Raw genomic sequence first — 130,020 nt, 5'->3', positions numbered from 1 at the left:
GCAATCAATTCACACATGAAAGTAGTGGAATGTAGATGGAAACACATTTGATTCGTTATTACTTTACTCATATTTCCTAGCAATTATCAAACGTAATCGAGATCGAGCCTCTACGAACCGGTGTAGATTTCTACCTCTGCTAAACTTGATTTTCAGCACTTTTAACCGGGTTTTCGACGCTTAGCTCTTAAAATTGTATTTTCACCTAGTAAACATTGATAAAATTGAATTTGATCTTCCTCATTCGCTTCAGTAACAAGAAGAAAAAAGTACTTTTGACTCAAATTACAGCTTTTAGAACGATTTTACGATCAAACCCCATGGAATTAATATGTACCCCCGGGTTCTAGTTCACAAGTTAAAAAAATGATATGGGTTTGTAGTTCTAGGGTTAAATATTTTGTTCCATTTGTACCGGAAAAATTTATATTTTCATTGAAGTCTTTTTGACATAAGAAATTCCAGAATTAGGTAGGATGTAAAGAAAAATCATTTATAATAACTCTAATTAAGCTTTTCAGTTTAAAAAAAGTTATATTCACTAGTGCGAATAACATCCAATCCGAAAGAAATGGTTAAAAAAAAAAAAAAAGAAGAGGAAATAAATAGAAGGGGAAAAAGAATCATTAAAATGCGATAGACAGGGTCCGACTAACTCAAAGGGAGGCCCTAGGCGCACAGTAATTTGTAGGCCCCCTGAAAGCTCGAAAGCGGAATACAGTGGTTGATTTACAGATTTATGGTTGGCTGGAATGCATTTTTGAGGTCATTTGTGTCTATTTTTCGTATAGTTCTAATGCTATGCATAATTTTCCAAGTAATTTGAGGCCCCTTACGAAAATGGGGCCCCAAGCCCGGGCCTAATTGGCCTGTGTGATAATCAAGCCCTGGCGATAGATTTATTACCTGCAAAACAAAAAAAAAAAAAAAAAGAATATAAATAAATAGGTAAATAAAAAATAGATAAATGCATAATTTAAAAAATGAGTTAATAAACCGCGAAATGATTTCTAGTTCGCAAAATAAATAAATGAAATAAAATAAAATAAAGATATAAAATAAAATAAACGCATAAAGCACGAGACTTGTTTCTGCCAATCACCAGGACAGTAGATTGCCACGTCAAATTGATTAGGTTTGAATGTCAAACATTCTGGGAAAACCCGAAAAAAAATTTGCTTTGGGAAGACAACAGAACTGTTAAGAACTGTTAAGCGAGTGTGCTTTGCAAATAATTGCAGTTAAACATTTGTCGATAACAATTTATATGAATCAGAAGGAAATCAGTTCGAGTTTGCACATCTTGTTTGATAATCTCTACCATTTGCTACGTATCACGTCCTAGCATTAACCTCCCCCAGTCCCCTGACTCGGTTGTTTTGCGGAAGCAAAATATTATCGACCCTTGCTCCAGTAAATGATTAATTTAACCTCCGTAAATTTCCAGCAGGGAAAAAGCTTACAAAACAAGACACTTCAATTGCCAAATCCGCTCTCGACAAAACATCGCTCCTATCACCTGTACTCGATAACCACCCCCCATCCGCGCGAAAGCACCGCATTTTCCCACGGCTGGGTTTCCTCCCAACATAGCACGTGCCCGGCACGCGCCGGAATCCGGCTCCCACGCCCCGGAATACCTGACATCAACAATGAGGTCCGGACAACCTATTCTGGTTTTATGCAAATCGTGCGGCACTCGCCGACTGGGAATAATGGGTCTTTTCTTCGTATTCAGTCTTTTTGACTCTTTGTCCCCGATTGTTCAGTTCAAATGTTTGAACCTCATTCATCAATTGGAAGAACAGGAGTGTGGGAATATATATCCCCCATCCCCCACTTTCGAAAAGCTGTTTTCTGACGTAGATTTGTGCGATCATGTGCACTATTTTAGATGCCGGCTTGACTGAGTTAGTTATGCTGTTTTTTGTTTGTTTTTTATTTATTTTTTTTTCAAGCGTATTTTTGGAAAGAGGAATTTTGAATGCTTAGTTTAGTTCATAAATGATGTCACACTTTTTTTTTCACCATTTTGACCCTCCTCCTCCTTCGTCATGTGTCACGCCATTTTTCAAAACCATATTCTTACAAAAAAATTCTTACAAGTGCTAATTTTATGTAGATAATGAAATTTATTCTGTTTTCACATAGAATGTTCAGATTGAACGAAGATTTGTATAGCGAAAATAATAGTGAATAAAAACATGGAAAAAGCTTTGAAGGAAAAAACTCAGATGAATCAAACTTTTGAAAGCAAAATCATACAGTCATTCAGGAACAAAACTTCAAGTAATATCAATGGTATTGTTAAAACTACCTCTTCCACATCCAGAATTCACTGCTCTTAGCTTATTTGTTGCCAATCAATAAAAATAAAATCCACAAATTCTGCATATTTCACTATTTTAAATTTATATTTCTCTGCAAGCAATTTTAACAAAAACATTAACTGTTTTAAATTTTATTCTCTTTTCTCTATTGATTTAGTTAATTCATTCGATATTTCGTATTCGATTTACATTACTTTTGGAGATTTTTTTGACGTATTTAAAGGGCATTAAAAAAAAAAAAAAGCTTTTCAACATCCTAGCCCTGGTGAAAATTAGTCAAAATTCTAAATTATTTATATCCACATATAAATCTAACTAATTTAAATTAATGGTTTATTTATTTGGTCTAATTATTCCACAAAAACTTTTCTCAAGTAGTCGGTTTTTTAATGTTTCAAATTATTACGTAACACAATAAATTCTACAGACGTGAACAGATAGGAGAATGTGGGACAAAGTGGAACAGTTAAGATAACTTATGTAACTTTTCAACAAGTTAGAAATTTGTTTTGAAAATTTCAATGTATAAAGAAATAATAATTAATTTTGTAATAAAACTTGTATTTAAACATATTGTGCTGGTATGAAAGTCTACTACGATATTGATACAACTCATTTTTATGAGTGTACGCATACAAATAGCATTTACATAAATATGTGTGTGAGAAAAATTTAGGGATTTTAAGGAAAAAATTAGGGATGTGGAGCAGATTGCGCCAATTGAAAATTTTAGGGGGAGGGGTAATTCTAGAGGGTTGCGCCATCGTCCTTGGAGGGATAAGACCCTCCCCCCTCCAAAAATACTAAAGAAAAATGAAAAAAAAAATATTGTGGGAAACAACAATTCTCATAAAAATTGTGCAAAGAAAATACTAACAAATCGGTTTAAGTTTTTAGTAAACAGTTTATCAAAATAAAATACTTGGACAGTTTTCTTTTGGTGCAAATCGTTTTAGACTGGCGAGTAATCGTAAAAAGACAATTGTTTGAGAGGCTTCATATTAGGAAGGAATGCTCCAAGATTATCTACAAAAGAATTGGGGTAGTCACGAACTTCTACAAATGTGACTGAGGGTAAGTGTAGATTGTGATTCCAAGAAAGTCTCCACTGTATCCCTTCATTTAGAGTTCCAAAACAGGATGTTTTTCGGAAAACAAAGTCAGTAAAAGCTTCAATTAGAATCAGAATCTGACCTTCTTAAAGGGCACTCTCTACCGAAAGACCACCATCGAAGAACTATTACTTTAAGGGCCAAACATTTGAAAGGGTTTTGTCTCTTTCTCCTCTAATTGTTTATTTTCGGTTTAACTTTCTCCGCTTGATATTCAGAATCTTATGAAATATATGCCCTTGCAGACGGAATTTAAAATGTAAGGACTGAAGAAAATGAATTTTAAATTTTCTTTTGTAATTTATTTCCGAAAGAAACTTGCTTCTGACATTTAATAACACTTGATAGCTACTATTTTTAAGTAAAAATTTTGAGTACATTTGAGTTTTAATTGTTGTAATTAAAGGTACAAACAAACCGCGCACATGTAGTTGTTTTCAAATAAAACGTTCAGAACAAAATTAGACAGCGATCTAAATTTATAGTGCCTGAACGCAAAAGTGATTATTAAAACTTTGATTGTGCCCTTTTAATTTTGTGAATGTTTGGAAAATGTTAAGTTAATTTATTATCTACTATTAGTAGGGCACATGGATGTGGAAATTTTAGAAAGTGTTCATTTTTATACCATCTTCTTTTCTGTCTTAATCTATAGAGAACATTTTCAGAACATAGAGTACGTTTATATACCATAGAACAGTGGTTGGAAAAACTACATTTTTTTTTTCGTAGCGAACTACAACTACTTTGTTACAAATGTAGTTAACTACTGCTACAACTACTTTTTTTTAGAAACGTAGCAACTACTAACTACTTTTGAAATGCTTTCGGTACTTCGCTATTTTTCAAAAAAATGAAGAAATAAAAAGCATACACATGAGGCTGTCCCACAAAAAAAAGAAATTCGATTTTTCAAGTCGCATACCCTTTTATATTTTCCCTCTTATGTCAAAACAATTGTTGAAAAAAAAAAAAAATGTGAATAACGGCAACCGGTGCCAACTTGCGTCTGAAGGTGTAAACCAGTTTACTTGTATGCTAGGCCAAATAAATAAAAAAAATTTTTTTAGGAACTCGAACTTTTTGTTGATAAAATGTTGCCCTACACCTCACACCCCACACGTGTTGCCCTACACCCCCAGAAAAAACATTTATTCAAATTAAAAAATCAGTTAGATATGGGGGGGGGGGGGGCTTGGCCAAAAATTTGTGATTATTTTCAAAAAATTGATTTCTATCTATCTTCAAAAACATTACAGATAAATTTAAATAAAATATCAAGTTCACACAAAAATTATAGTATTTTCAGCTCAACTACCCCCCTCTCCCCAGTTTTTCAGAAATGGGGTTGCCAATTTCCTTTTAGCAATGCAGCAAACGAAGAAAAAGGGGAAACTCTTCCTTGTTTAAAAAAAATTAAATAGTAAATATAAATGAACAATTGAAATAATAATGACAAAAAGGATTTTTTCTGTAAAATTTGAATGGAAAATGTAATCTTAAAATACAATTTAGGAACGTCCATGATTATCTGTTATTAAGATTATCGAAGTAAGGGCCGCGGAAATGTGCGCTTCAAACCTTTTTTAACGCAAAAAAAAAAAAAAAAAAAAAAAAAAAAACAATTCAGTGCACTATTCACTAGGCCGCGCAGTGGGTATGTCTGTCTTGTCGAAAACTATTGGCCCGGCTCAAATTAAAGTATTGTGCATAGAGTAAAATTAGCATAATGGGAGGGAGGACCGGCGACACAACGTGCACGCCTTGTCTCTCGGCGGCCTTGGTTATACAAAACCATGCTTCATCGTTCTTCAGTAAAAAAAAAAAAAAAAGGTAAATAAATAGGATGGCTTCATAGGGGCAGCATTCCCATATGTAACTTTTTTGATGAAAAATATTGTGCTGAAAATCGTTTCTAAGTGGAGAAAAAAGCATGGGTCGCGTCGCGAAAAATAAAAATCGTAAGTAAATCAAAGCTTGATCAAGAGATGCAGGAAGCTCATTTAAAATTAAATGAAGTGGAATAAATAAGACCTAAGGTATCACAGAAAATTACTACATCCGTTCAAATGTTAAAAGTTCCTTTTCTGGTGCCGCAGACACTTGCATTTCAAAAAAACAAAAATATTACGTTGGAAATAGAGAATTTTACTATGGGAAAATCAAGCAAATAATCGTGTTTGGCAAAGGAAAAATGGAAGAAAATATTACCACAATATGTTTATTAATAATTAAAATTTGAAATGAAGATAGGGACATAGCCAAACTGAGGGTACAGTGGAGAACTAAAAATCCCTTTTTTTTTACGTCCAAAGCTGGCCTGGAAGTAAGTTTTCAAAACTTCAGGTTAAAAAAACAACCTAGAAAACGTTCTCAAACCCCATCCCTTGTCCAAACGTCATTAAAGATAGCCTATACATGAGTAGTTAGGACTGCACTTTCGAAAAATCACGAGAGTGCTCTCAACGTAACTCCCGAGAAACGTCCTCTCAATTAATCATTCATCATCATTCACGGTAGAATAAATTTCGTCTTTAGACTTTGATTTTAAAAAACTCCCCGAGGTCAGCCGAACCTGTCCTCCTCCTAATATTACCGAAGATCCCCAAAAATTTCATTGTTAAGGCTTTAATTCAGAACATTCTTCGCGGGGAATCTCCCAAACCCCCTACTTTTCTAACAATATTGAAAATCACCTACGATTGCGTTAATTGAACTTCAATTTTGAAAACTTACCAGGTCAGGGCTCAGAATCTCCCCACCCATTAACATGACCAAAAATCTTCTAAAACTGCGTTTTCTACAAATTGATAATATTTCGAGAGAATGCCCCCCCCCCCCATCTCTCTCTCGCCAATATAATCGGAAAACGTCTTAAATCTCGCTTTTAGTACTTCAATTACGAAACATTTCTGTGCGCGAGCCCCTTCAAAACTCCCCCCCCCCCTTCATTGAAGGTTAGCTTAACTATTTCTGTTTCGCGAGCCTCTTTAAAACTCTCCCTCCCCCCCACCTTTCAATTGAAGGTAGGCTTAAATTACGTTTTCGGAGCTTTAATTTCAAGAAACTGCCGTTGCACTCATTTTTAACAAAAAAGTCTACTACCGCGTTTTAAGGCTTCAATTTCAAACAATTTTGGGCGATGGCCCCCGCATCTCTCTTCTTCTTTGATGGTAGAGGAATGATGTGTACTTAATCTGAGCAATTGACAGTTTATTTTAAAGGAAAAAGAATGCTAAACCATAAAAAATGAAGCCGAAAATCTAATCGTATGATAATACAAGCAATTTTTAAAAAATGATACTCAAACTGTAATATTTTGTTGTAACTCAAAAATAATTTTGATATTATCGAATGATGAACTGGGACCTTCCAATATTCGGTGCAGTATTTATTTAGTTAATATTTAGCTTACTTGTGTTTTTAATATTTCTCACAATTAGTCAAAGTCACTCATTCAATCAACTAATAAATCACCCGCGTTTTATTTACTTAGTAATTTAATCAAAAATATTTTTCACAATCGAATAGAACATATTTCATTCGAAAAATATTTCAATTTTCTCTTTGCCCCATGGAAAAAAAAGTGAACATTTTCCACTTTTTTATTTGAAGAAACAATTTTACTGCCAGAAATCAAGAATAAGGTTTCAATGCAAGTTTTGTTATAAATTACAATGTTTTTTCTTTACTGTAATTTTCAAAACAAATTTCCAATTCGTTCATTTTGAAAAAGCTCAGTCATGTTAACTATTTCCCTTTGCCCCACATTCCCCTACTAAAAACCCTGTATAATTTCACCGAAATGCTATAAAATAAGCGGTTTCAATTAGAAACATTGTCATAATGATTATAACACGAGGGTAAGGTTTTTAATTATACCTATACTTCATTTGAGTTTTTATAAATTAATTTATGTGTTAGCTATAAAAACATTATGTAAACTAAGAAAATCATACCTTCATAACGTGTAAGTTTTATTGTATTTAGTTTATAGTATATTTACATTAGTAGCATTGTATTATATTTTATTTTATGTAGAAATTATTTCTTTCAAAGTAGTTGTCGATTTGTTCTTGATGCCCTGATACAGATGACATACCATTTTGATACTTATCACCAGAGATCGTCTAAAACTGCATTTTTCAAACTACAATTTTCAAATTTTCCCCGCTGGAGAGCCCCCGGATCCCCTTTACCTGTCACAATTAGAAATAATTCACAATTGACTTGCCTGGAGTTTGAAAATTTATCGGGGGATGACCCCGAATTTATTATTTTTTTAACGTCACCATAGATCGTATAAAACCGTGTTTTTCAAATAACAATTATAAAAAATTTCCATGGGCGAGCCTCCGGATACGTAAATAAATACCTTCTCAGTACTAATCAAGTATAAATGTACGATTGTGCTTTGGGAACTTACATTTGGGGGGCGGGGGATTATCGGGAGAAGTATCGGACCTCTTTTTCCCTTCCTCCCCAACTTAAAATATAGTCTAAAACTGCGTTTTTACATCTGCAATTTCGAACAAATACCAGGAGGAAGCCCTCCGACACCTCTATTTCTAACTGAATATTATCCTTCGGATTAAATTTATAATATTAGTACTAAGGTTTTGTAATATGACTATCCCTACTAAACCCGAAGCTAAATCTTCTCTCTGCATATTGGAATATGCGTTTAGGCGCCGCCAAATCCGCCCCCCCCCCCAGTTTTTGACCAGCGACGGCCCTATGCGCGTCCCTTGTAATATCCACCTATCATTATGATAGTCTCTTAAAATTCGCCAAATCGTTTGAATTTATTATTTGGAAACAGGAAATATTTGGGTGGGCACAGTGATCCCTCGTGACTTCTCATCGAAGCGTCCCTGTCTGAGAGTAGTATAATCTAACAGGAAATCAAAATATTTTTTTTTCGACTGATTCAAGTGCGCCTCGATGGAAGATCACTGTGACCTCCCGATTTTTTTTTTGTTCGGCACATTTTGTTGACGATTCGATTCGGCAAACTTGGAGAAACATGCATTACAAAATTTATTTTTTTTTGAACATTTTAATAATGATGCTTCACGTCTCTTCTCTTCAATGCAGATATCTGTATGTGTAATTTCACATTTATCTTTCGGTAAGATTCGGAGTTTCATTCGGCAAACTGAAAATCTATCCTTTTCCAAAAATTTTTAAGTACCGGTCGTCCCTGATCGAACGTCTGTGAGTGCAGATTATTCTGCTTGAGCGCCAATAGATGGCGATAGTGAACAAGTTCCGGTAAAGCATTGCAACTTCCGCTTTCTGCTGGCATGCGGCACCGTTTCGTGTAGTGTAGTGCTAAAATAAATATTAAAACTAAAATTGTTGTTCAATTTGATGTAAAAATGGTTCGTAAACTGAAATATCATGAACAAAAGCTTCTAAAGAAGGTTGATTTTATTTCTTGGGAAGTAGACAACAATCTGCATGAGTTAAAAATAATGAGAAAGTTTTTCGTTCAAAAACGTGAAGATTATACAAGGTAAGAATTTAATCCTTTATCTTTCTAAAATACTATTAAAAATGGTTCATATGATATCTATTTATTTCGACTTAAAGTATTTTCTGTGTACGCAGCAGAAATTTTACAAAGATCAACGTTCTTTTTACGTTGTTTACATGTGTGTATTCTTTGTTTACATGCTGTGTTGCAGCAATAGATTAATTTAGTGGCATATTCTGGAACCAGCGCTATATTTGATGGTATCGGTGCACAAGATTTTGATTCTTATTTTCGATTAACTTTCTTTCTCGATACACTTTCTTGAGATTTGTACTCGAATGCAAAAAAAAAAAAAGCTACTTTAACATAACAGCGAGTATCGTTGGTTATTAAGAAGTTCAGTGTAATTCAATGTACTCTCTCCTTAATTTAATGTTTCTCATCTATTCTAGAAATGTTTATGATAGAAACTGGATATTGCCTTTCCACTTATTGGCTCAAAATCACTTTTTCCCCCACAACATGATCGGTTTTTGAATTGACCTCAGTTGCATCCTTCTAAAGCTCTGCTGCCCAACCTAATTAAATGGGCTTTATTGAGCCTGTTGTTGCGTTTAATCTTACAAATTAAAAACTTCTGGAAACTTCCAAAACAACCAATCATCTTCATTTGGGATTAAAACTATTGATTTTGCAAATTTGATGCCAAATAATCAGAAATTGGTTTTTGAAAAACCAAGTGGAAACTTTATGCAGTGGAATTCCATTACAACGAACTTCAAGGGAGCCAGGGCCGATCCTAGAAGGTGTGCAGAGTGTGCGCCGCACAAGGGCGGCTGCAGGCCACATCATATAGTTCTTATAATCAAACAAAATTCCTCCTCAAGAATTTCTCACAAGATAACTTATAATAAGTAGAATAAATATGCTGATTTTTAAATGTTCAATTGTCAAAGTATGTGTCGAATTCCCGACAGCATAGCATAGTTTAAGAAAAATAGAATGTTAGGGAACATTGTGTTGGTTCATTGTCCATTAATATCTACTCTTAACACACATGCTTCATTTGGTTACAAAGTTTGACAGAATCGGTAATCAGGCATCGATACAGGGGAGGGGAAAGGCTCCCTTCTGAAGCATGAAAGGGTGCCGTCTAAAAGGAGCACCGAGGGGGGCCACGAATGTTTACCCCCCAAGCTTTTATAGACCTAAACAATGAACACATATTTTATTTATTTAAAAAAAAGCTATACTAATTAGTTATTCTCGCAAGCATTTCAAACAACTAACTCTGTTTAACAATCGTGGATGCATGAAGAGAAAGTGGAAAATTGCGACTCCCTTGAGAGTAACATATATGAATGATGAACTAAAATGTTGTACTTTTCCCCCTTTAGGACAATTTTTCTGATTAAAATCTTGAATGAACTGCCCAGTTCATTCAAGATTTTAATCAGATCAGGTAGGAGGACAGGACTCTTCCCCAGGAAGCAAATTTAAATGTAGCTCCAAAAGGATGCCATGATTTCGTTGGTTGAACCATCAATCTTAAGGACCCAATTAAGTCTCTGGTTTACCTCTTCCACCTTAACTTAATCAAACATAGCCTAAAAATGTTGGCTCCAAAATCCAAAACGTGTTTTCAGACGACAGCTATCATCAAACGTCATATAAAACTGCTTTGGCATTTTTCGAAATTTTTGCAGTGGAGGACCCCAAAATCCATTTGCAAACATTACTACCAAAGGCAGTCTCAATTAGCGTCATTAGAGAAGCCTCTAATTCTACCCCCTCTCACTTAACGTATTGAAAAACAAACTAAAATTGCGTTTTTCAAACATCAGTTTCAAGAACTTTTGGGGAAAGACCCCGGATCTCCCTTTTCTCCAACACAATCACTGTACCTGAAAATTTCGTTTTTAGACGGTTCCGTGGAGCCAAAGCTTCCTGCCTAAACTAGCCTGAAATTGACTTCAGTTTCAAAAATAGTTTGTGAGGGCAGACTGAACCCCCGCCCGCTTTTAGTCCCATCGTTATCAAACAATGCTTAAAATACGATTTTGGGGCATATTTCTAATGAATTCCGGAGGAGAACTGCCAGGCCTATGTAACTTTTCACGGCGCTAGGGCACATCCATCAATCGTCGAGGTGAGGTGCAAAAAAGTATGTAGTTATATTTTTCAGATATTAATGTTGAAAAGTATCTGAAAGATCCGTAGAAGCTTCCCAGTTTTGTTAACGTCATGAAAGATAATATAAAATTGCAATTTTAGAAATATCCGCTTAAGAGCTCCAAAATCCTTCCTTCCCAAAAATAGCCTATAATGAATTTCATTTCCGAAAAATATTTTGGTTTGGAATATTTTCACGTTGCCCCTATTGTTTTCAAATCTAGCCAAAAACGGTTTTTTGAGAACATAGCGCCGAGAAATTACCGGAGGATAGCCGTCAGATTCCCTACCGTCACCAAAGACGGCCTAAATTTGCGTTTTAAACATATTTCGAAATCTGTCGATGGGAGGTGATTGAATCTCCCTCCCTCTTGCAACGTCAACAAAGGTAACCCAAAATTGCAGGTTTAAAATTTCAGTTTTGAAGATTTTTCGGGAAGAACGCCGATCCTTCCTAAGCTACAGTCTTAAAAAATAGCTTCAAATTGATTTAAATTTTGAAAGAATTTTAGGAAAGAACTGCAACATTACTTTCACCTAAAGTCTCGAAAAAGTTCCTAAAATTGCGATATTTGAGGTCAATTTCGAAAATTTCTCCATGCACCTTGAATATACTTGACTCTTTTGTCCTTGCAACCAAACACAACTCAAGATTAACTAAAAATATTTTTCATACGCCAATTTCGATAATTTTCTTGGAGCAATCCTCCTCCCCTGAACCCCTGATACCTCCCGCACGCTTCCCTTTCCTCCGTCTCTTCGCTGATGTCACCGAAGAAAGACTATAAAATGCGTTTTTAACGACTAGTAAATTTTGGTATCTATTACTTTCTTCAAAAATATAAATTGTACCTAAGGAGTTTCTTACTATGAAAAATTTCTTCCTTTTTGTAAGATCATTCTTCTGTCCCCCCCCCCCTTTTTTAAATTTGAACTTGGCATAGATATTTAAAGAAAGATTTATATAGATGTTAAAGATTAGTCAAAATATGTAAATTACTCTTGAGGGGCGGCACATTAGGTCTATGCACACAGGCGGCCGACACCCTAGGATCGGCCCTGAAGGGAGCACAAATTTTTTTTGTTGTAACAAGAATTTTGTTGTAGTGGATTTCTAACAATATAACAGCAGTTGATTTGTGACTAAAAATTCATTCTATTGAAACGGGAATTTTGTTGTATTGGTAGTATTTGTAATGGTATTTCACTGCCTTAAACTCATGCAGCATATCTATTTGACCTATTTGCCTGGTATTTGGTTCTTTACAAGAATTTTACCAACATTGGGAATCGAAATATACAGTCACTTCATGCTTCTCAAATCTTCAAGCTTCAACTTTCGTGATTTCACAACATTTCTTTTTTTTTTTTTTTTCAGATATATCATTAGCCTTTTTTATCTGCTCGTCTTGATTTTTTCCTACAAATGAGCAACAAAAGATAATTCTTAAGTAGTGTAAGCTCTATTTTCTATATATGGGCAATTAATAAAACAGAGGAAAATAGACTTCTCATTTTTGAAAGAAAGATCCTTCGGACAATTTTTGGAGCAGTAAAAGAAAATGACACTTGGAGAAGTTTATATAACTTTGAAGTATACCGTAAATACCGACAACCCAACATCTTAAGAGTAATTAAAGCCAATAGAATCAGATGGCTGGGGTATGTATTTAGGCGTGCAGATCTGGACCCGGTTAAAAAGCTAACTTTTTCAAGGATTGAGGGTACAAGGAGAAGGGGAAGACCAGCAACAAGGTGGCTGGATAGTGTTGAGAAGGACCTTAAAATTTTGGGAGTGAACAGGTGGAGAAACCTGGCAACGTGTCGTACCGCCTGGAGGAAGCAGACGGAGAAAGCCTTGGCCTGCACCAGGCTGTTGTGCTGATGAAGAAGAAGAAGTGTAAACTCTTCTGAGGAGGTATAGTATTACAAGTTGAGAGGGGGCGTTGTATATCAGTGTTATTTTTGATGGATAAATACTTATTGTAAATGGTGTTCGACTACTTGCTTTTCAAACTTAGTAATACGTTTACATGAGGATGAAAGATAACTCACTAATTTGCAATTATTTCATCATCAAATAAGTAGTGCTATTTTCTTAGGTTAGTAGTAGTGTGTAAGAAGTGTATACATGTGGATAGTTTTTAACTAACTAATAACAATTGTGATATTTATTATGTCCAGTGCCGGATCTACGATTTTTCCGATGTGGGGCAAATCTTGAAACTGCTGCCCTACACATCTTCCTTCTACTTTTTAAATTGAGTTTCAATAAAAAAAACATAAAAATAGTGTGAATTTGCCCCCCCCCCCCCAGAAGTCCCCGTCAGTTGGAAGAACCCTGGCTTGCCCCCCCCCCTTGATCCCGGCGCTGATTTCGTCTAATATGCCTTATTTTGGCATTTTTTATGTGATATGTTAATACGAATGTAATGGTGACTAAAGTTTTTTGTTTCTTGTCTACAAAGCTCTAACTATGCTTAAAACCTATTTAAAAGTCCGCAAATAAGCTTTAAGTGTTCTAACAAGGAAAGTATTCAATTTATAAATAAGGAATTCTACTTCAGAGAAATTCAGATATTGCTGTTGCGTCTATATAATGAAACAACTGCGAAAAACAAGGGTTGAATTATAACTATTATTTTTATAACAATATGAGCAAGCTTTATGTTGTTCGTAAGTAGAGACGTACCGAGTACTCGGTAACTACTCGGTACTCGGCCTACTCGGCCAATTTGCCGAGTACTCGGTACTCGGCCAAATTCTAATCAGATACTCGGCCAATACCGAGTAGTTGCAAAAAATTGAATATTGTCCAAGACAGATACTAAAATTAATAAAAAAAGGAGCAATTATTATATTCTGCAATCATTTACAATTAAAATTTATAAGTCAAATTTAAATTTTGAGAATAATGAAGTTTGTAATGCTTCAATGGAATAAATCTTTATTTTCATGTTCCCAAAGTTAATAAAACTTATTTATTAAAAATTACGCAAAAAATGTTAAGTATAGAAAATATGGAATTTTTATATTAAAAATGGATTTTTGCTGCAAACAAAAATTAGTTATAAAAAATGTAAAAATAGCTTTGCTTAAAAAATAAAACAACCTTAAAAGTACAGTGCAGGAACTCTGCAGACACGTGTTTTGGCATTACAAGGAATTCCTTTTTCAATGCACAAAATGGGGGCTCGTAGATTTAAAGGCATCCGACAAAAGTCGTATTTTTTTGTTGAATGTCTTTACATTCTTTAGCTCACATGTTATGCACTGAAAAAGACGTTCCTTGTAATGGGGGGGGGGGGGGGGGGGGGGAGAAACACGTGTCTGGAGTGTTCCTGCACATTTGTTTTATCTGCTTTTAAAAATTATTTATGTTTAGCAGATTAGAACTATAATTGATTGGTATACAGTGAAACCCCTCCTAACGGACACCCCTCTTATGCGGACAATTTTTAATTCCCCAGTTCCAATGCAAATAACATTATTAAACCCCTGTCCTGCGGACACCTCTGTATTGCAGAAAAAACATTTGTCCTGTTAGTGTCCGCATTAGAGGGATTTTACTGTAATTTGTTTTAATTCCAACTTGATTAATCATACCTTTTATTTCTTGATTTTTAATTAAAAAAATTATTTTTTTGTAAAATTTTTGACACAAACAAAATTGTATATATATAATGCGTAACTAAATTTCAGCAGGAATTTAGTTTTAAAAACTATTATATGGACAAGGAGGTTTATACTACTATTCCAATAAGTTCAAAATTCATCACATGTGTGTCTGTGGTTCTTCTTAAAACATAATTGGTACTTGGAACTCGGCCGAGTAGTGAAAGGCCGAGTACTCGGTAACTCGGTACTCGGCCGAGTAATAAAAGGCCGAGTACTCGGTACTTGGCTACTCGGCCAAAGTGCTACTCGGTACGTCTCTATTCGTAAGCTAAAATAGTCTCTGAGTTGCCTTTTAAACCAACAAAAGTAAACATATGACATGGGATACATTTTTGTCAAAGATGTTCTCTTCTCTCTCTTCAAATAGAAATTGATTCTTTAAAAAGTCATAACTGTTCCCGATTTTACAATGGCTGGTGAAAGTGCTTTAAAAACGTAATGAGTGGAAGCCAAATGATTTTTTAAAAAAATCGGTTTTGCTTATATCTTAGAATTGTGAACATACATAAAAGCAGGGCTACGGAGTAGAAAAGTCGTAGTCAGACTGATTTTTGGGTGAAGGTGTCAGAATCCAGAGTCAAATGTTTAAATATCAAGAGTCTTAGTGGGTCAGTTCTCCCAAAGTCCTCAATTCTGCCAGTGCTTGCGGTTTCAGAGTCAGACTGATTTTGCTGTAAAGAAGTTGGAGGTTGGAGTCGGGAGGGGGGGGGGGGTCTAATGAAAATGTGACATCAAAAAAAAAAAAAAAACCCTTTACATAATGTACATTTAAGACCTTAACTTCCAAAATACTCTGTAGAAAGTTTAAATTTGCTATTTCAAGAACAGTATTTGAATATTCAGTTTTAAAATGCTATTCGTATTTGGTTTTATGAATTGAATAATGTTGATAGCATTTGTAAGTTTTACATTTATGACTTTCTTGTTTAGGTACAATAAGCTGTCAAGGAAAATCAGAACTTTGGCACGACAAATAAAAGAGCTTGATATGAAAGATCCTTTTCGTAAGGAAGCTGGAGATCGGTTATTGCAATTACTGTAAGTTTGAAAATATCTAGTATTTTTCTTATTGAATATCTATCTTTAAATACGCAATTGACCAAGTTTAAAATCCAGCATTCTATAGAATGCATATTACCTGGGCATTGTAAATAAATGCCCAAATCTATAGGCAGCAATGCAGACCTGTAACCAAGGGCCATTTTACAACTAAAAATGTCATCCCACATTATGGGGCATGGAGGAAAGAAATTATGCAGCCAGGACCAGCATGCCAGGAAATTAGAATTTTCATGCATGCCATAAATTTAAAATTTTTACACCACCAAATCTTGGTAAACTAGTGAAGATTGCGATGCAGTTATGTTGATAAGATTGGAGTATAGAAGTGAATCAACAGCTAGTTCCAAGTCTATCAACAAAGCAAGTTTAAAATTCTTATCCGCTAGGGAGACCCTCTTCGATAGGAATCTTCCGGATAGGAATCCCAAGATGTTCGTTCGTGATTCTGTTCCTCCTGCAGTACGCTTAGTGCAGGACTTGAAAAAGTCATAAGGATAAGTCTACGGTCAGATAGGGTAATCTAGTCCAACACCTGCCAATCACTTACGCGGTTCTGTGCTCTGTCATTACATATCGTTAGATCGATGACTTTACATCTGTTACGGGTAATAAAGGTAGGTTTGTTACCTCTGTTTGTTACCTCTGATATTTAGGTTGTTACCTAACAGGTACTCTAAAAGTTCCTGACCTCTCTTGTTGCAATCACTGCTTTCCCACACAATGTGGTGAGCGTTAACGTCGCAGCCAATAATGAACTTGTCAGCCTGGCATGCACACAGAATTTTACAAAATTCCTGGCTGAGGTCGCTAAAGGAATGTCATCCTCATTGGATAAATAAGCTGACATGAAAGCCGAAGCACCATCTTTATTAAATACTCGGATGGCGACGTTGTCACCGTCAAGAAACTTTGGTAGGCAGAGAGCATTCAGGCGCTTGTTAACAACTACGCAGGCTCTTGATCTACTACAAGTTAAATCATAGAAGAGATTTCCACAGCTACCCAGACCAAGGATTTTCCCATGGTTAACCCAGGATTCCTGTACTTGGGCAGTATCAATACTTCCTTCAGCCAAGTCTTTACTGAGAAGAGCAGTAGCAGACTGGCAATGATGAAGGTTAAGCTGCGCAACAATGATGCCAGGCACTGCCATTGCAGAGAGCGGGGACCTGCAAAGAGGTAGCTTCTTTGCTTGGATAAGTATCCTGTAAGAGGGTCTCATCCATTACTGTGACTTCGGAATCTGCATCTGAAATGTCAAGATTTTCCAAAAAGTTCGAAATCGAATTGGTAGTGGATCTAGGAGAAATTAGAAACATTATCTTTGCTCTCAATACTTACAATAGGAGTGGATCCAGATGGTGTCCCAACCACCGAAGTTTGCACCCCTTTCATCACTGCAGGATCTGGAACATTGCCCCCAGCAGGAGTTTCAACAGCCTCCACATTATCCTTGGGGCTCCAATGAAACATCAGAGTCCTTGGATAAGGCAGTTTCTACACCAGGAGAATTTTGTGTGTTGGGATTGTGCCGGATCTTATACAGACTCTTGCCAAAACCCCAACAAACAATTCCAGGTTGGACTTCTTAATGAACTCGGCTGAAATCCACCTCAAAGATCCACCTGACATAGTAGTCGTCTTTGACAACCGTTTTATCTCTTGTCCTCCAGCTGCTTATATTGAGACCGGGATTTAGACGAGCAAGTCGTTGGAGGACTTTGTCTTGTTCTAAGGTGTAGATGTCCCTTGACTTAAAGACAATCTTCACCAGTTTTACAAGATCTTTAAAGGGCGGCACTGCAAGTTCAGAGTCACCCGCATTGCGCCCATTGAACTGCGGCTATACCCAATCTGCAGCAAAGTCATTGGTGAACTGGATAACCATGGCTACCACACTTCCGTCCAAGGGACGGAATTCCGTCTTTTCAAAAATTTCGGCCATCGGATTTTTTTTCCATGTTCAAAATGATTTTTATAGATGAAACATATCTTTACTTTTGAATCTCTCTCTCCAAAAAGGTCTTATTCTTCTGAGGACAAAAAACTGGCCTATCTGCTAAAGTTAAAAAGATAAGCTGTTTTTTTTTTTCAAAGAATAACTAAATAAGTTACTCAATCTGTTGATTTCAACCATTCTTATCTTAATCTGGAAAATTTTGTTAAAGTTTTTATCACAATGCATCTTATAGTCAAGAATCTCAAACCTGAATTTTTTTTAATTACTATTTTTTTTGTATGAAATATGAATTATTTATGTAACATGAACTATACAATCTGAAGCTTTTTTTCTGCAGTAGCAAATAGTAAGTTTTTTTATAGTATTTTATTATTAGGTTCTTTTTCTACTTTTACCTCCTAAAAATCTTGGACAATGATATGTTATTTTTTATTTAGGTTTTAATTTTTACTTAATCTTACAATTTGGTTTTACTACATAGTTACAACATCAAAAATTAGCATTATATATGTCTAAAATATCAAACTAAGTGCTAACATAATGGTGTAGCAAAATGGAGCCACGCGTTTTTCAGTCCTGGCCAATTTTTAGAGTGGCACCCATGTGGATAACCATCGCACCATTTGAAAGACTGACAGCTGCAAATTGAGGTACATTGTCGTTGGGGGGGGGATGTCATCAATGGATAGCATCAATGTCCCTTTGGATACCAGTGGCATCATCCGTGGAAAGTTGATCCCCCGGGTAACCTTTTTTTGGTGATGGCCAACTTAATGGCAGTAATCATGGCTATCTATTATAGATAAAAATATAAAAGTAAAATTAAAATCACGCATTCTTAAACATGGAAAGTATTTTGCAGTATCTACAACTGAATCATAAGTCTGATGTACACTATACAGCTTTAAAAATCAAAAGATCATCACATATTTTGTTTAAAGATTAAATAAAAAAAAGGTTTCAAATCATATAAATTATTTCACTAATGTATCAGCTACACCAATTATAGAAACAGGACGAGTAGGTTTTAAGAAAATCATTATGTTTTCCATTGTAGACATTATTTCTCCTGGTTTAATGCATTTAAGAATGAAATTTTTTGATCAAAGAAAAAAAAATCATTTTAATTCAAAGCCTCATTACAAAGTTAAATGAAAATACTCTTTGGACATATTTTAATAATGAAGACTCATAAAAATTAATATTTATTTATTCTTCCACCATTCATACATACTTTTATTATATTGGGATCAAAAAAAAAACTATGAAAGGTAAAAATTAGGCCTTATATTTTTTTGGAAAGGTACAGAGTTACATGAGTGTTTTCTGTTTTCATAAATTTGTCTTTTTTTTGCTCTGACTGCATCATGTATAGGGGATGCAAAAAGTGTGTATTCTAGTGTTAAGATATTTTTACAGTATGCATCACTTCAATGGTGCACAATGTATCTCAATAAATCTTAAGTAATCAAGCAAATTACTTAGTATATGAAGTTTTGGTTGAAATATGTTTTTTGGACTATTTTGAAATGCAAAAGGCTGAAAAATAATGATAATTGAAAAATTATAAAAGAGCTTCTTTTATAATTTTTTCCCCATGTAACTTTCAAAAAACTTAGTTGATCTGCCTTGTATATTTATGTACCTAATAGGAAAGCTGCTTAGATTTAAAATAAGAAAAAAAAAAGAAAAATAAAAACTATTTATCAAACTCGCATTACCTTAAAAAATATAAGTTTCTAAATTTATTGAATCTGTAATTTATCTATAAAGCTTTGCTAGTTACTTTGCATTAATTAGATTTTAGTCTTTGCAATAATAAGTAAAATTTATGAAAACATTTGGGGGAAAATAATTAAATTTAAAAAAAAATTGAAAAAAAGAAACCACATGGTTGTTTTTAAAAAAACCATTTAGTTTAAATCATGGTTTAAACTGACGTGGTTTAAACCAAACAACCCTGGAACTTATCCTAATTTTAAGAGCAAACTAAATGGATTAATTAGTTCAGATAACTTTATTTTCAAGGTTTTTTGCCTTTATCCCAATTGAACACTTCAATCTCTTTTAGAACTTTTGTTATCTATATATACGCTGACAAACATGGAAAACTGCTAAATTTTAAGGAATTTTTCTTCTGAAAAGTATGAAAGTTATAGCTCTAGGAAAGAGTAGAACCACTATTTCTAGAATTATAGGTGAAGAATTTGTGGTTATAGCTGGGGGGGGGGGGGGATAAATGTTAAACTTAATTTGAAGCATGCATTTGTATTAAAGCTGTTCTTCTTTTTCCTATTTTTTAAATTTTATCGCTACTACGATGAAATGAAAATAGCTAAAATGTTGCTTTTTCATCTATTGTATGAACTATAGTATGTTTATAAATGTAAATATAATATCTACAAATTTTTGAAAATTAAAAAAAAATAAAATAAAAGAAATCCGATTTAAATTTTAAAAAAGCCGATAGATATCCTGTACTTTTGCTAGAAATTAAAATCTGATGAATCAGAGGAATAATTTTTAAAGGATTTTTTTAAAGACTAAAAAGTCTGTTTAGTCAAAAGCAAAATATTTAAACTAGGAGCAAGATAAAATCAATGTGTGTTTGCTATTAATGAGGTCATTTCCTCATTCTGAATCATTCATAGTAATTGTGATTTGTTATACATAATTTGCTTTATGAATTAATTTTAGTTTCTCTTTAAGAGGGAAACTTATTTTTTTATGCATTGAACGTGGGTGACCCCCCCCCCCCCGAGTTTTGGGACATGCGGGATAGTGTGGGGTAATGCGGTAATATAAACCTTCATTTGTTAGGAGGTCTTGTGCTTCTTAAGCGAATAGTAGCATGGAGCTCTTTCACAGCACAGCATGGCCCGACTAAATGATTTTACATTTATAAGCAAAGGTGCTAATGACACTTAGCTTTTTTCTAATTTCAAACCCTAATAAAAATAATATAATCTATGTAGGATTACATAGTCCAAAATGCTATCCGATCTTAGAGAAATGTGAATTAAAATGAAAACTTAATTTTGAAAATGTGGTAAAATCAGTAGTGTAGCCTAAGGAAGGGTTCATGCAGTCTAGACCCTCCTCAAAATGAATAAGAAAATTCAAAACTAAAAATGTCGAATTTTTCATGCAGTTTTCCTGCTTGTATGTACAATAGAAAACTCGAATTTGAGGGCAAAAATTTTTATATAGAGATGAGTTACGCCAGGGGTTCTTCCTTTTTCAACCCACTTCAGGGTAAAAAAAAGAAAAAAAAACTGGGTTTAAAAAGAACGAGAAACAAGATTAGCCTACAAGAACTTTTATTGCAAAGTAATAATAGTGTGTTTGAGTCTTCTTATGAAGGGTACAATTAATGGGATACAAATTAATGATTCTAAAACAGCTAATTAATGCCATCGAACTTGATAATTAACTAAATAAGAAACCAAGATTGACTTTAGCTTTACTTTTACAAGTCACGATTTTATTAACCATGATCGTATTAAGTATATTCGGCAATACTTTATTTTAATCCATAGGTTTAATTCAACCCAAAAAACTCAACTATTAAACTTAAGAATATATGGTGAGGTTGGAATTGTGTGCTCGATCTAGCCCTATCGTGCTCCTCACTGGTGTTGATTCTGTACAACGTTTATTTGTTGATTTTTTTCCGCCACTCTAGCCGTTGTTTTTTTCAGGGCTGCGGAGTCGGAAGGAAAATGGCCGACTCCGACTCCGACTCCTGGATTTTGAAACGCCCGACTCCGACTCCGGATTTTTTTAAATTTTTTAATTGTATTTTTTCAACTCCCTCTCTCCATTCAAGGGAAGGGTGAAAACCTCTTAACAGAGATTGAAATATTAAATTCCTTTTTATGAAAATTTCGCATTTTGTTTTTTATTGTAAACCCAAGACGCCATACAACGTTAGAAATTCAATTTAAAAATGAAACTTTCCAATAGTTACGAGTTAAAAAGTGAGATGACTTAAAAATCCCTTTTAAAAATTTTGAAAAGGATTATCTGTAATTTTCCCCCCTTTAATGTTTAACAAATAGATATTGATCAAATCGTGTGCTTTCAATTTTTGAAAGCTGTAACTTGAGAGAAAAAAAACCTTTTCTTCTAAATCCAAGTTCTTGAGAGGGGGTGGTTTGCCCCGGGTGACACCCATCTGGTAGATGACACCCAAAGTTAATTTCAGAGTTTATAAAAAATATAAATACTTTAATTCTGAAAATTTTCGCGAATATATTTTAAATTATATTTCATCAATAAAATTTCAACGAAAATAGGGCACTATACGTCAGGAGCTAATTTTACACAAAACGCGGCGGTATACAAATTTGTACGGATACCTTTTACTATACCTATATTTCTTCTTCGCAAAATTTTTAATTTAAATTTTATTGGCTGCTTTAGAATTAACCTAAATATGAAGATTTTAAGATTAACTGCAGTTCTTGAGCGTTGTAATCAAGAAATCATTTACACTTATTTTGTTCCATACTTTTTAGTGAGAACCAAGCTTACAGAAATAGTCTTAATAAAGAAAAAAACATTAGATTATTTCATCGAATCTTTTGGATTCGTGCTTTCGCGCCAGAACTTCTTTGAATTTGCCGATCACACTTAAACGTTTCAACTTTAGCTACGGGCGTCGACTTACTAATTTGTTACGTTTCTTTTACTATTTTATAACTGAGATAGAACAAAACACTATATTTCTATTTTTATTTGAAAGTGATTACTTGAAAATGTTAGGCAACAAAACCGTTTGCTGACAGTTGCTATTAGTTAAGTTAAAAAGCAAGCTAACTAGGGGACGGCTACAGAAAGTTCGGTAAGCATTCAAGCTAGCTGATTGCCATAATGGCAGTTATTTTCTCATTAGTATCTTTTTATACATGTAATCGAACCAATTGGTAATCAGTTTTTAAAAAATGCAAGGAGAGTCAGTGAAAAGGAAAGAAAAAAAGAAGCCCGGAGTCGGAGTCGGCATGTTTTCTAACGACTCCGACTCCTTTACCCCAAAATCAGTCCGACTCCACAGCCCTGGTTTTTTTCATTAATGGATTTTTAAATCCTTTGCTACTAGTGCAGATATGGAGTGCAGAAGTTGTTATTCATGATCTTACTAAGCATGCGAGTATAAAATGAATTTAACTGTACTTTATTTTATGGATCATTTGATCTACTTTAGTAAACTTAATCGTGAAACGTAAAAGTATGGTGAGGGTGGAGCTGTGTGGTCGATCTAGGCTAGTCCCATCATCTTCACCACTGGTGATGATTCTGTGTGACGTTTTGATGGCATTTTCTAGCTCTGTTTTCTCCTGACTGACTTTCAACCCCCTATCTACTAGTGCAAAAAAGGAGTGTAAAAGTTAATGAACGTTCATTCCTCTGTCGAAGAGGGCTTGCATTTCTGCCGCCAGTGCGTCCGTTGCCCACAGAACCACACCCAGAACCCCTCATTTACTGAAGACTTCTTTCTTCTTAATAGCTGGTCTCTGATGAAGCCGCTTTTCTGACCTAACATTTTCTTTCTTTTCAACTTCCTTTTTTCTGTCTCAGTCTGTCCTGAAGAGTAAAATGATGTATGTTGATCTTCCGAATTAATGCTATAGATTTCGTTTTCTTCTTGCATTCGTTTGATGTTAGATATCTTTCCGGGACTTTAAATGCTGGTTCCTTCTCATGGATAAGTTTCAAATGCATTATCGGAACAATGAGCTCAGCTTGAAATTGATACTTTGTCGTCAAACTGACGAAAATTATCTGATGATGCTAGTTTTTTTCGAAAGTTGCCGTTTTTTCTGCTAGATTTTTATCAAAGTTACTTTTAACGTAGAACTGTGCTTTTAAAAGTCTGAAGTCTCAATCTTATCCTGGGTATCTTTTCTCGAATTATTACACGTGACAGAGAAATTGGAAAAAAAAAAAAAAAAATGCGTTTTCTGAAATCTACGTTTGAAGACATTATTTGCTATTGGAATATTTATGTAAACAAATAGCAAGAAGTGTGCAATTTTAAATTATAAGGATTAGGTATTTTAAAGATTTTATATAAACACATTGCTTTTTACTTTAACTGATCAAAAATTAATTCAAAATACCTTGACTAAGTCCTGTTAGGTCTGATTTCTTCAAGATTTGTCAAGATTTGTAGATTGTACAGAGAAAACTGCACAATCCAAAAAGCTTTTCATGTGAATTATTTTCTGCAAACCGACACATGTCACAAATGTCGAATTAAGAAGAGATTTTTTTTTATTTTTAGAAATTAACAGGATTTACAAACGGTCGGACTGAAAACAGAATAGTATGAACAGGATTTTTATGATCTTACAAAAAAAGTTTAATATTTCTTACTCTAAACAAAGAAATAGAAAAGCAGGCTACGTAAAATTCAAAAAAATGTCTTGATTAAGCTGGAATTCAGTAAAACGGGGTTTAGACAATTTGAGGTTCTACTGTAGTTTTGTATGTGACAAAATGAAGTACAATAAAGTAAAATGCGAAAAAAACATGTAGTAATTAAAAAAAAACAATAGTTTTATCACTTGAGAAGGAGCTTAGCCTAAACTTTTCGTATTTTCCCATGTTATCTAGAAAAAAGTTAATTTTTTTAATATTTTTTATGTCTTCTCTTCTGTCCTACGAAGTTTATTTTAGTAGTCGGTGAGGCAGTTGGGGTCGAAGTTTTTTTTAAATTTTTAATTTAACATTAGTTTTTGTTGCTAAAGTAGTTTAAAATCATAATCATCGGCCATTTTTACATGAGAGCCGTAACTCACATTAAAATGCATCTCACGGGCCAGAATATATATAGTATTTCAAAATATATTTCATTCTTTTGAATAACATGGGAAAATATGGAAAAGGATGGACAATTTACAAGCAAATATTGATGTTATCATTATTGATGCATATTTTATTGAAAAAATGTTTTTCTGAAACCAGTTTCTGAACATTTGACTCCAAATTTGAGACAGTCACTAATCGTGGCCCGTGGGCCGTAGGTTGGTCACCACTGGAATACAGTATAAACCATGAGCGCCCATATGCGAAATTTTAAGGGGGGGGGGGAGTTCAGATATTTTCTCTGTGGTTTATCAGGATATTTTCCCCATGGAAACTGAACAGCAGATTTCGGTACAGATTAGAGTTATTAAAATTTGACATTTTTAATAACTTATTCATTAATAGCTGGATAAGAAATGTTTTTACATTTTTGCAAAGAAAATTAAAGCAAGGAAGTTCTAATTTTTAGGTGGGGGGCTTGAGCCCCACTTGCCCCCTATATGGGCGCCCATGGTATAAACGCCCTTTATTCGCACAACCGCGACTTTTTTGCATTCAAAAAGGCCGAAAGACCTTTTATATTTTTTTCTGCTCTTCACTGCAAATGCAGCTTCTGAACCCAAAAAATTTCTTGAGGGGGAAAAAAAACTCTAAACATGCTTTCATGGTTCATTAGATCACTGGGGCTATTCAAATATTTCATGACGTAAGAGAGATAATTCTTTCCATCCCACCCCTCTGATGCTTAGCATTGTCGGTCAACCGCCGTATCTCCTTCATTGCCCCCCCCCCCTCCCCCAGCCAGCGTGAATCCGAGAGTGTTCCATAAATGGTTTCTCTCGTGATCGGTGGCACGGCGCAGCCACTTTCCCATAACCTCCTCTCGATATCGCGCGTGTTTCTTCTTCTTCTGTGGCTGGGGAGGGACGGTGGAGAGTCGTGATTGCCCCCCGTCCAAATCTTGGACATCCGGGATCCCGGATAGTCCGAGAGAAGCGCTTGTGTGGATCGTCCATAAATGAACAATCGTGTTTAACGCTCTGAAAGTCCGTTTCTTGTTATTTGCAGGGCTGCGGAGTCGGAGTTTGACATAATTTGGGGTAAAGGGGTCGGAGGCGGAAAATTTGAAATTCCAAAAGAGTCGGAGTTTGTCATTTTTCCTCAAAAATCTGCAACCAGTGTTTGCGCAGTTAGAGTCGGAGTTTCAGTGATTTTGGCGGAAAGCAGGGGTGCCCACCTGGGGGGGGGGGGGGGTCATGGCGCAGACTGCGCCATTAAAATTTTTAAGGGGTATTTTTGGGGAGGGGTTTTTACGACATTTAAGGGGGTGCGCCCTGGGTCTTAGGGGGGGGGGGCACCCCTGCGTAAAGGAGTCCGAGTCGAAGACTCTAAAATTCCTGGAGTCGGAGTCGATCCATCCCTCATAGGCATCCCTAATTTCACCGATCATGAATCCTTAAAATTACTTTTCGTTTTTCTATTTCTATGCCTGAAGTAAAAGAAGTAGTGTTATACTCCAAACATGTCATTCAGCTAGTTTCAATGTAAATTTCTTTCCTTATCCCTGAATCAATTTTGACTAGTTTTGTCTTGACGTGTACAAGATACACGTGCCTATAGACAACTGAAATAGTCTACATTTTGACCGTCCCTGCCACTCTGCCACAAGTGTCCATTTTGAGATATTTTTTAAAAACACATAAAGGGTTCAATACTTGGAAAATTTATGTGGTATGGAAAAGTTAGGAACGTTGAAAGCTGATCTAGAATAGATACTTTGTTGTCAAGTTTAATTTTCGTTTTATACATAGTACTTGATTGTGAACCTGAAAATAATTTTTATTTTCTTATTTTCTTTGAAACGCTTAGTTCTTTTGTTGGTTGTATCAAATCCTAGTCGACTAGGGAACGAACGATAAATGTTTTTTGTCAGGGCCGGATTTGGAAGTGTAGAGGCCCCGGGGCAACGAAGGAATGGAGGCCCCTAATCAGGGTTCGAAAGATCATCATATTTTCGAAAATATCCGATACTTTGATATATATCCGAATATTTTTATATATATGTATATATTTGATGTTTTGATTTAAAAAATTTCCATTCAAGTCATTTCGTCAAATAATTTTTAAATTTTTGAGCTCAAGAAGCGAGAAGTTGTAATGATGACCTGCAAAGTTAACTTTTTTCGGGTTTTTTTTTACTTACTTTTTTTCTCTTTAACTCATAGCTACAAATTACAAATTTAATGAATAAAAAACATATATTACCACTGAAATGCTCGATCAAATAAAAAATTGATAGTAAATGGATACTTGCAATCAGGGCTTTCTGATATATCGATAATAATATTATTTTTGTGCAAGCATTCTTTGTAGAAATACAAAAAAAAAAAAAAAAAGTCTGGTAGAAAAAACGTAAAATTTGCTCACCCGTGAAAGTTAGGATATTTTGTAAAAATTTTACTGTGGGGGCCCCGGGGCAGTAGCCCCGCCTGCCCTCCCCTAAATTCGGCCCTGTTTTTTGTTCAGGTAGGTGTAGACTAAACCTATAAGATTTCAGAATTCTATTTTAATGTTTAACTCTTACTTTTTTTTTTGTATCTGGCCCCCCATGGACATGGCCCGCCGTAGTTGGAAGAGGCTGGAAAAAGCACGACTCACATCGGGACTGGCTGGAGCTGAAGGGAGATAAAGTACACATCTAACTTTGTTTTTTCATGGTTGTAAAAATTAGCCTCAGTGAGAATGAACTTGGAAACCCACTGGAACCGATTGATGATATCCACGTATACAAAAATCAGGGGAATGGTGGTCCAGGGCTTTCCCCCTCGCAACAAATGGCGCAAAGATAACAAAGTTGTTCCTTCCTAACACAGAGGCACGACTGGCCACCCTCAAATCTTAGGTACCGTTTAACGATTTTTTTTTTATGGTTTACTGGGTACTTTGTGGTCACGTTTTGGTAGCTTCACATTAATATTTTTTGACACTTCGGTTTCCCGTTTGTTTTGGTGTGATAAAATGAACAGGGAGGAACCGCATTGTGTGTAATTTTATAATTAAGATCGTGTTTAGGATGTACGTTTTTTGCCTTAGTGAACTCATCAAGCTTTTTTGATAACCGTTCAAGGTACTGATTGGAACATATTATGCTTAGCGGTTTTGCATGGTATTCTAATAACATTATGATCGTCTCTTTTATGTGGCAACTGGCTTTTTATGTTGCTCTTATTTTCTCTTGTCTCATAACTTTTAAAATTCAAAGATTTTTTTTTTTTTTTTGAAATGAAAGCTTTAAAAAAAATTTATTTATTGATTTATTTTGTAATTTCGTTGCCTTCAACGCCAAAAATTTTAAAAACTATGTGGTAACATTTACTCTAGTTAAGTATTTTGCAGTGGGCAGATAACTGCAAATTTTTCATTTGTCTTTCTTTTTTTTGCATTATTTCGTCATTCACTGTGTACGTCAGCTTTGTTGTACAAACTTGCTTATTTCGTTTCATGTGAGGAAAAAAAAAAGTACGAAAAAAAGTCTTAAAAGTTGTCAGTGCTAGTAGCTACTAGCTAGTAGCAACTAGATCACTTAGAGACTTCGGGATTTCACTAAATGATTTGCTGAATCTTAAAGTACAACTTGATGTTGAAAAATTAAAATTTTAAAATAAAATTATTATTTCGGTTAGGATGGGAAAACAGCAAATTTCATGTAATTTCCCGGTTAAATGTTAAAATATAAAACCCATTGTTACAAATTTTGTTGCCTTACAACAGTAATGTTGATAGTAATCATAATAAAAATTTTGAATCAAGGCTTCTCTGGAGCAAAAATGAAAATTTTCCTCTGTCGCTGCTTTCTTAGGGTTTTTATCCTCATCTATGCCAATAAACGATAACGGAACTTCAAAATTTCCCTAAATGATTTGTTTAATCCTAAAGGTTATTTGTTTAATTTTCTCTCTAGGTACAACTTAATGCTAAAAAAAATAAATTCTAAAATAAATTTTTGTTTAAAAACGAAAAACTTTGAAATAACAAGTATTTTTAAAAAATACTAAGCACTTTTCATACTGCACTCAAAAGGACAAAATAACTTTTCTGGGTCAAAGAGGATAGTTTTAGTATTCCTGTAGTTTTCAGTTATTCCAAGAAAAAGAACGACGACAAACGAAGAAAATTGCACTCAAGTCATCTCAAACCAAACTTTCCCATTAAGAAAAATATGCATGTTTCAACACTCAAATTTATGATTAAAAGTTTGATAATGATAAAACATTCTCTAAATGACTTGAGCCGCACTTTTCTTCGTTTGTGAAGTCTTTTTCTTAGAATAATTGAAAACTACAGGAATACTTAAAATGTCCTCCCTGATCCAGAAAAGTTATTTTGTCTTTTCGAGTGCATTATGAAAAGTGCTTAGTATTTAAAAAAAAAGAAAAATGTTATTATGTAAATTAAGTGTGTGCATGTTCACCAACCTATTATAGGGACCATTCTCCGAATTTCTTACGTTGTTTTGCTTCAATAAATTTCGTTTCAATAGGAAATACTAGAATGTCAAAATAGAACTTATGCCGAATGCAATTGCTTTCGCGGGAACGTTTAGAGAGGGGGAAAACTGTTAAATTAAGAACGTAAAATGTGTGATGTCCATCTTTACTTCACGACTAAAAGAAATTGCTGTAGAGAACATCATAATTAGCTTATCATTTTGTATCGTCATTTTATTTCATAGGTTTGTATTTAGTTAACATTTTGTTGCAGTAAAATACATAGCATAAAAAGTTCAACAAATTTTGTGCTACTTTATAGTTCCTTTAGAAAAATCTTTCAAATTACACACAGAGGTGCCTTTCCCCTCAAGAGCGACGGCACACACAAATACTAGAGACCTCCAAAAATGAAATCCCCCCCCCCACAACCTCCCTAAAAATACACATCTAAAAGTTTTAAAAGTCGCAGTCTGCTCCAGGCCCGTCAATTAGTTGGGTCTAGCACCCCCTAAATGACACAAAAAGTAAGCGTTGTTTTTAATGGTTTTCAGATAAAATTTGCATTGAGTACATACCCTTTGCCCCCCTCTGGTCTGCTCTTTGTATTTTTATTATGATTTTTATCCATGTACGTCTAAAAAACTAAAATAAAGAGTTACATACTAGTATTTACTCTCAGGAACCTGATATGGTCCATCCTGAAAGTGTCAAGAACCTTTTAATTACTTAGCTTGTAATTTCTTACTCATCAGAAAAAAGTAATTTCAACTTTAGCATGACTGAAGAACTGTTGTTGCATTTTTGATGACCCCCCCCCTCCCTCCCCTGCGTACCATGAGTTTCGATTTCAAGTTATGGCTCATATTAAAAGCGATGCTTCTCAATTGGTGCTTGGATGGGGGGGGGGGGGACTACTTTCATCCTGAGCATCATCGTGAAACAAAAAAAACAAAAACTGATATTAAACCTTCCCAAGACGAGCTGTATCGAGTTTACTGCTTTTTTTTCCTCCGAAAAGTCCAATTCTTTTATTTTATTAAAATAATAGTTTCTTAGAAAGTTTTCGGGGTCAATGGCTAAGGCCGCTCTGTGCTTTGTGTAAAAGTCTCTAGTGCTGCCACGTGTGCACCCACTGCGGTTGGTTTATTGGTTTCCGTAATAACCATCCCCTTGTCTGCCACTCGTCATTTAACACTGAAACTCTGCCATATATATTAGCGGCGAACATAATAGCCCCTTTGTGTTCTTGCTCCTCGTCAAGTTGGGAATGTGAGAAGGGTTGCGAGAGAAGTTTATGTATGATATTTCGGTAGTTTTTCCTCTTGTTGTTTGTCTTGTAAGTTCAATAGTTCCTGAGCTCCGCGACTGAAATAAATAACTCTCAGAGTGTTAAGGAAGCTTAAGATTACCTTCTTGATTACAGATGCAAATTTCGGGAATAACAACCTGTTAGAGCTAGATCTTCAGTTGCATTTTTTTCACTAGAATTTTGTAGATGCATAATGTTCATTTTTTTTAACTTTCATCTAAACGATTTTTTTTTCACCACATCAAAGTTTTTATAATCAAGGATTCATGTTTTGAAACATTATTTGGTATTATTATTTTAACCGGTATTTTTTCTCTTTTCGAATTCCTCTGAATTTTAGTTCATTCTCCTTTTTCTGTAAGTAAAAGTTTTGTATAAATTTCAGACTATCTTTCCGATTCTTTTAATTTACACTAAATATCACACGAAAAGAACTCTAGTAAAGTGAAACACTTTTAACAGTAATACCACGAGATATAAAGCAATCATAAAAAAATAATTATCTGCTGTAAGAAATGCGCACGGTTGTAATATGAAGTAAAACACACAATCAAAAAGTTGTAACTCATTTATTTAAGAAATATAATAATAAATAAGATTATTAATGAGTTGTTAAAAAATAGCGCCTTTTCAATCGTCTGTAAAATTCAACAAAATGCCAACGAGGGGCGGGGGAGAATGATATGAGAAAATTTAACATCTGTAAATAAATAAAATTATAACGGAAAAATAAATCAATTTGATGATCGTCTGCAAACAAGTAAACTATACGAAAAAAGAAAAAAAAAACATTAACTTACGGAGAGTTTTATCATCTGCAAATAAATTACATAAATAAAGAAAACAATTGATCACGTTAGGTTATCCGCTATTTACCAATCACTAAGGCAATAGAATGGGAGACTTTGAGCCACGGCATCATCTTTACTTAATAATAAAGCTGAAAGGCTGTGTTTCTGGATGTCCGTTACGCGCATAGCGCCTAGACCGTTTGACCGATTTTCATGAAATTTGGCGCAGAATTAGTTCGTAGCAGAGGAGTGATCACCTCGAAGCAATTTTCCGAAAATTCAATTTTGTTCTTTTTCTATTCCAATTTTAAGAACATTTTACGGAGGAAATTGTCATAACACGGACGAGTAAATTACCAAATTGTCATAACGTGGAACCGTGTGCGAGCAAATGAACATAGCAAATTGGCGAGAAATTCATCATCCATTATTGAGGAGGGGGGGGGGACAGGCGAATCAAATGACCTTTTAATTTTTTTGCTACGGCCAAAGCCGTACGGGTACCGCTAATAAATCAATAAAGCCATCTTGATTGCTCGAGGAAATAAAATAGAAGACTAGGTTGAGAATCCCTGAGCTAAGCAGTTAAAATTACCGAAATCACTCATGGAGCGTTTTAAGCGAATGCGTAGTATGAGTGTAAAAAAAGACCGATGCACTCAATTTTACTGTATAAGACACTTGGAAGAGTAAGTTATCAAAAGGAAACATATCCACTTTTTACAAAAATTCATTTTATGGCATTTTCTAAATCTTTCAGATGACCTTTATCAAATCACTTACTCACAAGAAGTCCAAACGTGGAAAACTCTCTTTTATTTAAGGGTAAAGTGTGACTTTTTGATCAAAAGGTAACGAATCCGTCTTCTGCACGTTTTATTTTGAACAAAAGGGGACATATCCTGAAAGAATCTGTAGTGCGAAGACTTTTAGATCCAAAGGAGCACATGTCCAAAATCCTCTAATTTTAATCTACTACTTTCAGGTTCATGTAGAGAGTATGAGAAGATTGGAATTTTCAACAATCAGGTTTTCGTTCAAAAGGGCACATATCCAAAATTAAAATGGCGATATCTCCTTGTTTTTTTTTTTTTTTATTTTTATTTATTTATTTATTTTTTTTTTTATACACAAACATTTCTTACTCTGGGCCATGATTTGCTGTGATTTCGTGCGCAATTCTGTACCCAGAGAAGTTAATAAAACTGTTTTGCTCTTACCCTAATTCATTTTTCTCACCTCCTGAACATTCTTGGAAAATGGATATGTTCCCTTTTGATAAATTAGTCCTCCCTTCTTATTTTTAGACGAATTTTTAAGGGAAACAACAAAGCATGACAATGAAAATTGTTTTGATTTCTCTGCATAACGTGTATAATGTTAATTACCGATTTTAAAATTAGAAGGATGCTGTTAATCCTTTTGCTCCTAAGTAAGAAATAAAAAAAGCTAATTAAAAATAAACAACATCTGATCCATTAAATTTTATAATTTTTTTTTTATTTTCCTTATAATGGATAAGTTATAACCTGAATTAATTTAAAATCATTTTTAATTAATCTCTGTAATCTGATTATGTTCTTGGAAACTTCACGTTTCATGATTTTAACCGAGATGACAGTGATGCATTACTGTATTAAAAATTTTCCCCGTCATGTATCGCACAGTAAAGTCGGAATCCTTTTGTTTTATGTCTGGCGGCGTCTAGTATTCTCATTTCGTGTAGGTAATAAATGAGGCCGAAGTGGTTTTTTTTTTTTTTTTTGGATGATGTATTTAAAAAGAAAGAGAATGAGAGATGAAGCGCTCTTTCAAATTTAATAAAGCTGTAGGCAGATGATATAAATTAAGAAACTCCAACGCAACAATTTCATTTACATGAGTTTTATTTTTTATCCAGTTCCTTAGAAAACATTTAAGGTCACAATTGTTGTGTCAGCGAAATAAATTTAAATATGCCATTTTGTGTTATCTTTTGAAATTTATTGCAGGGAGGATTCTAATCTGCAATTATTTAAATAAACTTTTTTTAAAAACTTGTGTGTATTTTATTGAAAATCATCATGCAGAATAGTGAAAAATATTAACGCATAGAAATACTCAACCCTTAGCCTACGTCTAGAATTGGGTTGTTTCCTTCAGTCAAAAATACTACTTTTAGTCACTGAAATTGATAGAAGGAGCAAAAAAAAAAAAAAAATAAATAAATAAATAAAATAAAATAAAAAAAATAATAAAAAAAATAAATAAAAATAAATAAATAAATAAATAATAATAATAATACCATGGACCCAGAAAATACTTTCATTTTCCCAACAGTTATTTTTTAATTGATTTTTTAAAATATCCACTTTTTCAAACAAGGCGTGGTCTTGATGACGTCAAATGATGCACTTTGGCGCATCTTTCTATCTCGTTTCCACGTTATGATAATCGAAGCGAATTAAATATTGCGCTCTACGCTTGCTATCAATCATATCGTTGCCAATACACGTGAGGTAAATACGCGAATTAAATATTTTGCTCTGCCAATGGCATTTCATCGTTTTTGATGTCATTGGCAGAAGTGTAAACAATGAAAGCGCACCGATTTAATTAATGTTTTTTAAATATTAAACTTGAACAAATTATTTAAAAAATGGTGAAATCCTATGTTTTTAAGCATGCTCTTTCAGAAAAAAATACTTCTAAAATTTTGGAAACGACCCCATTTATTGCGTAGCTCTGGAAAGCTTTGAGAGAGTAGAGGACAGGAAAAGGCTGCCCGTTCATTGGTTTAAAAAATAAAAAAAACCTTTCATTTGAATTTTGGCGTCAGAAATTCAAGAGTTTTTCACAATCACGAATTACGATAGGACCCAACTCCTTGAGTTTCATCTTCCTACAACTGGAATGGAATGGAAATGGGGAATAAATTTGCATCCGTCACATTGTGACTGGTGATTTTCTAGAATAGGTAAAATCGAGGCATATACACAAAAAATTATGATTAGAAAGGGGTAACCATTTTATGGGCGATAAGTATTTTATGGGCAATATCCACCAGTATACTTATAAAAAAGATTATTTACAGCGCATAACGTTATGTATTTTTACATAAAAAGTAGTCGAAAACTTTGTACTGCATAGTGAATAAAATATTACAACGTATATAGAGTACAAATTCAAAATGAAAAAAGGTTAAAAAACCAGCAAACAGCTGTTTCGGCACTCTAAAATACAAGTGCCATCATCAGTGCAAATAAAAACGATGACAGGTTCAACCCGACTAAAACACAGTCGAGGCGAACATTGGAATGAGAGACGAGTTGTAAAAGATATGAGAGCAGTACCGGAAACGATGACGTCAGGGTTACGTCAGAACTACAGAGGACAGTTGCACTCAGGAGAAAACGTCACAGACAAAAAATAAATTAAATAACAGACTTCCAAACATTAGGAAAAGGGGGAGTGCTAGACAAATCATTGACGATTAAATTAGCATTTTTCCATATGTAATATGACTCCCAAAAATCTAAATCATGAATGGACGAACACTCGTGAATAACTTTGGCGGAAGAAAAAATAAAATTATGGCCACAAGACCACCAATGTTGAGCAATAGAGGAGCGTTTGAGATCCTGTTTTTTGACGTAGTTTTCGTGTTCTTTTATCCGGAATTTGAGGGATCGTCGAGTCTGCTCAATGTAGGCCAATTTGCACTGGCAGGAAACACTATAAATGCCCCATTTGTCAAGGTTCTGAACAGGGTGTTTAAGCTGTGAAAATTTTAATTTATTAACAGGAAAAAAAGTGACGGAAAAATGAAACTTTTTTAAGATTTTGGCAATTTGTAGACTGATTTTAGGAAAAAAAGGGTAAGACAACGGAACTCGAATAGTTCACAGGAGCAAGTGTTTGATTTTTGTTAGCTGAGCTACATAGCTTCTTATAAATGGTAGAAAGAGGGAAACCGACTGACTTCACGATGGCCCCGGGTCTAGTTGTGCACCTCCCCTTTTGGTTGCTTTCGGATGTTCCTAAGGGGGTCTTTTGCACCTTTTTGGGGGGAAATCATTGTTAATATCAATGCAAACTTAAGTGGTGTTATAATTTGGTAAACACTTGGTGACGTATCGCCAAGCTTTTGGTCGCCAAGTTTTTTCGCCAACTTGGCGACGATTTTTTTGTAAAAGGAAGTAAAAGAGTTAAGTGGGATACATGGAGAGCTAAAATTCAGCTGCATTAAGAATTATTTGGGTTCTCAATTGCTTTTATGCTTCCAAATATGAAAGGGAACGCGGAAATATTACAATCAAGAGAATGAAGAAGGCTGGGGAGATATTCAATATTTTCAGGGGCAAGTATACAATCTGAAATCTTATAACGATTACAAGATTACATTATTTCTATCTAATGATTTGTTTTTTTCTTTACTGATTTATAAAATAAACTTCTTTAAAATGATAGTTGGTGTCTCAAACTATTATCTATTGCTGCATAAATGAACGAAAGAACAAAATGTTAAGTGTCTCAAGTTAGAGAGGAGGATCCCTAACTTGGGAAAATGAACATTTTTTTATTTTATTTTTAAAAGGACAAATCTACACATCTATATTTTGTCCTGAGGTGAAGTAGTAAAGCACATCCTAAAAATAGAATACTTCGTTCGAATGTAAAACATATCATTAATATGCTACTAAAGGTAAAAGTTCGAAACTGTTCCAAGTATGGGCACTTCACGGTACCACACATGAATGATAACGTACTACAGATAATGATCTGATCAACTGCAAAATACCGTCATTTAATTTGTTTTACAGCTCTAATTATTTTTACTGTATTTATTGCACAGTACTACTATAGTACTGAATTTTATTATAATTATTGCATTCTGTACATACAGTACTGTATTTTGTCTCTCCTATTAATCATTGTTTTTTTGCATCGTAACAGTATTTTACGTCGAATAATGCAGTAAAAAAAATAAAGCATAACATCACGTGGGAAACTAATACAGTTGAGAGGAATGGTTTAAGGTAGTTAGAAGGGTGTTTACAAGTGTCTTAAGCAAGGGAGTATGCGAGGGGTCTTGGAACGCATCCCTAGCGTAAGTTCAGGCTCAACTGTAATTGTTCACTCTCACATGCGCTTTATATTATAACTATTTTTAAGTCTCGTCGTTTTGAAAACGCTCTTTTTTTTTTGTCTAATTTATTTATTAGTCATAATAAAAGAGATTTTATGAGCCTTTTTCAATGACCCACTGTACCCCATGTATATGTGAGCACAGTGGGACAACTTGAGTACAGTTCGAAAATCACTTTTTCTTTAAGGAATATAATTAGGAAAAATTGTGAAAGAAAGCTACATTGACAGCTAAAGAGATTTCTAATCATGTTCTGCGATTAAAATTTCTTTAAAAATAAAGTTAAAGAAATTATATCAAAAGAAATGAAAACTGTATCACTGTTGCCTGCTATTCCTATATATATATGGTTTTATATACTTTCCATTACATTTTAAAAGGAATAACGTCAAATGCGCCTACTTTGTCAGCGGTACAACTTTGTTTCACAGTATCTTTTTACTTTCTTTTACAAAAAAGGAAGTAGTGTATTAGCGAAAAAATTTTCACTCAAAAATCGGCCTTAATTTCCATTTTTCTCACCCCCGAATGAATGTTGAGGTTTTTTTTCGACCCGATCACACGTGGATATATGCCTAGGAACCTACAGACACCCGAAATATTCATTTTGACGACCCCCGAGTTAATTACAACGAATTTTCTCGGGACGTCTGTATGTATGTGCGTATGTATCTCGCATAACTCAAAAACGGTATGCCCTAGATAGTTGAAATTTGGTACGTAGACTCCTAGTGGGGCCTAGTTGTGCACCTTCCCTTTTGGTTGCATTTGGATGTTCTTAAAGGGATCTTTTGCCCCTTTTTGGGGGGAAATCATTGTTAATTTCGATGTAAACTCAAGTGGTGTTATAATTTGTCGGACACTTGGCGATATATCGCCAGTCTTTTGGTCGCCATGTTTTGTCGCCAACTTGGCGGTTTTTTTTTTTTTAATTGGTTTTATTTTGGCCACTATTGGTGATATTTAGAGAGTAAACAATTGAATCACATTAAAATTGCCGATAATGGGGAAATGACACTAAATTGGAGTAAAAGGAAGTCATGTGATGCACATCAGCTCGTTTCATCGAGCATTTTAGCTTCGTGCAGAACGTAGCCGCCATGTTTGGTCATTCATAAGATGGAAGTAGGCGATGCCTAAGTGTTTTCGTTTTCAAAGACAAAGCAAAATTGGGGTTTCTTTTAACTACAAACTAGTGAAAATAAGCAAAATATGCTACAAAATGTTTTTTTTTAGGTTATTTTAAATAATTTTATTGAGAAATGAAGACAATTATACTATTTAAAGTTTCGTCTTAACCCAACTGCTTTGGACACGGGTGTGCTAAAAATTTTCAATTAAATTGTAGTTTCATGGGGATTTTTTATTTTAAAGATATTTTCATGCAACAAATTCAAAATTTTATATCTGAATTTTTGACTTAGTCGCCATATTTGGTCATTTGCGAGATTTAAGTACACAAGACTCTTAAAGTGGCCAAGTTTTCAAAATCGGAATTAGATGTTTATTGCAATGCAAACTATTGAAAATAATGCAAAATGGGCTTCTTTTTTTTTTTTTTTTATTTTTTTTCGGAAAATTCTTAATTTTTTTCTTCAAAAATGCAAAATTTTTTTCTTCAGAATATTATTTTATCCTCATTGGTTTAGACGCTAATGTGGCTAAAAACTGTCTATTTCATCTAAATTTTTGTTTTTTGCGGATTATTAATTATTTATAATTACTTTTAATGCAACAAATTCAAAAATCTATCATCTTAAATTTTTCGCATTGTTACCATGTTTGGTCATTTGCAAGATGGAAGTAGACAAGACTATTAATAGCCTAAGTTTCCAAAAACAGAATTGGTTGTTTGTCTCAATGCAAACTATTGAAAATAACAAAAGGCAAAAAGTTAGTTTTTCTTTTCTTTTTTTTTTAATTATTTTTTTGAAAGGGAAATTTTATCTGTATTTGATCCTTTTTGCCTCGGAGGCTTTGTTATAAGCTGAAACTATTTCATCTAAAATGAAGGTTTCCGCTGACTTCTCTATTTATTTATTTATTTATTTATTTTTTATTTTAATAAATCAGAAACGCATTTTAACTTGAATTTTCCATGTAAAAAAAAAGTATTGAATAACTTTATTTTAGAATGTGCGAAGTCCTATTCATCTATTTTTTAAATGAAAGTTGTAATAACTGCCCCATCCCCCCTCCAGTTTGTGTTTCAAAACTTAGCGACAGTGGTGGCCACTAAGTTTTTGGAGTCTAGTGGCCACTGGCCACTTAGAAGATTTCCGAGTCTTGACCTTTACTATGAAGTTGCTTTACTTCCAAGTATAAGAAGTAATTGTGTTTTTTTATTATTATTATTATTATTTTTTTTTAAATCTTGAATATGTTCTTATGCAATGCATTTTCAATAGATGTCGGATATGTATAAAATAATACTTTAAAGGGTTGCAGTTTTATTAAATCAAACAGTAATCATGTTTTTTTTATTTTTCAATATGTACCTACGTAATGATGCTTTTTTAATGTAAAATAATTGTATTTTGAACTTGGTTGTAGTTTTGTTGAAAATCTAACATGAAAATTCAGAAACGCATTGTAATGGTGCTTAGATAGAAGCTTACAATACAGAAGGAAGGTTTAGCACAGGCCACGATTTGGTGCTCCTATTTTAACCCTCATTGCTCCTATTTTTTCCCTTAAGTGCTCCTATTTTTTTTATCTTGAGGTTGGCAGCTATGCTAATGATATCTGATAAAATATTACATGTATCAATTAAGCAAAGTTCCATTCTTTGCCCTTTTTTCATTAATTGGAGCTAAAATTGTTTTGAATTTACTTGGCCAAACAGCTTTTGTTTATACACAAAATGCTCAGTGTCAAAGTATTCGAAGGTTCATAAAATAAAAACAAGTACATTATAAAAAAAAAAATTTTCAGCAACCACGATTGCTTATTGATCTCATTTGACGATTCTTGTCGTTGTGGTTCCTTTTTCAGCTTGGACCAGCTGCCTCTGCAGCACCATCGACCCCTCTGGTCCTGAGTATTGTCCGCTTCTCCTGGTCTGTGGCGTCCATGTCCTACACACACGCACGCTCAAACACATACACACTCACACGACGTGCCGTTAAACATGTACACACAACACGCCTAAGTGCATACCATACAGGTCTACGCACACACACAAACCTACACATGCACACACGCGCGCCTGCACACACACACACAACCATACACACGTAACCGCCCAGAAGGAGAGGCAGGCTTGGGGGGACTGGAGCCATTTCTAGAATCAATAACTCCAATGTATTGGGTCCTGTCGTGATTGCGAAAAACATAATTTGAATTCAAAATTTCAGAATTCAAATTAATATATATATATATATATTTCAAAATAAGCTTCTTTGACTTCGATGCATTCGTTACAACGGCTTAATAATGACATTCGAAACGCCTATTTGAATCTACGTCTCCGAGCTCCGCGTATAAACTGCTTGTATAGTAGCGTCATTATCAAAGTACAGTCGAGCCGGCTTAATGGAATAGGCCATTCGCCAGGAAAAATTATTCTAAGAAGCGGGATATTCCATTATCCCGGATAAAAATAACACACATCAACTGTGTAGTACATGGGAATTTTATTACAGTAAGCGCGATATTTATTCTATTATCCGATATTCCATTAAACGGGCTTGACTGTACCACCTTTTGATTTTATTGAAAGTCTTTAATTTTGGGTTTTATCGACGAGAAAGATACATTTGTTAATTATTTTAACGATAAAACTCAAGATTTTCACTAAAATATACATAATTTTTTGGTTAAGCAATCTGGAAGGGACTTTATTTCGTGCACATGTTGGCAAAGAAAATTATTGCTTTTGGGAGGAGGGGAGCGAAGAACAAAAGAAGGAAACTATTTCCCGCTCTATTGCTTGATGATATCTATGTTATAAATATTTCCTATCTTTAGTTGTGTCAAGTCAAAAAATTTAAAAAAAAAAGCCCTTTTTTTTTCTTCTGCATCAACGGACGATTTTTACTCCAATTTTAAAGAAATTACTAAAAAAAAAAAGAACAATTATTGAGAAATCAAGTTTTGGGATTTATTATCATATTTTTTTGACGTCATTTATTTTTTAAGAACAATCGGCCAACAACTTGGCTTTAATCTCAAAACATTGAGTAAGCTTTAAAAATTGACTGCTACCTGATCTTTGAAATTGTATAAACCCAATTTTAGGTTTCGGGAAAAATTAGGAGGTCAGTCAGGCCCAGGCCCATCATTTTGAATATTTCATGATTGAAGGAGGCAAAGTCTGTACGCTCAATGCAAATTTTGTCGGGAAATGACAAACATTCCGCCCACCCAGAGGCGTGTACGGAGGGAGGGGGAGGGGGACTGCCACCTGTTGACCCGAGCCGAACCTGTTGGGGGCCCAATATTTTGAAAACTAGGCGTGAATTATAGGGGTAAACAAAATGGAGGGGGCCCGGAAAATTCATTTGTGACGGGCCCCAAAATTTCTGGTCACGCCCCTGCGCCCACCCACCCCCTGACCCCCTAAATGACTGGCCTGATAGCAGAACTGCGTCTGGACTATGTTTTGTATTTTTGGTTTTTCCCCTTCTTGGAAAGAGCTTAGCGCTTAGCCCGCAAATCTGAAGAGTAATAAAAATATCTTGAGTCTGTGTATGTTAAAAACGAAAAGCTCATCTAAAAAGTTATGCGTCAAGCTGGAGAAATTCGCTGGCACGGCCAAATATGAAAGCGTTTGGTTTCACTTTAATTAGTGCAAAGCGCTGATAACGCAGAAATTCACAGTTATATGTTGTGTTGTATTCATTTCCCATAATTAATATCCTGTTTTATTTAACCATACTGTTCTTCAGTGATTATAAGAAATCCCGATATAGGAAGAACAAAATTTGCTCATCTTGCGGTTTCCAGCTGTGGGTTTCCACATGCATGACGTATTTTTGAAACCTTATTAGTCCGCTATTTCATCGTAAATGAGGCACGGTAGCAGAATCTGCGTTGATGCGACGTACATTGGAGATTCTTTAGAAAGCCTGCAGTCTAGTCCTTAGTTGGCAGAAGAAAAGCAGTTTAAGTTTTAAAAGAAAAAAATAGCCTTAAATTTCAGCGGACAAATACTTATCCCGCATTTTCTGAGTTGTTGTCATAACGGTGCATGTCATTATGTTGCATTCATAAAGTTGTGACAAGGGGGAGTGGGGGGGGGAACAAAAAGTGTAACATCACGCATTTTTGCTCGGGTGTATTTATGAAAAATAGCAAGACATGTGACAAGGAGTGGGGGGGGGGGAGGTAAAGTGTTTCGCTTTGTGACAATGATGGGAGGAAGTCTAAAATGGTTTTTAAAAGTGTGACATCATTTATAGACCGCCCCTTAGAGAATTTTCTTATTTTTACGCACATCAATTAATGTGCAAAAAATTAAAGATGCTTGAACTTGAAACCTGTTTTTACAAGGACCTTTAATCTTTTAAATAGTGATTTAATTACGTAGGTTGCTAAATGGAAAAATAAATAAGTAGAAAAAATACTCAAAAACAAATTTAGTTGTACGTAAAGCATCCCAGGTGAATCCAAATAAATGGGAGTAATTCACTAAATCAGAGAATTATCCAAGCTCTTCAAGTAACGTTTAAATCTCAAGTCTAAAAACAGATCTAAAAACTTGTGGTTGTGGAAAAAGTTAGATACATTTGTGTTTTTTCATCGTTAAACTGCGAATTAAGTTCTCTTTATGAATTAAATCTTTGTCAGTCCTAAAAACCTAAATTTATTCTAACATCTGTTAGGGAAAATCCCTTTCATGTCTAGGGATTATGTTATTTTCTTTTTCCCTACTGTCATATGAAACCGTAGAAACTAGTTTTTTTTTTCTCTTGTCGAGTTATGTTCCGAAAGGGGTCGTTGGCAGAGTTGCAACAGGCTGGGAACTTTTTTTTTCTAAAATTGTCGTGTTAATTTCTCTGAGATATAATGCTTGTACTATTATGTCTAATTAATTATTCACACTCGGTTCTTGTGATCTGAATTTGGTTTTTGGCTTGAGTTTTTACGTGTGCAAAAAATGAATGTGAGTTCAACTAGAGTTGACGCTATCATGCGTTTGAAATAATGTGATAAATTCAGAAGCGTAACTGCTGTAATTATAACATGGTTCTGAGAAAGGTCAAAAGTTAATTTTCTTCTGATGTGAAACATGTATTACTGTTGCGCGAGAAGTGATTAAAATAATGGAACCCATGGTATTAAAGCATGACATGTATGAATATAAACAGCAGGGTTGTGCTGCCGGAGTAAAATTGACAGACTTCTACTCCTGTAGTTTTAGAGCCTCTGATTTGGATTCCTTGTCAGTCTGACTCCGCAGCTCCGAGAAAGAGTGTATGGAGATAACGTGACTGCAAATATTGGCATAATTAAAATAAGAAATAACTACGTATACTTGCACAAAAGTGCAGATTGCTGCAAACACGTGTTTCGAGACGAACTGACAAAAGCTTTGTCGGATGTCTTTTCATCTATAAACTCACTTATTTTGCATTGAAAAAGGAGTTCCTTGTGATCCCAAGACACGTTTCTGCAGTAATTTGCAATTTTGTGCTGTCATACACTGTTATTTCTCTTAATTTTACTTTTCAAGCATAAACGATTTTATTCAACTTCGTTGACGTAATTATTTAGATCATCAATATGAATTTTTAAACTCTCATTGAAAATCTTCCTTTTGAAACTGAATTTTTTCTTTTTCTTAATTTTATGACTTAATGGCTATTGAATAATCAGGGGTGATTGTGTTTCGGTATTTTACCGAATTTCCGGTATTTTCGGACGTTTTTCCGGTATTTTTATGTCCGAAAATACCGGAATTATGTTTTTTTTTTGTTGATGTTGTGCTTTTATCTCCCTACATCCGCAATTTCTTTTAATTTTATAATACTCATCAGATATACCTGTAAGAGCGTTAGGATGGACAGCTATCCCTTAAGATGTACAAATGTCAAGATAATTTGTATAACACCAGCTCAAAAGTAACTTTGTAACCCATTAAAAATTTAATCAAATGCACACACAATATTTTGACTCAGAACTATTTAATACTATGGCAAAGGTGCACTTAAGTAATAGGGGCCAAAGATTCCCCCCCCCCCCCCCGTTCTCGCTTTGAAACTTTCAGGTATTTTTTGATGAACTCACAATCACCCCTGTGAATAGGACTAGATTTAAAAACTGAATTCAGTTTTATGCCTTACATTTAAAAAACAATTTTGATTTATAGTGAATATTAAGACAACATTTTTCTTTCTTTACTAGTTAGTTAATTAATTTTCATTCTAAAGAAATTTTAGCAACACAGTTAAGTGCGAAAACTTTTATGAATTAAGAATATAATTAATTTCGCTGAAATCCCGGTGTTTGACATTCAAAAATATCCGCTTTGAAGCTCTTAAGCGCAAGAAAATACTTTAGTTTATGAGAAAAATAATTGAGATCTCTGCTGAACTGATTGTTATCACTTTTCTTCTTCTTCTTCTTTTTATTTTTTTATTTTTTTTTAAATTTTTTAAATTATTTATTTATTTATTTATTTATTTAACGCGAAGGCACTTGCTTGCTTAACTTTTTGGCATTATCCGTTGTCAAGCCACAGAAGAGATAGCCATTTGTCGGAAGTCACCTCGTAGGTGCGCATCATTATCCCTAACAAAACAACGGTTACCATCGAGAGGTAGCGCCACTTGTCATTTCTTGTAACCGAGGAAGAAGCGACACACAGGACGTCTAACAAACAGGGTGTATAATGTTTTGGGAACACCTGAAGCGGATAGTAATTTCATTTCCGCGAATGTCAGATTCTGCTTTTTCTGTCAAATGCTAGTGTTATTGTGTTTGAAGTATTCCCAAACGGTAAACCTCGGCTCCTTGCGTGCCGTGCTCTTCGCAGGGGCACCACGAATCGTTGTAAAAACTTAACAAATAATTAATGAATTGTTAAACGTTTCCAACGTTTCGCGAGGCACTGCAATATGAATCGGAGCCATGCGATGCACTGCGATGTTCTTAAAAGGCACGGTTTCTACTACGGGAGTAAACTGCATGGATAGTAGACTGACAGCGTACATCATTTCGGAAAGAAATCAAAATTCGAGAATTTTAGAGACGTACCGAGTACTCGGTAACTACTCGGTACTCGGCCTACTCGGCCAATATGCCGAGTACTCGGTACTCGGCCGAATTTTGATCAGATACTCGGCCAATACCGAGTAGTTGCAAAAAATTGAATGTATTAAAATTTACAAAAAAACTCAAGCATATATAATTTTCTGCAAACATTTACAATTCAAATTTGAATTTTGAGAATAATGAAGTTTGAAATACTTCAATGGAGTAAATCTTGGCTCGAATGTCTCGAAAGTTAATAAAACTTTTTTGTTAAAAATTGTGCAAATATGGAATTTTTGCTACAAACTAAAATTAGTTATAAGATATATAAAAGTACCTTAGCTTTAAAAATAAAAGGAAATAAAACAACGTTAGAAGCACAGTGCAGGATCACTGCAGGCACGTGTTTTGGCGTTACGAGGAATTTCTTTTTCAATGCATAAAATGTGAGCTCGTTGATTTAAAGGCATCCGGCAAAAGTCGAATTTTTTGTCGTATGCCTTTACATTCTTTAGTTCACATGTTATGCCCTGAAAAGACGATCCCTGTAACACAGAAAAACGTGTCTGCAGTGTTCCAGCACATTTGTTTTTTTTTTTTGCTTTTAAAAATTATTTGTGTTTAGTGAACTAGACCTATAATGAATAAATTTGTATAATTTGTTTTAATTCCAATTTGATAAGTCATACCTTTTATTTATTCATTTTTAGTTTAAAAAATATTATTTTTGCAAAATTTTGTAGTTAAATTTCAACAGGAATTTAGTTTAAAAACTATTATATGGACAAGGAGGTCTATACTACTATTTCAATAAGTTCAAAATTCATTGGTGTGTGTCGGTAGTCCTCCTTTCAACATAATTGGTACTGGGAAACTCGGCCGAGTAGTGAAAGGCCGAGTAGTAAAAGGCCGAGTACTCGGTACTCGGCTACTCGGCCAAAGTGCTACTCGGTACGTCTCTAGAGAATTTAATGTTAAGATGTTGAGAAATCTATGTATGACCACCCATAATGGGTAGGCCTGGAGGGAGGTGCAACAGCATTGGGGAACCTCGTGGAAGAGCGGCTCAAGGGGGGAAAAAGTGAAATCAAAACTTATTTTGTTTCATTGATTTTTTTTTTGTTTCAAAAATGCTAGGGGGCATGACATGAGTTGACTAGAGGTCCTCATAATAAATGAGGAGAGTTATGAAGTGATTGATACCACTCTTCTAAGTTTTTTTAGTGTTGAGGAGGTTATAGCCGTGGAGCACGTAGCACGTACTACCCGATACTACGCTTGTGGTAGCCTCCCGTCTCATGTTTATTATTCATACCAATGGTAAAGACAGGACGATCTACTTTCCTCCCATTGTTTTGTCGTCGAGAAAAGTTCTCCACAATTTTGATGACAAAGTGCAGCGATGAATGCACTGAATACTCTGACATTCCAATCCGCCCTGTTCTCTCCCCTCCTGGTAAAGTAGTTTGAGTGTTCATTTTCCACCGCAAATCATTTTGGAAGAAGGAAACGCCCTTGTCCTTAACCTCAAGATGCTAGAAGCGGGCCTCCCTTCCACCCAGATTGAAATAGAAGTGGCTGGTAGACTTCAGTTTGAAAATTGTATTATGTTGCTTATGATTTTTCCTTTTTTATTTGAAGAAGGATTTTTGTTGAGAGCTACAAAGCCTTTCAGAAAACATTTGCATGTGAAAAGGCTTGTTTGTTAGAGATTAAAATAGCTTCATGATGTAAGCGGCATTGAAACGAATTCGCCCTCTACACCTCCTGAATAATTGCATTTCAATATTTTTGTGGCTATTAATCACGTTTCTTTTCTTATGACGTCCTCTTCAAGATTTAGTAACGTTGTCTAAATTCATTTAGATGTGCTTCAACAGTTTTAGTAAAAAACTGAAGATCTTAACTGCTGTACTCGTACCCAGTAATGCACATTACATTCACTAGACGATGATACCGGGCATAGCCCCACTAGATGGTGCTGACGCTTAACGGACCTTGACAATTTATGATTTTTCTGTGTTAAAGCGATGCAACTATGATCCGCTCATGCATCCACCAATCAATGTCAACGTTTCAAAGTTTGTTTATTTTTGATTGGACGTTGCCCATTTTGACCACCAGAGGCGCTGAACGGAATCCACCACTCAATGGCAACGTAATGCAAACAGGGGTGCCTTCTTTACGCCCTCTTTGTTGCCATAAGTTTCAGCGATTGTCGAGGCCTATAAGCGTAAGCGAAATCTAGTGGGGCCACGTACCGAGTTATACGTCTGAGGACGCTGACGTGAAATTTATTATTATCGTCCTTAATTTGAAGAACAGTTGGATGCAGGTAAAGAAAAAGTTGAGAAATAGAGTGAAGTAAAAAAGGAATTATACTTGGAATGAAAATTTATTCTGTACATCAAATCAAAATGGAATATGCTTTGTTACATTGATAGATTCCATTTCCACAATTTCTTGGAGTGCGCCCTAAGTGCTCGCTTGGCCATTGTTTAAACGAAATAATGAGTTCGTGGGGTTCAGTTTTGATAATACTTCTTCAAATCAGAGCAAACGAAAAACTAAATACAGTTCTATTTACAGTAGTACTAGAAAGATTAAAAGGCTTCGTTATCGCAGGAGGACCCCTCCCCCCTCGAGAGCAAGGCCGCCTTCCCCCTAAATATAGCAAAGACCCCCCCCCCCCCCCGAAAAAAAGCAAGAGCTCTCTCTAAAAATGAGAAAAGTAACCCTCACAGGGTTCGTACTCTCCGGGAAAACCTGGAATAGTCAGGGAAAATGATATAGTTGAAAATGTCAGGGAAAAGTAGGGGAATTTTCCAAATCCCCCCCCCCAAATATTTTATCCAATTTTTTACCAGGAAATTTTGTTTCATGAGATCTAATCTTCATTGTAATCGTGTTTCTTGAATAACAGTGTAAAAATTTTGAGGCAAAATGACGCTGGCAATGAAAGAAATGGCCACCGAGAAACGTAGACGTCATCTTTGGTCATTCACAAGATAGATGTAGACACGATCCTTAAATGTCTTAAGTTTCCAAAAACAAAGCATAATTGGGTGTTTTCTTTCATTGCAAACTAATGAAAATAACACAAAATGTGCTGCAAGTTTTTTTTTAAATTTTTTTTAAAATTATTTTCTTGAGAAATAAAAAATTTTGTTCCTGAAACTTCATCTTATCCTCATTTGCCTTGGACGCAAAATGTGCTAAAAAGTTTTCAACTGAATTGTATTTTCATGAAGATTTATTAATTTTAAATTGTGTTCTTACTACAAATTGAAAAAATTATTTCTTATTTTTTGGCGTGGCTGCCACATTTGGTCATTCCGAAGGTAGAAGTACACAAGACTTTTTAAGCGCCTAAGTTTCCGAAAATGGCATTGGATGTTTATTGCAATGCAAACTATTGAAAACAACGCAAATTGTGCCCTTTTTTTGTGTGTGTTTTCGGTAATTATTTTCTGGGAAAGTGCAAAATTTTATCTTCAGAATATTTTTTTTATTCTAATTGATTTAGACGCATATGTGCTAAAAACTGACTATTTTATCTTAATTGTAGTTTTTTAAGCATCATTAATTATTTATAACTACTTTTATGCTACAAATTCAAAAATCTACTTACTACCTTAAATTTTTCACTTTTTTAAGAATTATTAATTATTTATAACTACTTTTATGCTTCAAATTCAAAAATCTACTTACTATCTTAAATTTTTCACTAAGTCGCCATATTTGGTCGCTTGCACGATGGAAGTAGATGTAAATTTCCAAACACATAATTGGATGTTTATCTCAATTTAACTGTTGAAAGTGCAATAAATTATAAATTTTTAAACAAATTATTTTCTAGAAAAGAAAAATTTTAATTTTTATGAAAGCTTCCTTTAATATATGCATTGGCCTGTAATCGGTAGATGTTGATTTTTGTTATTTTGCATTATATGGTATGCCGATCGATGGAGCAAGTTAATCATATTTATACTTAAAAATAGCTTTGTATTTTGCTCAATATGTTTTGTGTTATGTACTAATAAGAAAATAAAAAGCAGTATTGTAAACCAAAAGCGGATGCTAAAAGATTGCTGCGATTACAGCAAAACGCTAATATTACACATGACACGTGACATCGAAGAACCGCTAAAATAAGTTGAAAGTACTTTGTTTTCAACAAGTAGTAAACTAATTAAATTTTGAGAGAGAAAAGAAAGGGGAAAAAAACTAAGATTTTTTTCTTAATCTAAAAGGAAATTTTTCAGCTTTTCTGCATTGCTACTTTAAGCAATTTTAAGTATTTTGAAAACAATGCTATTTAAACTTAGTTTTGAATGAAACAAGTAATCTGGAATTTTCTAAAAAAATAACCTGGAAAAGTCAGGGAATTATTTTTAACTACCTAGTGTATGAACCCTGCGCCTCAAAACAACCCCCCTAAAAATTAAAATGGCGCAGTCTGCGCCATGACCCCCTCCCTCCAAGTGTGCACTCCTGGTTATCGTTAACATTAAAGGACGTCTATTATTCAATAGTTCGAGTGTTGCCAAACGAAAGTAACTAGAAGTTTCAGTTCTTTAGCGAAATAGGATTTACTTGGAGCAATTAATTTTACACTGCCATTCGCGAAATTTGAGTGAATTTTCTTTTAAAAGATAAGGCTAATATAATGAAATGCAATTGAGGCAGTGAGAAGCAAATGGTTGTAAGTGGCAAAATTAAAAGTTTGGAGATAACTAGTACACATGATAGGTGAACCTCTCCTCTGTTTTGGAGCAAGAGATGGTACTAATAGTCCTGGTAGTTGCTGCTATACAGCAAGATTTCAATGAAAGCCTACCTAGGATGTTGTTTTTAAACGCGTTTTACGCAAAAGTTGAAAATGTGCACTTACATCCCTTTGCTTCTCACTGCCCTAATGTATCAAGTTCCATATTGACCCTTAGTGCACTGAGGTTTTGGACCGAAAGAAGTATTCTTTTTCGTTTAATTGCACAGTTCTTTGCTCATACAGCAAAAACATCCCAAGGACGATTTGAGCCCCCGCCCCTTTTAATCTCTACAAATTAAATGCATAAAAACAGAAACACTCACACATCAAATGCTCCGCGGCTTTCTTAGATCATGGAGTAAAAATCAAACTCGCTTCAAATCGTTCTGTAATCAGCTGGACTTAATTTCTAGCAAAAGAACTAGAGGAGTCACATAAAAACATAAATTCCAGACTAAATTTCTGAAATTAGTCCACCATCAAAAAAAAAAAAAAAAAAGTTCACCATCTAATGTGTAAAAATTTATTGTAACAGCTAAAAAAAATGTAAAGGAGCAGAGTCCCCTCGAACTTCTTATTGAGATGTGCCGTGCCTTAGTAAACATAACTTAATTACCATGACCGACGAGAAGTCATGTCAGAGTTGTCTGAAACTAAATGCCAGACCTTTGAAGGGGGCCTGGCGAGCAAACTGAACTGGGGCCCACCTTGGCTGTCGGCAGTCCCGTGGACTACGTTGTAGAAATTCTTGGTACTAAAGATATGACTGCAACGTTTTAATGATTTTTAGGTTTGTCAACGCTTACACAAAACATTATGAATTCTCCAAAGTCTTCTGGAATTCACTTAGAATTTCTTCCTCCGTTTGATACCAGATAAATTTCGATGACATCTACACTTTTCTCAAATGAAAAATTTGTTGTGCTACACGTTCGTGGTAAAATCTTAAAAATTTCATCGAGTATCGCGTCTTCATCCGAATGTCATCTTCCTTCTCTGCAAAACGTATTCCATGCGAACATCAACTTCTCTTGTCTCTTCCTTGAAAAAAAAAAAAATAAATAAAATAAAACTCGAACATTTCTCTCTTGATCAATTCTACAACAGCATGTTTTGCATTGTTTAATTAAGAGCCTCGTATGCGATTCACGTGTACTCGAACGAATGTCTGGTGGTACTCCACCCACAAATTATGACTCTACGTGCGCGCGCGCGAGATGCATTGAATAAGAATGTCTATTCAAGCAGGCACAGTTGAAGGCAAGGAAGGTGAAGTTGCCCCTGTAGAACCTGTATAGAATCATCCCGGAATTCTGAAAAACCCATGAGTGGGAGGTGTGCCCGATAAGAGGTACCATCCAATAGTCATCAGACTCTTTTGTCTGATCTTAGCATTATAAATGCGGGGTTTATTCTTTTTTTATGTGTCTTAAGGAGTTTTCAATTTCATCTTCGTTGTGAGAAATATATTTTTAGGACAGGCCCTTTTAGTTTTTTTACCTTTCCTTTCCTCCTTACCTTTTACTTTCGAAACCATTTTCTACTCTTCATGTTCTGGAGTGTTTCTTGTTGCTATGCAGAATTGTTCCAGCAACAGAATTAATTTGATCATTTCAAATGTTATTGAACAAAGGTTCATCTGAAATACAGTTGAAGTTGAGGAAGGGTGAAATTGCTCGGCCGCCGCGTAGATCTGTAATTTCGGAATCGGGCTTACCGTAACATGTTCACATAGAAATGTTTACACTTTTCTGTCAAAAAAGATTATTGTGTTATAAGCCAGATAGAAACATTTTGCGATGCAGACAAGGTATTCAAGTGCGCGTTTTCGAATCTAGTAAAGAAGCTTTTCGTCGTGAACTGAACTATGTACAACCTTATGCAGACAAAAGTCTGCTGATCAAAAATAATTTCTCCTCTCTGTTTCTAAATCATTTAGCTGCTGCCGACTCTTCGACTCCGACTCCACAGCCCTGATTCCGACTGCCATGATTGAAACAGCATTGTGCTGTGGCAGATTACGCTCTTAATATTTATTTATTTATTTATTTATTTATTATTATTTTCTTTTGAATAGAAACATTGTTTAGTTCGCGATTAAAAATGTTTTTTTACCTAACGTGCACACAGAATATTATATTAAAAAAGACAAAAGAGTGCACATACAGTAAACAAATGCTCTGCGCTTTCTTTTTCATGTCAAGAGGCACTTTTCATTGCGCACAAATTACGATTTTTGTTTCTTAAATTCGCTCCGACCACCGACGTTATTAACAAAACGTTTAAGAAATGATTTGAGCACAATTTGAACTAGGCGTTCTGGGTTTCAAAAAACGAAATGTGGCAGAATTACGGAGATGTTAAACTGATGGTTCAGATTTGGAACAATATGTCTGTTCATGACACTTGATTCGAAAAATATCTCTCTAGTGGATCAAAATTGGATTTTTTTTTTTTTTTTTTTTGTGATTTTACGAGTGCTTTCCAAACGCTGTTTTAAGTTGATAAAAAAGAAAGAAGAAGGAGCTGCAGAGGAAAATATTTATCATATTGGCAGAAATATGTCATGAAGCAAAACATTGAAAACACAAAATAGTTGTTCTAAGCTGTCAACCTTACAAGAAGCTCTTGCTAAGACTAAAATATGGGATATTAATGATATAAGAGCGCTAAAGTAATCTATAGTTTTATCAGATAGAAGTGATTTTTCACCTTTCTCAAAGTTTGTGAGATTGGTTTTAAAGATTAATAAATCACATGTGTACGAGCTATCAAATCCTTTCTGGAAAACATTTCAATGCTCAAATTTTGGAAGATACATATATCAACGTAAAAAGAAAATTACCAGATGTAATTAATCTTGTTCAATACGTGTTTTTCATATCTGATGGATGAACAGCAAATACTTCAGTTATTTCTTTTTTCATCTTGACAGCGAAATAAAATAATGATTATGAGTTAAAAACGTGATGTTACTGGAGCTGTACCTGATGCATCTACTATCAGTCTGTGCTTAAATAACATCACAACTCAATTTGATATTCCAACGGGACAAGTGCATGTCGTTGTCAAGATAATACAGCAAATATAGTTGCAAGATTTGCAAAGCAAGTTTTCAGTCTTGCATGCAAACTAGATATAGGCAATGTCGTTCTTTTTAATGATCCGTTCACCGAAGAATCGTTCATTTTTTAAAAATCCGTTCATTGAACTCGTTCATTTAAAAAAAGTTGCAGGTGATCGCTCTGCGAAAGTTACTTACGTACTTAAAAATGTTTCATTGAATCAGTAATATTCTTTTAAGGAAAAGTAACTTGATTTACTTAAAAGTTAGAAAATAAATTTGCCAGCAGAAATTTTATCCCCCCCCCTAAAAAAATTAAAGGTGAAGATGAAGCATCAATATAATGTTCAAAATTCATACCGATCACCGTTCAAAAGAACGACCGTTATTTTTTAGGAGATCGTACTTCGCCGTTCATTTTAACGAATCGATCTTTAAATCGACGCGATTGTTCACGAACGACGCATCCCTAATGTAAACTCCAAACTTTGCAATTAGTTCTACGAAGGAAGGGGGGGGGGGCATGGCGCAGTTTGTGTATTGAAAATTTTGGGAGCGTTGTTTTAAAGGGAATTAATCTCTTTTTTTTTGAACCACTCCTGATTTCTAAATAATGTACAGGTTGTAATAACTACTACATGTAAGCAAATATCCCCCTCCCCTTTTTCATGTACGTACCTAATTTCAGACGAATTAAATGTTCCAGAACACATAGTTGTATAAAATCGTTAAACGATATAATTTGTAAAAAAAAATAATTAAAACAAATTTTTAAAAAGAAAAAGAAAAATAGCATTTTTTTCTTGTAATGAGTATGGAAATTTAATCAGGCACTAAACATATCTTGGTCCTCTCTTGATTTTGCTTTACGTGGAAAAAAAAATCAGCACAAAATGTTTCTAAAAAACAAAAGTTTAAATGTTATTTGCAATCTGAGTGTTTACATTAATCTTAACGATTGCTTGGGTAAATAATTAATCAATTAATAAAAAAAAGACTAATAATAAATAAAAATAAATCGCATTAGTTATGTGAAATATTTGTGTTTCACCCTTGAAAAGTCGGGAACTAAGAGCAGGTTAGGTTAAGTAGTGAATATTTTCTTTTGTCTATGAAACTAAAATTAAATAACAGCGTTATGATACATGAATTGCAATATATATATATTGCATTGACTGTTTCTGCGCTACAAGGAATTTCTTATTCGATACGAGAAAAATTGAACTTCTGTTCTGTAGCAACAATGAAGCCAATTTTATTCGCGAATAAATTTGTTCTCTCACATTTATAAGCTGTTCGATGAATGTGAATGATTTGGAAAATATTCCCTACAGTAAAAAAAGAAGTTAATCTATTTTTAGGACGATGACTGCACAAACATCCATTTAAATATTTTCTTCGTGTTTTCAAGAAAACAGAATCTGAAATCAGTGTTCCACGACCTTTCAAACATTAATTATACTTTGCTACATTTAATCTAATTACCAACCTGTCTAAATTATGGTCGGGAGGGCAGGAAGGAAGAAAGACACAGACGACAAGTTTGTGTGGCCTGGAACCAAATTCTCCTGAATTTGGAAGATCTTTGAACTTCGAAGTATATTGTTATCATAATTATCGAGAGGTCACGAATCCATAAGTGCGGGAAACAGGACAATGATTAAATGCAAATTATTCGTTTTAATCTAATGATTTCGTATAATGAATACGTTGGTTGTGAAAAAATGTTTAATTATGCATTGCGTGATTATAGTCTTCAGATACGTTGACCTCAGGTTTGAACTGATTCTAAGTCAAATATTCAAATATTTTTTTGAAGTAACGTGATGCCTAAATTTTTTATCGTTTTCTAACGTGTTATAGAACAGGTACATGGTTGTAGTGCCCGTTTTCGCTTCAAATTTCTTTGTTTACTGATAAGTTTTGTATTAGAAGTGCTATTCGTACGTGTATCAGTCGTATTTGGTTGTCAGTACTGTGTGATTTTCTAAACTAAATAGAATAGAAAGTCAGAAATATCTGATTTGTTGACTGATAAGTTTTGAAAATAGAAGTTTTGTTCATACGTTTATCAGTCGTATTTGGTTGTCAGTGCCTTATGTTTTTCAAAACTAAATTGTACAGAAAGTTATACCTGATTTGTTGACTCATTGGTGACTGATAAAGTGAAGTGTTTCTTATTAGTGTATCAGTCGTATTTGATCGACAGTACCTTAAGTTTTTGTAAACTAAGTAGTATGGAAAGTTTAAATACCTGATTTGTTGACTGTTAAGGGAAGTTTTATTCATACATTGTATTTGGTTGACCGTACCTTATGTTTTTTTTAAACTAAATAGAATAGAAAGTTATAAATGCTCGATTTGTCAACTGATTGGAAACTGATGAGTGAAGTTTTGTTCATTAGTGTATTTGTCGTATTTGGTTGACAGTACCTTATGTTTTTTTTAAACTAAATAGTATAGAATGTTATAAATGCCTGATTTGTTGACTGATTGGCAAATGATAATTTTTTTGTTAGACGTTTTGTTCATACGTGTATTAATCGTATTTGGTTGTCAGTACCTTATGCTTTTCTAAACCAAATAGCATAGAAAGTTATAAATAGCTGATTTGTTGACTGAGAAGTTTCGCATTAGAAGTTTTATTCAGTCGTATTTGGTTGACAGTACCTTATTTTTTTTCTAAACTAAATAGTGTAGAATGTTATAAATACAACTGATTTCTCGTTTTGAAATGATTTAAACTGTCTCATCAACCACATTCAGCGGTCATAGGGTGTCTTTCTTGTTTTTGGCTTCATTTATTGCAAGAATCATTACAGTGCTGTACGTACATTTTAAAACGGGGTACGGTGTCGGAGGCTTTAAAGAAGTTAGTCATTTTCTCTGCGAGTTCGCAGCTTTGCCAGGGCTACGGAGTCGTGCTGATTTTATGGATAAAAGACTTGGAGTCAGATACCTTAAAAATCCCAGGATTTGGGGTCGACCATTTTCCTTCTGATTCCTGTTAAAATTTCGCTAAACAGAGAAAATACAAGGTAGCCAATTTCAAAAAATGTTTGGTTTTTCCTTACTGCTTTATGAAAACAAATACTAGTTTGAATTTTCAATCAAAAGAAAAGAAAAGGCTTTTTTTTCTCCTTATGTGTCGAAACCTTTGACTGATTTGTAAATTGGAAATCAAATAAAGACTTAACAAAAATATTTTGTTCTTATGCTCATTCTAAGTGTCCTTTGATGATAACTCGAATATACGTTAGTATGAAGTTAACTTACAAATTTAATGTTGCTAAAAATTAAATACCGAGACTTAAATTCTATCATACAGCGTAACCCACCGGCGTTTTACATGTTATATTGACTATTTTCTGTAGCATGAAAGAGAAGCTTTGTGCTTGCCATTTCATTAAACATTTTATATTAAATGAAAATAAATTATTAACTGTTTTGGCGGTTTGAAGAGTGCACGTGTTTAGTACTGCAATTTATGGCAGTATGAATCACCCTTCTGTTGCAAAGTATTTTGAAATCTTAAAAAAAAAAAAAAAAAAAAAATGCTCTCTGTGTAAAATCATTTGAAGCGCTTTGTAGATATGTATTAAGCATCTTGAGCAACAAAATTTAAATACAATGCGTATTTAACTTTCGAGCCGCTCTGTGTATCCCAATAGGAAAAAGTCATGTGATAACCCCTTTTAGTTGACGAACTTTAACGAGAAACTTCCCAAATTGCTACATTTGTCGACATTAATGATATAGCTACAGAACTTACTCACGAAGACTCTTTTCTTTTCTTTTACTTATTTATTGTTATCTTTTTACTTTTCCTTCAGTTACAGTCATGAGTGCGGTTTTTCGTAAACGGAAACGAGCTTGCGTCAGTGTCCTTATGTCAACTGAAATCTACGTTAATGACCACTGGCGTCTGTCTGACAAACCATAAAGATGCTATTTTTTTCTATCCCAGTTAATTTTCTAATGGCTGCATTGTGCTGGAAAACGGGTCAAGTTGTTCTTTCGGTATTTTCTACCAAAAAAAAAAAAAAAAAAAATCTTGAAAGTGTAATAACAGCTGTAGAAAATTTTGTTTCTTACTGACATACTTACTTTTTCTCAATTTTTGAGGAGTAATATTTTTATTTGCTCATTTCATCTAAAATCGAAAGTTTAGTTTTATCTTTTTGTTTTTACGTAATAAAATTCTTCTGTTATGTTTGCATAAACTAAAATAATAATATTGAAAGTCTGCTTCCGTGCAGCAAAATGCTTGTGATTTATATTCTTTTCAGTCTTTTTTTTTTTGATAAATTTGTGATTCCTATCTAGCCGCCGTGGCGGCTTAGTCTTCCCTCAAACCGTGTGTCCCTTAATAAGGGTAAAATGTCCGACTCTGACTTTTGGAATTTTAAATCTTCGACTCCCGACTCTGACTCCTTGACCCGACTCCGCAGCCCTGGTTCTGAACGTACTAAGTACTAACTGAACTTTCTACCAGAAACTCTCCGATAGGATTTCATGAGAGGTCATTGTGACCTCCCAAAAAAAATCCTCATCCGGCAAATTTGGAGACGTAATTGCAACATTGCAATTTTTAATTCCCGAAAGTAACTTTTCATTGGACGGACTTTCGTGTGCATACCCGTGTTTTATCAGTCGGCAAATTTCTAGTTTAATTCGGCGAATAGGAAATTTCAGCTCTCCCAAAAATTTAGGTTCGGGGCGCCTCTGATTTCAATTTTGACACTTGAGACATGCAACGCAATAAAAGAATAGAATTCGTTGCAAATTTCTCCGTTATTCCAAACAAAATTTGTGACTTTTTTTTTAAATTTTTTTTAACGTTGTGTTTTTTTAGTGTTGTATTCAATTTGCTTTTAAACATTGGTTATTTGAGATGAACATAAAATCCAATAGTAGCACTTATGTCCATATCTCATCTCAGTTTAGCCATTTTTAATATTACAATCATAGATCTATTTCATTGTCTTTCGCATTCTTCCCTGCTAAACCGTAGCACATTCCAGTATCCCACAGAGCTCGGTTCTACCCCCCCCCACCCCCACCCCACATCTCCTATTTACATTTCTTATCTCTCTACGACTTGTCAGGCTAACGATCACATTTCAGAATTTATGCTCGTATCTCTAGAAAACGGCGCGGTCTTCCTTTGAGGATTACCAATGTGGCCATCTTTTGTCTTTTCCAAGGTCCATCAGTTTTCAGATTCGCCATTGACCCGTGACCTGCCTGGATTCGGGAGACGACAAGGTAAATTGTCACGCGTCTTCCTAAACTTGAGATTTGTTTACCGATAGGTATCAAAACGGTAACAAATAGTTGCTGACTTTTCACAATAAATGTTAGGTCAGGATCGTGTAAGTTCATGTGAATATTCTAACTGCACGTAGTATAGGAAAGCCTCGTCATTTGCGAGGTCCTTGTTTTGTCATGATCTTCTTTTGTTTGGCAGATATATTTCCGAGAGATTTTATGATATCGAGATTTGCAACATCAAAGAGCTTAAAGAATTCCAAAGTGTAGTATCATTTTTTATTGACAGACTTGAACTGCATCTTGTAACCCTTTGAAGACAGAAATTCATGAGTTTTTTTTTTTTTTCAATTATCTTCTGTAAAAGATGATGTTACTCCAGAGCAGGGGTTTCTCAATGGGGGGCATAGGAAAAATCCAGGGGGGGGGGCACAGGAAAAATTTTAATTCGCAGCATCAACTTCAAAGATCTTATTAATATTCACTAAGTTACACCCTATAGCAGGGCTAAGGCAGAAATACATGGTAACTTACTGAATATACCTGCCTTGCCTTCAATATTCGAGTTGAACCGAACCATTGCTTAGGTCACTCGTCTGGTCGATGCTAATTCTGTATTAGCTACCAGTTTGTTTGACACTCTTGGCTTCCTTAAATGGTTTTCCACCTCCAGCTCAGTCACTTTCCAATGAAGGGCTGATGAGTGCTAATAATCACGAAACTGCAGTCCTCGGCTGGAATTGACTGAGCTGGCGGTGTATTTCATTTTATTAATAATTTAATTAAAATGCATGTTCATCTGACTTTCTGCTTCTATGTGTGTAAAGTTTAAATGAACATCTATAAGTATGTTGCTTTATATGGATAAATTCTGCGAACATGTCGAAAATCTGACATCACGCATTTGATAAGTACCTACTTATAATTATGTGGTTTGACTTGACTCTGTAGATCAGTGCTTAATTTCTAACTAAAGAAATGCAGGATTCCTATGATCTTCCGGATTTATTTTCATACGTAAATAGCCTGCATTCGGTCGAAAACAAATCAATTCTCATAAACCTGAAAAGAAGTGCAGGAGCTAAGCTCCTGTGAGCTACCATGCAAATTAATTCATGGCGTAGATGGGTCATTCCATGCGAAATGAGCAAATCAGCTGTGGCTGACGTGTCACAGATTTCAATGAAAATTTTTATTTAGGTAAACCATGCATGTCTATGAGGAAATGCAAAGTATGGAAATTTAAAAACTGTTTATTGCTTTGTTATTGACATTAGAAGTTGATGCTTACGCTAAGCCTAAATTTTCGGAGTTCATTGCTGCCAGTTTGTGACTCAATAACTCCATAAGTTATAAACGTACACTTAAAAAAATAAATATTTCCGCATTCTATAAACAAATCTCTATTGGGGAAAAAGCAAAGTAAAATTTATTCGGATCTTTTTCTGAATCTGAGATATTAACAAATATTGAAATTTTGCCAATTTACTTCAGATTTCAAATCACTCTTCTAGCTCTTTTAATGAAAATATAAGAGTAAAAATGATTCAGATTGAAAAACTATCTATAACTAATTATCTGCTCTAATTTAGTTATTGTTTATGAATTTCTTGATGACGAAATCGTACTTTAAAAAATCGAAAATTTCATTTTTTCCTCTATTTCAGATGTTTTTTTGAAGATGAGGGAATGCTCTAAATTTACTCAAGTTTTTTTATGTGATATATTGAAGTGTCTTTTAGATGCTATTAAATTTTAATCATTGGTATCAGCGTATTTTTGTTACTAGAGTAATTTAAACTTAGGCAAAATTTCATTAGTTAGTTCTTTTAATTTTAAGTTTAGCAAAACTAACCATTTCTTTCGTGTTTCATTTTATCAAAAGCATTTTTATGAAGTACTTGCTAAAATGTACATTTTTTTAAATCGAAATAAATGTTAGATATACTTGCTTTTGCATCATTGAGACGTTTATCTAGCGTTTTGAATTCTCGTAATTTCACATAAGAGTCAATCCATACAGGTTCCATACAGTATAAACTATTCATTCATGTTCAAATAGTTCTAAGTTATAAAATTAAAATAATTATTTTGAAAATTACAATATGTTTAATCAGTATAATGTATTATATAGGGCACAATATACGTTATTTAAGAAGGTGCAATGAAGTTTTCACACTTTTTATTTCTGTTTTAGTGTGTGAATTGACTAGCAAAATTGCTCAATTTCTAAGACCTGTATCTTTTTTACAAACCAAATTCAAAAAACAATATGTATAACATGCATAGTACTTGAATGGAATATTTAATTGGCCACGAAATTTTATTTTGAATTCCATCCCCTTTTGGTTTACAGGGATCTAAAAATGTCATTTTTGTCATTTTTCCGATTCTTGAGGGGCTGTAATCCATAAAGGGTGCACAAACACACAGCAACAGTTACATATTCTTTTTAGCATGGTTCCAGTGATTAGTTTTCGCCGTATTTCATTTTGTGTTTCCGTCCCATACGCGAGTTATCTCCCTTTGAAATGAGTAAAATTTTTACATTAGATCCTGAACTTTAACCTGTTGCCGTTATTTTAATTATTAACTTACAGCTACGTAACTCACCATGTAAGACTATCAATTTATGCACTTTAACATCAAAGCGTTAAAGTAATTGTCATAAATGTAATTCAAATAGATTTTGACCAAAATGCGAAGGTCTAAAAGTCCCTTTTTTGGCTACGACAAATCACTTTTGATGACCTCTAAAAAATCAAAGGTCCAGTTGAGAGGAAAAATAAAAGTGGTTTTAAACATATCTCATATCCAGCTTTTAGGGATATGAATTTCAAAAAAAATTAAAAATGGTTGAACGCACAAATCCATCGAACCTGTATGGATTGACCCATAAAACACAAAGAAAATGCTATTTTTCTGAATTTTATTTTACGTTTGGAAATCAAAAACCAATTTCGAGTTTCTTCAAGCAAATAGTAGAAACACAGCTCTTTATTCTTGTAAAATTTTGGATCTGTCTGAATTTTCCCTCATTTGAATTTTTGTGTGTATGTGAAGGGGAAAATCATCATTTTACAAAATGGCACTAAGTTTAAAACTGATTTTGAAGACAAAATGAGTTAAAATACAACTTCAAAAGTAAGGTATTTCTTTTATGATACTTTAGCACATTATTGGGTATTAATTTCATCAAAGCTAATGCATTCCTTAAAGATTGAGATTAAAAAATAAAATGCTTAATTATGATAAAATTGAAATATTTTCAGTTTTTGGAACTCGGTTAAAAGTTAACTATAATAACTTTGAAAATTTTACTGACATCAGATTAATTACCCTACTCCATAGATTGCAACAACATATAACTTTTATGTTTTCATTAAATAGTTAATAAGATACAAGCCTTCAAAAATGCAACATTTAGCATTTATGAGAATGCTGTTCAATTTGACCAATTTTCAATCGCATGTAACTATTCAAATAAAAAATTTTAAACAAAAATATTTTAGATATTTTTATATAGGCATAAAAGGAACCTGTATACCAAATTTCATAAAAATCTGTTACCATGCGGCCACCACTTTTTTGCGAATTTTGCTCATTTCGTATGGAATGACCCAGATACGAGAGTGTGCAGAAGCTGTAAAATGGCTGTCTAGCCCTGATATAAACGAATCTCTTACCATATTTACCAAAAACTGCAGATTAATAGCTCTACTTAATCAATGGCAATAAACCACTTTTTTCTTTTACTCTGTAATTATTTAACGCAGTAACTAATTTTTATTTGGAAGCGTATTCCCTCTTAAACATACACGAAGGAAAATTTTGCTAGTTAACCTCAACTTAAACAGAGTAAATGTTTAAAAAAAAAGATGGATTTCTGACATTTTCTTATCCACCTAACGACGTAGTAGTGTTCTTTTAAAATACATTTTATCTGCCGTTTACTCGTATTTAAAGTTAAAATGACAGGTCTTGAAAAGTCGCATATTTTTAGTCGTAGTCCTTAAAGTCTTTTCCCTTAATCAATTAAATGCTAAAAGCCTTGCAAGTTCAGACGACAAAGAAAAGAACATATTAATGATTAAAAACATTTACCTGTAATAATTAGTTTGTCTCAACAAGATGTAAGCAGATTTATCCTTACCAAAATTTTATGATGTTAGGTTAACTATATTCTGGTTTTTGTGCATTTTTTCTCAAGTATTTTTATTTCTTCATCGATTTGGTTGAAAAATATCACTTAATGATGTTATCCCAGCATAATTATTAGTTTGCTCTTAAATATCAGCATGCTGGTATTTATATGCCAGGTGAAGCCACCATGCTTCTTGATAGAATGTGGAAAATATTCTCATGTAAAGGTTAAGGACGTTGTATCGAATGAACAATGAATATTCTATTATTTCCCATGAACTTATATTATAGTGTGTCGAAGCTCATCATAATGTACTCAACCTGCATAATTTAATTTTAATTCTTGGAAAAGGTCAGCATCAGTTACCTTTTTTTGTGCAATAATTACTTTTCGAATATTAAAAGCGAGACGCGACTCCATCAAGGCTGAGAAGTAGTGGAACGATAGTTTTGCAAGTAACACCTACCAATCTCAAGAGCAACTTGCCCCACGGAAAAAAAAGATTGGTAGCTAGAATTTTTTCTTTTGTTATTTTTCTGCATTATGGTCGTGACTCTGAATCGATGGAGTGCCTATACTTCGATCACGTTGACTGCCGATTAATTATTGACCTCTTGTTCATTTCTCACCGTAATGCCACCACCCTTCCCCCCCCCCCTTCTTTTGTCTCATCCAGCCCAAATGCAACCACCTCCTGGACGATTCTTCCTGTTCCTGCAGAAAACACCAGAGGTCGATTGTTCTTGTTAAACAGTTAGGAATGTCGACCGGTCTCGGAGACCTCGACCGACATATTGAATATTACCCATTGTATTATCGGCGAACATGATCGGAATATAATACAATGCGATGAGTTTCGATCTTAATGTGTGCTATGAGGTTGATTTGAATCTTTACTCTTCGAGCCAGTTTCAGCCATCAAGTTTCCTCACGTATTGATTGAATTTGTTATTCCGACTTGCTAACTTCAATTCGATAATCAATTGTTGGCTGTCTACTGACTAAAAGATAGTAATTAAAGAGTTTTTCTTGTTATTTGAATTTAATCTTGGAATTTCATTGCTGGAAGTCGAAAATTTATTAATGACTGATTAACTTTTTAAAAGTGATCTTCTGTAAAGTTTTATCCTTCTTCGTTGTATCGATAGGATTTTTTTCTCTCCCCTTTTGGGATTTTCTCGTCATTGCTTTTGAATTGCACAGACTCTTACTCACAAATACGGACTGAAGTCTCTTGCAAAATTCGCGTGTCCTGGGTAATTAGTGGTGAGCCATTTTATACAGTGGTCATTTTTGAGCTTTTGCAGTAAATAGTTATACAGTACAGTGGACTCTCCCTATCTGAACAAATTTTGATGGCCCTGGTCACTAGCGCAGCCAGAAATACCTTCTAGATGGGGTTTATCGATCAAAAATACCTTCTGCAGGAGAGTTTTTGGTCAAAAATACGTTCTGAAAGGAGTTTTTCGACAAAAACAGCCCATTCATATTCATAAATTATTGTATTAGAATTTGCATTTATGTTAAAACCAATGCCTCTGGGTGGTATTTTCACCCGCCCCCCTTCGCTGCGCCATTGGCCCTGGTGAATACATGTAAATCATCCAGTCTCTTTAATGAACATCCCCATAATCTGAACATTTTTTTTTTTTGGTCCCATGAGTGTTCAGAACAGAGAGAAGTTAAATTCTTACAGATCTGCTTTATTAATCATTAAATCATGCGGTCTCTTTGAGTTGGCCCCGCATTGAAATTTAAGGTCTATTCTATGTTAGAAACTGATTTTCTCGCTTGCATATTATTAGCTATCATTCGATTTATTTCCAGCATTGTGATGGTTTTCTTATTCACTTACTATTTTGTCCCATTTAACTTGGTTCTTAAAGTAGTTAATATTTTAAAGATAATGATGGACTAAATTAGACTTGAACTGTTAACTCTCACAGGAGAGAGTCTTAGTGCAATATGATCGTATAAGCTTTTTTCAGTTAGGGCACAACAGCGTTGATTTGTCCATTAATGCTTACTGCACAAAAGTTAGCGTTTTACTTCGTATGGCAAGGCCTGTCTTTAAGAAAGCCCTGAATGGAGTAACTTATCCTTAAATCACATACGAGTGATTAAAAAATGTCTTGACTCATCCATTACATTTCTCACTCTAAGAATGTATAATACCGCTTTAAAAAATGACAAATTTTCAATAACTTACACACACGTTTCGTAATTGTGAAGACCCCCCTTTTGCACTGCTGAAAAATGCGAGCTTACGGATGTAAGAGACACCCGACAAAATCCACAAGTTCTGCAAAAATTTACGAATATTTACTTTTTGAACGTTGTTGTATCTCGTTTTGCTTATTTCTTTGTCTTCACTCGATTTGTATTTTTTACTGGAAAGGTAGTTACAGTATTCCTTTGCCAGATTTCTGAAATGTTCAACCGGGAAACCGGAATGCTCCCCCCTCCCCCAGCGTCCCTAGTATTCAAAGGGGTAAATCCCCCTGGCTGATTTAATTTTTGAAGTTTTTATATTGCAGTTTATTCTTAATGCTATGAATATATGGTTATTAGTTATGAACATAAAACAGGGCTATAAAAAATGACATAAGCAAATAATTTGAACATTTCACTTCCGAGATGTAAATATTTACAATTTATTTTAGTTAGAAAAAACATTTTGAATGAGGAATAAAAAACTGAACAATACTCAGATCTTTTCAATTTATTGGACTTTTTTCGTTTTAATCTAGCAAAATTCTCACAAGATAATCTGGTATTAATTTTACAAAATAATATTACAAATGATAAATAATCGTTCACAATTAATTAGTTTTAGATCTTTTTGGTCATTTGTAAATCAAATTTATCTGTTTCGATTTTCGGGACGTGATGTAAACCGGCCGGGACACCGGGATTTTGTTTGAAAACCGGGACCGTCCCGGCCAAAACATATTATCAAATTAGCATGTGGCGCGAGTTTCATTGTTGAAACACGCGGGTTACTCGATCATCGGTTACCATTTATATGAAGATGCTGTCATACTTACTGCAAGTATTAGTCATTGGAATAACTTCTTAAAACAAACTTTGAGGTGACTTAATTTAATATTGAGAATTCTTTTTCAAAAAAAAAAAATGTTATCATTTCACTTCGCATGTTAAGAATTCGGTCATCAATTGTTTCTATTTCTCTGAAATTGTCTTTCTGTTTCTCTTAAATTCATTATTTAGGAGCCTCTTTTCGTTAGAGCATTAATCAAACCTCTTTCTTATACTGACCTAAATACTTTACGGTTCCGATTTCTTTTTCCAGAATTCTCACAGAAGAACGATGAGAACAGTTCATTACCTAATTTCATTTGCCTTTTTTTTTTTTGACATTCAAATTCTGTAAGGGTCATAAAGAATTTAAAATTGCTGTTGATCTTTCGCAACTGTGCAATTTCCTTTTAATTTTTCCTCTTCCTCAGCTGATGAAATATTCATCTTTATAATAGCCGCAGCTATTAAAATCTTGAAAGCACAAATAAATAAGTCTTTTTCACCAAGACCATATTGGAGTCATTTCGCGTAATTGCACTTGATGATGTAATAACTTTCGGGACAGTTGTCAGGAAGCTGTAAAAAGGGACCGAAGAATGCGGTACAACCTCCAAGAACATTCCACCACTTTTATTAGCGGAGCCCAGTTATCCGACATTTTGGTTCCAAAAAAGAACGCCTGATACCCGAGGTCTAATTTACCATTAGACCCATGAGGCGCCCCAAACTTAAATTTTTGGGAAAGTAGAAATGGAGCTCCGAATTACTCTGAATGATGATATTTTTGCTGAATAGAACTTTAAATTTTTCCGAATCGTCTGACAAAATGTGTCGAATAAGGAATCCTTTGGAAGGTCGCAGTGACCTCTCATCGGGGCACTCTGGTTTAAAGGAAACCGAAAATTTTAGAATACATAGAAGTATACCAAGTTATAGCTTTATTTTTTTTATTACGATGTTTGAAATCATAAGCGATGTAAAAAGTGGATAGTAAAATGACTTTTCAACTTCAAAAAAAAAAAAAAAAAAACTTCATTTTTTGCTATCTAGCTATAGATTTGCTTTCTATCTCTATTTCGCTTTGGTGGTTCAGTGTACACTAGCCCAGTGATTCTCAACCTGTGGTCCGCGTAAAGCTAGTAAAAGCGCTAGCTATTTCATTTTTGTGTTGCAATTAAATTTATTAAAGAAAACTTTTTAAGTTTAACCTAATTTAATTATTGTGAAAATATTTTTTCTGTCGTTTGTGGTCCACTTAGGATTCGGGAGGGTACCAAGTGGTCATCCGTAGTGAATAGGTTGAAAATCATTGCCCTAGCCTGTAAAATGTGCAAAATAATAATAATAATTTGAATTTGAATTTTGACATCTGGAATTCAAATTATGTTTTTCGCAATCTCGAGCGTGTGTGTTTGTGTGCAGGTATGAGTGTGTGGGTAGTTATGTGTATGAGTGTTTGTGGTGGTGGGGAGAATGTGTATATGTGTGTAGGCATATGTGTTTGTGTTTGTGTGCAGGCATTAGTGTGTGGGTAGTTGTGTGTAGGTGTGTGTATGTGTAGGTGTCTGTATGTATGCGTGTGTGTATGTGTGTAGGTGTATGTATGTGTGTGTATGTGTTTGTTTGTACGTGCGTGTATGTATGCGTGTAACTGTAGGATATTGACGCAACCTGGAGATGGCTTTCGCTAAAGGAGCAGCATCGTGAAGAGCCGGTCGACGGTGATGCTGCAGAGGGTGCTGGCGGGAAAATAAAATGATAGCATATCAAAACAGTCAAATGAAAGCAATAAGCAATCGTGATTGCTCAAAAAAAAAAAAAAAACTCTCCGTGATTGCAACTTTACAGCACTTTCATTGATTGCAGTATTCAAGGGAACCTCTACTGATGTGTCTGTTCAAAAATGCCTAAATCGAATTCTGGGGTACCAGCCAGGGGCGTAGCTAAGGGGGGGTTTTGGGGACAAACCCCCCCCCCCCCGAAAAGTTAGTCTCAAAAAAAAAAAAGAGAAAAAGAAGAGAGAAGAGAAAGAAAAAAAAGAAGAAAAGGAAAAAATTCCAAGCGATTATATATATATATATATATATATATATTAAATATATATATATATATATATATATATATATATATATATATATTAAATATATATATATATATATATATATGTATATATATATTAAATATAAATATATATATATATATATATATATGTATATATATATTAAATATATATATATATATATATATAAAAGAAGTAACCCCCCCGAAAGTCGGGTCTAGCTACGCCACTGGTACCAGCAATAGTACTTGTACTAAAACCACTTTGAAGAAAACTGGTAACTAAGCTTCGAACTTGTTAATTGATGTTTGATTATTTCAGCTTCTGTGAAAAGAGGAGATTTCATTAATTCATGTTTGAAACAAATGAGGTATGAAAATGCAATTGTTCTTTACTGGAAAGTGGAAGCATTTCATACAAGCTATTATTAAGTTTAAGAAATCAGTACACTTGCTAGATTGGTTCTAAGTGGCGTTATGCACACTTAGTTTTCTACCAGTTATTTTTACGATATAGCGACCAGGAACTCATGGGAGATCTTAGGAGGTCACTGGGACCTCCCAAAAATCCTCATTCGGCAAGCTTTGTCTGACGAGTCGGCAAATATACATTTTTTTTTTTTTTTGCAATTTTTAAATGATTGAATGTTCCTTTTAATTAAATGTACCTCTGTGTGCATATCTGTATTTTATCGTTCGGCAAGTTCCATTCGGCGTGTTGAGAATTTCTGCATTCCCAAAAATTTAATTTCGGGGCGCCCCTGCCAGCAGCTATAATCAGAGGCGCTCCGAACTTAGTTTTTCGGGAAGAGAAATTCGAAATTTACCGAATGAAACACCGAATTTTACTGAATGATAATATACGAGCATGCTTACATATATATACATAAAGAAAGAGACATTTGACCTCATTATTATTGTTGTTATTGTTATTTTAATAACATATTGCATTATTGTCTCCAAATTTGCCGAATTATTAATAATAAGGAATACTTTTTGGGAGGTATATTGACCTCTTATCTTGGCGCTCCTGGCTGTAGTAGCGCATATTTTGAAATTCTTCCAACGGGCGATTCTCGAAAAAATGTCTCGTGCGTAACGCTAAGTTTTTATTTTTTCCAGCTTACCGAAGCCTACAAAAAATAATGCTGTTGGGGAATAATACTTGCTTTAATATACTATCAAAGCATAACAGTTAATCCCATATTTAATTTATCTTTACTTAAATAAAATAGAAACCTTAGCGTCACGCACGGAACATATTTTCGAGAATCGCCCCAAAGCACTCTGAGAACCAAAATGTCGGATAGGTCGCCCTGTTCTTTGAAGGGGTTCTACCATTTTCAATAGACGGTTTTTCCCTATGCATTATGATTTTTTCATTTCAGGTATAAGGGGGAGACCTTTAATTACGCGTTATGTGTTTTTGCATCCCCGCTAGATTCATGAATTTTTCATCGGATGCTAATGGAAAATAGTTTTCGAACGAAATCTTTTAGTTTCCCTGCAAAAGAGGCTCCTTTGTTGGCGTGTAAAGATTATGTACTTTTATGGAAATCAAAGATCTGAGGAGCTAAGAATACATGATTCTTTCTTTGCTGTGTGTGTATAAGATGAAAATATTTTCATCTAGAATCAATTTTTCATTCTTTATCAACTGCATTGACCTTAAAACTAGGCCCTTTTTTTTTGTTTCCTTTTGCAGTGTGTGTAAAAGGAACTTGCTAATTGGGTTATTTTTCTTGGAAGCTGCGAAAAAAATTCGCAGTGAAGTTAGGCAAATCTTAATTGTATAGTTTATTGACCGTTTTCCGGGCAATATATTTTGTTTGAAATTTGTTCTTTCATTTACGCAGTCGTATTTTTTGTTGCGAAAGGTAAGATTTGTCCCGATCTGATCTATTTCTAGCAAGGGCGGATACAAGGGAGGGGCGATGGGGGCGATCGCCCCCTCCTTCAGCCGAGAAACTATATTTTCGACATTAAAGTTTTAAAAACGCAATTTTACATAATCTTCGATGGTGTTAGAAGAAAGGGAGCTATTCCCCGGAATTCTTCCGGAATCGAAGTTTTGAAAACGCAATCGTAGCCCATCTCTTATTTATTACTCTGGGGATGGGGACTAGAACTTTCAGTAGGATTTTTTTTTGAAATTGAAATTCTAAAATCTCAATTTTAGACGATCTTAGATGGTAATTAGGGATAGGTTCAAAGGCTCACCCTGGATATGTTTTGAAAGAAACACAACTATAGGACGCCTTTATTTACATAAGGGTAAGCGATGGGGTTCAGTACACTCCTTCGAAAGTTTAAAGAGATTAAAGTTCCAAAAAGTGAACAGTAAAAAAAATCGCCCCCTCCTTGAACATTTTCTGGATCCGCCCTTGATTTCTAGTACTCAGATTTAGTAATGACTCCTTAATCCAGAAGCTAAATCCTCTCTCTATATTTCAGATGCTTTTGAAAGAATTCAGATACCGACAATTTCATACAACGAATTATTTTCAGTTATTTTCATTCATTCACGACGGCCGTCTCCCCACTCTTCGGTGGTTATTTAAATAGTATTCTGAGTAATATTCGGTGATCTCTAGACTCCCTTGTATAATGGTACCCCCATTACTGAAGCTCTGCGCACGCCCCTGAGTTCCCTGGATATTTTGAATGAAATAAGACACTTCTGAATTCTTTAAACAACGGCGCGAAATTAGCTTTCAAATAGTGAGTGAAATTATGTTATTTCGCTCACTAAGTTTAACAGAACAGTTGAGCTCGCTTATAACGAACGCAAAGGGTTCGCTCGTTATAACGAGTGCTCGTAAAAAGCGAGTTCGTGAAAAAAATCGTAAACTTCATCATAGTTGCTTTTTTTCTTCTTTTCAACCACTGTACAGTACCACATTTCGTTGGTTACTTTACTTTGAACTGTTTGAATATCTCTTTCTTGTGTCTTTATTTTTGAGAAATACACATATGCTCGACCATATACTTTTTAAATGTTTCTTTACTCCACAAGTTAAAAAAAAGTGCTATCATCGCTTGTTCGAAGGATTTATGATTTGGATGCCTCAGTTGCCAAATCGATTAACTGCACTTTTTTAAAAAAAATCCTCATTTCTGCTTTAATTGTGCTTAATCAATGCTTAGAATGTGAATCTATATTAAACTTTTAATTCAATACATTTCTGATCCTGTGATGGCAGGAAAGTAACACGAGGGCCCATTCACTTCTATGGATAACACTATCTTCTGCATCACTTTTCTCGACTTTTTGTTTTATGGAGTTAATCGATTTGGCAAGTGAAGCACCCATTTATCACTCACTTTGGTTGACTTTCGAATGTTAAAGAAAATTTACCAAAAAAAAAAAAAAAAAGGATAATCTGATTCTAAGATAGAGGTGCTTAATTTTGGATTGGTTGCTTGTGCAATGTCTAATTAACTCAGTAGGACCTAAACTCTTGCATTTATTTATTTATTTTATTGTTTAAAAAGTTTAACGTAACATTTAGTAATAAAATATTACAAAACAGCTATCGGTACAATACCTTAAAAAAAATAATAAAATCTGATTTTGCGTCAGGGGCGGACTGGCCCTAGAATTTCTATGTGGAAAAATATTCTTTCCGGCCCTACCCCAAACATTTTGGCTGTCTTTTTCCCAACCCCGAAAGTTTTTAGTGATTTTCTTTATATAAATAAAGAAAAAGAAAAGAACAAGTTTTTTCAAAGACTACACATGTCTTTAAAAGAAAAAAAAATCCTAGTTTTGTAATCTGGAAAACTTTTCTGTTGATGACGAAAGAAGCCATCTTTTTAGTTTAATTTTTTTTCTTTTTTTTTTCAATGTTTTGGCTGCTGTCCGTTTTTGAATTCAGCTTAAAACGGAGAATGATATCAAGATAGTGATGAATGTTTCTCCCTGTAAGTGGGGTATGGAATATCCCCAATTCAGGGGGTCCGGGGGTTTCTCCCCTGGAGAAAATTTTGAAAAATAGGTATAAAAATCTGCATTTTGAAGCCTCATAAGGAGTGATTGGAACAAAGAAATATCAGGAAAAAAAATAGGCGAAGAAAACTTTTTTTTGAGTTTCATTTTTCAAATTAAGATAATAAACTTTTTTGTGTCGATAAATCAATGACAGCAGTTGACAGACAGAAAGAGTGAGGAAAGAGAAAATATAATGCATTGTTGTTTTGTCACATCGGCTTTCGGTACGATTAATTTTTGATAACCACAACAAATACAGCACTGAATTAAATATAAAATGATCAATAGTAAAAAATGCTTTAAAAGAAATGATGCACAGATTTCGAGAATGGGGAACGGGAGAGTAACATATTACCTATTTTTACTATTTATAATGGAACTTACTTACGGTTTGGCCATCATCTCTCCGTCTGCGGGAATTTTGACCAACTGCACAGTGTTAGTAATGCTAAAAAAACTCGTTTTATTTAAGGATTACTGAACTTCATATGCATCATGAACATGCTTAGGGCTTATACAGACTCTTAACTGCATGAAAAACTCCGAGAAAAGGGAAAAGTAAAACGAGAATTCGAGTTTGCACCATGTTTCTGATGAGGAACCAAAGAGGCTTAAACCCATGAAATTACGATAATAAAGAGTATTTCCTATTAGATGAATTGTTCATCATTCTGTTACATAGTTTCTTTATAAAAAACTTAAAAATACTTCTCATTTTTAAATAGAAAGAAGTGTTTATAAGCCGCATAAATGCAAGTGTTATTATACGCTGTAGTGACGAATTTTCGTTTGCTACAGTTCCCACAATGCACCGCAGTGCCGGTTTTGACCTGCAGTGACGTCAGATGAATACTGTCCATTAATACGATTGAAAAGAAATAAAATGAAGCACACTTTGCTTAGGAGTTTCAAAGACCAATCTAGTTATTTTCAACGACTCTGGATTTGTAATTTAATAAACGAAAACAAATTAATTTAAAGTAATCGTTATTTTAAATTCATATTATTTTGTTTAAAATGTTGAAAACAACAAAATTTTAGCAAACACATGACTAAAAATATTAAACTTACCGCGAAAAAGTTCTTGTCATTGTTAGTTCAATACAGATGTTATTCCACACTGTATAACAAATGACTCGTTATTTTTCTGAGACGAAATTGCGAAGAGAGGGATTACCTAATTGATTGAAAAAGACATGGCTCCGTCTATTATACAGAAAGTGGCGGGAAACTTAACAGTAAACACGAAGGGAAGAGAAAGAGAGAGAGAGAGAAAAAAAAACTTTCTTAGCAGGCGTTTTGTATGTTACCAGAACTGGTATACATCCTATTCTTTGGATGGAGTCTCTTTCATATGAAGGAAAGGGATTAATGTAATCTTTCCCAGGCAGCTTTAGATGGTTATAAAAAATATCCTCACCCCCAATATACCGCTCCTCATCACAGAATTCCAGGAAACATCAATTTCCAACATAGATAGCAAGAGACACCACCTGCTCTTAACCAGGGCCCACCCTTAAGGCTTCACTTTGGGCGAAGGTCCACCCCACGAAACCATTGCGTTCTCACTTCGTAACAAGATACAATACGGCAATAGTTCGACAAGAAAAGAGTGACCACTGGAAGTGGAAAACCATCTAATCATCATCCTCTCCAAACCTCTCCCCCCAATTGCAGTTATCTCAATGTCTAAGTCTAAGACAACTGACTGTGACTCTAAATACACAAGAACGGCCGGCCTAGCTAAAATCTTTTTTTTTTTTTTTTTTTTGCAAAATAAAATTAACATTGAAAAAAAGAAAACGGCCCGAGTTAGGTGCGGCCCATGTGGAATTTTCCACATCTTCCACATGGCCAGTCCGCCCCTGTTTTGCGTTGTATATACTCATGCAAGGAGCGTCCGTCATATATAGGCTCTCTGTTTAACGGCGCTCTATTTAACGACTTTCTTTATTTAAAGACGGCTTTTCACGGTCTCAGATGGTCCACACTATAGTGTTAGGTTGTTTTGCCCATAAGCCACTTTTACAACAAAAATGAAAGGATAGTTGTCTGCTTGACATTTTTTATTTCATCTTTTATGCACTCACGCCTCCCTTGAAATTCTTCTACGTCCCCCATGTTAAAAAACGACTGTGTTAAAACATTCAAAGATACAACAACTTTATTATTTAAAAATTATTGATACAGCTGATGTGTCGTAATTTTTTAAAAATTGTTTGTTTATTTGTGAAATCAGGCATGCTTGTAAGAAATTATACTGCTATAATTCCTTTAAAATTTTTATTATGAATTTTTTATTCTAGCTTAATGTTTACAACAACTCTACGGTAAAAAGCACGCTGTCGGTTCGGAAAAACAACAAAGCAATAAAAATTCAATTCCATTTCCGAATCATGTGCTCAGATCCGGAGTTATGAATTTTGGACCCCCCCCCCCCCTGCAGCAAACTCCCCAGCGGCCAGCAGTGTATGTTAGCAATTTTAATAAGTCTTAGTGCTAGCTTTTTTCAATTATTACTATTATTCCTTGGGTCGTTGGGCCCTTTAAGGACGTGGGCCCCCCGCACTGCGTGGATGCAGATCCGGGCTTGCATGTGCTACCAGTAGGGGTATTGTAAATATTCAACGAGTAATCGCAGCAATTTTGTAAAAGTCATTAAATAAAATGACATGATATTATTGTGAACTATAGTTTAGATATGAAAATTTCGCAATTCAGTAATCATTAACCCAAAAATTATCTCCTAACTTGGGTAGAAATAACTTTTGTGAAGAATGAAATACATAGGGATTGTGTTTTCCACAGTTGTTCGAACCGATGCCGAAAAGACAGTTTTACATAGACTGGCAATTGAAATCTCGATATTAAATTGGGGTTTTATGAATGGAGTTTGAATCGCGCCAAATTGTTACTGGATTTGCCATCTCATTTCTGTTCGACTCCTTGGTGATATGTCCGCAAACAATCGCTAATGTATGACTTCTTTCTTTGCTAAAATATTCCTCAAAAAAAAAATTCTAGGTTGTTGTCTAATGTGAGACCCCCCCTCCCCTCACCCTTTCCCCTAACCGCAAATCCCCGAATCGAACAACGGTCTTGTGGAAAAACAAATTTTTGATGTTGAAGCAAAGTAGAAATATAATGTCTGTGGTGCCATCTAGTGTCGAATATGCCAAATATTTTCTCAACGATTCCTTTTAAAATAAAATTAATTTTGCTGTATTTTATGTTTCAGGTATTGCATGGGATTAATTTCTAGAAACGAAAATTTTGAACTTTGTGATAAAATAACTGCATCGTCCTTCTGCAGGTATGTTTTCCCATTGATTTTTTTTTTCATTTTACTTTTAAATGTTAGAAACTTTTATCGTTTTTTAAAATTTATTATAGAAGAAGACTTCCCGTTTTAATGGTAAGGAGTAGAATGGCTCCTTCTTTGAAAATTGCTACTAAATTTGTTGAACAAGGCCGTATCCTTTGATTGCTGTTTAATGGTGTTTTGTGTTTGTGTTATGCTGAATTTTCTTAAAATATGTTACTTGTTTGTTTGCTATAGAATATAATTATTATATGCTTAAAATATGACCTCATAAGTATTGTTTTTTTTTCTTCTATATATTACTCAACAGAGAACCTTTTAGCAAAATATAATCGCCTAAAGGCTGACGTTTGAGAGCAGTGCTTTGCAAAAGCTAAGCGTTTGAGGAAAATATAACTTCTTAACCATCAGAATATAGAACAAAAAGGAACTCTTAGTTCATTTCTTTTATAATTCATTTTTAGCAAGATATATAAAAATTAAGTCAATTCCGACTTTAAATTGTTTTTAATTTATAATTTACAATGTTTTGATTTTCTACTTTAATTTGTTCCTAAATTAATCATTCAAAACTGAATTGATAAATATATATTTGGAAAATGTGAACTAATAGTAGGAATTCAAAAGGTGCTTGGATGAAATGAAGAAATATTATCGAAAGACTGCGGTCATTTTTTACTCAAGTACCGGTTTACTGAATCAAATTTTGTAATTTTTATGATAGTTTAAAGAAAAACTTTATACATGCTTATTTTATGCAGAATGAAATGTATAAAATATTGTTACAAATTCTGTAAATAATAATTATTTTTTTGATCAATTTGTTGAAATCTGGCTAAATTTGGCGTTTATTCTATTATTTTTCATTTAAAATTATCTTAGTAATGTAACCTGTAAATAGTTTCTTACCTATACTAATATTATAAAGAGAGAGGGCGGATTTTTGTATGTTAAACAATCCAAATTCAAAATAATAGAATACTTCCCACTTTCTGGAAACAAGTTTATTCTAACCAAATATAAGAGCATATTAGATATTTAAATGAACATGCCACCTTTCTTAGATCTTAAAATGTGCATTTCATTCCAAATATACTCAATTAAAAATAATCTTAGACAGAATAATCCAAAAGTTTATAGTGATGAAGATTTACATTGAGTCAAAAAATTAGAATATTCAAATTAAAGGTGGGAAAAACTTTCAAGAGAAACATTAATACTAGAATGCATCATTTTTTGCTGGATTCAATTTTTTAATCCTTTCTCACATGGATTCTACCACCTGTTTACATTAATCGTTTCTGACACTGTTTCCATACTCTCTTCAATGCGGCAATGAGCACAATTTTGTTGGCGGGCCCCAGGTCTTGAACTGCTTTCTTTAGATTTGGCCGTACCACAAATTCTCGATAATATGGAGATTGGTGGAGTTGCTTGACCAGTTTAAAACCAAAATTCCTCTTTCTGTTTAAAAATCTATGAGTCGATTTAGAAATGTGACACAGAGTAGAATCTTGCTGAAAGATAAAATGTATCACTAAATGTGTAACTGCTGTGCCTCACATGAAGTATCATGCAGTATTATTGATAACATGGGGAGTCACACATTGTTTTAAGACATATTTTTTTCAACCCAAACAAGTTCAGGGTGGGTCCCTAGTAATGAATAAACATTCCCCTTGCATTTGAATGAAGTATATGGTCTCCCATTTCCGATTGATAAGATTCGTGAATGAATAAAAAGAAAGTATGAGAAATATTGGTAGAATGTAGTAGAATTTTCGGAATGGGTTTATAAATAGTCATAGCGTGATCAGTGCTTAGTCTCGTCATAGCCGTTGCGCTGGAAAGTGTGTATTAGCTGTTATTGTGAAGCATTTGCGCTGTGTTTTTGCGTATTTTGATGTAAATACGTGTGCTGCCGTTGAGTTTACGGTGTGAGTTAGCGGTTTGCTTAATTGCTCTGGTTAATTTATCAGTTGTTAACTCCATTTCTTGTACATAGTTGTAATTAAACCTCCTGTGTTTTTTTCAAGAACTGTGTCATTATTTAAGAACTTCTTGAAGTGGCCAGACTCGTAACAATATCTTTAACTGCTATGATGACTTATAAAATGAAATGTGCAGATTTAAAAAGTATTCTTTTTAAAATTATTATTCTGAGCATAATTCAGATGTTAGGGTTGGTCCACATGTTGTGATGGATACTGCCTTTCTAGTGACAAGGAATATGGAAGATTTTATTACTTGGGTGGATGGCTCAGCTATTAAGAAACACGTGGCTAGATACAATGAAGAGGTATAGCAGATGGAAATAATCACTTTTTAGTAATTAATAATTGAATGTTCTGTTATGATAATGATTGAAATTATGAATTAGTAATTTGTAATACCTTATTTTAAAAAAAAAAGCTGTCAATTTCATTTAAACTTTATTTTGATTGAATGCATGATATAAGTGATGTAAATGTACTGCATTATGTGATAGTTTTGCATCGAGATACTTTTGTGTCATAGCTTCACAAATTCTAGATTCATACAATTATTGTTTTTGAATATTTTTTTTGTTTGTTTTTAGTAATTATATCTTATTAAAAAAAATTAGTTTTAGTAGTGGTTTGTTTTTAGTAATTAATAATTGAATGTTCTGTCATAATAATTGTGAAATTATGAATTAGTAATTTGTAATATCTTATTTTTAAAAAAAATCGGTCAGTTTCATTTAAACTTTATTTTGATTGAATGCAAGAATTTTTTTTTATATACCACTGTTCTTCTCCTAGTTTTATAGCAAGGGTTACATATGTGTTTTTTTTTTTTTTGTGAGAAAATTATTCTCTCATTCCCTTTATGAAATGGTGAAATATGTTTATTTTTTTGTGTTATTTGCAGAAAAAAACCTATATTTTCTGTGCATTACATTGAAAGGGTTAGTGCATGATTACTCCTCCCCCCTACTCATTTTTTAGAAAAGCGTAATGGAGAAAATTATAAAGTAACAATGGATATGTTTTTTTTTTATAAATATTATGCAAATTGATCTAAATAAATAGATAAATAAGTAGTCAATTCGTATAAATTTATACCAAGGCTTTAGTGGGGAAAAAAAGCCTTTCTATTTTTTTCTTGTTTTTGTTAAAACCAGCACTGACAAATTGAATTTCATATTGTTTGTTTACTTGAAAAATTAAAAATGTCTTAAAAAATAATGTTTTTTTTTTTTTTAATTCTCTTTTTCAGTTGGATGACTTTGAACTACTATGAGAAGAACATTTTTTTATGTAAATCTGTAAATAAAACGTTTTGATTCTTACATGTATTCGATTTTCTTCTTATTTATAAGTTATGAACTTTTTCCTTTGTTCTTTTCTATTTAACAAATGAAGAATTACACACTACGCTAGGATACAGATACATTTGAAAAACTAATAAAGTTCCAAAAGACGCATCAATTTTAAAATTTTGTGATTATCACTAAGCTTTCGTCTGTATTTTTCAGACAAATTACTTCTCTGTATTCCCCCCCCCCTAAATTATCAAAAGGCGCTATACCATGTACCATTAGCAAGACTGGTGCAAAAAAGTAATCAACAATTCGCAACTCCAACGAACTATAGGGGGCACTGAAGTCACTGTCTAATGGCGGAATTGAAAACTAAAACAAACGCACATGGTAACGAAGAAAATGCTAAAAGTGTTGTGATTTTTGTTCGTACGTATGATTGTTTCGCTTTATTCTTTATAAATTAATTTTCAAAGTCTTGTTGATATTCTGACCCACGTAGAAAGAAATGAGAATTCAAGAAGCATTACTAAACGTCAAACATTAATGCAAAGTACGTAGTTCGTAGTTCTAAGCAGCCATTTTCACGATGTTGAATTCGATATTTATCAATTCTTGATAAAACTAAATAATAATTGTGGCCTGACAAGAATAACAATTAATGCTAGAAAATTTAATATGACATTACAAATTATTCGGAACTCCAGTGCTCGAATACGCTACCTTGCGGTGATTTATAAAACTGCGTCTGCACCTAAAACATTGCCACGTTGCGCATCACGTGTGTCTGTTGACGTAAACACAGGCAGTTTGTTCTGAGTATTTATTAACGCAATCGATGTGTCTTAGTTTGCTTTCAGCTACAAAAATTAATTCGTCCCTTAGTAGTATTCTCGAGCTCCTCAAAATAATGTTAGTTTTCATTATTTCCTTAATAATAGGTGAAAGCGAAAATTCTGGATTAACAAACTTGGATAACGTTATACAAGGTAAAAAATTTTATTGTTTTGAATGAATTTGTAAGAATATGGGAGTTTTTTTAATCTTAAATTAATTAAACTTACCATATTTTACAGCAGCATTTAGTTGGAATGGACAGTATGCAAAATATTTTCTTGAATATATTATCGTAGAACAAAATGAATAACCGAGAAAGAATTTACTTTATTCCTTTTATTCTCAGCTGAAAGGTTTCGCCAAATTTGTTTAGGGTTATAGTAGTTTTAGTATTGTGCAAGCAAAGTAGCCTTGGCGAGTTTTCGCGTTTTTAGTTAAACCATTTTTAATTTTTATCATGAGTGGAATAAAATGATAGTAAGATTACAGAATTCGATAAGTAAAAAGAAATAAGGGTCAATCAACTGAAAAGAAAACTACCACCATATATAAACTGTGAGTACACATTTTATTTATTTTGTTCTGAGTGAATTTGAATAAATATCAGTTTTTCAATTCGATGAAAAAAAAACGAACTTAACAACATTGACTGGACACTTTTCTTTAACCTAATTCCACATAAATGATTTAAATAAAATTTGTTACTACAGTATCCTACTGAAATAGACAGTATGCAAATAAATTTTCTTGAAAATATTTATCGCAGAACAGATTGAAAAATCCAGAAAGAACGTTAAGAATTTGAACGATAAAAAATAAAAGTTCGCCAAAAATCTGTTTATAGTGTTATGGTTTTAAAATTATGTGAAAGAATAATGTATCTTGACAAGATTTCGCATATCAGGTAAATTATTTCCATGACGAATGAATTAAATGCATGATTTCTTTGGATATCCAATCATATAGTCATAGAAATAAATTATCTAGTGTTAAACGTTACTCTTGACAGTCTGCCACGTATGTGCACTATGTGACAAAAATGTCAACAAATGCTGGAAATGTCACGAAACTGAATTTAATATGTACTAATGTATAGAAAAAACGGTACAAAATGAAAATGCCGTTCGAAGCGAACCAAAAATTTATGAATTCCGAATTCAACATCGTGAAAATGGCTGCTTCAGAACAACTTACTGTGTGTTCTACATTAATTGTTTACTTTCGTAATACTTTTTGGTTTCTAATCTCTTTCTATATGGGTCAGAATATCCACAAGACTTTGAAAAATCTTTTCAAACGAATAAAGCGAAAAAATCATACATACGAACAAAAATCACAACACTTTAAGCATTTTCTTCGCTACCACATGCGTTTGTTTTAGTTTTCAATTCCGCCATTAAACAGTGACTGCAGTGCCCCCTATAGTTCGTTGGAGTTGCGAATTACCAAAAGAAGATGATACTTCTTTGCTTTGCTTTGGCTAGCGCTTGTTTTCCATTTGTAGCTGAGTTATTTCTCTTGAATTCCCGAATCGGTTAATTTAAAAATTTTCTGTTTCGATTTTTCTAATTTCTGAGTTACGATTTAATTGTGTCATGTTATGCAAATCATCAACAAAATTCTCACGGATATATGGTGGTAGTTTTCTTTTCAGTTGATTGACCATTATTTCTTTTTACTTATCGAATTCTGTAATCTTACTACCATTTTATTCCACTCATGATAAAATTTGAAAATGGTTTAACTAAAAACGCGAAATCTCGCCAAGGTTACTTTGCTCGCACAATGCCAAAATTATAACCCTAAACAAATTTGGCGATACCTTTCAGCTGAGAATAAAAGGAATAAAGTAAATTCTTTCTCGGTTATTCATTTTGTTCTACGATAATATATTCAAGAAAATATTTTGCATACTGTCCATTCCAACTAAATGCTGCTGTAAAATATGGTAAGTTTAATTAATTTAAGATTAAAAAAACTCCCATATTCTTACAAATTCATTCAAAACAATAAAATTTTTTACCTTGTATAACGTTATCCAAGTTTGTTAATCCAGAATTTTCGCTTTCACCTATTATTAAGGAAATAATGAAAACTAACATTATTTTGAGGAGCTCGAGAATACTACTAAGGGACGAATTAATTTTTGTAGCTGAAAGCAAACTAAGACACATCGATTGCGTTAATAAATACTCAGAACAAACTGCCTGTGTTTACGTCAACAGACACACATGGAACGCAACATGGCAAAGTTTTAGTTGCATTCGCAGTTTTATAAATCACCGCAAGGTAGCGTATTCGAGCGCTGGAGTTCCGAGTTCTTGGCTTAGAATCATCTTATATTATTTAAGACTTCCCGTCTTTATGTTTGGTATTTTTCGAAGGCTTTCCTCCATTCAAATTATTATTCAGTGCTTCATCTCAACTTTCCACAACAATGCTTTTTTAAAAATTATAGTGTGAAGAAAATCATAGTGACGAAAGATCTGTTGCCATTTTTGTCTTGAATATGAGCAAATAAATTTCCGAGTTTTGTTTTAAAGGTTTCTCCTGTAATCGAGGGATTTAAAATGTTTACTCTTTGGTTATTTTTCCGAAATCTGCTGCAAAATTTTACTGATTTTTTTTTTTTTTTGGTCAAACGCCCCCCCCCCCCCCCATTTTTTCTGAAAAAGTTTTTTTTTTGCAGATTAAAATGTTTCTTAATAGTTAAAATTATCTTAGAAAATATAAAGTGTTGAATATTAGAAAATATTGCATCCCATGTTAAAACAATGTTAGTGTGCCCGGCTTTGCCTGGTCTACCTTGAGAGTAAAAGTTGTGTCAAGTGACATATATTCAACAATCAGGCTTAAATAAAAGAAAAAAAAAACATCATGTAAAATTACTCTTCCAAACAATGGCGACAGATATTAAAATACTTTCAAGAAATTAAAAAGCGTAACCATGGAAACACGAAATAAAATAAGTTTAAGAAATTAAATTCAAAATAAGGAAAGAAACAATGGATTCAAAAAGCGTAACCGTGGAAACGCGAAAATAAAATGGTTGACAACCTGAATCAAAATGACATTTTTCGAATTCGATTTAAAAACGCTTGTAACCTTTTTTTCCTTTGAAGATAGAAGCTAAGTTTTTCGACCATAGGCCGAGAGAGATCTGGAGTAAAAAATGTAGCCAATGGTGTCGGAAAAGAAAACTGTGGGACAATTCCTTCACTTTTTATTGATAGATTTAATGAAGAAAGTAGTGCCTAAATTTCAGCTAAACCTAAAAACGTTAGAGATAAAAACACAAATTACTCCCGCCGTAATTAAATTAAGAGTATTAAAACAAATTGTTTAGAACGCGGAAAATTCTACCCTTTTCAACGATATATAATAATATGTGCAAGTAATTTTTCACTCCCATATTCTGGAATTTCTGTGAAATTTGGGCCTAAATTGGAATAAAAAAGGAACTATTTATCGGATTTTTTTCGAATTATAGTCTATTTCATTCAGTAAGAAAGCACCTTTCATATACTGAAGAAATTTTCAAATAGGTGCAGTGGTTCTGGAGATTACCTCGAACATATAAACACAAAAATCCGCCCTCTCTCTTTATAATATTAGTATAGATTTATTTATTTTTTGTAGCCAAAAGTTAGGAAATTATCTGTGAGCAAACTGAAACCGAATAATAACTACCTTTTGTTAAAAAAATTCCAGATTTTGGAGGGTGCCCGGGCTTTCTGAGCCCCTCCCTTGTATACGCCCTTGCTGTCTGCTCCTATTCATCACGAATGTCTCCGAACTCAGCCGCAGAAAACACGCTGTCGTCCACCAGTCAAGAACGTGCCGTCGGTTCCTCATCACTCGCACAAAGAGAACACGGAGACAAATCCAGACACTTGCAAGGCCACACCGTTCGGAAGATTTCACAGGCCGTATGAACTGGTGTGGAGTTAAATTAAAATGTCTAGTCTATCTTGCTACGCTGAAGTGCTCTTAGGTCCACAGAAGTACAACAGCTTCTAAAATATCCTTCTGGTACTACACTTTTTGATTTGTTTTATGCCCTCATTCACAAAAAACCAGAGATTTTTTGGGCCGATCCTAGTAGGTGTGCAGCGCTTGCATTGCACACGTGCGGCCAAAATAAGGGGCGGCCGTAGGCCGCATACATTTCTATTAAAGAAGCGAAATTTCTCACAACAAAACTTTAAATTAGCCGAATAAACTTATTAATCGGAGTTTTAAATCGTATTAAAGAATCAAAGTAAGAGCTGTTAGTATGAGCTGGCTGAACGGTAAATCAGTGAAAGGTCTCTTCCAGGAGTGGACTTGCGGCCCATCTCAAACGTTTCTGGCATCTTTGGAATCACACGATTGCCTGAACTTTTTGGAACTCGTAAAACTTCTGTTTGAGCTGTTTTTGCCGTTAGTCGCCTTTATCGGTCAAATTCCCCCATCTTACGAACAAAATAATTTCATTGAACTCACTTTTGGATGACCTGACGATTAACTGAAATGTTCACTGTTCGTTTTTGTACCTTCACCCTTTACGGACATCGACTCTCATTTCCAAGCCACTTGAAGCAGCATACCGCATCAAATACTGTTTGCTGAGGCACAACAAGCAAACGAACTGTCTTTCTACTTGGTTAAACAACTTTAAAATAGCAGGTCTTTTGCTTTAAATTGTAACAAAACCGAAAAACAATACATAAACTAGGAGATATACTGTAAATCATTTTCATGTAAAGTGAGAAACAAAAATAAATAAGACACTCATTAAAATGAAATTACTTTACTTCCATTCGATGATGCAATCTTTGTCCGAGGTTTTTTTTTTTTTTTTTTTTTGCTGCACTCTGTATACTGCAGTGCTAAGCACAAAAGTGGAATCTGCAATCTGTAGTTGAGCTCCTGCTGAGATACTGTGTATTGAAGTTTGGCTCTTCCATACATTTGATTCAGATGTCTTTTTTTTTTTTTTAGAATTTTTTAACAAAATAGTTCTTGATCAAATGACCCTAAAACATTTTATTAGGTAAAATACGAAATAGAGAAAAACTTGGTTATAATAACTCAGTTTTGTTCAAAAGTGCAGATATGATTACTTTTACTATTGTGCTTAGCACGGCCGTATGAATCAACTGAAGCTCCAGTTTAAGTTTTGATTCAGCTTTAGAAATCATTACCCAGTTTTGGTTTGGGGTTTCTGTTGGAAATGGAAAGAAAAAGAAAAACCAAGTTAGTTTTGATTTGAATGTAGACTGGATTTAAAAAAATCAAAACTCAATAGCTTTCATTTTCAGACAGTAAAGAAGGAAAATCACACTTATTTTTCTTTCAAACAATATCAATCATTCAGTAAGTTACCGCCCTATAGCCAGAGCTGAGGCAGAAATACATGAAATACACCACCAACTCAGTCAATTCCAGCCGAGGACTGCAGTTTCGTGCTTATTAGCACTCATCAGCCCGGCATAGGAGTAACTGAGCCGGAGACGGAAAACCTTCAGTGCTAATTCTGCATTAGCTACCAGTTTGTTAGGCACTCTTGGCTTCCTTAAGAGGTTTTCCGCCTCCGGCTCAGTCACTCCTACGCCGGGCTGATGAGTGCTAATAAGCACGAAACTGCAGTCCTCGGCTGGAATTGACTGAGTTGGTGGTGTATTTCATGAATATCAATCATGTTTGAAAGACAAAAATTGCAATTATTATTTCGAGTTTCAATGGCAATCTAAAAAAGAAAATGTAATTGTTATGATTGGACCACCTTACCCAATATTATTGGTTGAACAAAGACTTGACTTATTTCTAGTGTTTAATTAAGAAAGCTCTCAGTTATAAAACAAAAAGGTTTTTGTTTTCTAATTAAACTTACCTTTATGTGTACTTCTGTCAAGCAGAAAAAAAAGATGTTTGGATTGCATATATTTTTAATGCTTAATCCTTTATATTTCCCCAGAAACACAGATCTATTAAGAAATCCTATTTTTGTTCATAAAAAAAAATCCATTTTTTCATTTTTTTCCCGAAAAAACCCGATAAAAAAGTCTTTTTCCACCACTTCAAAATTTCCAGAAATTTTTCATCTTTAATCAAAATACAGATTTAGTGAACTGTTAATTCGCGAAAAACACATCGCTTATTTGCATGATGGTCCTACCTTATTATCTCATATATTAAGGCAATCATATTGAATAATAGGAGGAAAAAGATTGTTCAACAAATGTGTTAATCGATGCATAAAATGTCATAGATTCAAAACTGCTGACAGTTCACAACTCATGATCTATCTGCTTAAAGCACGCGTGACTTTAAACCTCCTCTCCTGAAAAAAAAAGAATAATATTGCAGTATTATTAATAGTAGTGTTTTCTAGCACAAGCCAACTATTCTATTGAATTTTAAAAATGAAATGCCCCTATTAGAACAGAGTTAAAATTCTTCTTCCTCCAAAGAAAAATCCGCTTTGCAATTTGGACCAAAAAAAAAAAAAAACCCTCTCTCCTCCCCGAGAAAAAATAGTTGAATTAAAATATGCTTTTTTGTCAGAAAAAAAGAAAGAAAATCGCCCTTCCCCTAAATAAAAAGTATAATAAAACAATAATAATTGAATAAAAGACTCTCATTATAATTAGAAGTCCCTAACTTCCCTCTCTGAAGTAGGAGTTCAGAATCTGAATTAGAAACGCTTATAACTTCCATTGTAATTAACTGGGAAATTTTGAACAAACTTTATCTTGTGCAGAAGAAAAGTTCTTCTGAATGATATAAAATGTTAACGGGTAATATTTTTTTTTTTTTTTTGCTTCCTTTTTTAAAGGATTAATGGGAAATTTTAGCAGAAAAAATTAATAACGAGAAAACCAATTCGAAATGTGAAAAGAAAAAAAAAAAAAAAACACTCGATCGAAAATAACTTTGTACCAAATATCAAGGCTGGAGAGGTGAGAGTTGCGGCAGAACATCGCACAGACACTCACAGATTCATTGACAAAACATTTTTTTTAATGTCTAGATAAATATGAATTACTAATTTAAATACTGAAGAAAAAATTTATTTTATTTTATTTATTTATTTTTTCAAAATGTCTTTAATTTTATTAAGGCATTCAGTTTTTTGTTATCGTTTAAAAATTCTGGCTTGAGGTTACAAAAATGAAAACATGGGATGCACTTAGAAATATATTTAGTGTTATATTTTTGAGCTGGAATTCAGACTCGATTCCATTTCTATTTTAGAGAAAATGGACTGCGTAAAGTTTTTTAAATTTAAATCTTTTTTCTTTTCATTCCAATGTTCTCAAATCTGAGAGTTTTCTAGCCGAGTATAGTATTTTCTTGAAAAATTAAGATTTCAGTGTGATTATTCAAAACTCACTCAGTGCTCTGAACTGCTTTGCGTATTTCCGTGGGAACAGCTTAAAGACATTAAAAACCGACAGAAAAATAACTCCACGTAGTGTCTTAACGTGACTTTTGTACGCAATGAACAACGTAATGTAGTAGTTTCAGCAAGCGACCAGCGCAACTATTCAGCATCATTAATTATTGTTAAACGTAGTTTATATAAGACTTTTTATTTTCCTTTTTGAAACAGGTTTCAGGCTGACAGCCACTTATTAACAGTGCTGTCTCTACGATTTTTCGGAGCCTTGACAAATTCTGAAACAATCCCCCTTAATACGAGTTTTTATAACGAGTTTCAACGAAAAAAAAACAGGTAAATGTGAATATGCCGCCCGAAAAAAATTGTGGCAAGGAGCAAGGGCCCCTTCTTGTTCCCGCCTTGATCCAACACTGCTTTTAAGCTTCAAACCACTCAGCATTTAATTTTACACATTTATAGGTCTATCACTATGTATTTCTGACGTATCCTTTATCTATCACTAGTGGTACCCGCACGGCTTTGCCCGTAGTTGAAAAATTAAAAGGTCATTCGGTTCGCCTGTATATTTACAAATAATGGATGACGAATTTCTCGCCAATTGGTTATGTTCATTCGCTCTCCCATTTCACGTCGTGATAATTTCGTAATTTACTCGTCCATCTTATGATAATTTTGCTCCGGGAAATGTTCTTAAAATTGAAATAGAAAAAGAATAAAATCGAATTTTCGAAAAATCGCTTCAAGGTGCACACCCCCATGCTACAAACTAACTTTGTGCCAAATTTCATGAAGATCGGCCGAACGGTCTAGGCGCTATGCGCCTCACAGACATCCAGACAGAGAGACTTTCCGCTTTATTATTAGTAAAGATAAAGATTGTTAAAACCAGAAATTTTGAGAAGGAAGTACTATTTACTAACAGGGAGTGTTATCATTAGAGGAAAAGGTGTAAATATGGGTACCCTCTCTTGTTTTTTGATTTCAAGGTACTAAAAATTCTAGATTTTTGTCTCTCATTAACAACTATAACAATTATCTAAAACGCGAGAACAATGATTAAAAAACGACTATTTACAAAAAACTTTAGAAAAAGCACCAAAAAGAATGGTATGTAAATATGGGTTCCCTTTAACAAAGTCATTAATTAATTAGTCACTAACTAAGTTGAAAATTAGTTTCAAAATATGATAAAACTATACAAAATGGTAGAGAATCAAAAAATTATATGAAACTTTTTTTACAGAAATCGCAAACATAACTGACTTTTTCAGCCTTTGCACATTCTAAGTGTCCCACCTTTTGGCACATAACACATTTCGTCTACACCTCTCGCCGAGTGTCTTCACAGAAATTTCCAACCACCAAGTTACATTGCTTGAGAAATAATTTTTGCTGTTTAAAAAAAAAAGGATGGTTTTAACCTGTGATTTAATAAGACTATACAAGTAATAAACACCAAACTTGTTCCTTATCTTTTGTTCCCTTAGTCGGGTTATTAATAAATTTACTTAAAACCCACGCTTAAAAATTCGTTTAAAATCGTGATTTACGAGGTAAAATTGAATCCTCGTAAAGTCGGTTAAAATGTAGCCTGTGTTACTCGGGCCATAATAACGAATCGATTAACATCTTATTCATAAAAATCTTTAGAAGAGTTTTGGCGCTACGGTGGAGCATAAGTAAATAAAAACATATTAATAGTTAAAATCATAACCCTTCCTTTTGGCCTTTGCCGTAGTCGGGTAAAAAGACGAACTTTTGGCATCTGACATTTTAAACCCCCGAAGCAACCCCGCCCCCTTCCCCCGAATATAGAACAGTCTCAATTTCATAGTCTCAATTTCATAAGGGTTGGTGATTGAATAGCTTTATCAGTGAGAGTTATGTTGACGAAAAGAAATGAAGCGTAATGGGTTCCCCTAGTTTTTGTGTCGAAGTATTAGAAGGGTTTCACCACGAGTTAGTTGATGAATGAAATTATTTTCCGCAGTAAGTAAAGACAAAAATTAAACAGAAAAAAAAAAAAAAACATATGAAGAAGTTGAAATGTCCCGCTATATTGTAATTGTAGTCATCTCTGTGATCTTACTCAATAAGACTATACTAGTAATCAACACCTAATTTGCTTTTTACCTTTTGTTCTCTTACTTAGGTTATTAATAAATTTATTTAAAACCCATGCTAAACTAGTATGTTGTGGCCATCACGAAACTTTCTTCTATATTTTTCCTTTTTCTGATCCCTCCTCATGCTTGACGAGGAAGCAATATTCCTAACAAAAACAAAATTACACATGCAAAAACTTGACGACCATCCCAATGTCTGAATCATTGTAAAAACAAAACAAAGAGCGAAAATTGAAAGTTACTTTAAAAGCCTTACTTCAATTAATTACAAATATTTTATTTATTAACAAACATAAGATGGCAACAGTTAAAAATTTTAAATCATTGAGATAATATTTCCGATCATTTCCATACAATTAAAATCACGAGAAATACGCAGACGACAATCTATTACGATTTATCTTTCTTATTGTTGCATTAATAAAACTATTTTTATTCGCAAAAAAAAAAAAAAAAAAATCAACACCTCTTGGAGCGATTGGAGTCAAAATTGAACCAAAGCCTGTTTACGTATGGATTCACATATATTCCAAATTTCAACCAGAACGTAGCATTACTTCTTGAGATAGGGCACTCACAATGGAAAAAAAGAACGGGCGATTGCGCTACCCCCCTTTTTAGCTGTTGACACCAAAATAAAATCAGCTCTTATACCCACTAAGGGCTACTTGTCAAAAAATTTTTGTTTGATTCCGTTCGTTATTTCTTGAGATACAGCAGTCACAATTGACGATAAAAAACGTTCTATAACTCAATCCCCGTTTGAGCTATTGACACCAAAATTGAATCAGCACCTGCTCCTGTTAGGGGCAACATATGGACCAAATTTTGTTTGATTCCGCCAGTTACTTCCTGAGGAATAGCAAGCACGCGTAACTCAAAAAACGTCCCATTGCTCCACCCCCCTTGGAGGAATTCGCGCCAAAAACTAATGGGCACAAGTTCACATAGGGGCACATATGTGTACCAAATTTCGGTCAATTTCATGTGGTAGTTTTTGCTGTAGAGCGGCCACAAAAAACTGGTCACACACAGACGTGACACACACACATACACACATACATACACACACACATACATACACACACACAGACAGACAGACATTTTCCAAAAATAGTCGAAATGGACTCAGCACACCTCAAAACGTTCGAATCCGTCAAAATTCGAAATTCGAAAATTTGCACGAATCCAATACTTTCTTCTATATATTAGATATAGAAGAAAGTAAAAATAATCGGTCAAAATCTAGATTTACGAGGTAAAATCGAATCCTCCTATTGTTGAATTCTGTTAAAATGTAATCTATGTTACTCGGGCGTAGAGATGTAAAATTTCCGGAAATTTTGAAGTGGTGGAAAAAAAACCGGTTTTAATGGAAAAATCGACTTTTTTATGAATAAAAATAGGGTTTCTTAATAGCTCTGTGTTTCTTGGAACGCATAAAGGGTTCCAAGCATTGTAAAATACATGCAATCCACACATCCTCTTTTTCTGATTGACAGAAATACACATAAAAGTATGTTTAATTAGAAAAATAAAACTTTTTGTTTTGTAACTGAGAACTTTCTTGATCAGACCACCAGAAATAAGTCGTCGTTCAACCAATAATATTTGGTAAGGTGTGTCTCATCATGAAAATTACATTTTCTGTTTTAGATTGCCTTTGAAACTTGAAATAATAATTGTAGTTTTTGACTTTCAAACATGATTCGTCAAATACACCGCCAGTCATTCGATCCCAGGACTGCAGTTTCGAGCTTTTTAACACTCATCAGCCCGGAAGAGGAAGTAATTGAACTGGAGGCCGAAAACCGCTAAAAGAGCCAATAGAGCCAAACAAACTGTTAGCTAATGTAGAATTAACACACCAGACAAGTCACCGCAGCAATGGTGCGGTTCAACTCAAAGATTGAAGGCAAAGCTAGGTATTTTACAGTAAATTACTGCCCTAAGCCAGGGCTAAGGCTTTGCCACGTATTTTATGTATTTCTGCCCTGACTTAGGGCGGTAACTTACTGCTAAATCATTGATATTGTTTGAAAGAAAAATAAGTAAGAAAAAAAGCCCTTCCTTGCAATGTAATTTCACTGTCTGAAAATGAAAGCAACTGAGTTTTGATTTTTTCCAATCCCTTCCAAATGTCCAAATCAAAACTAAATTGGTTTTTTCTTTTTCTTTCGAACAGAAACCACAAACCAAAACTGCGTAATTGTTTCTAAAGCTGAACCAAAACTTAAACTGGAGTTTCAGATAACTATACGGCCGTGCTAAGCACAGTAATAAAAGTAGTCATTCCTGCACTTTTGAACAAAACTGGGTTATTATAACCAAGTTGTTCTTTGTTTTAGCGTCATTTTTGATCAGGAACTATTTTTTTGAAAAATTCTGAAAAAAAAAAAAAGACATTTGAATCAAATAAATGGAAAAGCCAAACTTTAAAACACAATATCTCAGCTTGAGCTCAACTGCAGATTCTATTTTTGTGCTTAGCACGACAGTATACAGGGTGCGGCCAAAAAAAAGAAAAAAAAAAAAACGACAAAGTTTGCATTATCGAATGGAAGTAAAGTAATTTCATTTTAATGGTTGTCTTTATTTATTTTTGCCTCTCACTTTATTAGAAAATATTTTACAATATTATCTCCTAGTTTATGTATTGTTTTTCGGTTTTCTTACAATTTTAAGCTAAAGACCTGCTATTTTAAACCAAGTAAAACGACAGTTCGTTTGCTTGTTGTGCCTCGGCAAACAGTATTTCATGCGGTATGCCGCTTCAAGTGGATTGGAAATAATAGTCGATGTCCAGAAAGTGTAGAAAAACGAAAAGTGGACATTTCAGTTAATCGTCAGGTCATCCAAAAGTGAGTTCAATGTTTACACGACAGAAGTCGTTTGTTAGATCGGGAATTTCTGACCGATAAGTGCGACTAAGGGCATAAACAGCTCAAACAAAGCTTTACGAGTTCCAAAAAGTTCAGGTATTCGTGTGACTCAAACATGCCAGAAACGTTTGAGACGGGCCGCAAGTCCACGCTGGAAGAGATACCTTTCACTGATTTACCGTTCAACCAACTCATATGGCGGATACAGCCGGCGGGCAACCGGGCATTTGCCCGGTGGGCCGGTCATGTTTGGGCCGCTCAGTTGCCCTGTCCTACAAACAACAAAATGTAAATACCGATACGTTAATTCTCTAGCTTCAATCCCTCTTAACGCATAGGCTCAAGCCCGTGCCGCGGGTGGAGGGGGCAAGGCCGGCACCAAAAGGCCGAGGGGGAGGGGATGCTACACCACCTCAGTTTTTCAGAAATGGGGCCGCCAATTTCATTTTAGTAATGCAATAAAAACCAGGAAAACAAGGGCAGTATTAAGTTAGTTAAAATACTTTTGCCCAATTGTCAGATTCAGTTACGAATGACAATTCACATTTACTTTACTTATGAATGACAATTAACAATTGTTATGATTTGTATTTCACAACAATTGCAATAAAAGTGACATTTTTCAATAAAATTTTAACATAAAATGCAATTTTAAAACACAATTTAGAACATCCAAAATACTATATTATTAAGACTATTTAAGTAAATACCTCCGAAATGTGCGATTCTAACACTTTTTACGAAAAATGAAGCATTTAGTTTTCCTCAGTATCACTCGAAGGATTCAAATCCACAGTTTAAGACCCTTAGTTAATACAGTTAAATTTGAAAGTGATTGGATTTAAAATAAAAATAAAAACATGGGTCTCAGGGGTCGCCGACAAACCTACCTTTTCTACCATTTACCTTTCCTTTTTTTTTTAATTAAAAAATTTCATCCTGAAAATTAGAGTTCCTAAAAGTGGAGAAAAATACACAGGCCCCCGAAACATGGTTTATCTAGGAGAAAAATTAAAATTCAGCGAGAGAGATTGAAAATATTGAAATAAATAGTCACATCAGTGTTCTAAGTGTTTGAATGTGAAACTAAACTTTATGAAGGGGTGAAGAAGATTATGAAATTAAAATAAAATGTGGAGTGGAAAAAAAAGGCCTAAGGTCTTTAAAGTCATTAAAGCATCAGGTCAGTTCAAAAGAAGTTTTTTTTTTTACCTGCGGCCGCAGATGAGCTTGCATTTCAAGCAAATAAAAATACGAGGCTGGAATCTAAGCCTAAATGGTTTTGAAAGAGAAAACTGTAGGTTGGTTATTCTTTTTTACTTTCTTCTATATCTAATATATAGAAGAAAGTATTGGATTCGTGCAAATTTTCGAATTTCGAATTTTGACGGATTCGAACGTTTTGAGGTGTGCTGAGTCCATTTCGACCATTTTTGGAAAATGTCTGTCTGTCTGTGTGTGTATGTGTGTGTGTGTGTGTGTATGTGTGTCACGTCTGTGTGTGACCAGTTTTTTGTGGCCGCTCTACAACAAAAACTACCGCATGAAATCGAACGAAATTTAGTACACATATGTGCCCCTATGTGAACTTGTGCCCATTAGTTTTTGGCGCGAATTCCTCCAAGGGGGGTGGAGCAATGGGACGTTTTTCGAGTTACGCGTGCTTGCTATTCCTCGGGAAGTAACTGGCGGAATCAAACAAAATTTGGTCCATATGTTGGTATTAACAGGAACAGGTGCTGATTCAATTTTGGTGTCAATAACTCAAACGGGGGTTGAGCTATAGAACGTTTTTTGTCGTCAATTGTGACTGCTGTATCTCAAGAAATAATGAACGGAATGAAAGAAAAATTTATCGGCAAGTAGCCCTTAGTGGGTATAAGAACTGATTTTATTTTTGTGTCAACAGCTAAAAAGGGGGTAGCGCAATCACCCGTTCTTTTTTTCCATTTTGAGTGCCCTATCTCAAGAAGTAATGCTACGTTCTGGTTGAAATTTGGAATATATGTGAATCCATATGTAAACAGGCTTTGGTTCAATTTTGACGCCGATCGCTCCAAGAGGTGTTGATTTTTTTTTTTTTTTTGCGAATAAAAATATTTTTATTAATGCAACAATAAGAAAGATAAATCGTAATAGATTGTCGTCTGCGTATTTCTCGTGATTTTAATTGTATGCAAATGATAGGAAATATTATCCATAGACTAATAATAAGAGTAGACCGAGCTATGGCCACCCTTTTGCTGCTCAACCAAACCATGTGACTGGTGGATATCCTAGCAACAGCGGGCGTTAATCGTAGCAGACGATCAACGCCAGCGCGAAATAAAATAAATAGAATTGATGGAACACGGAATATTTATGAAGTCCGATTTGTAAATTTGTTATTCTAAGTTGTAAATATTTTGTTAATATAGTGAGTTTTTCATTTAGATAGTATTGTGCATTTTCTTTAGTCAATTTCAATAACTCTCTAAGCAATAAAAGATGCAAGCGACCAAGAAGAATCAGCAAACGGTAAGATTTTTACCTACAGTTTCAATTTAAGATACCGATTAGTACATTTTTGCGTTAACGCAAAACGTTTACGCCATTTCGTTCACGCCAACGCTGACAGCTCCAAATGAAATAAAAGTTACCGAAAACTGATCAAAAACTATTACTAATGTCAAAATAATGCATAACTAAAAGAAAAACAGTTCAATCTCTGCATCTGGAAGTTTTTTTTAATGAAAACACATTGTCTTAAAATACATGTCGAGTGCCAAACTATAGATAATGCTGCCATCTAGCAACCATGCTGCCAAAGTCTTCGCCAAGCCCTTCCACTAGTCACATGATACATCTATGAACCAATTTTCTTCATTAGCAAGAATGAGAAAGCTCGGTCTACTCTTATTTTTAGTCTATGATATTATCTCAATGATTTAAAATTTTTAACTGTTGCCATCTTATGTTTGTTAACAAATAAAATATTTGTAATTAATTCAAGCAAGGCTTTTAAAATAACTTTCAATTTTCGCTCTTTGCTTTGCTTTTGCAATAATTCAGACATTGGGATAGTCGTCAAGTTTTTGCATGTGTAATTTTGTTTTTGTTGGGAATATTGCTTCCTCGTCAAGCATGGGGAGGGATCAGAAAAAAAAAAGAAAAATATAGAAGAAAGTTTCGTGATGGCCACAATATACTTGTTTTTATCAGTAGTTAAAATAAATTGATAAATAAAGATTGGGGCGTAGCCAAAATGGGGGATGGGATCCAAAAGCTTATATCTTCCTTTTTAGTCACCACAGCTAGCTTAAAGTGCGTTTTTAAAACTTTGCTTTTTTAGGAATTCTCGGAAAAACGCCCTTTAGTTTCACGTCATAAACGATGGCCCACAACAGCGTAATTGGGATTTCAGCTTCGAAAATCTTCAAGGAGAGCGTTTCCGGTGCAACCTACCTTGAAACTTCCCCTCCCCATCATTGAAGAGCGTCAGAAATCAGGGTCGAAAAAATTTCGGAAGTCCCTTGAACATTTTCCCATAACATCATCGAAGATTGTCAAAAATTACCTTTTTTGAGCTTCAATCTCAAAAAAAAAAAAAAAAAAAAAGAAGATAATCCCCAAACCTCCGCTTTCTCCATAACAACATCAGAAAAGTTTTTGACCTATTCCCTAAAATTAAATTAAAACCTCAAATTAAATCTAGACACCAAAAAAGCTTTGTAACTGGCCATAATCATTTCCCTATCTACGTACAGTCGACTCCCGCTACAACGCGATCCGACTTGCGCGAAATGGCTATAACGCGATTTTTTTTTCAAATAAAATTTTTTAGATATAACGCGAATTCCTCGCCCGCAGCACGAAAATTTTCGGAGGGGGAATCGTGGTGTGTAAGTATCGGCTTCGTTATTGGCTTCCAAAAAAAAAAAAATCCCCCCCCCCCCCCGTGAATGGACCTTCATACCTTTAGCATCACTGAGAGCGGAAGTTCTTACACCGTACTGCTCTGATACATCGCTTATACAAATAATTTACTCCTCATTTTCTATTTTTCTTTCATTGTAAATATGAAAGTTGCTGAAATATAATGACACTTAAGAGTGAAGTTTTCTCGTGTGAAGATCGAAAGAAAAATAGAAAGTTTCTGACAGTTAAAGAAAAGCTAAAGATTATGTGGTTGACAACTATAAAATGCGTCAAAGGTAGCACGACAATTAGGTATGAGTGAATCGTCCATTTGTACAATTAAAAGTCAAGAAAAAGAAATCCGTAAAAGTTCACCAAGTAGTATCTAATAAAAACACAAACAATATTAAAATGGAAACTGCTTTTGTATTGTGAATTTAAGAAAGCAGAGATAGGGGTGCTGCCATAGATGAAAACGTTATATAAGAACCAGCGAAGCAATTGCATTTAAAAATATATTAAAATTAACAATTTGATCACGCAACTTAAATCATCGACATCTTCATTTTCTAAAGTTACAAATGTAAAACTAGTGTGCATTTGTTTTTCTTACTTCATACTGTATGTACCGTACTGGTTTATTTTATGTCTTTCTTTCCCATTGATCATTGACTTTTTGCATCGTATCAGTATTTTATGTTGAATAAAACGGTTTTTTTAATTTAAAACATCTTTAAAATTCAGTTTTTTTTATATAAGAAACAGTAACGTATGGTTAAGAAATGGTTTTTAAGTTTGAAGTCATGTTTACAAATGTATAAAACAATTCGGTATGTTTATAAAAGTTTTTACACATACCCTGTTCCACAACGCGAAATTTCGACTTACGCGAGGGGTCTTGGAACGCATCCCTCGCGTAAGTCGGGACTCGACTGTACTTCGTTTCTCACTTTCAGATTCTGTATCAAGTCTGGTGTCATGAACTCCCAGGTACACGCCAGACCTTTACATCTTCCATAAACCTCATCTTTTCACATTAAATATAAATCCCTCTCTTTTTCCTTCCGAAAATCTCCGCACAGCTTTTTTTCATCCTCATGAGAATAAATTTATACAAACCCTCTTTTCATTCTTATCTAAAGGGGGTTATCGTTTTTAGGGTTTTAAAATTTTAGTTATGAACTCATGTAATAAAAAAAATTACTGGTGTTTTAAAAATTTAATAAACTTTTGTTTTCAGTCCTCCTCCCCCCCTCACCCCGAGAACATAGTGATTCACATTGTCTATGTTTGGTTTAACAGAATTATTTTCATTTAGTGCCAATTTTCGATTTTTATGCCATTTATCACTCAGCTTTATAATTATAATCATTCTGCATTTTTAATGTATTGTATTGTACTTCGTATTGTGTTTTGTAACATTCAAATTCTAATTGTAACAGGTAACGGGAGTCTCTAAGGTGTATGTATATGCATAACAACACCAAAGATCGTAGTCTACAGTGTTGGGTTGATAGGATTTAGTTTCGAAAGTTTAGCATCGATCTTTTCTTTTTATTAACATTACGAAAGATATTTAAAACACCTTTTCCGAATCTACAGCATCGAAAAATTTGAAGGAAAGCCCCCCCCCCCTCCCTCCCCTCGTCATCATAGTAAAGCGCGTCAGATATCTCGGTTTTAATGCTTCAGTTTTGGAAAAAATCCAGGGAGAGCTCCACCATTACTCCTCCTCCTAAAATCATAGGAGGTCAGTTAAAGTTTTGTTTTTGGAACTTAACTTTTGAACAACTTTCTACACCCTAGTTTTTATCAAAGAAAGCTTACACGTTTTTAAGGCTTCATTTTAAGCAAATTCTTGGTGGATGCTGCTCGAATCTCTCCTTTCACTATAACATCGCACAAAATCTTCTAAAACCGCGTTTTCAGAGCTAAGATTTTGAAAATTTTCTGGACTCCCATCTTCCTAACATAATTGAAAATAATATAAAAATCCAATTTTGGAGTTTCAATTCCAAAAAATTGCCAGAGAAGGGCCTTCGAACTTCCACTCTCCCTACATCACCAGTGATCATCTAAAATTGCGTTTTTAAGACTACAATTTTAAAAATTTTCCAGGGAGAAACCCCCGGACCCCTTATTTCTGATCTAATGTTGAACTTACAATTAGGTTTATATTGCTAATATTTAATGTAATGAATGCCTTAAGCAAGAAAATAAATCTACTCTCTTTCTCTTTGTGTATTGCTGCATGTGTTTGACAAAATTAAGGGGTCAACCCGCCTCCCTAATAACCTTTCTATTCTAACAAAAGTTATGTTAGAAGATATTATTACGGAAATAATCGATGAAGCTGGAATCATTTAAAAATATTTAAATAGATTATTTTACCCCCCCCCCCCCCCCCCCACCTGTTTTTTCTTTTTTACAAACCAAAATTTTGCTTATCTTGTATGAATTGTTCACCATTTAAACACAGAAAGGATCCGTTCCGTTATTATTTTTTTTTAAGTATTTAATTTTTACGAATGATTTCTTCATATTTAAGGGATATCGTTTCCCAATCGTTTGGTAAAAATTAGTATTAGGAGCTATGGGGCCGCGACATCCTTTATGCCAGGGCCGATTTCTTGAATCAATCCGCCACTGCTCATAACCCCAGAACAGTAGCATTTAGTCTGTAGACACTCCAACCACCTTAGTAAGTTAAACATCACCAAAATCCGAAGTCAAGCTTTGTAATGGAATCAGCACAAGCGACACAAAATCCCTAGTTTTTTTGTGGACGAGGGCCATATAATGAATCAAAATGTGTACCAGAAGGCATTGGCAATTCAAAATGTGTACCAGAATGTGCACCTAAGAGTTTTTTAGCGCAGCAATGTGGATTGGTCATTTCAATTTGACTCTACACCAGTTCATACGGCCAAAAAGACAAGAGAGGTGCAAGGCACATTGTTTTTGACATGATATCATCTTTAGAGTGAACTCTCTTCTCGCTAGACGGCTAAACCCTCAATCCAATTTATTACACTGTATGGCCTGTTTTAGAGTCAAAAGTTTATCCTAAACTATTTATAACCTGAGCCATTCCATTTCAGATCAGGCAGGATCTGTCACACAACTGTCACCGATTTTTTTGAAAAAGATACAGCAGTTACAACTAAGGGACATATGAAATATCCCAAAAGGATTTTGCAACATTTTTTTTTCTTTAGTTACAGTTAATTAAAATTCTGCACAAAATCCGCCATTTTGGAAAAAAACCGGCAAAACACTCCATTTGAAATGGATACTCTCTATTTCAAAAGTATTTAACCTATTTGAATAATTCTTTTTTCTAAAAAATATATAAGAACCCATATATCCTCTAGACATCGTTTTTGAAAGTTTAGTTAGGTTTTTTGATAAAGAAAAAAATTCATTTTTGCGGCGAAAAAACTGCATTTTTACCGATTTTATAATTTTTTTCTCCATGAAAAAAAGTTTTTTTTTTACTAAACGGAGATGACAGTCTAAAGCCCTTATATGATAGTTTCATAACATATTTTATTATAATCCTTAGATGCATACAGCCTCGGAAATAAAATTTGAAATTTTGGAAATTCTCAAAAAATAAGCGATTTTTGAAGTGATTTTACACAAAACACCCATTTTTTTAAAAAATCTAAAAATTGGCTCATTTGAACCCTTGGAAAGTGGATAGACACCACATCCCGTATTTTTCCCCATAAAATGTTTTATGATTTTTTGAAAGTGACCTTATCGCCCATGGCATGCATGTAAAATAAAAATTTCGAATAATTTCAGTCACTGAAATTCTGATTATATTAATGCCTAATAGCTACAATAATGGTGCACTTTATCAGCAACAAATAAAATTTTACTGACTTTTAATAGTACTATAGCAGTAACAAACTGCTTCTGATGATCCAGTCAATTCGTCTTTTTGTACTTCGTTACATAAATATATTTTTCTGCTGATCAGCGCGCAATTGTAATGGGAGCGAGCTCCCATACTTCCTTATTTGTTTTAACTCAAATCTTTGTATTTTTGACCGAATTCAGGCCACTTAAGCATTAAAATACGTTCTGAAGACTATAAAGCTCCTGCACTTCTTTTGTTAGACATTGGATCCCTGGCTATAATAGCTACCTTTATTGAGATCTGTTTGGTTACCTCAACTTACAACCATGTTCAACTGATTACTTCTCTCATAAAACAGGTGGGCTTTTTAAATTCTTAAACTACAGGTGAGTTTTGCAGTTTGAATTTATTATACATATTGCTACGTATAAAAGTAATCATACGATGTAGGATCCAAAAATTTTGTGACAATATTCGCCAATGACAACCAAAGCACGAAATTAAAATTAATCGTTTTAAATGCATTGTATTGTTCTTCCCTTTGATGGTTTCCCCTGTCACGTAATTGAGTTGAAGAGAAAGAGAATTGAAAGAGAAAAAATATGGTTCGTTGCTGCATATGCAAGTAACGGTGAATGCATAGCTTTGGAGACAAAATAAACTAATATTTTTTTTAAAAAAGGGAAAATTTTAGCTCTTGCTGATAAAGTACATCATTATCGTAGCTATTAGTCATTAATATAATCACCAAAGGCCCCTCGATAATTACACACAGTCTTACAAAAAGACGAATTGACTGGGTCATCAAAAGCTGTTTGTTACTGATATATTTATTAAAAGTCAGTAAGATTTTAGTTGTTCCTGATAAAGTGCACCATTATTGTAGTTATTAGGCATTAATATAAACAGAATTTCAGTGATTGAAATTACTAGACATTTTTATTTTACATGCATGCAATGGGCGATAAGGTCACTTTCAAAAAATCATAAAACATTTGATGGGAAAAAATACGGGATGTGGTGTCTATCCACTTGTTAAGCATTATATGGGGTTCAAATGAACCAATTTTTAGATTTTTTAAAAAATGGGTTTTTTGAGTAAAATCACTTCAAAAATCGCTTATTTTTGAGAATTTCCAAAATTTCAAATTTTATTTCCGAGGCTGTATGCATCTAAGGATTATAATAAAATATGTTATGAAACTATATTATAAGGGCTTTAGACTGCTATCTCCGTTTAGTAAAAACAACTTTTTTTTCATAGAGAAAAAAAATCATAAAATCGGTAAAAATGCAGTTTTTTGGCCGTAAAAATGATTTTTTTTCTTTATCAAAAACCGAACTAAACTTTCAAAACCAATGTCTAGAGGATATATGGGTCCTTATTTGTTTTATAAAAAAAGAATTATTCAAATAGGTTAAATACTTTTGAAATAGAGTGTCCATTTCAAACGGAGTGTTTTGCGGGTTTTATCCAAAATGGCGGATTTTGTGCATTATTGTAATAGACTGTAACTGAAGAAAAAAAAAATTCCTTGCAAAATCCTTTTGGGATATTTCATATTTCCCTTAGTTGTAAGTACTGTAATTTTTTCAAAAAATCTATGATGGTCATACAGTAAAACCTGTTAAGTTGACCACCCTTGTAAGTTGACCACCTGTCTATGTTGATCGCTTTTGTCAGGAACGGAATTAGTCCTATCTCATATAATGAAGGAAAACCTCTGTAACTTGACCACCTCTCTATCTTGACCACCTGTCTATCTTGACCACTAATGTACGCTAAATTTGGTTTGAAGTGTTGTAAGAAACCCTTTGTAAGTTGACCACTTGGTTTATTTTTTTAAGCTTTCTTCTGCAAATTATTTTTTTTTATTAATAATAATAATAATAATAATTATTATTATTATTATTATTTTCTTTTTTTTTTAAAGGTTTCCAAAAAGGTTTTTAATGCTTTGATGACAGACTAGCATTTTACTAACTAAACAGCAGCATAAAGCTTATGCGCTTATGCTGCTCTTTACTCTCCAAACTTGTTTTTCATTTGTTGTTCTATTTGAGATAGCTTTTTGTACTCTGTTCAATGAAAATAGGTGTCAGTAGAAAAGTTCAAAGTCTTTTCTTTCAGTTGCAATATGTTGTGGCAACACAGGAATAGAGCTAAAAAGAGCAGGCCCGGATCTATACATTTTAAGCCCCCCTGCAACAAAATATGTAGGGCCCCTCCCTAGTGGCCAGCAGTGTCTGTTTGTAAAGTGAATAAGTCTTAGTGCTAGTTTTTTCTATTTTTTCTTCAATTTCTTGGGCCGTTAGCCCCTTTAAGGACGCGGGCCCCTCGCACTGTGGGTATGCAGGCCTGCTAATGAGTAAAGTTACATGTTTCTGGTGCAAGGGATTAAGAGATATGACATTTTAATTTTGCCTTTATGAACTGGGAGAGTCGCGCTTATTGCTCTTTTTGCTATAAGTTGCACAAAAAAGGCTTTGAAAAAGAAAGTTAGTTGAACTTAAGAATAATAAAAAGTATGAAATATTATATTGAAATTAATTGAAAATGGGGAGAAAGCCAGAGAAAATTTACCGGTACATAGGGAATTTTTAAAACTACAGTGTCTAATATAGTTATAAACAAGGAAAAAATAACAAAATTATTTGAATAGTATTTTTAATTATTGTTTCACTTTCAATAATGTTAAACAATGAAAGTGAGTTGAACAGAAAGAATAAGGGTGAATTACTCACAAAATGAATACATGGTTCAAGAAATGACAAAAAAAAAAAAAAAATCATTACCGCCCTTTATAAGTTGACCACCTGTCTAAGTTGACCACCAAAGTACTGCACCGCGAGTGGTCAACTTACACAGGTTTCACTGTATGATACTTTCATACCTGCCTGCATGATTTGAAATGGAATGACTCACCTTAGACTCTCTAAACCAATTGCTTTATCGGGAATAGGATTGATTAAAGGACTAGCGGCCCTTGAATGAAAGTTTGAATTAGCATTTTTTACCTGTGTATTATTGCAAAAGGCGGCTAGTTTGAAACCAATTAATTTATTAATTGCTAAAGGTCCTTTCATATTATTATTTTTTGTGTTTTTAACCCCCGACAAAGGAAGGGGGTTATAAGTTTGACGTGTCTGTGTATCCGTTTGTCTGTCTGTGGCACTCTAGCGCCTAAACGGATGGATCGATTTTGGAAAAAAAAAAAATGTTTGAAAGGCGAGTTGATCGAGAGTGTTCTTAGCTAGATTGCGTCTTCGGATGACATAAATTAATAAAGATATTAATTAAAAACCTCTAAATGGTTTTTCGCGATTTTTGCAGTGAAAACATATTTAAATTTTTTTAAATTTAGTACCAAAATGAAGAATATTTTTTTCTGCGTCTGATAGAATGTGTTTGGAACTTCCATGTGATATAGAATTCGAACTATAACGCTTTTTTAAAGCAGATTTTAAATACAGCTAAGCCTTTATTCAAGCGATTGGTAACCGAATTCATTGTTGGCCGACAAGGAACTTAAAAGCAATTATTTGAAATTTTTATCTGTTGTCAGCTTCTATTTGTTAACAAAAAAAGTACTTGTAATTTATTTTTAATAGTATAAGGCATTTAAAAAGATTTTCGATTCTCCCTCTTGATTCTACATTTGCGACTCAATCGGTTTTTTTTTTATTTTTAATTTTAATTATGTTAATTTATTTATTTTTAATAAAGTTACATAGAAAATTGCTTGCCCTTTTTTTTTTTTTTTTTGCACCTTGTACATTTGGTTTGCACAGTCAGTAATCAGTAGAAATAGTTCTGTGATTAAAGTTATGCTTGTTTGTTTTATGCAGAAGAAAAATATATTCTTCACTAAAGATATTGGTTTAATTTTCTTTGCAAAAAGTATTAAAAGTTTTTTGATCTATATGCAAATTATATTATCATACAGCAACTTGCATTATCAAAGTTGAACAGTATTTTAACATACAAGGAGGGGTGGGGGGAGTTAATTATATCAAAATTTAAGTATGAGAAATTTCTAATTACTTTTTGCTGAAAATTTCAATTAAAACTTCCAGAGAAGTTGAAAAAAATAATTTTTTTCGATTTTTCCGGAGTGGAAATTAACTTCTTCGGAAAAACTTTTTTTCTCGTTTTTTTCTGAAATTTTCCGTTTTTTCCCCTACTATTTTCATTTCTACTCGGGCCACATAATAATGAATCGATTGACTGCCTATCTTACATCTTTAAACGAGCAATTCTTGTGGGTGGTTGTATTGTATATGTATTACTTTTTTTTCGTATCTCGGAAACGGTTTTAACGATTTGGATGAAATTTTTTTATTTAGATGTAGTTTTGCATTCTAAGTTCATCTGCATCGGTGTTTTTTCCGTAAAACTGCAATTTTTTTTTTACAGAAAAAAACTTTTTTTAAATGTAAAATCTGCTTAAGTGAAGCCTTGAAAAAAACTTGACACGTAAGGCAGACCACAACAACGAAAATTAGTCTCGCTTTAAAAATTCAAACTTGCTCAGGGTTTTCAGGCTTGGCTGATATTAGGCACTTCGACTAATTTCACTCACACTTGACTCGGAAGAAAATTCAAAAGCATTAGCCAAGTCGATGTTTGGCTTTAAGTAGTCCATGTTTGCAACTCGCAGTTTCATAAACTCGGCAAGTCTCTGGCGAAGGCGAATGTATGGTAATGTGGTCCTTTGACGATAAAAAATGGATTTGAGGGATTTTTTTTTTTTTTTTACATTTTAACGCAGCTTTAAATTGCAAAAATCGAAAATGAAATAAAACAAAGTGACTTTCTTTTATTTTTATTTATTTATTTATTTATTTATTTTTTTTTTTTTTTGGTGGGCAGATCTACGATTACGTGGTCGTGGTGAGTTTTCAAAAATTTTGGTGCAACAGCCATTACAAATGTTGCATTAAAATGTAAAAATTCCTCTTATCAATTTTGGTAAAAAGATCATTAAATACTATACGGTATTAAAGTTAAAATTAATCTGTCGAATGAGTAAAACAACTCGCTCAAATAACATTTAAAAAAAAACTAAAAAAAAAAAAACTGTTAAGATGTAAATTAATCCGTCAAATCTATTTTTATCTTCAGTCTTGCCAGGCAACTTATGTTAGAGCATTGGAGAGTACATATTTTTAAGATTTTTGAAACTTTTAATTTTTTTTTCTTCTGTGTGATTTTAAGGATAAATCATCATAATTAGGATTTTGTGGAACTAATGTCATTTTTATAGTGTTTTTACTACGATCTTTTTGGTATTTTAAACAAGACCGTTGACGTTATTTAGAAACTAATTCCTTTGGATGGGGAATTTAAAGGTTTGATGTTCTCGTTCTCACTCTTAAGAGACATTTTGGGAATTATATGGTTTGTATTGACTGATACACTATTTTGGGACTATTACTTTTACAATTTTATGCGTTTTTCTCCTTTTTATTCAGGGGGGATATTCGTCACTTGATCTCTGTTCTCTAGCAAGAAACTATGCAATAATTTAGAGAGCCAGCGCAACATTGGACAGGATGGATCGGGATTTTCAGGGAAATGTTTGAATTCATTTAAGAACTGTTGACCTAACTCGAATAGGAATTTGTAAGACTTGCCTCTGTGCTAACTTCTTTTTTACTCCTATACGTTTTTCTGATTTATATTGTGTGATTTTTGGTAACTATGTGACCTCTGAATGCGATGTGAACCACATTGCAAAAAAAAAAAAAAAAAACGAGACGTTACTGATTCGGGATTTTACCTGTTTTCATCTGTTTCCGCGTAAAATCAAGTGTCTTTACAAAAATGTTTTTAGAATGGCTACAAGTTGCACGAATGCAGACTATTCACAGTTGTGAAAAATATTTCTTACTACCAGTTTAAAGATTGACGGAACGTGTTTATTCAGTGTATCGACTTTAGCTCGATTACGGCCCGCCCAGAATGACTAAGCTCCATATGGGAGCGAGCAAGGTCACTGGATAGCTGCAGCTTTGCAAGGAGCGATTTGCAGGCGAGGTAAATGCTTAGTTCTTGCTTTCAATTCTGTCTAAGCTTTGGCTATTGCTGCAATAATGCGTCTGGTGCTTTCTTGGTACATCAGAAAGGTTCAAATCAAACTCATCAAACCTACCTTATTTTTCCAGAAGGTTCCCGAGTCATGTCTAGCTTTATTCAGGGGAATTTCGAAATTCTTCAAAGTTTCAAGGATAATTTCAGAAAAGTGACTGACATTTAGCGGAAAACGTTCATGGTTTTTGCAAGGTATGTTACTGGCAGAAATTGAGCACATCAGCTGCCATTATTTTCTAGGAACGTTTTTAAATTGTTTTTACATGCATTAACTGTGAGTCCCAAAAGACAAAATCTACATTAACGCGATCGAAGCCGAGGGTAAAAACTAGTTTTATTAACTTTTTGCTTTTAAATTATAATTAAAAGAGTACATACTTCGAACCTTAAAAAAACAATTTTCCGAAAAAAGAAAAATCTTTCAAAGCCGAGCGAGGCTCTGTCGTCCAGGTGCTTGTTAAAAATTGGATGAATCGTTAAAGCGCTACGGTGGACCATGTGTCAATACAAGACTGCTAAAATAAAAAAAAAAGTCTCCTGCTGTTACTGAAGTCGGTTAAAATTAGCCTATGTTACCCGTGCTATAATTAAAAATCGATTGAGTATTACAGTATTAAAAATCTCTGAAACTGGTGTTTTATCTAGTGTAGTTTAGACCTCATGGGGGGGGGGAGAGTTGTAACCCTCTTAGCCCCCCCCCCACTCTAGTTCCGTCACTCCACCACTATTTGTATGGTGTATATTTTTATTTGAATGTAATACAAACTCAAATTCTCAAAAGTATTGCAGCACACTCAAATAACCTGTTTTTGTGCGGTAGATAGGGTCCGCATAAAAAAAATCGCTCAAAATTGCACTATTAAGCACGTGTGTTAAAGATAGGTTAGTCAATTGAGTCCCAATTGGTGTGAAAAATTGATAGACCGCAAAAAAAAAAAAAAGGTTTGGGTGTACTTAAAATCTTTGAAATTTCTCTTTTAGCTAGTGTAATTTTAGACCTCATAGAGGGGAAGGGGCCACAGCCCTTTTCAGGGACTGATTTACGGCAGGGCATTAGGGGCCCGGGCCCGGGGCACCAAAGGAAAGGGTGCACCAAATTTATGTCAACTTTTTTTTTTTGGGACCAGTGTTTGGGGCCCCTAACTAATGGAAACAAAAGAATTTTGTCATTTGACAATTTTTTTTTATTAAATGAAAGCATATTAGCCAATTGTTGTGTAGAACGATCATTTTCGATATTGAAGAGAATTAAATGTCCTTTGCGTACTCTCATTTCTGATGGTAAATTATCTTTATTAGCTCTGTTATCAACAGAAGGAAGTTTGACCTAAAACTTGATTATGAGGACATTATAGATGAATTTACTACAAGAAAACAAAGGAGAAAATATATAAAGAATCATTGATGCGCAGAAAGCACATTATGATTTACCTTTACCATTTGTATCATAGTTTTTCCATCTGCAACTGTAAAAAAATTTTAACATGAAAATCATAAATTTATTTTAGATTTATACTAAATGATTTCTTTGCAAAACATCTTAATTATTAACTTTTTTTCGTATGAATTCGGTATTTTAACGTTTTCTTCCTATCAAAATAATATCCAACACTTACCATCATATTTTGTGTGTGTGTGTTGAGGAGGGGGCACCATATTTATCAGTACCCGGGGCACCCAGGTGTGTAAATCGGTCCCTGGCCCTCTTAGCCTTTTATTTTCGAGGTAGATCGTGCAAAACGTGGCAATGCAGTTAGTAAATAAGTAAAAATGCATTAATCATCAACATCTTAAACCGGTTCATAACATATTTTTCTTCCAACGAAACAAGATTTCCTGCTTTGTATTTCTGGTATCACATTAGATTTAAAATATAATATTTTTCTATACTGGGCTTTCGAAAGTGAGGTTCTTAAAACTAAGACCACGGGACGCAAAGAAATACGAGAAGCGATGGAAGAGACATTTAAAAAACAAATGATATTACTAATATTTCAATTATTATTATATATGTATTTGCATCTGCTTCTCTCGGCAAGTTTACATTTAGACTTGTGTCACATTTATGAAACATCTATGCGAATTGCTGCTTGTTTTGCTTAAACATTTACTTCAATTTTAGGGCAATTGTTGCTTCAAGGATATAAATTTAAGTAACCATGAATATATATTTTTTTCAAGTGTAACCCTTATCTGTTTGACATCATGTGTCATTGGCAAAATTATTTACCTAACAATGTTTTATGAAAGGAATTCGTGCATTTCACTAGGTTAAAAATACAAAGGGAAAGTATATCACAAGAAACATTTTATTTTATCTTTGGAAATTACAAATATACATTACAGAGACTGACACAAAATATACAGTATTGCATTTCTTAGTCATTGCAGACAGCTTAGTATAAATAAGCTGCGTTCTTTGTAAAAACTCCAATGGCAGCCATCATCATTTACTACGGAACACATAATCGATTCTATTGGTGAAGTTTTGAAAAGTGGGAAATAATGCTACAATTTTATGAGACTGAAAAGTTTTGCAAACATGAATTAATAATGATTTATGGCTGACGTATTCCACTTCTGCGAAATACGTAGAAAAAGTATTTTTGATAATCTAATGATTATCAGTCAATGAAAAAAAATTGAGGCATATTTCGTGTTAATATAAATAAAATTAAGTTATATCTTTTCTTTATGTCATTAATATTTTTATGATTACATTATTTTTCAATATGCTATCTAAAAATAATTTTTTAGCTGTCATAACTCATGAATGAAGGCGACAGTGGATTTTAATTTTATTTTCCTTTATCAATTTGTTCGATCTGACAGACCTCGTGTTCTATCTGAACTGGTAGTATAACTGGACATCTTTGTTGATTACTAACGTAACACTTGAATGTCATTTTCAGTTGGGGATAAATGGTATGTTCTTTGTTAAAAAATGTTAAAACATTTAATCCAGAATTATAGATTATTTATCATCGAAAATTTTCTTTTGTCGAAGAATATTTTTTAGTTCACATTTTCATGTCGTGAAGGTAAATAATTTATTACGATATTAATTTATATCTTCTATATGTTTATGACAGATATGTTTTTATCTGAATTTGACATTAACTGAACGAAATAATGATCTAGATTTTGTCTGCAAGTATGATATTGACCATCTTTATCTTTCGTTGGCTCACGTATTTCACTAGTTCCGAGTGTTATTTTGTGAGCATGAGCTGAATGAAATAACGATCTAGATTTTGTGTGCAATTAAAATATTGACCATCTTTATCTTTCGTTGGCTAACGTATTTTACCAGTTGAGTGTGTAATATTACGAGCATGGTCTGAATTAAATAATAATCTAGATTTTGTCTGCAATTATAATATTGACCATCTTTGTCTTTCGTTGGTTCACGTATTTTAGCAGTTCAGTGTGTAATATTACGAGCATGGTCTAAATTAAATAATAATCTAGATTTTGTCTGCAATTATAATATTGACCATCTTTATCTTTCGTTGGTTCACGTATTTTAGCAGTTCAGTGTGTAATTTTGGGAGTATGCACCCTCTCTGCCGGAGGTCATAGTACATTTTCGGATAGATAACACATTTGTTTTCCAATTACAATCACTCCTCTGGTTTCCAAATCTCGCAAAAGGTGGATGAATTGATCGTTGCAATCCCAAGAATTTCCTACAGAAAAAAAAATAATTAGTGTTCATGTTTCATCATACATTTTTGTGCAGCTGCTTAAAAAAGACAGTCAAAAATACATTTCAAAATTGTTTGTACTGAAAAAAAAAATCAAGAATAAAAAGACATTCCGTAAAAATGAACGAATTTGCGAAATCTTTGGAGCTGAACTAGAAAGCATTATGTTGAATTCGAAGTAACAATGGCTTAAAAAAAAATAGCAGAATGATTGATATGGGTCATTCTCCAGAAAATGTAACTTTTGAACGCAAATATTTTTCAATTTCGAAATCTTTTGTTTTCCTTTTTTTTTCCCATTCTTACATGAAAATGTTACCTACTAGAAGTAATCATAAACAATGGCCCAGCTAAGTCCCAATTATTTTACTCATAAGTAAAAAAAAAAAAAAAACCTTGTTCACGAAAATTAAAAAAAAAAAAAAAAAAAAAAAAAAAATTTAATGTTTAAAAATCGAGGCCGATTCAATATCAAAGTAGTAATTTTGTTAATTGTGCAAACAATGAGCTTTTTTAATGATTAGTGGCTGGGGATCTAATACTAAGCTCTCTTAATTAAAGTACGGCTTAATTTTTAGTTATCCTTTTAGTTCAAATGTGTGTTAAAAATAGTATTTAGTAAATTTCAGAATATACTGGCAATTTATTGATGCGATGTCATTATTGCCATGTGTTACTGAGAAATGGCGTTTTGTGTTTAGGTAATGGAGGTAAGAATTTATTGTGTGACATGATTCCTTATCCTACTAAAAAGAACTAAAACATAAAATTAAACATACTTAAACAATTAGTATTTGAGACACTTGTGAAAGGAATAATAAATAAATAAGTATATACTTTTCATTGAACAAGTTATTAAGGAACATAAACAGTCACATCAGTGACATGCCACGGAGGTGAGAATTCACATGTTGTGAACCAAAAGTATTATCAAAAAATTGTTGGCTGGTTAAAATAGAATTTCTTTCTGGTGAAATTAAAAAGCATTGTTAAATGAATTGTTCCTTAAAGTTTTTACAGTAAAAGGCGCGTGACAGAAAAGTTACATTTTTTGAAGAATAACCCATATAAACTAATTAATCACCTCGGCTGTTGTTCTTTCTTACGCCTGTTAATGCGAACTTAATGCGATCTTAATGCAAACTGCATTAAGATAAAGCTTTTTGAAACTTCAAATCACCTTAGCGTTTAATATTTTGGATAATCTTTAAAAAATTGCATTTTTATTACGTAGTTAAAAAAAACACCTTATCTAATAAGCGAACATCCATTGTTTTTACAGGTAAACAATAGATCTGCCGAGGGCAGGCATAAGGCAGTAACTGCAAATTTTTCACTTTTTATTATTATTGTTTTTTATTACAAGCTTGCTCATTTGGTTTCCGCTGGAAAAAAAAAGCACGAAAAAGACGTCTAATGGGGTGCTTTCCTTCAATCAAAAGTACTGCTTTTAGTCATTGAAATAGATTGAATGAGCAAAAAAAAATTACATGAACACAGAAAATACTTTCATTTCCCCAACAGTTATTTATTTATTTTTTTTTTTTTGATTAATTTTTTTAAATGTCCGATTTTTCAAACAAGGCGTGATCTTTATGACGTCACAAATGATGCAATTTGGCGCATCTTTCTATACGCTTCCATGTTATGATAATAATCAAGCAGCGAATCAAATTTGCGCTCTACGCTTGATATCAACCATATCGTTGCCAATACACGTGAGTAAAGATGCGAATTAAATATTTTGTTCTGTGAATGACAACAATGAATGGCATTTCAGCATTTGTGATGTCACACGACAGAACTGTAAACAATGAAAGCGTAACGATTTAAGTAATTTTTTTAAAATATTAAACTTAAATAAATAATTTAAAAAATGGTCAAATCCTATGTTTTAAGCATGCTCTTTCAGAAAAAAAAAAAACTTTTAAAATTTTGGAAACGACCCCATTCCAACATTTCCATGTTGTTAGTATTAAATCCAAAACGATTTTCTTCCTTCAAATATCTCTAAAACTCATTTCTGCAGATACTGCCGTTTACCTGCCCATGGCAGAGATCATCCCGAAACTCTCCAATGTCCCACTCCACAGACCTACATACAACAAGTTGTGGAAATAATTTTCACAACTGATTACAGAAAACGTTTTAAACAGACAGTATAGATTCCATCGAACCTGTTCTCTGACTGTTTCTATTTCTCACTAAATCATATGTTTCAGTAATCGGCAACTTTATTTTTTTTCCCTCCAAAAAGTTTTGTTTGTGTGTCACATCACAGCTATTTCAGATTACGCATTATCTTAGACAATGCTGTAGTTTGGGCGAGGAGGAACGCGGTGAGAGGGGCGTCGCCCCCCGAAATTTTCTACTTTTTTCAAAAATACTGCAAATGTACTCTATTGATTTATTGAGAAAAAATTTCATTTTGGAAATTACCTGTCCGTATAAGCGAAACAAAGTTTTCTTTATCAAAGAAAACTTGGGAGGAAAAGCGTCGTCAAACATGTACTAGTTATCATGAAATTGATTTTCATCAGTGTATTTCAAGTTGTTTTCTAAAAGCCTTGAATTTTTCTTTGTCCATATTACTGAGTTCTGGAAGTCAATCAACTCCATATCCAGATTTTTAATTTCAAGGAAATTTAAACATTGTAGGCCGGAAATATTGTCCTCCATTTCTTTTTTGAACATAGCACCATGAGCTTTTAAATTTCTGAAATCTGGTTTCAAATTCACTTTGAATTATAAAGCTATGTTGTTTTTAGCATATCTATTTGGCATGTGTAATTTCTTTGTGAATTTTTTCAAAAAGAAAATAAATTAAATTTATTTGCCTACACCATATTAAGACTTACAATTTTAGCCATTGGCTAAAACAGTTTTAGCCATTTGGAACCCCCAGAAACAGTGGGGGCCCTAGGCCATGGCCTAGTTGGGTAATTCAGTAATCAGGCCCTGATCTTACAACGGATAAGTTTATATTTGTCCTTTAGTTAAAGAATTGTGTGTTTCTTGCACTGTAAGCATAAATTTAAATCGTTGAAAGTATTAGAAATATTATCGAACTTATATGTTTTGTTCATATTAGGACATTAAAAGTTTAAAAGCATTTTCGAAACCGCTATCTAGCTTAGTTTATTACTAACGGTACCCGCACGGCTTTGCCCGTAGTAGAAAATTAAAAAGTCGTTTGATTCGCCAGTATATTTACAAATAATGGATGATGAATTTCTTGCTAATTTGCTATATTAATTTGCTCGTCCATGTTGCGGTTCCACGATATGATAATTTGGTAATTTACTCGTCCACGTTATGATAATTTGCTCGGTAAAATGTTCTTAAAATTGCAATAGAAAAAGAACAAAATCGAATTTTCGAAAAATCGCTTCGAGGTGCACGCACCCATGCTACGGTAGGGAGGGGGAGCCCCTCCCCCTCGCATAACAATAATGTAATTATGCATTTGTGCATGTATCTTCTTATTTTCTTCCTTATGCAATATATAGATTACACACCACATCCTTTCTCTGGAAAACTACCCTCCCCCCCACACACAGAGGAAAGCTTTGAAATGATGGGCCTGGTCAGGACACAAATTTAATAACCAACAATTACCATTCAGATGTTTCTTCTTCATTAATTTTTACCCCGATTAGAGTTAAAATTTGTAGTTGGATGTTCAAGACGCAAGCGGAGCTTGCAAGCTTAAAAATTAATAGTCTAAGTTCAAAATATATCGATAAAATTGAATGAAATATGTGTGTTTTTTAATGGAAATATCGGCATTTTTAAAATGGGAATTGCAGTTTCATTTTAGTGCATTGTGTGTGGATATTTTATCTTAAATACATTATCTCTGTGTAAAACGTCTAATCTTCTTCCTCATCCTGTGATATTTGTTTTAGTATTGTGCTGCTGCTTCAACAATAAGAGATTAAACAAGAACTTCGTCCAAACAAAATAACAATCTCTCTCACTTATTTGACACTCAAATTTGCTTCAAATTTATGTATTTTTAAAAGTTTAGCCACAGAGGTTTTTCACGAATTAAAAATCGAAAACACGCCTCAAAAACTGAATCAAGCGTACTTTCACGCTTTGTACATTTTATAAAAATTTAACATCAAACAAAATAGGGGAGGTGGGGATAGCAGTTGGGATTTTTAAAAGTATAACACTTCAAGGTTTTGGTATTTTTTTCAAATACAAGATGTCAAACATTCTAAATGTTAAAAGTTTAATCTAAATGTTACATTTTCATGAATTGATCACTATTTTTATTTTAGTCTTCACTGCTTTTATGCATACAAATAATGATTGTACGTGTTGCAAGGGTTGCTCACCCCCCTTCGAGCAAAAACGCACCCACCCCCTAAAAATCGCGAAGACTCCCCCCCCTAAAAAAACAGAAAATACCCCTCAAAAGACCCCCTAAAAATGTCAATGGCGCAGTTCGCTCCACCTCCATAAGTGGGCACCCCTGGTGTTGCGGATGTAATTGTATTGTCACACTAGAAACACGTACAAACCATTATTTTTTTAATACCCAGAATAAAAAAACAAATATCGATCTGTAAAAACGTCACACCCGTGCAAATGAAATGAGCAATATTTTTTCATTAAAAAAATGTCTGGGAGTATTTTCGTGAATTGATTTTAAAAAAAAAATTTAAAAAAAAGCTATATGTCTAGACGCATTTTCAAAAATATATTGTAAAAAGTAAGCTATTAAGTATATTAAAAAAGTAAAATAAAATGAAAATTATCGCAACTAGAATTTACTTCAGGGAGGGAAAGGGGATGTCATAATATTCCTTTACATAAACTACTATATAAGCATTGCCAGTATGCGTTAAAACCAAAGGCTATGGAGAGTTAATTCCCCATCCCCCGCTGTTCTCCTGAAATAGGGAAGTCGCAACCTATTAAATGTTCATATTTTGGCTATTGGATATTGTTAATTGACCCACAAAACTAAAAAATTCACCATCGCCGAATTTTAAAGCACCGTGATTGATTTTTAATGGATTTTTAAAAATCCACGCGCAAAAGTGCGCTCTTCTGTAACGTCATGAGCCTACGTCACAGGGCGCTAATGGGCAGCCTTCCGCCGAAGATCCCTTGTTTTCGTACAGACATTTTGAGCGCGCTGATATTTTTATTTTTTAGAAATTCAATAATCCTTTTGAACACACTATGGAGGCCGGATTCGTTAAAGCACAATCTAAATAATTTTCCTCAAGTAACATCAATGATGATATTTGAATATTTCCGAGAGGATGAGATGTTTAATGTTCCAGAAACGCGAGGAGTTAAATGCGAGGAGATAAGCCTTTTACGTTTCGTCTTCGAAGTCGAATGCACATCCTTCGGCTTCTCCCCTATCGGAAGAGCGCATGACGTCACTTCCTATGCCATTTGACGTTACAAGCGCTTGAACTTTAAAAATTAATTAAAAAAAAAACTACTTATCGTATCGCAAATTTTTTTTCACCTATGATGTTCATACATGTTACTCTATCATATAAAAATAAAATTGAAAAATCGAAAACTTCCCTATTCTCGTGGAAAACGTACAATAGTTTACTCGCGTGTAGAGCAAATGCTTGGCAATGTCCCGATGAGTGTAATCAACTAAACAGTTGATTACACTCTGTGATACTGGTAGCGGCACCTGTGCCTGGTGTGGTCGGCACGCCAGATATAGTTGACTGTCGTGTGAAGGATGAGAAGGATGACAGGTGATACTTTCTGATTACACTTCCTCACAACTACCTATTCGAAAGTATAATAGATTCAACTGAATGCCCTATTAAAACCAAGGCTACGGAGTTGGAGGGGAAATATTAACTCCGGTAATTTTAGAGCTGTCAATTCCGACTTCTTCAACCTAAAACCAGTTCGACTCCGATTCCGAAAACACTGTCACAGTTGCGGATTTTAAGGTTTTTCATGATGGACTCCGACTCTTGGAATTTTAAACCTTCAACTCCGACTCCATAGCCCTGATTGAAACTAATGAACCATTAGGCGATCTGTTTCAGAAAAGTAATTTTTTTCTGAGCGTAAAGATATAAAGGAAGCATACAATGTAGAATCTAATTAAAACAAAAAATTCACTCCGATGCAAAATGTCCTAATCTGTAACGGAAAAATAACCAAAGTATGTCACATTTTCGTAGATTATTTTACACTAGTGGTACCCGCACGGCTTTGCCCGTAGTAGAAAATTAAAAGGTCATTTGGTTCGCCTGTATATTAACCAATAATAGATGATGAATTTCTCGCTAATTTGCTCATCCACGTTATGGTAATTTGCTCTTCCATGTTATGATAATTTGCTCTGTAAAATGTTTTTAAAATTGCAATAAAAAAGAACCAAATTTAATTTTCGAAAAACCGCTTCGAGGTGCTCACCGCTATGCTATACGAACTAATTTTGTGCCAAATTGCATAAAAATCGGCCGAACGGTCTATGAGCTATGCGCGTAACAGAGATCCAGACTTTCAGCTTTATTATTAGTAAAGATAAAGAAAAGAAAGACATTTTTAAACACTTAGATCTCAATCTTTTATTCCATAAGCAACCAATTGCTTTATCTTTTTTGTTAATTCATTGACAAAGCAATAAAATATTAAAAATTAATGCTGAAGAAAAAAAGGTAGGGGAATGTGGGGCAATATGAAATGGTGAAATACTTTCAGTTTACAGCGTACCCATCTAGCAATATTTTAATTATGTTCATTAACATATAGTGGATTCCAATCAAAAAAAGAAATAGCTCTAAAGATCAAGGAAAAAATTAATACAAATCATTGTCAAAATTTGGTGCACAACATTTTGTAGTTTATCAATTTTTTATTTATTTATTTATTTATTTATTATTATTATTATTTTTTTTTTTTTTTTGAGCAATCACGATTGCTTATTGTTCTTATTTGACCGTCTTTGATGTTCGTGCCTTTTTCAACCCCCACCGACACCTGCAGGCGCGACTCCGTCCTACACACACATACGCACTTACGCACTCACACACATGCACACATGCGCCTTTACACACACGCCAACGTGCATACACACGGGTCTACGCACACACAAAAGCCTGCACATACACATGCACAACTAATACACACGTCTCCGTTCAAGAGGAGAGGTAGGCTTGGAGGGACAGGAGTCGTGTCTAGAAACAAGTGAATAATGAGTAGGGTTCTGTAGCAAATCGTGATTGCGAAAAACATAGTTTGAATTCAAAATCTTAGAATTCAAATTAATTTTTTATGTTTTTTTTTCGTGTTTGAAAAACGATAAAGTTTTTGCAATCACCAACGGTAAGAGCTTATTGAGATCTACTTATATCCAGGGCCGATCCTAGCAGGTATGCAGCGTGTGCACCGCACAAGGGCGGCCAAAGGAAGGGGTGGCAGCAGGCCGCATCATATAGTAGTTCTTATAATAATCAAGCAAAATTCCTCAAGAATTTCTCACTAGATAACAAAGTAGAATAAATATGCTGTATGAAAATGTTCAATTATCAAAGTAAGTGCCGATTTCCCGACAGCATAGCATAGTTTAAGAAAAATAGAATGTTAAGGAACATTGTGTTGGTTCATTGTCCATTATTATCTACTCTTTACACACATGCTTCATTTGGTAGTAAAATTTGTGACAAAACTGGTAATCAGGCATGGATACAGGGGAGGGGAAAATGAGGGAAATGGCCCCCTCCTGAAGCATGAAAGGGTGCCTTCTAAAAGGAGCATCGAGGGCAGCCACTAATGTTTACCCCTCAAGCTTTCATAGACTATAGATATAGTTTTAGTTTATATATAAAAAAAACTGATTAGATACTCTCGCAAGCGTTTCAAACAATAAAGTCTGTGTTTTCAAATCGGGAATTCGTGGAGTGACAGGGGAAAATTACAACTCCCCTGAGGGTCAAACATATACGAATGACGAACAAAAATTTTGTAATTTTCTCCCTTTGCAGCAATTTTTTCTAATTAAAATCACAGATGAACTGCTCGGTTTTAAATCTGGTAGGAGGACATTGCTCTTGACCCGGGTAGTAAATTTAAATGTGACTCCAAAACAAAGATCCAAAAGGATGCCATGACCTCCTTGACGAACCACCGATCTTAAGGACCCAATTAAGCCTCTGATTCACCCCTTCCACCTTAATTGAATGAAACATAGCGTAAAAATGTACTCCAAAATCCAAAATGTGTTTTCAGAAGATAGCACTTCCTAATGTCATCAAAAATTGCTTAATAACATTTTTGGATTTCTTTTCGAAATTTTTGTGATGGAGGGCCCGCAATCCATTCGAAAACATTACTACTAAAGATAGTCTCAATTAGTGTCTTTAAAGAGGCCCCTAATCCCACCCGTTCTAACTTCACGTATTGAAAAACGAACTAAAATTGCGTTTTTCAAACATCAGTTTCGAGAACTTTCGGGGAAAGACGCCGGATTCCCCTTTTTTCCAACGCAATCACTATACTTTTAAGATTTGTATTTAGATAGTTCCGTGGAGCCATAGAACACTTCCTGCCAAAACTAGCCTGAAATTGACTTCAGTTTCAAAAAACAGTTCACGAGGGCACACTGAACTCCCGCCCGTTCTTTGTTCCATCGTTATCAAATAATGCTTAAAATACGTTTTTGGAACTTCAATTTTTAAAAAATTCCGGAGAACTGCCTTGTTTATGTAACTTTTCACAGCGATAGGGCATACCCATCAATCGTCGAGGTGAGGTGGATAAAAGTCTATAGTTGTATTTTTCAGATATTAATATCGAAAAATATCCGAACGATCCGCCGAAGCTTCCCATTTCCGTTAACGTCACTAAAGATAGTATAAAATTGTGCTTTTAGAAATATCCGCTTCGGAGCTTCAAAACCTTTCCTTCTCAAAAATAGCCTGCAATGGATTTTAGTTCCAAAAAATATTTTGGTTAGAAATATTTTCAGGATTCCCCTTATCGTTTTCAAATATAGTCAAAAGTGGGTTTTTGAAACAATAATCTCGAGAAATTATCGAAGGAAAGCCGCCAGATCCCCTTACCGTCACCAAAGACAGCCTAAATTTGCGTTTTATACTTCAATTTCGAAAACTTTCGATGAGAGACGATTGAATTTCCCTCCCTTTAGAAACGTCAACAAAGATAGCCCAAAATTGCGTGTTTAAAACTCCAGTTTCGGAAAATTTTCGGGAAGAGTGCCGATACTTCCAAAGCTACGGTCAAAAAATAGCTCCAAATTGATTTCAATTTTAAAAGAATTTTGGGAAAGAAATCCAGATTGCATTAGTACTTTCCCTGAAGTCTCGAAAAAATTCCTAAAATTGCGATATTTGGCGTCAATTTCGAAAATTTCTCCATGCACCTTGAATATACCCGACTCTTTAGTCATTGCAACCAAACACAACCAAAGATTAATTAAAACAATTTTTCATACGCCAATTTCGATAATTTTCTGGGATAACCCCCCCCCCCCCCCCACCACCACCCTGCTTTCTCTCCTCCGTCCTTCTGATGTCACCGAAGACAGACTATAAAATGGTACAGACAGACTAGTAAATTTTGGTTTATCTATTACTTTCTTCAAAGATACAAATTGTACCTAAGGAGTTTCTTACTATAAAACTTGTCTTCCTTTTTATAAGTTCATCGTTCTTCTTCTTCTTCTTCTTTTTTTTTTTCCGTTATTTGAATCAAAATTTGACACAGAAATTTGAAGAAAGATTTATATGGACGTTAAAGATTAGTCAAAATATGCAAATTACTCTTTGAGGGGCGGCACATTAGGGCTTTGCACACGGGCGGTCGACACCCTAGGATCGGCGCTGCTTATGTCCAGTGCGGTACTTATTTAGTTGACATTGCGTATGCTTTGATTTTAAATGTTTAATACATTTGTCAATTGCACAAGGAGCAAAGTGAAAGAGTAGTTCATTTTACTTACTTATTCATTCATTGATTTATTAAATCATACTAATTGATTCATTTACATTCCATCACTTCTATATTCATTAATTTATTTTCTCAACATTAGTTAATTAATTTATTTATTCGTTTAATAGTCCTCTATATATTTATTTATTCATTCAATGGATAAAAAATAGTTTAATAATAAAACAAGAAATATTTCATTCGCAAGTTTCACGTTGCCCCATACAAAAAATAAATAAATATATATTTTAACGTATAAATTTGCTGCCAAAAAAAAAAAAACAATGTAAGTTTTATTATAAAATACATTGTTCTTTCTTTGTGTGGGGAAATGTGGGGCAAAGTGAAATGGTTTAGATCACTTACTTTTTTCAATATAAACAAATTGGAATTTTGTTCTAAATTTATGGTTCACAAAGAAAGAACAATATATTCTGTAGTAAAACTTGCATTGAAACATTATTTTGAGTTTTCGGCAGTAATTTTGTTCCTCAAAAAAAAAAAAAAAAAAAAAAAAAAAAAAAAAAAAAATAGGTGGAAAATTTTTACTTTCTTTTTTATGGGACAAAGTGAAAAAAACTTTTTCGAACGAAATATTTTTTATTTCATTATGAAAGATATTTTTGATCAAATGAATGCGTAAATATAAGAATGAATGAATATTTAAAAAGAAAAGGAAACCAGTTGATGTGTGCATCACATGACTTCCTTTTACTCCAATTTAATGTCATTTCCCCATTACTTGCAATTTTAATGTGATTCAATAGTTTACTCTCTAAATATCACCAACAGTGGCCAAATTGAAATCAGATTTAAAAAAAAAAATCGCCAAGTTGAAGAAAAAACTTGGCGACCAAAAGACTGGCGATATATTGCCAAGTGTCCAACAAATTATAACACCACTTGAGTTTACATCGAAATTAACAATGATTTCCCCCCAAAAGGGGCAAAAGACCCCTTTTGAAACACCCGAATGCAACCAAAAGGGGAGGTGCACAACTAGACTCCACTAGGAGTCTACGTACCAAATTTCAACTTTCTAGAACACACCGTTCTTGAGTTATGCGACATACATACGCACATACAGACGTCACGAGAAAACTCGTTGTAATTAACTCGGGAATCGTCTAAATGGATATTTCGCGTGTCTATATGTTCTTAGCTACTTATCCATGTGTGGTCGAGTCGAAAAAAAAAAAAAAAAACTCAACATTCATTTGAGGGTGAGTAAAATGGAAATTAAGGTCGATTTTTGAATGAAAATTTTTTCGCGAATACAATATGTACTTCCTTTTTTGTAAAAGAAAGTATAAATGAACAAGTAAAAAATTAACTAATTAATATACGAGAAAAAAAGATTGAATAAAATAGTAAATGAATGAGAAAATAAGTGAATGAATGAATAAAAAAGGGAACTATTAAGTGAAGGAATGTAAACAAAATAATTAATAAAAAAGATACGCAAGTGATTTGATTAAGGATCGAATAAGCAAACGAAATGAGCTATTTCACTTTGCCCCGCATGCACTTGAATAATTGTACAAATTATTTAAAACACAAATTAGCTTAATATTAAACAAATAAACACTGCACTTTTATCTCAATCAATGTTGAAAACGTTAAAAACAAGAACTTTATCATTTAATAATAACAAAAATAATTTTTGACTTACAACAAAATATTACAATATGAGTATCAATTTTTGAAAACTGCTTTCATTATCATGTTCTTTGATTTTCAGAAATAACTTTTTTTTGACTGAAATATACTACTGTGTAACCATAGTTAAAATATTACAAAACAGTTGATGCTAAAAAAGGGTAAATATTTCACCATTTCACTTTACCCCACATTCAACTGCTGTTCATTTTGGAAAAAGTAAGTTTTCTTAACTATTTTTATTTCACTTTGCCCCACATTCAACTATTGTTCATTTTGGAAAAGGTAAGTTTTTCTTAACTATTTTTATTTCACTTTGTCCCACATTTAACTACTGTTCATTTTGGATAAAGTAAGTTTTCTAAACTATTTTTATTTCACTTTGCCCCACATTTCCCTATAGTTCAGTAAGCATTTGTATCAGAGAGGTGAGCGTTTGTGGTTCTTTTTTTCGTGTGAAAAATAAGTGCTTCATATGTATCCATAAATCTTTTATGGAATTAGATCATCCAATTAATTATTCCATTACCCTCGTCCACTAGCACAGCCAGAATTTATCTTCTGGGATGGGAATTGGGGAGAAGGATCATAACCAGGGCTAAGGTAATGATGACCTAAAAATTCTTTTAAAACATTCTTAATTCTATAATAATAATAAAAATAATAGTGAATTTTTTAATTAATAATAATAAAAAGAAAAGAAAGAAAAATAAATGCTCCAAAAATTATGAAAACTGACCTTAAAAACTGAAACAGTGTGCTTTAAATTTTTGAGAAAATGTTCTGCATCAGCTTTTTTTATTATTTAAATTATAAATCATAATTTGTATTCATAACTGAATAAAATAAAATGGATTATTATTATTATTTAAATTTGAGAGATTTCTCTCCAAAATTATTTGAGATAGACAGACCAACAGACCACACATGATGCAAATCCCTTCCAATTCTATGTATCACCCCTTCAGAACGAAAACCCCCTTCAGTTGTCTGTTGGAGTTCTTTCTACGGTTTTTTCCCTTATTTAAAAAAAGAAAAAGCGGGGAAAAATGAACAGGCAATTCGTTAATGTTATTCCTTCTTGTTTAAGCCTTTATGGCTTTTTTTTTTTTTTTTTTTCTATTTAGAAAAACAAGTTGGAAACTCCTTTATTACATGTCTTGATGCATGAAAAACCGCTCATATTAAATGCATTATTATTTTTTTCTTTTAAATTTAAAATTGGGCCGCATGTAAAAAAAAAAAAAAAGTTGGGTGAAAAACACAGTATATTAAACGTATATACATATATTTTTTTAAACTGCAAAACTGGGTCACAAAAAGATTCTGATTTCTAAAATTTTTTTTTCACTAAGCGATTTTTTCTCGGACTTTCAAAGTTCTGTTAGGTTATAACCCATCAGCAGTGGAATAAATAAATTACATATTTTGAAATTTAAGGTGCAAAGAAAACGTTCTATAAATTTAATAATGAAGCAAAATTTACCTGAAATTTTTAAGACTGACAGCATCCTGTTGTGCATTAGATGATGGTGTTTGATAGAGTTTAAGTGATTGTCCCTGATGTCTAGTTCATACAGGCTGTTGAGGTTTTTGAGGCCGTGTCTCAAGGTGGATAAATAGTTGTGGTGAAGGTAGAGAAATATCATTTTTGGGAAGTAGTGTCCGGTTATTGCATCTATACTTCTCAACTCATTGTGGGATACATCCAAAGATTGCAAATTCTTCATACCACGGAAGCAGCCATGATCCAGAAATAAAAGATTCGTGTCTGATAAATTCAATACTTTCAACCCTTTCAAGGGAGCTAAGGTGGGACAAATAGATTTTAGGAAATTTCCGGATAAATCTAACACTTCAATTCCGTTGAGATTTTCAAACAGTTCTTCATCCAATTCAGTCAAATAATTATGGGATAGGTTTAGATGTTGCAATTCTGTGAGGTGATTTAAATTATTTCCAATTGTTTCCAAATTGTTGTAAGCTAAGCTGAGACTTTCCAGTGCTTTCAAGTCGTTGAAGCTATTTTCAATGTCCGAAATCTTATTATTATCGAGATCCAAGTGTCGAAGCTGCGTCAACCCTTTCAAGTCCTCCTTGACAGTCGTTAACCTGTTGTCTTTGACGTAAAGGACTTCCAGCCTGCTCAGGTAGTTGATACTTCCATTTAGAGATGTCAGGTGGTTTCTTGACAGGAATAGCGTTTCTAAAGTCCTGGGGAAGGCGTTTCGTTCGATTTGAGAGATGCGGTTTTCGCTGAGGACTAAGAACGAGAGGTGGTGAAGATTTTCCAAAGACTCTCTAGATATTTTCATTAGAAAGTTTCCCGACAAACTCAAAGTTCGCAGGCTTGTCAGACGTTTGAGGGCTTCCGCAGGAAATTCCGTGAGCCTGTCTTCGGACAAGATCAGCAAGCCGAGAGAGTCTTGTCCATAAAACGCATCGTCGTGAATTTTTCTGATGTTGCTGCCATTCAGAACCAATTTTCTGACTGAAATATTTCTAAGAGCGTTATGCGGTAGTGAAAATGTATGCACATTCGTTATTTGTAGCTTTGGTAATGGCTTCGAAAAGCGATTCTCCAGTGCATTCCGAACAGTCTCCAAATTCTTCACATCATTGCACGTAACGATTTTATTCGGATGCATGGAGCACTCACAGGGATAGATGAGATCAGCCGGTGGGCATTCGAAACTGCTCCTTCTTTGAGCCTCAACTTGCGTCATTTTGCATAAAAATGCAAATGATGCTGACCAAAAGAGCGAAGCGACAAAAAATTTCATCTTGGCAAGAATATTTTCCAGATATTTGCCTTTTTTTTTTCTTCTTTTCCGAAATCCTAAATTATTAGGGTTATAAAATACCCTCTATAGAACCCTCTTCACGTACCTGATCTGCTGGCTCTTTGGGCTTGCGATAAGTTGTGTATTTATCACGGAATCGAAGTAAAATATTGATGGCCATATATAATTATCAGCGCTCGATTTTCCTTAGAGCTGCGCTCCAGAGTTTGGCGGAAAAGTGAGATATAAACGATCGCTGAAGGGGGATTTTGCTTTTTAAATTCTGGTACCCCCACGTGCTGTTCACGTGCAACCGGAGTCCTCCGACGGGGATTGGCTGAGCTTTGTGAGGGGCTCGGCCTATCGTGAATGGGAGCGCGATGGGAGCCGCTCTCAGAATAATAGGCAGAGGAAGTCCGCTTTTGAGAAGTGCTAAAGGAGAAAATGAAAGAGAAATGAATTGCCAATGTGCCAAGGAAGATGGATTTGTTTTTTTGAGTGACAGTTTATGTCACTCCCTCGTCTGGGAACAGAAAAAAAATCTTTTTTTAATGCTTGAACACCGACAAACACATGATGAAATTTCTTCTTTGATTGAGCAACGTTGGAATTATTTCTTACACGGAACAATCTAAGCTTCTAATGATGTAATAAAATGCCCGAATTAATAATAATTATCTTTGTGGAACTTATTTTACAAAAATGTAATCAAAGTTTCAAAAAGCTAACCAACACGCTTTGTAGGAATATGAAGTAAAAAGTTTTTAAAAAAATAATAAAAAAAATGTCAAGTAGTATGTTTATTGATAAATTCAGCAGCGAGAAAATGTCCCACAACTAAGTTTTACTCTTATTTTTCAACGAGTTTAAAATTTTAAGAAAAACCAGTAAATAATGACCTAACAATAAACTTCAATGTTAAAAAAAAAAAAGAGTGGTGCGTGCTCTCTTTTTTGCATTCGCAAAGTTTCAAGACAATATTACAAACTCACTTTATACATTAAACTCAATTGTTTGGTCAATTGGTTTGCATTTCGCACAACACAACTTCTTCTTAGCCTCCTAGCAATCAAACACTTTTGTAACACTATGAGGTATTTTTTGCCTTATTTGATCTTCAATAAATTTTCATGCTCTCGCATCTTTCTCTGTTCACACACACACACACACACACGTAATAAATTTTTCGTTGCTAATCTGTTTTTTTTTTTTTTTTTTTTTTGTCATTTCTAAAATTTGGTAAGTTAGTTGCCTCCTCCCTCCCCTCCCTTATTTAATGTTCGCAAACAAGCAAACAGTTCCAAAACATTCTATCTCCTTTGGGAAGAATATTTTAAGCTTCCTGAAATTGTATAATAAATGTCTCTTTTCAAAAATTTTCAAAGTATTTCCCGGTTTTTTTTGTTTTTTTTTGAATATATGTATAGATTTTCTTTTCTTCTTCTTCTTCTTCTTTTTTTTTTTTTTTTTTTTTTTTGATGGTTGTTTATTTAATTTTTTCCCGTATTTTTTAATCTGAATTATATTTAGTAAGTTGCCATTTTATTTAAAAAAAAATGTATGTAACGAGAAAATCGCCCGTCTAGGTATGACGGGTGAAAATTGCTTCTACATTTAAACGAAGCCATTGCCTGTTTGGTGATATTTTGATAGTTGAAATTGCAACCCTAACTCCAGTGGCTTAGCCCTAAACTCCAATAGGTGGCGTTCATAGTTGATCGCTTTTTCGTTTCTTTATTCCTCTGAAATGACACAGTCTTACCAGTAAAACAGTTAAGTTACCGGATCGAGTTCAGCCTAGTCACAATAAAGCCTTTCCTTACATGTTAAACATTACCAAAACATATTATCAAATTTATATGCCGTGGCGCGAGTTTCATTGTTGAAACTTGCGGGTTGGCTGTTATATATATGAGGATTGCCGTTGTGTTGCGTTCATTATTTGTTATGTTCGTGCAGAGTCTATTTTGACAGATTAAAAACATAGTCGTTTCTATTTTATTTATTTATTTATTTATTTTTTGTATGCGGTTGAGTCCATGCATTACTCAACAGAAAAAAAACAAATGATTAAAACTCTGTCCTTGGTATACTTTATTGTGTCACTATGATTTGAAAAATAGCTTTTTTCTTTATCTTTTTGTGTATGATTTTATTTCTACCATTTGTGTGCAATTTCATCATGCCCCTGCATGATTAAAACTTATTTTACACATATAAATATTTTTGAACTTGAGAAAACAGGAAGGGGCCTGCGGCTTAATCTTGTAAGAAAAATAAATGTGGGATCCATAGATTTCATTACAACTTGAGTATTAGGTTGCTTTTCCTTGTTGCTTCAATATATTTATACAGTACTTATATTTCAACCTTTCAAGAAAAATATTTCCTTTTTCCAAAAGTAGACAAATTGAAATTATTTTATATTTTTATTTTCATTTATTTAAATTTAATTAACCTAGTGAGATACGAATTTTGCACAAACGAAAAAAAAAAAAAAAAAAACGAATTTTACCAATTTATTTAGATTTTTCCTCATTAAAGTTCTATCTTATTTCAAAATGAAGCAATATTCTAGTTGGTTGAACAATATTTTCCTTCTTCTAAAAATAAGATTTTATGTCGTACAATTTTTTGATGAAAATTATCGTAAAAATATTTTATATCATTCTTTTTAACTTCATTATCATTCTTTTTAAATCTTAGTAAATTCCACTACTTTAATTGCTAATTATTATGTCATGATTGCGTCATACCAGTTTAATGTCTTTTGTGTATTAATAGGCTTAAAATTGGATTTCTCATAATCAACATGCCGAAAAATAATTGCCATTTCATTAGAAAAGAATGAAGTCACCTTCTTTTTGCGTTCGGGTTAGGGTTTTGTGTGACTTTTCGTAACTTCCTGGTCTTTCAGTCATCATTGTATCAAGGATTGATTCGAATTCACTTTTATTTCCAAAAAAAAAAGAAGGTGGGGTGGAAAAAAACATGCTAATTTTCAGTGGTGCACTTGTACAGTAGAACTCGCTTATAACGACTCCAGATTTTCCGAGAACCCGGATTTAGCCAAGAAATCAGGAAAATTTGGTTGGTACAATGTTAAATCTTTGGTAGCATAACTCACTCTTTCGAGCGAATAGCGCTTAAAGCGAGCAATATTTTTGTGATTCATAAAGTTTCTATTGACTTTCAGCTTAGTTTATTCTTTCATAGTAATTTTAATCTATACGCTTCATGGCTTCATGCATTTATTTAGTTTTAATAAACCGCAAATTGGCCGAGGCGCCGAATGCCGAAGCTTCGGCTGCATTGTATGTTGAGTTTCAGCATTTAAATGCACAATAAAGGCATACAACATCATGTTAATTCTCCATATACTTTACTCCTCTTAGTTTTTTCAACATTTTCAGCTTACTGTGTGTGTGTGTATATATATATATATGTTTTTTTTTTTTAAATTAATACGTATCACTCATTAAGATTTTATTTTTGCTTTACACTGACGGTAGTACTAGAAAAGCAAATGTTTATAAATTTTCATTAGAAAAAGTAACATAAAGCATTATTTGGAATATTCAATGCATGCTCTACAATTAACTTAATATTTATAATATTCAACTGATATGTTAAAATATTAAATCATAGAATTATCCAATAATAAAGTACCTATTATTTAGATTATATGCAAATATTAATGTAAATATTTAACCATTCTTTGGATGCCCATTAGTTGCATATCCGCCCTTGTATATAAAATAACATCAACATCACTATTGCTATAAGTTTCAAAGCTAGAAATATTTGAAATGCAGTACATTTATATAGCTTCATTTTAAAACTTAAAAGTTTTTAAATAAAATTATAAACTAAATATAAGGTGATGTAACTTTCATTAGAATACATTGCTAACAAGCATTTTAATGATTGTTGAATGAATTCTGGCCCCAAGGGTTCAATACACACAATTTTTTTAATCAAATATACATTTTTGTTATGATTTATCATCAGGTACAATTTTGAATTTAAAAGACAATATCAAATTGTAAAAGAAAATTTACAAGAGAAATTGTTTCCGGCCGAAATGGCCGAATCACAGCTCATGATTCGGCTAGGTCGAAGCTTCGGTGAAATGGCCGAAGCTTTGTTTCATGTCTAATTTTAATTTCGCTGAAGTTATATATACATTAGGGTGGGCCGAAAAAAGGAAGTTTTCGAGAAGTAACTTCTAATAACAAATAAAAGTTGTGTATTGCCATCCTAAACATGGGGAAAATATTTAAAAAAAATTAATATTTATATCTTCAGATCGCGCATTGGTTAGCAAAATTTGAAAGAAAGGTTAAAAATGGTCAATTTTCAAATATTTTATAGAAATCCAAATGTTTGAAATTTTTCTTCTAATACCATTTACATGCTTTCTTTTAATACTTTCTTCACATATGTTTGAAAATATTTACATTCCTTTACAGTTTTAAGTTCGCGATAAGCCTCAAAGTTTCGGGAAATTAATCAAAAATTGACATTGTTAGCTTATTTTGCACATTGCGGTATTTCTACTTATAGATTACAGTTTGAATTTTTCCCCAATAAATGTGCAATATACAACTCTTTGTTGGAAATGCAATTATATTTTATTGCATTATACCCAGAACCCACCACAAGTAGATGGTTACACTTTGTGTTCCACCCTGCGATTTCCAGGAAGACTAGTTATTTACAGATTTGTAAAAAATATTACATTCACAATAACAATATTATTTTAAACAAGTTTCTAAGTTTGGATCAAGGTTTGAAGTTGGGCTTGTGACTCAATTTTTGGATTGATGATCGCGAGTATAAAGTTTTTTCCATTAATGCCGGAGTGTAAAAAAGGAACAAAAACTGAATTATTTTTGTCATATAAAAAATAAAATTAAATAAAAAAATATATAATCATATGCACTTATACATACACTAATGCTTGCTTTCCCTTTACATTTCGTATTGTTGGGTGACGTATTTGATTTTTTGTATTTAAATCTAGGGAGTGTTGGACGTCACCCGCTGCTCGTTTCACTCGCTAACCCCCGTCGCCACCTGCGGCGGTTGACAACAGATGATTTTTATACTTGTGAGGATGTCCTCGGGATCGCCTCAGGACTTTATGTCCAGCCCGTTAAAGATATAGAGGGGTGAGACACGACAAAATGGCTTCCCCTGGATGTTCTGTATCCAACTCTACCTAGTATTGACCAAGTAGACATTGCCAGTCGGAGGAGATAGGGCTACACACACACACACACACACACACACACACACACACACACACACACACGCGCGCACAGGTTTTAATAGCATAGATAGGGAGGCACATCGCGTCTCAAGGTCCCCTGTGCCTGTCTGCAACGATGCAACGTGGTTTAACTAGATAGGGATCTACTGAGGAAGTCAAAAATGATTCAGCTCGTTGCATACGTTACTTTGGTAAGCGGATGAACTCTAGCCAGGTACATGGTGAGGGTTTCAAACAGTGGAGTGTTTAAAGAAAAAAAAAATTTTAAATATAGTCTGAGCAGAAATCTAGCATGTGAGAATAATTTCGGCTTAATGACGAGAATGGTAATTCATTCTACTGGTTTTTCTCAACTATTTATGAGTTGAAAGTGTGCGCTTGTTTAGATGTGTTAGAAAAGTAATAAAACAATTTTTTTCACAAAAAAAAAAAACTTTTTTTAATGTGTATATTTATTTTTTAATATTGCTACTAAGCAGCAATATTATGCTGTGCTTAGTAGTTCACTTCGATAGCTACACTTGTTCCCATTCTTGGTAACAACGCAAAAAGGCTTTAGCTGGTATGGTTGGGCTTTTCACATGTCAGGGAAATTTAAAAAAAAAAAAAAATCCCCCCCCCCCAGATGGACATTCCTGCGTTCTTAAACAACGGAGCACATTTGGAACACATTCAGGAAACTGGAACACTTGTTCTAAATTAAAGTGTTCCAAGCATGTGTTGTTGGGAATTTGCAATGTATGCTTTGCGAGGGGCTCAACATAGGGCATTCCGAAAGGGGGAAGCGAGCGGGGCAACATTGAAAAAACAAACAAACAAAAAAGTAAAAATTTTGATCTGATAGGAAAGAGGGGCGACCGGTCAAAATTTTAAAACTTTCAATTTTAAAAACGCAATTGTATAGGGGAAAGTGGGGTAAAACCCGGACGCTAAGGTTTGCAGGCTTCTAGAAATCACAGTTATTATCATAAAGGAACAAAATTTTGCAAAAGTAGGAACTACTTATCTATTAATGCACCACAGTTTCAAAAACATAAGTGTTTTTTTTTTTAATTTTATTAATTTTTTTGTAAGAAAAGTCATTTTACCCGGTTTTGCCCAACTAGTTAGGTAACCCCGGGTACACATGTTATTACTGTGGGAAAATAAAATTTTTAAAAGTTTCCACAAAAAATTCAAGTTTTTTTTAGTGACCTATGTTGACTATTGTCATAACATAATAGAATAAGTATAAAAGGACACATATTGATGAGTTGTCAGTAAATTTAATTGTCTTTAGCTTTAATTTTTTTCTGTAAATATTGACACAAGTCGCAAGAAAAATAGTTCCTCTTCGCCCCCAGAGCAGCTTTCATGGGCCCAATGACGACATTGGATGCATTGGATCTATCCCTCACCACCCTTGGAGTCCGAGTATATGCAACATTACATTAAATGCATGCAGTATACTCATCCTCTTCACTGGACTTATCATTCATTTGCTCCTCCGGTTCTTTTTTTGGACGCTTATTTTCTGCCAGTTCCTTTTTGGAATCTTGATAATGTTGTCTTTTCTTTGATTCGTTTATCTTTCCTTCAGGTTTTTTTTTTCTTCCGACCATCTTTGGTCTTCATTCCATCATTTTTCCTTTTCTTTTCTTCTAATGTTGTCTGAAGATGAAGCTTTAATTTCTCTTGTTTTGTAACCTCATTGTAAAATAATTTTGTCAAATAAAAGTTTTATTACCATTATATAATAGACTTACTATCTTTTAAAAATCAAGGGGCAAAAGCGGGTAGTACCCAAGGAGGATAGAAGAAAGGGGAGACGCCCAAAGCCGTAAACTTGCTGCGCGCACTTGAAGCCGTGGACAGAGCAGGTAAGGGAGAGGGGAAGGGAAAACTCTACCCAAGAAAGCAATGGTATTCAATGTAGAGTAATAGGGAAAACGTTTAGAAAGAGAAATAAATGTGCGGCACTTTTATAATTTTTATTGTCGGAGCAAAAAAAAAAAAATGCTTTATTTATCACATACAACAATGAAAAAAGCTATTTCTTTGAGATTTTTTTTTCTTATTTTTATTCATTTTTGTTGTTAGTGAATGCAT

At 33.8% G+C, this 130,020-nt stretch overlaps 2 protein-coding genes across 2 annotated transcripts; one reads left to right on the top strand and one right to left on the bottom strand.

Annotated features, from left to right (window-relative positions):
* Positions 1–8,748: 8,748 nt before the first annotated feature.
* On the top strand, positions 8,749–77,493 carry LOC129221886 (U3 small nucleolar ribonucleoprotein protein IMP3-like). The gene is made up of 6 exons (XM_054856258.1): positions 8,749–8,960; positions 15,702–15,809; positions 74,097–74,171; positions 74,252–74,331; positions 76,355–76,479; positions 77,421–77,493. Exons 1-6 carry the CDS (start codon positions 8,824–8,826, stop codon positions 77,442–77,444), a joined length of 549 nt encoding a protein of 182 aa, XP_054712233.1. The 5' UTR covers positions 8,749–8,823; the 3' UTR covers positions 77,445–77,493.
* Positions 77,494–106,844: 29,351 nt separating this feature from the next.
* On the bottom strand, positions 106,845–122,900 carry LOC129223447 (protein artichoke-like). The gene is made up of 2 exons (XM_054858064.1): positions 121,361–122,900; positions 106,845–108,243 (listed from the first exon to the last, which is right to left on the bottom strand). Exons 1-2 carry the CDS (start codon positions 122,655–122,657, stop codon positions 108,131–108,133), a joined length of 1,410 nt encoding a protein of 469 aa, XP_054714039.1. The 5' UTR covers positions 122,658–122,900; the 3' UTR covers positions 106,845–108,130.
* Positions 122,901–130,020: the final 7,120 nt, after the last annotated feature.

Source organism: Uloborus diversus, chromosome 5 (genome assembly GCF_026930045.1).
Source record: "Uloborus diversus isolate 005 chromosome 5, Udiv.v.3.1, whole genome shotgun sequence".
NCBI lineage: Eukaryota > Metazoa > Arthropoda > Arachnida > Araneae > Uloboridae > Uloborus > Uloborus diversus.
Note: the sequence above shows the minus strand (reverse complement) of the source record. Positions and strands in the feature narration are given on the sequence as shown.

Bases quoted from the DNA above. Each gene is read 5' to 3' on its own strand.
- LOC129221886 (XM_054856258.1), top strand. From the start codon at position 8,824: ATGGTTCGTAAACTGAAATATCATGAACAAAAGCTTCTAAAGAAGGTT. The intron at 74,172-74,251 runs GTATGTTTTCCC...AATTTATTATAG, and splicing joins ACTGCATCGTCCTTCTGCAG to AAGAAGACTTCCCGTTTTAA. The intron at 74,332-76,354 runs GTATCCTTTGAT...AGCATAATTCAG, and splicing joins TAAATTTGTTGAACAAGGCC to ATGTTAGGGTTGGTCCACAT.
- LOC129223447 (XM_054858064.1), bottom strand. From the start codon at position 122,657: ATGAAATTTTTTGTCGCTTCGCTCTTTTGGTCAGCATCATTTGCATTT. The intron at 108,244-121,360 runs GTAAATTTTGCT...TTTTTTCTGTAG, and splicing joins GTCAGTCTTAAAAATTTCAG to GAAATTCTTGGGATTGCAAC.